General features: G+C 36.2%; 1 pseudogene; it reads right to left on the bottom strand.

Moving 5' to 3' along the window:
- Window positions 1-24,472: 24,472 nt before the first annotated feature.
- Window positions 24,473-89,586, bottom strand: LOC101437145 (heat shock cognate 71 kDa protein pseudogene; annotated as a pseudogene).
- Window positions 89,587-144,179: the final 54,593 nt, after the last annotated feature.

The following is a 144,179-nucleotide window of genomic DNA, read 5'->3' as shown; positions in this document are numbered from 1 at the left end:
GTGGTAGGTGGATGCCCTATCCATTGGGTCAAGTCTGCTTCCCGGGAATGGGATTTAAGAACAATAAAGTGAGTTTCTCACTTCTATACTTCAAATGATCTGTGTATGTATGTTTGTGTGTGTTTGCAACATAGTGAGTAGCAAGTACTCTATATTTATTCCAAAAGTGAAAGAGAGCCATAGGATATTGTGCATTTTAAAATGCCTATAAAAAGGTGACTTTACTTAGTTAGCAGCAATATTTTGGGAGCCATATTGAAGACTACTTTCACTGAAGATAAGCAAGTTAAAATCCACAATGTTTTATAACTAGGCAATTTGGATCATAACAGAATGGACAGAGCACTGTGTCTTTGTAGGGTCATTTAAATGATTTTTTTTTCACATGATTTCATATATAAACATTTAGGAAGTAAGAATGCACTATGGGAAATACAAATACCACTTTTGATAAATTAACGATGTAGGGATTCAATTTACCTGCTTGGGAAAGAAAAATAATCTTTTTCCCTCCTAAGATAAAAAAATTGTGAAAAATAAGTACAAATCTAATAGATATCAATTACCCTTTATTATATATATATTGCTATATTAAGGAAATGCACAAAATAGCATTATTCCTATTTTTCTTTCAATAAAAGCTTTTCTATTAAGTTGCTAACAACCACCACACTCATACACACCCAAAAACTATATAAGCAATACAGAGCAACAGCAAGGTATGGAATAAACCCTGTGGAGTAATAAATAGTCTTAAGTTGAACTGGTTAGTTCCTTTTAGAATACTTGAGTATTAGAGTGACTCTTTGGGGGTTTTGTGGGGGAGGGTGATAGGAACAGAGTGATGAATAAGTAGTTAATAATGTGTTTTCCAAGGATCTTTCCAATGTCCAGTTGGATGGTGGCCATCAAAAATGTTAAATTAATATGGCCTGTGCATGAATTCAAACTTATCTAATTCTACAGCCAAGTTTACCAAGTTCCAGAAAGCCAATTAAGTGACATAGACTCTATAGGCTTTGGATATTCAGGAAGGATGCAGACTGAATGTGTGTTCAAACTTACATCCAGACAAAATGGGAATGTGAGTGATATGTTAATTCAAGCTTACCTGGTATGTGGGCAATATGGTAATCTAAGCCTACCTGGTATCCAAACAAACCCCTAAAACTCAAAGAAACTAACAAAGAAAGTCCTTTTTGCATAAAAGTGCCACTTGACCCACACTTCTACATCTTCCATATAAAAGGGACCTAGAAATCCTATTCAGGGCTCTGTCTTTGAACAGAAGTCTTCCGGGTGCAGCCAGCCTTTAGTAAACATTCCTTCTCAGAAGAGCCTTGCATCCTGACCCTCAATATCGTGATCATCTGACTTCTCTCTGCTAAAACAAAATTGTGATCCATGCAAGTAGGTTTGGATGCTGGGTTGGCTTAGAAATATACATGAGTAACTATGTGGCTTCTTAGCACTCCTGAGATGCTTCATTTGTTAACATTCAGTTCACACAGAGAAAACACTTTTCAAAGGCTATTCTGCAAAACACTTCTTTATCCTTCAAATTTTCATTTTCGGCTGAACCTTGCTGAGAAGGTTGACATTTTGTGCTACCCAGCCAGTGACTGACTCATTCACACATTTTGTTTTGTCCACACTGGTTCAGTGACTCTTGCTATCCCTACTAACACAGTCATTATTTCTGTCTTGCACATGCATGCAGCGATTCATTCCTGCCCCCTTCCATCTGCAGTAAAGCAAAAGCATTTGCAAAATCATTTTTCGCAACCGAATTGCAGATCATAATGATAAAACAAATATTAAGACGATATTTGTTCCTGAGCAGCAAAGGATTTTAATACTATATTGTTGCTAGGCAAAGGAAAGATAGAGAGGCAACTGGAGTTGAGAACTAAGTGATGTTTAGTAGAGTCTTTTTAAAGATCATCTCTAAAAACATTAGATAAAATCAGTTTATATTTAGCACATTTTAGTTTCAGTTTATAGTTTATAAAGCCCTGTTCCATTGTTTACTAACTGGGTTATATGTTAATGAAATGAAAATGTAGTTCTTTGTAGTATTTGGTGAAAAATAAAAACTATCATTTTTAATTGACATGAAAACAAGAAAAAAAAACCTCTTATTTTGTTATGGCATTAAAAGACATAAAGATATTTTACTTATAGATTTATGTTTAATGTACAGTTTCCCCTTACTTTTTTGTTTATGAACATAGGTTTTAATCAATTTATTTTTTCCAGACTCTTTAACAGTACAGTTCTTATTTAAATGAACTATAAACTTTGTGATTCAGGAATCCACTACTTCTTTTGATTCCTAGCCTCCCTTTGTCTAATGAAGCAATGAAGTTTACATTTATGCCCAGACTCACCCTTGCCAATAGTTTCTTCCTCTTCATTAGTAACTATTTAAAGCACCTTGTGTTACTAGTTCTGGGTCAAATTATAAGTTTACTATGTAAACAATTCATTATAACCACTATAATCCACATCTGTTTTGTTTTATGGTGTTATTGAATGCAACCAACCAGTAGAGTTGAATATGTAACTCATTCGTTTTATTACAATAATACCTACTATTTAGCATGCATGTGCTACATCTCCTCTCAGGTATTCATACCATTGAACCTAAGCTTGACCCTTAGCAGAGCACTAAATAAGCAATAATTTGTAGAGGATTATAAAGAATATATTTCAGGGTTTAATTATTGCCAAAGATAGTAAAATGATGGCACTTCCAAAATGAGAAAATTCAACCATTCTCCAAATCTTTTCTGAAAATAACTACTTATTTTAAAAAGTCAGAGCCTCAAATAACTCTTGAGTTATGCTAGTTGTACCATTGGGTGTCCTTCCAGGGAAAATCACCTAAGAGGATGGGTTCTTGTATAATACAGTCTGCATGTATTATACATGAGCATCTTGAAGAGAGAGACTATAATATATCTTTTTAAAAAAAGCCCAACCCTGAGTACAGGGTAGAAGCCAATACAATTGAATGAGTAAACAATAAACCTTCGATAAGGACAGTGTTAACATTTTAGCTTAATACTAGGTTATAGCAGATGCTCATATTAGTGCAGGGCAATTTTAGAAAACTTAAATTTTAGCTGAAGAGAAATTGTATTTGGAGAAAAAAAGAACGGCAATTTTCACATTTATATAATGACGTTTCCATCTGATTTAATTTTCCTGGAAATATTAGGTGATGTTCTGAATCAAACACATCCTAATTTTTATGCATTGGAGGAAAATTTATAGATACATACCTAGAAAAATTGGGGTGAAATAGACTAAAAATTCCAAAATGACACATTCATCTCTTCAAATATGTACTGATAAATCCTAATATGAAACCACTGGTCATTTGGCCACCTTAGTATAATTTTTCAGATAGAAATGTTTTTGTAATAGCTTAACAATTAGTACACCATTATTAAAGTTGGTATTAACATTCACAAATTGCTCTTTTCATACTATAATTTGTAGACTTCTACATGAACAATTTATTTTTTTATTTTTATTTTTTTTTACATGAACAATTTAAAGCAGGGAGGTAGTTGTATAATCTTCATACCAGTTGAGCTAATGAGGCAATAGAAAATTTGTTGTCATGCATGACTTTTTATCATACTTCACAGAAGCTACAGTTTACCATAGTGGACTATATTATTTCAACAGTGTAGAATTCAACATTCTATCAGTCTTTCATGCTCCTATATTTTTAGCAACTTGACCTCACTCCAAATAAAGTAAATTAACATAATATATGTAACTAGCATTTCTATATATCAGTATGGTTAAGTAAGGTACAATTTGTAAAGATTATATTTAAGAAGACAAATTCACTTAATATTTTCATCTCTCCTTACCTTTTCTACAGAGAGGGAAAGAAAAGAGCCAGCTGAAAGAAGTTCCAATAGTCTCACAATTCAAGGTTAAAGAGATGCACCATTCATTCAAATTAAGCATGAATAACCTATGGTGCAAAAGGTGAAGTGAGGTGGTTCAACAACATGAAGCAGCTCCAGATTAAGCATAATGCAATGGCATAAAGAATAAAAATTAGGCCATTCAAAATGTAATAAAATTAACCTGGAAGTATTCCAGTCTGTCTGGTAAGAGCAAATGATGATAAGAGAGAAGAAAAATGGATGGAAAATTGCCCAGTGAAACAGGAATATGCAACTGGGACTCAAATTGTGTTTTCAAACAGATTAATGTTAAGTAGGTAGGCATTCTCCATTTAGCCTTTATCACGTTATCATTTCTTCATTCTGTGTAATCAGTTTATATAGTTTCCAATATATTGGTTTATGCTCTAATCCAAATAGAAAAGTGCTGCTCATTATTGCAACTATCCCAAGAGTTTATTATCCAATTAACCGGCCATCCACATATTTCAGATAGGCTTGGAATATTCTGCTTCTTTCTTCATAAGAGTTTTCTGTTGAAGTGAAAGGTGAATCACAAGTTTAACCCCAGATAGGGACCTGTTCTACATGTTCTGCACCATATTCATGCGATTGTATTTTATATTTCATTGGGCAAGACCCACAGTTGCAGTTGTGTTAATGGAATGTTTTACTAGTATCTCTCGTTTGTGGGTCCAGCCTGTGAGGAGAAGGGAAAATGAGTGGAAACAATGAATACAAGGAGTGGGCAGGGGCACTCCATGTTTTCAAAACTGTATTTGCAAATGCTGCATATCATGTTTCCTTCCTGAAGATAACTGATGTATATTAAAATATTAAAGGTTCTGATATTAAACATTGTTTAGCCCAGAAATTTCCAAATATACTTGGTTACCTGATGCTTTGTTTTCAATATGCACTCTTTAATATTTCTAGAACCTTGTGTTCCACATACAGTCCACATTTCTGGGGAACAACAACAAAGAGAACAGAAAGCGTTGGTCAGAATGGAAGTGAATGAAAGCCATTGCTGGCTAATAGAGTGCAACCACATGCTGTGGCATGGAACAAAGCTCCTGGTCACGTAAGTGGTGGTGTTTTCCATTTTTTTCCTTCTCAAAATCATTCCTGAGTCCTGGCCTCTCTATTCTCAAATAATTGAACTTCTCTTAAATTCCACAACAGTGGAACAGGGAGCATTCATTCTGAAGAGGAGAATAGGAAATAGCTGTTCAAGCTACATTGTCTTGACTTGCATATGCCCTGAATACAGAGTTTAGAAATGCAGTGTATGTGGAGGAGAGAAGGGGGCACCAAGGAATGGAAGCCTTCAGCAGGAATTTGTTTCTAATCGGTTTAGGAGTAGACTGTAGTGCTCATTTAATGGCCCCACTCTTTACCATTCTTTGTAAAAACGAAATTGAAAGCTTAACACTAAGACATCTGTAATGGGATCCCTCCAAGGTAAGTAAGCCTCTTGGAGAATCCATTTGGGTTGTTGAGCGCTTGGGAGAGAGAACACATATGGAAAGGAATGAGCTTCAGGATTGGGCAGGCTGAGGGTTGAATTCTAGATCACAATTACTAACAGCATGAGCTTGGGCAAGATATTTCATTTTTGTAACACATTTTTCCTCAAGTGTGGGTAACACTATTTCCTACTCTGTCTTTTGCCCCTATATTCTTGACACCCCAGCAAAATAATAAAATGTTTCATTAGGTATTCTGCTCAATATTTTGCATGTATTATCTGATTTAGTTCCTGTAACAAACCTATGAAGTTGGTACTACCATTTCCTCCATTTTACAGAGGAGAAAACTGATAGAGATGTATCATATCCCAAAATACCTCAGTTATTAAATGGTGGAGTTGGTCTGACTCTGAGTCTTTACTCTTTTTTTTTTTTTTAAGATTTATTTATTTATTTAATTCCCCCCCCCCCCCCTTGTCTGTTTTCTGTGTCTATTTGCTGCGTCTTGTTTCTTTGTCCGCTTCTGTTGTCGTCAGCGGCACGGGAAGTGTGGGCGGCGCCATTCCTGGGCAGGCTGCACTTTCTTTCCTGCTGAGCGGCTCTCCTTACGGGGCGCACTCCTTGCACGTGGGGCTCCCCTATGCAAGGGACACCCCTGCGTGGCAGGGCACTCCTTGCGCACATCAGCACTGCGCATGGCCAGCTCCACACGGGTCAAGGAGGCCCGGGGTTTGAACCGCAGACCTCCCATGTGGTAGACGGACGCCCTAACCACTGGGCCAAGTCTGTTTCCCTTTACTCTTACTAACTATGCAATTCTGCCTAGATATAAAATTGCATGAGAGAGACAATGAAGAGTTTAATAACCTATATGTCTCCAGGTCTCTAATATTAACATGTTAACAGATAAGCCAGGATCCTCTTAGTTCTAAGTCTCCAGCTACTTACCCTGGAACTCCAGTCCCTACCAAGGATCCCTTTACCTTCTTCTCATCCTGTTGCAGCTGGGCATTCTGACAAACAGCTCTTTTCACAGTACAGGTCTCTCAAAAAACAAGGAGAATGGTCCCCTCTTACTTACACAGTTAACCAAATTTGCAGCACAGTGCTACAGAGTTTAGCAAGTGACCCCTTTGGCTCACTAACACTACCGTTTTACTTCTCATGGCACAAATGAGCTGGATCTAGATAACCTTCAGTATCTGCCATTCTGAACAAGACTCAGAATAACACCTATTTCCTGGCTCTCAGTCTTTATTGCTGAATCCAGCTCCTCATAAAAAACCTTCTTTTGATAGTATCTCTTCTAAAGTCACTAAAATCATATTTTGTTTTCCCTGTTCCTTCTGAGTTCTACAGGTCTATCTGTTCATTTCTGAATCTCAATTGTGGATAGAACAAGGATATCCCCATCTGGGAAAATTTTCTCAGGCCTCTGTGAATCAAAATTTTAAATTGATATTTATGGGGAGAAATGTGCAGTAATACCCTAGATGTCACTAAATCTCAGTTCTCACCAAACCAGGACTCTGATACATAACCATGTGAACAATTTCACAGTGGTGTGCTGGAGCCAGTTTGTACTGGCTCGGGAGATTGTAAAATTTTCCAGAATTTTGCAAGCCAGCTATTAAACCTTTGATAACTTGAAATTGGCCATGGTGGGAGTATTTACACCACAGACATCAGCAAATGCTGCAAATCAGGGCTTCCCTAACCCAACCCGATCCCATCCCTAGAGAGCCAGTTGCTAAACATTTCCAACATCTGCTTCTCCATGTTATCCTGTTAAGAGCTATTAGAAGTGGTGGTTTGGGAATGAGTTACTTAAGGCTTTTAGTAAGGAGCGATGTTGAAAATAAGACACATGAGGAGTCTTCCATGTGTAAACCCATTTGGAAATTTTCTGCGAAGCTGTGATTTCCTTCTCGTTAGTCTAGTCTGTTTGTTGATATCTGTCAGTACAGGGTAAGAATGTAGGTGAATATTTCCTGATTCATTTAATATAACAATTGGGAAAAGTCTTAGATTAAGGATATCATTTTATTATTGCTGCCGTGATTTCAGTGAGCTACACCTTTAAAACTGTTGTTTCCTGCATAAAAGTTAGCAGGTGATAGAGGCATTAAGAACCCAAGAATTTTTTACTTTAGTCTGACTAAATTTTAAGTTTAGAGCAGTAGTTCTCGATCCTGTCTGTAAGAATCATCTGGGGAGGACTCCCCAGACCAATTAATGCAGATTCTGGAGAAGGGTCACTGGCTCCTTTTTGTTCTTCATGTGGATCTAATGTGTACCCAAAATTGAAAGTCACAAGTATAGAGTTTGGGTCTCTGGAATCCTCTCTTCTGAGTGAAGGAAGAATACAATTTAAGGAAGAAAGTGGGCTAGTTTTCTGGAGTTGACCCTTCCTTACATATTGAATATGAACACAGAACTGTAAGTGGTTTGAATTTGATTTTTGTTGCTTTCTCATATCTTTTTCTTTAGTACCAGCACATCTTGATATTGTAGCAAAGGCATTCATGTAAAACCCCGGAGAACAGCTACATATTGGCCCTTCATCGAAAACTAAATATGCTTTTTTATTGATAGAGAAAATAAATCCAGAGTGAGGAGGGGGGAGAATTTCTCTGACATAATGGCCTGGGTATTTCTCCATCTCTGTGGTATTCTTTCATTCAGGGAGATTGCTGCGCAGAGAATGAAATAGTCGTGTCCGGATATGTATTTTCTATATTGCAATTCTTTCATTGTAACTTTTCTTCTCTTGTAGAATTTCTGACTTTTTCCCATACTACATTGACTCCTTTTTAAAAACATCAATTATGAAACTCTTTCAAAAACGTTTTTGGTGCCCCAGTTCTGTGGAAAGTGTGCTATTGGGCTACTGTGTATCCCAGCATTGTATTGAAGCTGATTTCTCTGTTACTGTTAAATTTTATCCCCAGAGGTTTATTAGCCATAAATTCTAACTTTTGATATAATGACATAGTGACTAAGATGATCAAATGATGATGATAAATGATCACATAAAAATGATAGATTTCGAAAGAAAAAGACTGAGGTCAGAATAATATTAGAAATCTGGTTTAGATGACATGTTGAAATGAGACAGTTTTGTCAGTTGATCATATTTATTTGAAAAGCCATAGAAGGATTTAAATTAATTTCTTTATAAACACATTGTAGATTTTTCTTCATCTTGAACAACTAAATGAAGCTCATTTATATAAGATCTTAATTCAAGCTGCAAGAGTAGGGTGAACTTACCTTTGAAGGTCTTTCTTTAAAATGAGTGTCGTTTCCATTGTGTGCTTATATAGGGTAAAAATACTTAGGGAAAAAAGAAGGTTCTTACAATGAAACACAATTATAAAAGTAAAAATAATGCAATTAATTTGTTAATTGAGGACATTAAGGGGTTAAAGTCAATTCAGCTTTATGGTTTCTAAGACTAAGTGGGTTTCTATTAAGAAACTGGAAAGTCACAATGAAATTCAGTCACACTGAAGGTCAAGAGATCCATTGTCAGGAAAGTCATAAAATAATTTATGTCTTACAGAAGATTTCCAAACTTTCTTATGAAGAATATGAATAAATACAATCAGCTTATGTTATAAATGACATTTCCTTGGGTCTCTATTCTTAAATTCATCTTCAATATGAATAATTATGGCTTTCTACTATACGGTTATCAGTGAGATTGACAATCATGTGGCTGATTTACTCTTTTAGAAAGACAAACAAATCTCAGACAGTTTGAGGAATGACTAAGATTTCAAATTGTTGTTAGAAAGTTATAGTTCTGTTGATTACAAGAAGAGAGCATGGGCACACATTTGGATGTTTGGACTCAAAGAATATGGCCCAGCAATTTAAGTAAATGTTTTTATTAAAATATGATGTATGCAAAATGAGTAAATCATAACTCTATATAGCTTGATACAATTTTACAAAGTGGATTCACATGTGTAACCACCACCCAGATTAAGATGGAGACTATTACTAGATCCCCTGAAGTATTATGCTACCCCAAAGATAGTTGCTCTTCTGACTTCTATCACTAGAGGTGGGTTTTACCTATTTTGGGCTTTTATATAAATAAAGTAATACTGTATCTATTTGTTTTTGTTTACTCCATTGGCTCAACATTTTGTGAGAGTCATCCATGTTGATGCACTTCCTATTTTGTTCATTTTCAATATTATATGCTTTTCCACAGGAGACATAGACCACAAGTATATTGATCCCTTCTACATTGATGAACATTCCAGTTGTTTCCAGTTTTTGGTGACAATGGCTAATGCTGCTATGAATTTTCTTATAAAATTCTTTTGACACCTACATGCACACTCCAATTGGGTATATGCTTAGAATCAAAATCCCAAGCCATAAGTTAGATACAGCTTTTGTAGATATTAACAAATTTCTAAAAGAGTTATATTAATTTACACTGGCACCAACTGTGTGTGAGGATTTCAGTAACCAGTCAGGAGAAAACTTGTGTATGGACAACCAAGTCTATCCTTTATGTATTACATTATCAAAGAAAAACACATTTAGCAATAAATATGGGATAATGGAGGCAGTTTGGGATATGGATTTGGGATATGGATGCTACTAGGGAAGTAAAGAACCTGAAGCAAAACTTTAGGAAATGTCTAAATTCAGGGGGAAGTGGAAGAGGGTCTGGGAAGACAAAAAAATGTCAGAGTTGGAGCAAAGAGAGTTCAGTGTTCAAGTGGACTACAGAGAAGATTATTCAGGTAAAAGACATTGTTTACAGCAAGAGCTTGAAGAGGAAGAATACTATTGGATATGGAAATAGGGATTTCCTGGGTGATATTATAAATACATTTGAAAAAATGAAAGGGGCCAGAAACCTCCTAGAAATGAAATATATTGTGGGAAGGAGGTAAGGAATTGATGAATATAGACAACTCTTTCAAGCAGTCAGTCCCAGAAAGATTGAGAGACTGAAGGGAAGCAAAGAAGATACTGAATAACAATCTGATGAAATGGAAGATGCCTTCAAGAGAGATACAGGAGACGGGCTTTAAAACTATACTGAACCCAATTCTTGAAAGACTTGATTAGCAGGCCAGCGTGTCTATTTGTTTTCCTTTGGTACAGAGTGGTATCCAGTGGGGTTGCATGAAAGAAAGTATTACCCTCTGGAGAGTCTAGAAATCTCTGCTCTTCTGGATACTCAGAAATATTTTGGAAAGAACTAACATTTGAAATTCACTGCAACTGTTAATCGGCTAGTGGTTCAAATCTTCCCCAGGCTTTTCTTTTTTGGAGGCCTCAGGCTCCACTATTTTTCCTCACATTCTATTGCTTTAGGCCAGGGTTTCCCAACAGCAGCACTAGGTGAGTGGGTGATTCTTTGTTGGGCGTGGGGGTGGCCGTGTCCTGTGTATTATAGGATATTTGCCAATATCCTTGGCCTCTACCTACCACATGCCAGTGGTTACCTAACTTAACATCCCACCCAAGAAAATGAAAAATGAACATTGTCTCCAGATTTTGCCAGGTGCCCCTTGGGGACAAAACTGCTCCCAGTTGAGACCCAGTGGTGTAGATGCCAGTTACTGGTGAGGAGATGACACATTTCCCCTATGTAGATATGAGGAAAAGGAAATGGCAACCAGCCCTATAAAATAGATAATCCTCTAAATGCTGCATCAAAGGAAGAGGCCACCACTCCATATCTGAAACAAACAAAAAGCTACTTTTTTTGCTTGTCAAACTGAATTTATTGCTTTTTTTAAACAATTTTTTTATTATTATTATTTTTCTTCCCTCCCTCTCCTCTGCCCTGCTATTTTTGCTATCTGTGCCCATTCATTGTGTGATCTTCTGTACTATTTCTCTTTCTGTCTTCTCTTCTCGTCTTTCGCCTCTAGGATTCACTGGGATTTGATCCTGGCAACCTCTGATGTGGAGAGAGGTTCCCTGTCAATTGTGCCACCTCAGTTCTTGGTTTCTGCTGTGCTTCGCCTTGACTCTCCCCTTGTCTCTCTTTTGATGCGTCATCATCTTGTTGCATGACTCATTTGTGTGGGCACTGGCTCACAGCACAGGCACTTGGTTCACCATGTGGGCACTGGCTCGCTGCACGGGCAGTGGCTTACCACACGGGCACTCACGTTGGCACTTGGCTCGCCACATGAACACTCACGACATGGGCACGTGGCTCGCCGCATGGGCACTTGGCTCACTGTGAGGGCACTTGGCTCACCACACGGGCACTTGACTCATCACACGGGCACTGGCTCATTGTGCAGGCACACTTTCTCTTCTCCTTTTTTGCCAGGAGGCCCTAGGGCTCGAACCCAGGTCCTCCCATATGGTAGGCAGAGGCCTTATCACTTGAGTAACATCTGCCTCCCAATTTATGGCTTTTTAAGGGGTGAGCTGTGCCCATAAGGAGCAGAGCAGAGAGCTGAATTTATAGAGTTTAGGGAAGCGTGGAATTCAGGGATTGGCAGATTTTTGGAAGCAGAAGGTTTTTAAGTGGTAAAAGCATGGCTATTTTCATGGACTGTTGCTTTCAGAAATGTAGTAACTGAAGTGAGTTGTATCAATAGATTAGTACTCATTTGAAATTGGTTCTGGTTGGTCACATATTGCTAAGGCCAAAAAACAATCAGTAGGGCAGTGACATTTTATTTTTGGCAATTATATCCGAGAGTTTATGAGGTTTGAACTAGCTAAGCTAGGGCATACACCTGAGGTTCAACCTCATCCAGGCCCTACATAATTTAACCTCCTTGACCTTATTTCCTTAGCTTAGCTAGTCCAGTCTTACTAGCGGAGAGGTTTCAGTTATCTCAAAACAATACCATACTCAGACCAATGCATGTCTCCTTTTCCGTCCTTCTGTAATTCCAGAAAGCTATTTAATTCCTGCCCCATGCCCACTCACATATATGCCATACAAATAATTTCCACTCATTCTTCAGCATATCTGTTCCCATCTCAATGAGGAAAACAAATCTAAAAGGAATAATTAAAGCAAAGGTCCAATTATGCAGATTGGCCAACTCAGCAACCAGGTAGTCACCAAAGACTGTTTCATCTCTAGTAAACCAGATATGAGTTCTCATTGCAGACTCTGCTAGCTGATAAGGCCTTGGCATGGTCAGAATGGACTCAGTCTGACAGTTTCTCAGTCTTTCCTTGCCTTCGATGACCTTGAAATTTCTTGCTGTTTTTAAAGCTCTTTCTAAATGCCCCTTTTTACACATGAAAGGTATTTTAGAGCTACTATGTTTAGAGAGGGCAAGTGTGCAAGTGTGGGCCATAGATGCAGGTATATAGGATGGACACCCCATCTGTTATATAACCTCATGCATCCACCGTTCAAGACCCAGTTCAAATGTCATTGTTTTTGTGAAACTGTCTCTGGCTATTCCTGCCCTTGATGATCTCTCTCATTCAATTACTTTTTGTTTCATATTCTTTGAGTGCTGCCCTAGCAAACTCTTCGAGGGAAATGAACTGTGTCTATTCTTCTATATGTGCATTCAGAGCATTGCTGTGCACGAAGTTAGATGAATGCTTGCTTATTAATCAAGGATGATGTTTCTCTTCTGTGTTTCTTAAAGTCTAGTGAAAAGATGAAAGTGAATATTCATTCACAGCCAACAACTCTGAAGCAACATTGAAACAGTGCTAAGAAATGAAAATATGGGGTAATGGTAAAATTTAAGGTGATACTGAAAAGCATAGACTCAAAATCAGTAGACAAATGAAAACTTGAAGGTGATAAGATCACATGAAAATACTCTGAGACTGAGCACTGGGAGGGAGGGAGATCCTCACCTTCTTAGAAGAGAGTTTTGTTTCAGGGAGTAGTGTGAGAAAGGTGGTTGGGTGGCAAAGGAGAGCACAACTGAGACGACATAAGCTCTGATCCATTAAGGAGACAGTATTTGGTTTTGGTCTAGATGTTTAGACTCATGGGGAAATTTATATAGTTGTGGCACCAAGAGTCCTTTATCCTTAGCCAAAGTGCATATTCTGGAGAATAAATATGAACCCACCAGTAACATAGGATCTTAAGCCCATGAACATCCTTCAAAACATTCCAGAGAATTGCAAGGGGTGTCCTACCTATAGGCTGGTGGTGAAAACATTGGCTCTAAGAATCTGTTGTGTCTCCACATCCACTTTAGAGCACTCGTCAAAATTGGGTAAGGGCTGGATAGTATATGGTTTGTAAGGCTTGGTTCCTTTATAAGACAGGACAGATGAAGGAGTTTGAAGTGTGGTATGATTAGATTCCCCAGCAATCCACACTGAGTCAGTGTCCTCATTGAGGAACATGCTCATGTGCTAGGTTTTAAGCAGAACCTATTCATTGGAGTTGACTCGACCTTCAGAAGCTCAAAGAGAAAATACAACATAATGAAAGACTAGCAAACAGAGAAAAACATAATTACCAAATCCTGGAGTGTATAGCATAAGGGTTTGCAAAGCCATTCATCTAAATGAGCAAAGTGGGCAAACTATAAAACATAGAGGATGAGTGGGTACTAGGGCAAGCTGGAGAACAAATGGCCCTCCAAAGCAGGTGGTTTCTAATCAGCTTGAAGTCATTGTTGCAGTGTGGGAACATGGGCCCCATACTGCCAAATATTCTGATTGTACAGTGTTCTAATTGTATAAGCCAAAGAAAATGTGCATGCCATAACCTCATCACGTGACAACTAAACCCAAAGAGAAAAATTGTTCAGTCACGTGCAAGTCATTGAACATCTACTATATGGGAGAAAAAATTTACAGAATCTTCTGAACTTTCAAAATTTTATATTATGGGATATGAAGTCAGATTAGGGGTTTCAATCCCAGTTTTATTTTATGATTATACTAACAATATTATTTATTTTGTGATTTCTATATACTAGAAAGTATAGTGGATTCTTACATGACATTATTTCAATTATTCCTCCTAAGACCTCTGAATTAGGTATTATTATTATCCCAATACTTTTGGAGGTGAAGTAACTTGCCAAATGTCACATAGTTAGTAAGTAAAGATGCGGTATTAGTCAGCCAAAGGGGTGCTGATGCAAAATACCAGAAATCTGTTGGATTTTTTAAAGGGCATCTATTTGGGGTAGAAGCTTAGAGTTATCAGGCCATAAGGCCTAAATTATTTCTCTCACCGAAGACTATTGCCACCTATTGGGGCAAGATGGCTGCCGACATCTGCCAAGAGTTCAGGCTTCTTGGGATCCTCTTTTCCTGGGGCTCCATTTCTCTCTGGCTCAGCTGCTATGCACTCTCCAAAAGGCCAGTTGTAGACTCTCAGGTGAATGGCTCTGTCTCTTTCCCCGGAGTTTCTGCCCTAAGAACCCGACTCTATTTCTCTGTGTTCTTCTCCTGTGTGTTCACTTTCTGGGCTCCAGCTCAAAACTCCAACCTCCCTTCTCAGCAGTATGGTTTTTCTGTGAGTCCCCACCCACCAAGAAGGCAGGGACTCAATGTCCTACTTACATGGCCTATTCAAAGCCTTAGTTATTATTTAATCAAGTAAAAAGAAAGTCTCTGAATCCAACACACTTTGATATGCCCAGAGGAAAAGACCAGTTTACAAACATAATCCAATACTTCTTTTTGGAATTCATCAATAATATCAAACTGCAACAAGTGCCATAGATAATCCCAGCCTGGTCTGGCTCAAGAGTGCTCTATTAGGCAAATATTATCCATTGATTTGACCACAGACCATAACAAGTTCCTAATTGTTATAGAATGTGAGTTTCTCATCTGTGCAATGTGGAGAATATTTGTTGTGAGAATCAAATGTGATGATCTAAATAAAAACACTTTATTTGTTGGCTCACGTGAACTTATCAAATATCTACTAAACTCCAGGGAAGTTAAGTGCTTTTACATTCAATGGCCACAACTAATATTTTTCTTAATTATTCCTCTCATACAATTCCCCCTGGTGATTGGTTCCTATTGCCTCCATTCAAAAGGAATGGTCCCTTGCTCTGTCACCTACATCGTAGTTCCTGCTGACATGTTCATGTGCCCATTTTAACCCACTTACATGACCTCCCTCTGGGACAAGTCAGAATGAAGATAAGAGATGCAGCCTCACTGAGGTGCCTGTTGACTTAATGATTATTTTACTGCTACCCCACAGGCCCAGTGCTGGAGAACCCTCCTTCTAAACAATGAACATTTTTAACTCTGGCTTTTAAAGGGAAAAATCATGGCCCACTGCTAAGAGGAAATCCAGAAACATTCCCGTAGTTGAAATCACAGGAAGAACTGTTGAAGAACGTGAAAACTTTTTCCTAGCAGGATTCCATTCTGAAATTTTAAATTCTTTGACTCTCTGGGGAAGAAAAAGAAAGGAAATTTTTAAAAATGAGAGAATAAAAGTGGATATGAGGAGGAATCCAGCCAAATAGTCAGTTGCCATAAAGAAACATAGCACTTTATACCGGTCAAATAAGACCGTGTCATTCCAACCTCCTTTCCTGCTACATACTATTAATAGAAATTGATGGAGCAAGACCTGAAGACAAGCATCATGCACCATGGAAAAATTAATTCCCTGAGAGAGGGAGAATATAGTACATATGTTCTTTGTTCTTCCTAAATGGCTTGATAACTACATTGGGCTTGCAAAGATAATTGCTTTTTAGTATTCGTCAGGATAGTGATGGCAGGTCACGGAAAAATTCACCCACTTCATCTTCTTTCTCATATTTTGAGGAAGAGGACAATAGATTCCAGCGAAGGGAAATAAAAAGCCAGCCTGTGACTGCAAAGAGGTATTTCTTTTGGCCTGATTTTATGCTAGACTCTTATGTAGCCTAGAAATTACCTTAGATGAAAATAATTTATCTAAGATGAAAATTACCTGACAGATGAAAATAATTCAGTTATATCAGACCCAGGAATAACTGGCCCTCAGGAGGATCTCAAAATAATCAAACACATTCAGCAAAATAGTAAATTAACTGTTTACAGATGGTAGATATTTTCAATGCATCAATTTGCAAGGAGGATAGAAGATTTTTGGTCACCTCTTTAAGATAAAGGACATCTTGAATGTCAAATATATAGGACTTGAATATAAAGCTCATTCCTCCAGCCTATTATAGGAAAGCACAGTGTTAGCTGCTGTAACTCAGGTTACGTCAGTTCTATAAAGTCTTTCAGTGTCTTCCTGATGAACTTAGAATGAAATCTGAACTCACACACAGATTTCTGAACCCTACATGGTCTGGCCTCCACTCCTCTCCACCTTCCTCTTCCTGCTTTCCCTCCTGATGCCTGCCTTTTAGCCACCCTGGGCCTCCTTCCAGGGCCTCAAATATTTCCAAGCCCTTTCCCACCTTTGGTCCTTTCCATATGCTCTCTTCTGCCTGGAATGCAAGCTTCCAGCCTGATTTTTACTTTTATTTTATTTTTATTTTTTTGTTTTTGCCTGCATGGCTCCCTCACTTCCTTCAAATTTCAGCTTAGTGTCATATCCTCACAAGGGTGCTTTTGTATTTTTTTTTTTTTAGATTTATTTTTTATTAATTTCTCTCCCCTTCCCTGCACCGCCCCTCCCTCCCCTCCAGTTGTCTGCTCTCTGTGTCCATTCGCTGTGTGTTCTTCCGTGTCCACTTGTATTCTTGTCAGCGGCATCGGGATTCTGTGTCTCTGTGTTGCGTCATCTTGCTGCGTCAGCTCTCCATGTGTGCAGCGCCACTCCTGGGCAGGCTGTGCTTTTTTTTTTCCCAGGTGGGGTGGCTCTCCTTGCGGGATGCACTCCTACCACAAGGGTGTTTTTAATGTAGCTTCTTCACTCATCAGCTACCAGGCCAACAGTGATTCTTCTACCACAGTATCGTCTTATTTCCTTCACTGAACCTATCACAGCCGGTCCTTTCCTCGTTGACCTGTGTTCTTTCCTCAGTTATCCTATGTTGTTTCCCTATATCCTATGGTCTTAACATTCTTTGTTTCTATTGTATCAGACCCTACTATCATGCCTGGCATACTAGACATAACCTTATTTGTTAAGTGAACAATTAAAGGAGGGGGATGGAAACCAGTACTTAGAGATCCCCGTTCTTGTTAAGCGTTGTGCTAAGTATTATTATTTATTTTAATTTACATTATTATTATGAGATGAGTATTTTTTTCCATCTCACTGATGAGAAAGTGGGAAGTAGGTCTTGTAGTGTTGCTTAAGCCCTTAAGGAGCTCCCAGTCTAAATATGTCATTAGATAATGAGCTCATTATACAATGGGCCCAGATGTTGTGTTCCTTGACAACAGCGTGCAGAAATTTCATAGCATTCTTAAATTAAGTGGTTGGATTTAGCCCTGCTCTCCACACCTCCTGGGAATTATGCATGCTTTTGTGGGTATAAATGTCTTTATGAAATAAACATAACTTGGAAAGCAGACACTGTTCTTCATCTCCAAGGTGAAATGCCCATTATATCAACATTTGTAAACTTTAATTATAATTCTTTACATTCATATAGCTCTATTGCAAAGAATTTTCAAACATGTTTGCTCCTTTTGTTTCCTGTCATGTCTTCAGGAGGCAGGCGTGGCAGGTGTTACTTATTGTTGTCTTTTTCCCACAGATGATCTTGCTGCAGCTATGTTATACTGAGTGACTTGTCCAAGGTCATACAGCTGGTAAGTGGTGGAGCTGCCTCTCATACCTTCTGACCCCAGAGCACATTTCTGGTGTCCCGTACCACAAAAGCTCTGAAATATCCCTCCCCACCCCATGTCTCCTGCCCATTCCCTGCCCCAACCATCATTTTCTCCTTGGAAAGTCAGCACTGTGACCCACTGAGAGCTTTAGAAGGAAGGAGGCAAGAAAGGAGGAATTTGGTAAGGAAGACAGATGAGCAAAATGTATATTGATCTAACTGTCTGCCATCTACCCTCCCCAACCCTCAAAATAAATCTAAAGAGTCAAGGTGTCTCCATGGAACATTATTTCAGAGTACTACTATGATATTTTAATACGTAACATGAAGAGATAAATAGTCTTTGACCAGATAGTGCTAATGAGCATAGGCCAAAATATTACTCAGATAGTTCCCTTTCACTCCATTCCCACCAGCACATTCTAATGTCAGCTGTCATAATTTCTCTCTAATATTTTCCCATATTCTTACTTGTCTCATTTCTTTAGCTTAGCGACCACACAGGCCACTCTCTACCCTGAAAATAGAGCTTCCATTCTAGACCACAGATCTCATCCCATTGCTGTTCTCCCTACTAAGTAAGTACTCGGTGGTTCTCCATTGCTTCTAGCATGAGCCCTGATTCCTCAATATGTCTCTCAAACCCCTGTCAGTTGAGCCCCTTGCTGTTCCGGCTCCTTTCCTGCTACACAATACACCCTTGTCTCGCTCAGAGGCCTCCGGCTGTTGTCTTTGCATCCCCTGCAGTCTTCTACCTTTGCTCCTTTCCACGGTGCTCCTGTCTCCTGGTATATCCTCTCCCTGCTTCTCTGAAAAGGTGAAGCTCAAACATCACTTCACATTGGAAGCTTTTCTGGAATATGCTCTATCACCCTTCTCCCCAATAAGGCATTTTTCTTCTAGCTTTGCACTCATGGCCATTTGCTTAGATTTAGTGTATTCTATTAAAGTCATAAAGTGATAGCTTCTGTTTTTAATATGGTGACAACACGGTTTGGCAACAGAATAGGATAATTTAAGTAATTATGATTCTACTTTTCATTCCCTTTCATTTGACACCTTTACTTCACAGACCGTGGTCTTACCACAAGCAGGGTCACCACCTTATTCTGCTCTGTGATATCAGCTCGTAGATATTAGAACCTAGTACAGCACCTGGCATATAGTATTATATTCTCAATAAATGTTTGTTGGTTACCTGGCATCCTACTGGCCACTTTAAATATACTTTTTCATTCTTACTGCAATCCTCTGAGGTAACTGATGATGTCATTTTGCAGATAAGAAAATGAGGTTCAAAGAAAGTATTTTACAGGCTTAGTATTTGATGTGTATGCCTGACTTCTGAACTATGTTCTTTTTCATTATATGAGATATCTCCTTGTGTCACATGAAATAGGGCTTATTATCTCCCTTTAACGTATAGAAAAGGTCATCTCATCTTGCATTCAGTGTAAACTGTTAAAGATGAATGGAAATTTAGTTCTTAAATAAAGTGGGCATGAAAGCCAGGAAAATGAAATTGGAGGAAAGGCCCTTCTGGGAGAATGAGATTAGTACACAGAGACTACTCCATGGCATATATTATTGAACTCCATGTATGGAAGAAAACAAATTAAGTCCATGATTTACTGAAATTGCTTTCCATCATCTAAGGGAAAACTCTCATCCCAAGTAAGACACACAGGTTGAAAATTTAAAAAAATATATTGCAACTAATATGTAATACTTCAGAGTCCTAATCTTGATTACTAGGCTGTCAGTGAAAGCCAACTTTCCAGGTCTTCTGCCATGCTGCCTGTGGTTTTTATTCTCCAATCTCCAAAGCATGCAGTTTTTGGCAAATCAGACAAAAAAATCACATTCAAAATTATAGTATTTCCCACAGAACATCTGGAGCAATAGGAATTATAAGAAATCAGGTGGGACCTTTAGAGAAAGGTCATAAAAACCCCTAATAAATTCTCTTGCATGGCGACATTGACCTTGTTAGAAAAGGTTATTATGAGATACTTCCAGATTGGCTTGGAGGTTTTCAGAATTTTCAATATCTTAAAAGGAACAATACATTTCCTTTTCGTGAGAAAGTCATTTCTGACGAAGGAAACTGCAGTAACACACTTTTCCGGAGATGAGAGAATGGCACACACACGTGCACCAATAATCTTAGAAAGATGAATGAAATGTTGGGGCAAATGCTGTGTACTCAACTTGAGAATGATCATAAAGGCAAGGGAAATGGCCCTGTGTCTTTAAAGGAAGCAAATTAGTTGCAGGCAGCCTCAGACAAGTTGGAGAACATCTGGAAAGGCTGATAATAGATTGACTTCCTAAAATGTGGATTTGACTATATAACTTCAGGCAGGAAGCTTGTGTTTCTTATCGTAACATTGGAAAAATAAGTAAAATTGCTAAGTAAAACTGCTTAACTATATACAGAATCGTAGTTCTCTAATAAACAGCATATTTTATGAAGTTATAGAGGTTTTAAATTGTTATTTATCTCCAGTAAAATGCAAAAGCCATCAAGCATTTTCATCTACTCTTCTCTTTCAGGGAGAATATTTAAAGAAAACTGTAAGTATTAATACTTGAATATGTTAAGTCCAAACACTATAATCTCTACTTCAAATTGCTGTATCCTGGAGGCAATTTTAATAGAAATGACATTTCATTCCTCCAAACCAGAATTTTGATATGGAAAGTTTCAACTATGATAAAATTGAAAGCATTAACAAGGAGATGAATAAACCAGCAAAGAAATTTACCATATTTTTCAATGATATGGCTATTGGCCTTTCAAAGACCTTAAATAAGGGCTACGAGAAAAGTCTTGGTAGTTAAATATATATGTGGAATGTATTTTAGATTTTATGTCATCATATGTATGTTAATATAAATTATTCAGCGTGTTCTCTTAAGAGGTAAGGAACATCCTTTTAATCAAATTCTATTTCCTTTCCCTTATTGCCAAAGAAATGCAGGACCCTATTAATTTAAATGTCTCCTGAGTTAAAGAGAAAGTACTTTTCTTCCAAGTTTAGAATGCAGCCTCTTATATACTCCCTCTTTGAATTTTTTTTATGGCCTAACTCTAGAGATTAAGAGCCAGGAGAGGTTGGCAGAGATACACCATGTGTAACTTCCTTCCCTTTTAGAGTGGCCTATAGTGGCAGAGGTGACAGAAGTCCCTCCCTTGGAATCCAGAATCTCCCCAAATGCAAACTTTACTATAGAGAGTAGTTAATACCTTTAAACTATAATGTATCTGCAACTTAGTGGTTGCAAGGTTATATTTTCAATACTTTTTTGGCATTTGTATATAGCCTGAGGATACTGCCACTATCAAATACTATTCTTGTAGCAAATGTATCTCAAGTTTCAAATATGTGACCTTCACATAATCTTTGAAAATAGCCTATATTTGGAAAACATATATATAAATTAAGTGCATTTACAAATGAGACAAGTAAATTCAATTTACAATGATTTTCAGTATTTATAAAGGAAGTTCTTAAATTCTGATTTGAGATGGATCTGAAGACAAAGGTTTTACAGTACAACAGTTACAGATAATAACAAAATGACCGGGCCAGTAAAGTACTAAGAAAGCAATCATACTTCTTGCGTACTTAATCTCGTTGATTCTCAATTTCTCCATTTGCAAAATATGAACTAAGCAAGAAAATGTACAGAAAATACTTATACAATTACTGTGGTAGATTGAATCATATCCCCTATGAAGACATGTTCAAGTTCTAAACACTGGTGCACCTGTGGGTGTGAACTCATTTGTAGACAGGATCTTCAAAGATCTTATTAAGATGAGGCCAGACTGAAACAGGGTGAGCTTTAATCCAGTAAGGGAGTCCTTAACAGTGAAGGCAATTTGGACATGGAAGTAAAAGCCATACGAGTAGCCCAAATGAAACAGATGGGCATGTGAAGAAGGCAGAGACTAATTGCCAGCAAGCTACCACCAGAATGCTACAGACTTTGGAGAAGATGTGACCTGCCAGTATCTTGATTTTGAACTTACTGCCTCAAATTGTGGTCCAATAAATTCCTTTAAGCCCTTCAGTGAATGGTATTTTGTTATAGCAACCATGGTAAACTAAGACAATCAGGCACATAGGCAAATAGTAAACATTGTTAAGTGTTCCTCATCATTGGCTCTGGCTTGTCATTCATAAACCTTTATTAAGGATGAACATGCAATGCAAAAGACTCTTTTAGATACCTGAGGACAATCTCAAGCTATGCCTAAAAGAGTATTTGGAGAGTTTATCTAATCAATCATTAAACCTTTTTAAATATATGTTTTTTAAGCAATGAGAGGAAACTACAAAATCTGCACTTGGGTTCTGTGTTTCTTTTTGGAAATGATGAAAATGTTCTAAAATTAGATTGTAGTAATCTAATTTGCAAAACAATATACTAAAACCATTGAAATGCACACTTGAAATGGGTGAGTTGTATGGTATATACTTATATCTCAAAACTCAATAAAGTCTGCCACTCTTAATAATTCTTTAAAGACATTATGGATATTTTGCACATGTGCCCTACTGTTTGAAAAGGCAAATTAGGGAAACACTGCCAGAAGGTATATCAGAGATAATTTCTATTATTTTGCAAACTCTAAGGTAGGTTCCTAATAGACCATTTTTCTAATCAAAACAGTTTTATGGGTTTTTTTTGTATACATATAACTTTAGTGTTAGAGAAGTTTTTAACACAACATCATGATTTCCCCAAGAAGCTCTCAACTTCATGTTTCTAACAGTAACTATGCTAGATTGCTTTGGTCCACATGCTACTTTTTATGTTCCAAAGGCATAAAGCCGTAAAACTGGACTCTGATCAGGATGACTGTCATCAACCAAGAAGTTCTGCCACACTGCTTCTTTAAAAATTAAACAACTCACTATATCTTATGAAGTCTCACCAGAGTGGGCCCTTGGCACACAATCAACCATGGTGATTGAACCATGGGGGTGAGGTCTTCTCTAACGGCTCTGTCTGAAGACAGCAGTCCTCTACTCTGGCTGCATCACAAATCCAATTTTATTTTTATCATTTACATACTTAGTCGGTAACAATTGTGGCTGATATAAGCCTGACTGAAAAACATTAATTTATAACATCCTTTTTACACTTGCTTGTCAGCAACTATTATCTCCGTGGAGGCGTGGGCAGTGAGACCCTGTTGTTTTCCATTCTGTGAGACTGATCACCAGAAATGCCAATCATGGTCTTCTGATAACAAAACTTGTGGAAAAGTATACTTCAGACAATTTGTTATTTCCTGTTTTTAAGCTTTACTTACATTTTTAGTAGTTCTTCAGTTTCTAAGTCTTACAGAAACACACCATTTCCTGTAAAAACATCTATTCGTGCATGATAGTCAAGGACAATAGGACCTAACAAAATATAAGACTCTCCTAGTGGCCCATTAAATTTGGTGAGAACCTTAGAAGATCTCAAGTTATATAGGTGTTAGGAGCAGGTTCAGCTTATGGCTATATAATCAAAATAACCTGCTATATAAATAAAGAGAATTAGTTTCACCAAATCAACCCAGTTTTCTGCTTTCCCACTCCGCAGAACACATCCCCAAATGAACTAAAGTAAACAGTTTTGGGTTTGGATTTTACCAACTTCTCTGCTCAGATGCAGTTTTTGATTTATCATCGTCCTTAAGAAGGATGTAAAGGCTCAGCCAGCTGAGGAGTCTGTGCCTGTGTGTCTCCTTATAGGAAAAGAATGCCACTGGGACATTGGGACCCACCTGGGGTTTCTGTTTTGCCTCACCAGATGCTCATCCTTCAGTATTAATAATGACTGCTGGGGCCATGACTTAGGTCAGTGTTTCTGAACAAGTCGGCTTACTACTGGAATGCAGCCACCACGATGGAAAAAAAGGAACAAGTCTTTCTGGGTGCCCAGGCTCCTCTTGCTGAAAACAAGTTTTTATCTGTTATTTTTATAAAAAATAATATTTAGTTTGTATTCTGGCTTTATAAATATCCACAGCTGGACCATATATCTATGATTGCTATGGTATTTCTTCCTTCTGTGTCCATTTTGTTTGTTTCCCCAGAGTTAACAAAAACCCCTATTTTGGGGATTTTTTTTTGCCAGTTTTAAATAGTTTGATTTAAGACATTGCATTTTCCACTTACAAAACATTGTTAATAAAGTACAGTGTTATATCCTTTCCCTGTGCACGTATTCTGTAGTCAAGTGTGGAGAATGCCCAGGAATTTTGTATAGCACCTAAACTTCCGACTGCCACAGAATGTGCTACAAATTTGTATCCTTCCATTTTTTACCATATAACAGTGCTAAGTTATATGTGCTGGTTGATTCAATCAACCTCTTCAATGGTGGGGCCAGAAGAGGCACCACCAGATGGAGGTACTCTACTACCAGGGAAGCCCCAGGCTTTCTCCCATGCTTCCTGCACTCTGGTAAAGCTTGGTAATGATGGGATTGACTACTTTCTCCAGATCTTTCTGCTAATGTTCAAATTTCTCCTTCTCTGCAGTCTTATTCTTTTTGAGCCAGTTGATGATTTAATTATACATCTCAAAAATCTTCTGTTTTTCTTTTATTTGATCTTGCCTTAAAGTTTTTCCTCTTCAACTGTAACTGTTGCTTTCATGCTAAATGCATAGGATTCAAGAAAATTCTTAGAAGACACCTTATCCCTCTGCTTTTCACCTTCAGGTTTGTACATCTCAACTTCTTGGACAATTAACTCAATGTCTTCTTCGCTCAAACAGCCCTTGCCATTATTAATGATACCCTTGTTCTTTTTTTCTGCTGTCCACAGCAGAGACATTGAGGATGACATTGGCATCGGTATCAAAGGTAACTTAAATCTGAGGAACACCATGGGTGGCAGGTGGTGTTCAAACTTGCCAAACAGGTTGTTATACTTGGTGATGGCAAGCTCATCTGCATAAACCTGAATGAGCACACCAGGCTGGTTATCAGAATATGTAGTGAAGGTCTGAGTCTGCATGGTGGGAATGGGAATGTTGCACTTGATGAAAGTCATGACTCCACCAGCAATTTCAATCCCAAGTGAAAGATATCAAGAGCAGCAAATCTAAACATTTACAGATTTGTCTCTAGATAGGATGGCTGCCTGGACAACTGTACCATAAGCAACAGACTCATTGGGGTTGATGCACTTGTTCACTTCTTTTCTGTTGATGAAGTCCTGGAGAAGTTACTGAATCTTGGGACTCTAGATAGAACTGCCCTACCAGGACACTATCATGGATTTGTGATTTGTCTAACTTCTCATCCCTAAGGGCTTTTTCCACAGGGTGCAAGGTGCTGTGGAACAGCTCAGCCTTCAGTTCTTCAAACCGGGCACAGGTAATGAAGGTATAGAAGTCGATTCCTTCATAGAGGGAATCAATCTTAATTTTTGGACTGGAAGAGAGGATGTGCATAGCTCATTCACAAGCAGTATAGAGGTGGTGGACAGTTCTCTTGTTCTCACTGATGTCCTTCTTAACCTTGAACTTAAACTCATCAATAAAATGTTTGACCATTGAGTTGCCAAAGTCTTCTCCACCTAAGTGAGTATCTCCAGCTGTAGATTTGATCTCAAAAATTCCATCTTCAGTAGTAAGGACTGCCACATCAAAAGTGCCACCTCCAAAGTCAAAGATCAGCATATTTCTTTCAGCACCAAACATTTTGTCTAAGCTATTAATACCAGTATTTTGGTTTCGATCTATCTTTCTATATACTTGACACTGTCAAATCTTAATTTTCTGTTAGTACAGAAAATCTGATTTTTGAAGATTCAGACATGAAGTAATCTCTTCTTCTTTCCTCCTGCCTTCCTCCTTCATTCTTTCCCACCTTCCCAACTCTCCTTCTCTCCATGCCCCCACTCTCCCACCCAGTGTTTTTCAAGGAGCCATCCATTCCTCTACTCCATCTGGATTGCTTGCTCTCTAGACCTGCTATACCACTGTTAAACTCTCTTTGCCATCCTCTGGGGAATTCCTTTAGTCTCTCTCCTGTACAAATCCCCTCTTTCCCCTATCTCATATCTTTTCTCTCTTGATTTTATCCTGCATATTGATAGATGATATCTTCTAGTAACTTCCTCATAAAGAAAGATAAATTTTCTTAAGACACTGCATGTCTGGAAATTAATTCTACTCATGCTTAGTTTGATTTTTTTTGCCTGGATATAGAATTCTATATTGGAATTAAGTTTCTTTCAGAATTTTGAAAATGCTGTTCCATGTTCTTCTAAATTCAAGATTGGATATTAAGAAATCTGATGTCATTCTAATACCTAGTCTATTACATGTGACCTGTTTTTAACCTTCTAACAGAAGCCCCTAAAATCTTTTTATCATCCCAGATACTAAAAAATTTTATAATAAAATGACAAAATTCCTTATGTCATTTTAAAGTAGAAATTCACGTCCTTCACTTCTGCAATATATTTCTTCTATCATTTTTTTGGATAAAACCTTCCCTTCTTTAATCCACCATCTTTTCTTTTTCTGACACAAACCTTACTTGTTTGTTGGACCTCATGGATTGAATCTTCTTATCTTTTTACTCTGCTTTATGGGAGATTTTCTCTATCTCCCTATTCTCCTGAATTATTTATTTATTTTATCATCTTTCTTAATTTCTAAGAGCTTTTATGTTCTAATTGTTCCATTTATTAACTCACTTTATAATTCTTCTGTTTCTTGGATAAAAGCATCTTTAATCCATGTGCATATTAATTATAATTTGAAGATTGTTTCCCACCTTCTCTTATTACTCTTACTGCTTTTTTTCTGTTTTGAAAGTTTCCACAGAGCTTGGTGATTCTTGTCTAAGTCCATATTTTAGGAGGAGGCTCTAAAGTCCCGTGTGGAAGCTGTGTTTATGGACAGGGTAGTTAATGGTGGATTTCTCAGATGGGACCTGGCCATTTCATTTTTGGGATATGCTTAAGTATGAGTATCTAAATGCATCTATTCTTGGGCCAGGAAGTTTCCCTGCAATTTCTTAATATCCTTTCTTCTGGTTCAAAGTTTGGTTAACAAGTTCTGGGAGTAGAGGAAGGAAAGGAAACTTGAGGGGTTGTCTTGCCATTTACCAAGTATAAACTTTCCCTTACTTGCCTGTGTTCGCCTCCACACTCATCACTGCCTCAAAGGAGTAAACACCCATTTTTCTGTTTGGGTAGAGAAAAACAGTAGAGTCCAATCGTGCTTAGCAATCATTTTGTTTTCAGCCTCACTTTACACCACTGCTTTCAGAAGTATCTGGTGACTATAATTCCTGAGGCTTGGGAGGAGGGGCAGATGATGAGGGGAGGGTTCTGTGATGTGAATCTGCATCTGCTTTCTTCTTCTTGGTTTCATTTCTTGTGCAACTCAGCTACACTGTCAGCTACTCCTCCTCCATCTGTTTTACAGCTTCTAAAATTTTGTTCTCATTTCCCACCTCCTGTGTTCTTATCTTCCATTCTCTTTTACCTTGTAGATTTATATCTTTTTAAAATTTCTTAACTGTCATTTTATTGGAGTTTTGGGAGAGAACGGAAATAAATGCAAGTGTTCTAACTGCCAAATTGCTTGACTAGACACTCAGAATTTATATTTAGCTCTATTTAACGCAATCTTGGTGGTTCTAGCCATTAGTTTAGCTTGGCAGGATCTTCCAGATACCAGTGCTATCATCCATCATACTTTATATCACCAAGCTTTGCAACACTTGCAAATCTATCATTTTGGAGAGTTCAGGAGAATATAGCTATTTTGTAATTTTTGAAGGTTTTTAGCACAACTGATAATTCTGCTCTCCACATCCAAGTTTAGATGCCCTGTGTATAGCCTCCATAGAGTCAGTACCATAACCTTTTGTTCTTGAATTGGAACCACAGCATCTTAGAAATTAATTAGGATATTTGAAGCAAATGCTTCCCTACCCCACTTCCGCTTATCTATAACCAAGGATATCTATTACCTCTCTATTTTCAATAGCATCGTGGGGCTAGAACTTAATTGGCTGGTATGGCTAATCAGGGGGTAAGCAGCTGATAGCTCTTACTTGTATTTCACTGCCTCACACTTTTTAGACTCATCTACTATGCCTATTGATTGCATCTACTTATTAGATATTAAAAGTGGCCCCTTAGGCATACATACAGAATTTCCACAGGTAGATGGGTTTAAATCAATTCAGTTGAAGATGCCAGAATATTCTAGACAGATCAAAGACTTCCTCACAAATGCAAGAAAGGTCAACTTGGAGCAAAGGAGTAAAGCTCCAAATGTGATACATTTCATTTCATTCAAATCTCTAAAGTGAAATAATATAGAATTCAAGAGCTGAAACTAAGTTTCTCTATAAATTAATTTCATTAGCAACTTTGAAGTTCAAATATTTCTCCAGCTTTGTTTACTTGCAGACAGCTAGTTTTAATACTATAGTCTGTGACTTATTCCAACCCTCATCTATTTTGACGTTGTTATTTTTTATTCTTTTGATTATTGTCAAAATTATCATTGTACACTCTATATTTTCTCCTACCCTCTTAGGTGAAACTATTTTTTTTTTAATTCACAGGAAGATACAACACCTGAAAACTAAATACATAGTAGTCACACTTCTCGTCTTTCACTTTCAAGTTACAAATGCATAAAGCCAATAAAATTAACATTAAAATAAAAATAAAAATTAACAGTTACCAATTCCCCTTTTAAAATTGTCTACCCTGAAAAAAAAAGAAATTGAACTGTATCCAAGTTAGTTTGGTTTTTAAATAGCCTCTATGCATTTTTGCTTTCATTCAAGAATTCAAATTTTTTAAATTAAAAACTGGTCTGGTTTATTTGGAAATTATTCTGAAAGATTTACAACAGTCCTTCAGTAATAACAGTGGTTTCTGGAGGGGAAATGAAAAGTTTCATGTCAACTCAAGTCTTAAATAGCAGTGAATGCAATTACAGCACTGCCTCACAGTCCTTTAGACTCCCTTAGTTCTAATAAGTCTTTTCTAAAATAGAGTTCCAGAAGACCAGGTGATAGGAATGTCCACCCGCCAACTGCCAAGCACTGTCAGCCCTCAGGAGAGCAGCTAGCCCTGCTGATAACTTGTGGTTTCTCTGAGCAGGCACTCTACCTTGTAGCATTAGCTCTTTTCTCTTGGCCTTAGAGAAAGCCTGGATGACAGGAAGCAATCAGAAGCAAATGCTGGTGTATCTGGTGTATCTGAAGTGCAGTGCAGGCAAATGAGTGAGAGGCATCATAATTCTCAATCATGTGCTCAAGATTGTGATATAGCTCTCACTGCTATTATTGCAAGGGTTTCCCACCCCACCATTTCTTATTAAAGATAGTTTATGAACGGAAGAAAGAAATACAATACATTTTATCTAACTTCACGAGAGGCGTTAGTACTTAGACATGTGGGGACATTATTAAAATAAAATTGTTCTAATTGTATAGCAACCTGTAATTACATATTGCAATTAGTCCAGGGCAGTTCAAGTGTGATTCATTATTTCACTAATGTTTCTTTGTTATTTCTTTCTATTTTAGTGGGAACTCTTCCAGTAGTGGGGGTAGAGAGAGAGAGAGACATAAATTCTTGACAATTTTTCTTTGATGAAACAATTTAAATAGACAAAAGACTTTTACAGCAATAGTTAAAATGAGTGTTAACATTACTAGATGAAAGCTAATCTGAACAGAAGTACTCATGCAGCATATGCAATTAAAATATTATTTGCAGCATGATAACTAATAATAGCAGACATTCCCATCAGCACTCAGAGAGTGAAGTAAATGTTTTCTTTATGTTGAAAGATATTGTAAATACAGACATAATAAAGGATTATTTTCTCCAAGATTTTGTGCTATAATAGCTGGGTAATGTTGGGAGGGCACACATGTCACATTTCCACAACCACCCCCCCCCCAAATTGGCTTTAAATTTTTAAATGCCTGGAGGCAGTGAATAAGGTGAGGGGTCTGGTTTATAAGGACTTGATATATTATTCTTCCTTGAGAAAGCAAGAAAGGAAAAAAACATCAAGATTTTTGCCAGAGGGAGAGAAACATAAACTGTTCCTGGTAACATAAAACCGAAGTGGGCTAATGACAGAGCAAAGGCTTGGAAGAGAATGCTGTGATGGAGAGCCTCATGGATGCCCACAGCTCCTGGGATCCTGCCTTCTCTCCCTGTGGGCACATCGTATTCACTAGTGCATTCCAGTCACATCTACACTGACTGCAGGAGAATCTTATCACAGTGTTATCTCTGTGACTGTTCTTCAGCTTGTCGAAATTTCCTACACAACTTGCTTGCAGAAACAGAAGGGTTTATGCGCTGGGTTAAATGGCATTTTCATGTTGATGGAAAATCACTTTGAAAAATCCTTATTTTCCTTTTTGCACCATATTATTGCATGCATTTTTAAAAAGAAGGGCTTAGCTTTATTAGCAGTAGATGACGGAGCATTTCTGTCCCACGACATTCTAATTTTGAAAAATTTTAAAGATTTCTTTTTCTTTATATTGGGATACATCCTCTGTCTTGAGATGTTCCAAGCTGATGTGAAAACTGAAGTACGAATGTCTCATACAGGCAAGGAAAATTGCGGGTATAACTTTTTTAGCATTTGCTGTAAAAGTACCACCAGAGTCACTGAATTACATACTTATTTCTTTTTTGATAGATGGACATTTGAACACCAGAAAAAAAATAAGAGCTCTGATGTTGGAGCCTAAGGTGAGAGGTAAAAAGTGATTACCCATAAATTAGAGCATGTAGACTGTGGCTTTATGAAGCAGGTGGGTAGGAGAGAGACCGTTCTAACTAATGGTACTAGAGAAGCTAGGTTACAAAAGGCAGACACAGGCCAAGATGTACTGAGGGCCAGTATGTCACCAGAACCTAAGAAGCCAGTCACCTCTTTAGGGCACTGTGATAGAAATGTGTGCTTAGCCACCAACAGGAAAGCAGCTACCTCACTTTTTACTGGGTGTCTCGAGCTGACTCTCAGAGCATCTGTCCACTATGTAGTCAGTGATGCTTTTTCTATATAGTTAGAAACTTCACTGAAAGAAAGATATCCAATCATTTACTAATCAGTTTTTAATATCATGGCTTACCAAATTCTTGTCAAGCTACAATAGAGAATTTTTTCAGAGAGATAGAAACATCTGGGCTTATCATATGAAGAGTCAACTACCGCTGTTCATTTTTGTGGGTATGAGGTCTTGTGTTACTTGTTTTGGGAGTAAATTCATTGCTGAGAAGGAGGAAAGGCAAGGGGTAAAAGGGAGGAGGCACGTAAGTATAAAAGCAGAGAGGGATTGAAAAGAGCAATAGGAAATGCTTTAAATCTTGATTTAATAAAATTATGGGTCCTTAGTTCCAGAGCCCCTAATCAGATCAAAGCTGGTTTCTTGTGTTCTTCCTTATCTCAGGAAAACCCTACATTTTGGAGCCCCTCCAAACTGGCTGCACCAGTTAAATTTTCTCTGTCTGAACTGGGCAAGACTGGATATTTCTGCCCAGAGTCACTGTTGGTATTCTAGACTCTCAGGTTCACTGAGGACCATAGTGTGTTTTAGAGATAGCGTAGTCTACAGCAACTTCCACCTGCTGCAGAGTACAAGAAACTCAAACAGGCTTCCTGTTCTTGTCTGTGCACAGATTGGTCTTTTCAACCCAAGAACCTGAAGTCTATACCACTTTCACCCCCAAAATATTAGATAGGTCTTATTTTTCTTTCTCTTTTACATTCATAACAGAAAATTCTACCAAAAAAAAAAAAAAAAAGGGCACTATTGCAAATCCACAAGATTTTACAACTTTGTAAATCTCTGCTTTCCTGGAAAATTTCTGATATATGACTTAATCTTTATATTTTGTCACTTTTTCAATTTTTCATTATACTGTCCATGTTCATAGCCTCATATGTGATTTGATGACAAAGAGAACCTATTTTTCTCTTTTGTTTCTTCTGCTTGGCTTGATCATGGTCAGGGCCCTCTCCTTTGCCTCTTTGCATCTTTTGTCCCCAGCCCAGAGCCTGCCACACAATAGGCACCCTACAAATTAAAAAAAAAAAGGAAATGTAGGGTACTGTATTAATCAGCCAAAGGAGTGCTGATGCAAAATACCAGAAATTGGTTGGTTTTTATATTTATTTAGGGTAGGAGCTTACAGATAGCAGGCCAAAAAGCATAAGTTACTTCCCTCACTAAAGTCTGTTCTCACGTGGTGGAGCAAGATGACTACCTACATCGGCAAGGGTTTAGGCTTCCTGGATTCCTCTGGGCTCAGCTACTCTGTTTTTTCCATAAAATCAGCTGTAGATTATCAGGCAAGTGGCTCTGTCTCTCTCTCCCTGGGACTCCAGCTGTAGCATCAAACTCCAACATTAGAACTCCAACTTTAGAAGCCCTCAACTCTGTCCTTTGCCATGCCTTTTATCTGTGAGTACCCACCAAGGGGTGGGGACTTAATGCCCTAATCATAGCTCAATCATACCCAGGTACAGATCAGATTACAAACATAATCCAATATCTATTTTTGGAATTCATAACCATGTCAAACTGCTACAGATAGAATTAACAAATTTTCTATAAAACCTAGTAGATTATTTCCTACTTGTGCCTTAAAGCTTTAAAGTAGTTTCACATAGATTTCTTCACAGTGCAAGTACTTTCACATTCAATCATTTTTTAAAAATACACATTTTTTAAAAAGACACTTATTTTATGCAAATGTTACATAAAAAATGTAAGGGATTCCCATATATGCCACTCTCTCCCCCTCCCACATTTTCCCACATTAACAGCATCCTTCATTAGTGTGGTGCATTTGTTGTGATTGATGAACACATTTTGTAGCATTGCCACTAAGCATGAATTATAGTTTACATTGTAGTTTACACTCTCTCCTGCACAATTTTGTAAGTTATGACAAGATTTATAATGGCCTGTATCTGTCATTGCAATGTCATTCTGGACAATTCCCAAGTCTCAAAAATGCCTCCATATTACATCTGGTTTTCCCTCTCTCTGCCCTCAGAACCTCCAGTGGCCACAGTCTCCACATTAATGATAAAAGTATTCCGTTGCTAGAATCACAATAAGTCTATAGTAGAATACCAGTAAATCTACTCTAGTCTACTGTTCATTCCCCAATCCTGAGGATTCTGGGGTGGTGATGCACACTCCACCTCAAGAGCCCCACTCTTTGGGGTAGTGTCTAATTTGGCAGTCAATGAGATCTTGCTGAGACATGAATAAGCATAACCTCTGGAATGACCTCCCAACTCAGTAAGAAGTCTCTGAGCCACATAAACTCATTTGTCTTTACAATTTCCCCATTTTGGTCAAAGTCATTTTCCAGCTGCATTGCTAGTTGGTGCTTGGTAGTAATCCCTTGGTGCAGGGAGGTTCATCCCTTGGAGTCATGTCCCATACTAGGGGGAAGTTATTGCATTTATATGCTGAGTTTAGCTTAGAAAGAGGTCACATTTGAGCAACAAGGAGGCTCTCAGGTGGTAATTCTTAGGCACCCTATAATACTAGGCTAAGTTTCAATTTCAAGAGTAAAGGTTCACAAGCATGGTCATCAATAACAAGGGCCTGTCATTGGACCATCCTCCTTTACTAGCCATTGCCTCATTACTTGGGGGATTCTTGCTGTTCTGTTAGAAAATGTGGCAGAGCTCCCCAGGATGGGAATTCAGTATTCTTTGTGTTATTGTTTGACTCTTGAACCACTGTGACAATGCCCATGAAATTTTGAAAATATTTATATGCTTTATATGTATGCCCAGTTTAACCTCCTCCCTTGTATCCCCCATCACTGACACCACACACAAATGATCCTCCCCTGCCACAGCTGTAACCATTCTGTGAGCCAAATCTTCATCAAAAATTAAGCCAATAAAATAGCCAATACAATTAATGAGGAAATGAAATTATAGTTTTAAAAATAAATAAAATTTTAAAAATTTTAAAATTTTAAAAAATTTTAAAAATTTGGGATAATAAAAAATAATGAAAAATATAGATTTTTTTTTTGATATTTTACCTTTCATCACTGTAAGATGTGTTGTCCTTTATGTACAGTGACATTTTCTTCCATTTATTCCCCCAGGGTCTTACCTTTTTCATTTTGTCTTCAAAGAAGTTTTAGATCACAGAAAAATCACATACAGAATATAGGGGACTTCCATATACCCAACATCCTCCCCTTTTCCCCCTTCCCCTATTAATAACATTTTATATATGTATGGTACATTTGTTTCAACTGATGTACAAATATTGAAACATAGCTACCAACCATGGCCAATGATTTACATTATCATTTACATTTTGGACACTCCCTGGAAGCCTGCCCCAGGTGCTCCCTCTCCCAAATGACCCCTACATCCAACATTCAAACAGTAACCTTACCTTGCCCTATTGCCAAAAGATCCTTCCCAACATTGTTGTTTCATCCATATATCCACCAATACCCAGTGTTCACCTGCTCCCTCCCCTAAACTTCCCTCAAGTTCCATGGACATTCCAACCCACCCTCCATACCCTACCCCCCCCCATCAGACCTGCACTGCCTAACCCAATATTTTCACTGCACCAGTGTATGCCTCCCAATTGCACGACTACACGTTTCCACCTTATCATAGATTTTGCCATATGGGCATTGGCTCACAAACTTATTTCTTTCTATTTCCAGTAACCCTATCTTCCAGTCTCTAGGTCTTTCAGTTTGCTCAATTTGCCTAATTCATATCAGTAATGTCATGTAATATTTATTCTTCAGTACCTGGGTTGCTTCACTCAACATAAGGTCCTCAAGATTCATGCATGTTACCCCATGTGTTAACACTGTATTCCTTTTTACACCTGAGTAATATTCCATTATATTAATATGTATACATCACAATTTGTTTATCCATTCATCTGTTGAAGGGCATTTGGCTTGACTCCAACTTTTGGCAAAAGTGAATAATGCCACACTGAACATTGGTGAGCATATATCTGTTTGTGTCCTTGCTTTCAATTCTTCTGAGTATATACCCAGTAGTGGAATTGCTGATCATATGACAGTTCTATAATCAGTTTTCTGAGGAACTGCCATACTGTCCTCCACAATGCCTGCACCATTTTGCATTTCCACCAGCAGTGAATGAGGGTTTCCATTCCTCCACATTTTCCCCAAACACTTGTAGCCCTCTTTTTTTTTAATAACCGCCAGTCTAACAGATGTGAGATGATATCTCATTGTAGTTTTGATTTGCATTTACTTTATAGCTAGTGATGTTGAACATCTTTTCATGTGCTTTTTAGCCATTTCTATTTCTTCTTTGGAGAAGCGTCTATTCAAATCACTTGTCCATTTTTAAAATGGGTTGTTAGTCTTTTTATTTTTGAGGTGTAGGATTTCTTTATGTATACTGGGTATTAGGCCCTATCAGATATATGGTTACCAAATATTTTCTCCTATTGAGTAGGCTGCTTTTTAGTTTCTTGACAAACTCCTTTGTGGTGCAAATGTTTTTAATTTTGAGAAGGTCCCATTCATCTACTTTTTCTTTCAGTGCTCATGCTTTGAATGTGAAGTTCATGAAACCATTTCCTATTAGAAGATCCCGTAGATGCTTCCCTACATTATCTTTCAAAGTCTTTAGAGTCTTAGCTTTTATATTTAGATCTTTGATCTATTTTGAATTAATTTTTGTATAAGGTGTGAGATGGTGTTACTTTCACTCTTTTGGATATGGATATCCAGTTCTCCAAGCACCATTTGTTGAAGAGGCCATTCTCTCCCAGTTGAATGGGCTTGATGACCTTTTTAAAGATCAGTTGACTGCATATGTAGAGATCTATATCGGAACTCTCAGTTTTGTTTCATTGGTCAGTACATCTACACTTGTGCCAACACCATACAGTTTTGACTATTGTAACTTTGTAGTATATTTTAAAGTCAGGTAGTGAAGAAGGATGGTCCAGTGATGGGGGTTTGATACTGATGACTATGCTTATGAACCTGCTGCACTTAAAATTTCAACTTGACTTAGTGTTCAGGGTGCCTTAGAATTACCTCCTGAGAACCTCCATGTTGCACAAATTTGGTCACTTTCTAAGAAAAACTCAGCATATAAATGCACTACCTTTGCCCCAGCATGGGACATGACTCCTGGGGGTGAACCTCCATGGTGCCAAGGGATTACTACCAAGAACCGGCTGGTGATGCAACTAGAAAAAGACTTTGAATAAAAGGGGGAAATGGTAAAGGCAAATGATTTTTTATGGCTAAGAGACTTCAAAATGAGTCAGCAGGTCATCAGAGGGATCACATTTATGCATGTTTCAGCAGGCTTTCAGAGACAGCCAAAGTAGATACAATCCCAGGTAGTCAGCATACTATCAAGATTAATTCTTTTAATGCACAAAGATTCTGAATACTTACGAAGTCCCATTTATCTATAGTTTGTTGTTTTTGGTTTTGGTATATATATAAAGCCCAAGAAACCATTGCCTAACACAAGGACCTGAACATATTTCCCTATGTCCCTTCTAGGAGTTTTATAGTTATAATTCTATCTTTAAGTCTTTGATCCTGTTTTTTTTATAAACTTAATTTTTTGAGAAGTTTTAGATTACAGGAAAGTTACATTGAAAGTGTACCTTTCATATTTTCCCCTATTAGTAACATCTAACATTAATTTGTTACAATTGATGAACCAATATTGAAGAATTGCTACAGGCCAAGGTTGATATTTTACATTATGGTTTAGTGGGGTCAATAGTACTGGAGTGTTAGTAGGATTGGGAAGGTGAGTTGGGTAATCTGTGGAGCTCAGGGGAGGGCTGGATGGAGGAATAGGTGAATGTGTGGTTTGTGAAATCTGGGGAGGCTGCAGACTGTGGGTTGAGGGTCCATTTTGAGTCATTTTTTGTATTTGACTTGAGATAGGAGAAGACCTTCATTTTTTTGCATATGGATAGCCAGTTTTTCCAGCAGCATTTCTTGAAAAGTCTTTTCTTTCCCCCTTGTGTGAGCTTGGCAGCCTTATAAAAAATCAATTAACAATAGATACAAGGAATTATTTTGAACTCTTAATTTCATTCTTTTGGTATATATGTTTGTCCTTATGCCAGAACCACAGTTTTGATTACTGTGGCATTGTAATGAGTTTTAAAATTGGGAAGCGTGAGTCCTTCTACTTTGTTCTTCCTTTTCAAATGGATATTTCAGGTCATTTACCCTTCCATAGAAATTTGATAATTGGATTTTCCATTTCTGATTTTTTAAAAAGGCTGTTGGAATTTTGATTGTGATCACATTGATTCTATGCATTGCTTTGGGTAAAATCAATTATATTTACTCTTTCAATCCATGAATACTGATAGTCCTTCTATTTTTTTCAGTATCTTTGATTTCATTTAACAATGTTTTGTAGTTTTCTGAATACAAGTCCTTTACATCCTTGGTTAAATGCTGAATAATGGTGTTGAATATGGCAACCTTGCCTTGTTCCTGAACTTAAGGGGAAATGTTTCAATTTTCACCATTGAATATGGTTTCTATTCCTAATTTTCTGAGAGTTTTTATGAAGAAGGGGTGCTGGATTTTGTCAAATACCTTCTCTATATCAGTTGGGGTGATCATGTGTTTTTCTTCCCTTTGTTCAAGTAATATATTATTCTATTAATATATTTTCTTATGTTAAACCACCATTGCATACCTGGGATAAATCTCACTTGATCATGGTATGTAAATCTTTTAATATACTGTTGGATCCCATTTGCTAGTACTACATTGAGGATTTTGGGTCTATATTCATAAGGGATATATTGGAATTTATTTTTCTTTTCTTGTGATATATTAATTTGGCTTTCATGTTAGGGTGATCTTGGACTCACAGAAGGAGTTAGTAAGTGTTCCTTCCTTTTCAGTTTTTTTTTATGGAAGAGTTTGAGAAGGATAGTTGTTCATTTTTGAAAGATTTGGTAAAATTCACCAATGAAGAAATCTGATCTTGGGATTTCCTTTATTGGGAGTATTTTGATTGCTGATTCAATCTTTTTACTAGTTATTGGATTGCTGAGGTCATCACTTTCTTCTTGAGAAAATGTGGATAGTCTATGTGTGTTAGGAATTTGTCCAGTTAATCTAGTTTATTGATTTGTTGATGTATAATTGTTCATAATATCCTCTTATAAAACTTTTTATTTCTTTGGGGTTGACAGTAAAGTCCTTCCTTTCATATCTATTTTAGTTATTTGCATCATTTCTCAATTTTTTCTTTGTCAGTCAAATTAAAGTTTGATGTTTTCAAAGAACTATGTTTTTGGCTTTGTTGAGTCTATTTTTTTCCCTCTGTTTCATTTTTTATCTCTACTCTAATCTTTCTTATTTCCTTCATTCTCTCACTTTGGATTTAGTTTGTTCTTTCTTTAGTTCCTCCAGGTGTGTTCAGATATGAGATCTTTCTTCTTCTTTAAAATAAGCATTTAGATATAAATTTCCCTCTCCATACTGCCTTTGTTGCCTCCGAAAAGTTTTGGCTTCTTGTGTTTTGTTTTAATTTGCCATATGATTTTTCCTAATTTCCCTTGTGGTTTCTTTTTTGACCTATTGGTTGCTTGTATTGTTTAATTTCTGCATCTTTAAAAAAAAAAATTCCAGTTTTCTCTCTGTTGTTGATTTCTAGCTTCATTCTATTGTGAATGGAAAAACATATTGTATGATTAAATATTTTAAAATGTATTGAGACTTGTTTTGTGACCTAACATATGGTCTGTCCTGGGGAATGACCAATGTGTACTAAAGAAGAATGTGTATTCTGTATGTTTTGGAGTGAAGTGTTCTATATATGTCTCTTAAGTCTAGTGGTTTCTAGTACTGTGTCCAAATCTGCTATTACCTTATTGATATTCTGTCTTGATGTTTTATCTGTTACTGAAAATGGTATACTGAAGTCTCCTCCTATTAAAGTAGGATCCTTTATTTCCCCTTTCACCTCTGTCAATATTTGTTTCATAGATTTTGGGACCCTATTGTTAGGTGCATATATATTTCTAATTATGTCTTCTCTTTGAATTGACCCTTTTCTTTCTTTCTTTCTTAACTAATTGCATGGAATATTTTTTCTCTCATTTCACATTCAGCTTACTTGTGTCTTTGAGTTGAAGGTGAGTCTCTTGTACAGAGCATATAGTTATGTCATGTTCTCTCATCCAATCTGCCCATCCTGACTTTTGATTAAACAGTTCAGCCTACTTACATTTAAAATAAGTTCTGAGAATATAGAACTTTTCTGCCATTTTGCTGTTATAAGTCTTATGCCCTTCCCCCCTCAATTCTTCTGTTAATACCTAATTTAATATTTACATGACTCCTTTGTATTGTACAATTTTGAGTCCCCTTTCATCTTTTACATATTTTTCATGTTTTCTTTCTTGTTTCCATGGGGTTTAAATTTAATATCCTAAATCAAGAATCATCCTGTTTGATTTAATACAAATTTAACTTCAGTGGCACATACATACACTGTCTTTTCTCCTTCCATACCCCCACCTTTTTGTTTTGCTATAAATTATATATTTATATATTATATATTTAGACCAATATATTTATCCTTACTTTTTATGCCTTTGCATTTTAGAACCTGTAAGATGTAAAAAAGTTGTATTATGTGTCAAAATATAAAATACAATAGTACTGGAATTTAAAATTACCCATATGGTTACTGTGTTTGTTAGGCTAATGTGTCAACTTGGTCAGATAACTGTGCCAAGTTGTTTGGTCAAGCAAGCACGGGCTAATTGTAATAGAAAGACATTTCATAAACTTTAATCATCAGTGAGATGATTGCATAGGTGGCTGATTAAATCTACCATCATATAAGGAGATTGCTGTCAGCAATGAATGATGTCTCACTCAAAGAGTTGAAGTCCTTAAAAGAAGTGATTTTAACATTCAGAGAGAGAATCCCCATCTCTACTTCAGATAGCCAGTTTCTCCTGGGGAATTTAACAAGCACCTTCATCTGAGTCCCTGGTTTGTAGCCTGCCCTATGGAATTTGGGCTTGTGCATCCCCATGGTTGTGTGAGACAACTTTATAAAATTTCATACTATTTACAGATATTTCCTGTTTGTTATGTTTCCCTAGAAAAGCCTGACTAATACAGCTTGGTATCAGGAGTGGTTCTGGAGAAAATGAATCTTAAAGATGGGATTTCTGAATTGATTTGTGATTTTTGCAATTGACTCTCTACTCTGATTAGATTCAAGGGCACTAATGTCTCTGTTCCCAATAATCAAGAGGTCACTGACAGTCCATGGCATGAGTTGGCAATAGAGATACACAAAATATCACCACCGGATATGACTACTTCCACACTTATAAGAGGCAAGGATCTGGATGAATGTGTTTTTAGCACTGTAACAGAGTTTTGTGGAATTAAAAGGTTTAATGATGTTGGCTAACTGTTCCTAAATACATTGGATATAGTTACAAAAGAAAGGGAGGAGCTGAAGTCTTCAAATTTGTGTGAATGATGTGAAAGTCTATATATAATCATAAAGAAAATCTTGTTTCATTCAGCTGTAGGCTTGAGATCTCTAAAAACTAGATTTAGAGTCTCATTGTATGTGTAGCAGAGTTACAATGAAAACTAATATTTCAACCTCGCAGAGTGTCTGCTATTAAAGTGAGGGTGTTGATTGGAAAAGAGTGGAATCCTGAGTATTGGGATGGAGACATATGGGTTGATGATAATGGTAGTGGGGACATTGAAACCCTAAATTCTCCTGAGATTTTGCCAGATAAACCTGTCTAGATCTGCCCTGGAGAAACTACTCAAGCTTGTACTACCCTATCTCTAGCCTGCCCCAAGGAATACCAAACTCCTCCCTATCCTGACTAGAAAACCGCCTAATGTCAAGCTAGCATCACCCAACCTGAAACCTATCACAAGGAGTCCCAACCTCTTCCCCATCCTGAGGAGGGTACCACCCAACCTGAAACCTGCACTGCCCAATCTCCAGCCTTCCCCAAGGAGTCTTGACTTCCTCCCTGCCCTGAGGAAATAATCACCCAACCACAGTCCCATTTAACTCTCCTTTTTGGCCTGTGAAGAAAACAGATGGATCTTGGAGGATGACAGTGCATTACCATAAACTTAATTAGGTTTAAACTTCAAATGCAGCTGTTATTACATACGTGGTATCATTGCTTGAGCAGATCAACACATCCCCTAGTACCTAATATGCAGCTACTGATCTAGAAAATGCTTTTCTTTCAATTGCTATTAGTAAGAAACACCAGAAACAGTTTGCTGTCAGCTGACAAGGCTTTTACTGTCTTACCTCAGTGGTACATCAAGTCTCCAGCCCTGTGTCATAATATTATCCACAGGGAAATTAAACCTCTTTCTCCCACAAGATATCACAGTGATCCATTATATTGATGATATCATGCTGATTCGACCCAGTAGTAGCAATCACTCTAGACTTATTGATAAGGCATTTGCATGAAAGAGGATGGGAGATAAATAAAAAAAAAAATACATAAAGCTTCCACATCAGTGAAACTTCTAGGTGACCAGTGTTATAGAGCATGTTGAGATATCCCTCCTAAAGTAAAGTTAAGGTTAAGTGGTTCCATCTGGCCCCTCCTTCAGCCAAAAATGAGGCACAATGCTTAGTTGGTCTGTTCAGATTTTGGAGACAATATATTCTTCATTTGGGTGTGCTACTCAGGCATGCTTAACTGAGTGACCAGAAAAACTGCTGGTTTTGAGTGGGGACCAGAAAAAGAGGGGGTTCTGCAACAGGTGCAGGTTGTTTTGCAAGTTGCACTGCCACTTGGACCATATAATCCAGCAGATCCAGTGTGCTGGAAGTGTCGGTGACAAATGCTGTTGGGAATCATTGGCAGAATGCTATGGGAGAATGCAGACTTTTAGGATTTTGGAACAAAGCCCTGGAATCCTATTCAAATAACTGCTCTCCTTTTGAAAAACAGCTTTTGGCCTGCTACTGGGCCTTAGTAGAGACTGAATGCTTAACCATGGCCACCAAGTTACCATGAGACTTGAGTTGCCCAACATGAGCTGGCAACCATAAAGTTGGGTAAGTAAAGCATCAATCTATCATAAAGTGGAAGTAGTATATATGACATATGGTCAGAGCAGGTCCTGAAGGCACAAGTAAGTTAAATGAAGAAGTGACTCAAATACGCAGGATGACTACTTCTGCCACATTACCTTCTCTTTCCCAGCCCACACCTATGGCCTCTTGGGGGAGGAGGATCCTTAAAATCATTTGACTGACGTAGAGAAACTAGGATCTGGTTTACAGGCCCGAATTTCTGTATATGTTCTGTGTGATAGGATATATTCTGTATGATAGGTTCACCCAAAAGTGGACAGCTGCCCCACTGCAGCTCCTTTCTGGGATATCTCCGAAGGACAGTGGTGAGGCCAAATTTTCATAGTAGGCAGAAATTCAAGCAATGTTGTTCATTTTGCTTGGAAGGAGAAATGGCCAGAGGTGAGTTTGTATAATGATTCCTGGGCTTTTGCCAATGGTTTGTCTGGATGGTCAGGGACTTGGAAGAAACATGATTGAAAAATTGGTGACAAAGAAGTCTGGGGAAGAGGTATGTAGACAGACCTTTCTGAGTGGGCAAAAAACATGAAAATATTTGTATCCCACATGAATGTTCACCAGAGACTGACTTCAGAAGAGGAAGATCTTAAGAATCAAGTGGATAAGATTACCCATTCTGTGGATAGCATTCAGCCTCTTTCCCCAGCCACTCCTGCCATTGCCCAATGAACTCATGAACAAGTCGGCCCTTCACCAAGGTTGAATGGGCTACAGCCACTGCTGAATATGCCAGCAGCAGAGACCCATCCTGAGCCCCAATATGGCACCATTCCTCAAGGTGATCAGCCTGCTACCTGATGGCAGGTTAATTACATTGAAGCATTTCTTGGAAGGGGCAGCAATTTCTTTTAACTGGAAGAGACACTCACAGTATGGGTTTGCCTTCCCTCCATGTAATGCCTCTTCCAAAACTACCATCCATGGATTTACCTAACATTTCATCCACTGCCATAGTATTCCACACAGCATTACTTCTGATCAAAGAACCCATTTACAGCAAATTATGTGTGAGAATGGGCATATGCCCATGGAATTCACTGGTCTTACTATATTCTCCATTATTCTGAAGTAGCTGGATTGGTAGAATGGTGGAATGGCCTTTTGGAGACTCAATTACAGTGCCAACTAGGTGACAATATCTTGAAGGGCTGGGGCAATGCTCTCCAGGAGGCTGTTTATGCTTTAAATTGGCATCTGCTCTATGGTACTGTTTCTCTCATAGCTAGGATTCACAGGTCCGGGAATCAAGGGGTGTAATGGGAGTGGCACCACTCACTATTACCCCTAGTGATTCACTAGGAAAATTTTTGCTCCCTGCCCCTGGAAACTTAAGCTCTGCTGGTCTACAGGTCTTAGTTTCAAAAGGAGTAGTTCCACCTGGGAATACAACAATTCCGTTAAACTTGATGTTGACTGATACCTGGTCACTTTGGGTTCCTCATGCCTCCAAATCAACAGGCAAAGAAGGGAATTACTGTACTGATCCTGATTATAAAGGGGAAATAGGACTGCACCTACATATTGGAGGTAAAGAAGAGGATGATTGCAATAAAGGAGATCCACTAGGGCATCTCTTAGTACAACCATGCTGTGTGATTAAAGTCAATGGAAAATTACAACAACCCAGTCCAGGCAGGACTAACAATGTCCCAGAATCTTCAGGAAGGAAGTTTTGGGTTACCCAACCAGGCAAAGAACCACAGACAGCTGAGGTGCTTGCTGAGTGTACAGGGAATATGGAGTGTGTAGTAGAAGAAGGTAGTGAGAAATACCAGCTATGATCACATGATCAATTACAGAAATGAAGGTTGTAATGGTCATGAATATTTCCTCATTGTTTTGTTCTGAGTGTGTTTGTATATGCACATAGAATTATCTTTGAATTCTTCTCTTTCCTTTCCCCTTATTATATGACATAAGTTGTATTAGTTTCTTGTTGTAGTATTTAGAGATGTCAAGTTTAAGAATGAATAGTACCCAAGGACTTGCACCCTATGTGGAGGGATTTAGTGGATTTCCAGTTGTATGCAGACAGTTGAGCATTGTTAGGTGGAAATACATACATATACGTGTGTGTGTTATTTTTTAAAATTATTTAGAGACTAAGTATGGTTTAAGGTGATGTGTATGGCTTCCAAGTTGACAATGGGTGGACTGTGATGGTTAGGCAAATGTGTCATCTCAGTCAGGTAATGGTGCCCATTTGTTTGATCAAGAAAGCACTGGGCTAATTGTAATATAAGGAGGTTCATGGACTATAAACATAAGTGAGTTGATTGCATAGATGGATGGTGATATCTACAATCTATGGAGGAGATTGCGTCAGCAATGAAAGATGTCTCTTGCAATCAGTTGAAAGCATTAAAAGGAGAAGTGATTTCAGCATTCAGAGAATTCCCACCTCTAACTTCAGATAGTCAACATCTGGAGAATTCAGGACCTTCATCTGACTCCCTGGTTTGCCACCTGCTGTATGGAATTTAGACTTGTTCATCCCCAAGGCCTTGTGAGAAAATTTTTTATAAAATCTCTTACTATTTACAGATATCTTCTGTAATACAGTTACCTTTACCAAAGATTTCTTTTTTTATGCACTTCAATCCACTTTCTAGAACTCTTCTTTCAGTCTCAGAACTCCCTTTAGCATTGCTGGTAGGCAGGTCATTTGAGGCAAATCCTTCAGCTTTTGTTTATCTGGGAGTGTCTTAATCATTTTCATATTTTAAAGAAAAATCTTGCTGGATGTACAATCCTTTGTAATCATTTTCTTTGAGCTCTTTAAATATTTTATCATACTACTTTCTTTCCTCCATGGTTTCTGTTGAGAAATTTGCACTTAATTTTATTTGGGGTCCATTTTATATAACACTTTGCTTTTTTTATTGTAGCTTTTAGAACTCTCTCCTTACCCTGGCATTAGACAGTTTAAATGCTATATGTCTGGGCATGGTTTTCTTTGAGTTTATCTTTTTGGGATTCATTTTTTTCATTAAACTTGGGAATATTTCTGCCATTATTTCTTTGAATAGTCCTCTGTCCCCTTTCCATTTCTTCTTTGTCTGGTACTTCCCTGTTGGTTTGCTTGATGGGTCCCACAGGTCGCTGGGGTTATGGTCCTTTTCAACATTCTTTTTTTTTTTTTTTCTGCTCCTTAGTTTTTCTTTCTGTTGTCTTTTCTCCAAGGTCACAGATTCTTTCTTCTGCCAGGTCTAATCTGCTATTGAAACCTTCTAACAATTTTTTTTTTTTTTAATTCAGTTATTGTTGTCTTCAACTCCAGTATTTCTGTTTGGTTACTTTTTTTTTTTTTAAGATTTACTCATTTATTTATTTCTCTCCCCTCCTCCCACCTCCCCCCCCCCCCGCCCCAGTTGTCTGTTCTCTGTGTCTATTTGCTGTGTCTTCTTCTTTGTCTGCTTCTGTTGTTGTCAGCAGCACTGGAATCTGTGTTTCTTTTTGTTACATCATCTTGTTGTGTCAGCTCTCCATGCGTGTGGTGCCATTCCTGGGCAGGCTGCACTTTCTTTCATGCTCGATGGCTCTCCTTACGGTGTGCACTACTTGCACATGGGGCTCCCCTACGCAGGGGACATCCCTGCATGGCATGGCACTCCTTGTGTGCATCAGCACTGCACATGGGTCAACTCCACATGGGTCAAGAAGGCCTGGGGTTTGAATCGTGGACCTCCCATGTGGTAGATGGATGCCCTAACCACTGGGCCAAGTCCGCTTCCCTGTTTTGGTTACTTTTAAAAATTTCTGTCTCTTTATTGAGACTCTCATATTTATTATTCATTCATTGTTTTTCTGATACCCTTTAGTTCTTTCTCTGTGCTTTTCTTTGTCTCCTTTAGCATATTGAGAATCATTTCTTAAAAGTCATAAATCTAAAGTCTGTTCCCCTGTAATAATTTCTGGATTTTTATCTTGCTCCTTTTGATGGCCCTTCATTTCCTGTTCCTTCATTTGTCTTGTAATCTTTTCCTGCACACTATTAATTTTAATATTTAAAAGTGTTAATTTGATGTTTCAGTTTCCTAGGCTGCTATAGCAGTTTGATAAGGTTATGAATTCCAAAAATAGACATTAGATTATGTTTGTAATCTAGTCTGTACCTGGGTGTGATTAAATTATGATTAGGGCTTTGATTGAGCCACATCATTAGGGCATTGATTCCCTGCCCTTGGTGAGTGGGGACTCACAGATAAAGGGCATAGCAAAGAACAGAGTTGAGGGTTTTTGATGTTGGAGTTTGATGCTGAAGCTTTAAGCTGGAGCCCCAGGAAGTAAGCACACAGAGGAAAGAAAAGCAAGCCCCAAGAAGAGAAGAACCCTGAGCCCGGGAAGAAGCTAGCCCTGGGAAGAGAGGACCCCTGAGCCCAGAGAGAAGCAAGACCCTGGAAGGGAGGAACCCAGGAAACCTGAACCCTTGCAGCCATCTTGCTCCAACACGTGAAAATAGACTTTGAAGAGGGAAGTAACTAATGCCTTATGTCCTGGTATCTGTAAGTCCTACCCCAAATAAATATCCTTTGTAAAAACCAACCAGTTTCTGGTATTTTGCTTCAGCACCCCTTTGACTGACTAATACAGCTGCTGAAAGCAAAACCATGAAATGGGTTTGGCTTAAACAATTTTAATTTGTTCACTTAGACTTAAAGTCCAGGAAAATGTCCAAATCAAGGCATTATTAAAGTAATTCTTTCTTCCCAAAGACCAACTGCTGGGGCTCTTGGCTCCTCTACCATGTGGCAAGGGACATGGCAGTGTTTGCTGGTCTCTCCATTTCCTCCCAGGTTTCACTGATTTTAGCTTCTTTCTTCTGTGGCATTCTCTTTCTCTGCATTTCATTCTTTTTCAAAAAGACTCCAGTAATAGTATTAAGTCCCATTCTAAATGAAGTGGGTCACACCTTAACTGAAGTAGTCTTATCAAAAGGTTTACTTACAATGGGTTCACACCCATAAAAATGAATTAAATATAAGAAAATGTTTTCTTGAGATTCATACAGCTTCAAACCACCATACTTGGGGATTTGGTCTCTCAGCTGTCTGTTCCTCATGCTTGGATTCAGCTTGAAAAGAGAGAGATTTCCTTGAGAGCCAGGATAAACAAAAACAAGCAAACAAAAGCAAACTTACCTTTCACAGTTTTGTAATTTGTTTTTGCATTGGCTTTTGCTGTCCTTCATAGTTTTTGTCCTCCTATCAGGACGATCAGCTCAAGCTAGAAGTGTGAGATCATCCCCATCTTTTCTGAGCCTGAATCTTGACCTAGGCTTGTGTTCATTGCCATAGGAATTCCCATTTACAGGTATTCAAATCACCCCTCCTCTCTTTATGAAATAAACTTTCCTCCAGTACTGGTGCTCTATTGTATGCCTTAAAGTTGGCAACACTTTGCCCTACACCTCTTTGGTTTAACTGTTTTTTAAACTGCTTTCCACCTGAGAGCTGCTTCTGCCTGCAGGGCAAGTTCTAGGAAAGTGATCTAGGAAGTGCTCTGTTTCAGTGTTTCAGGCTAACACCTGAATATTGACACTGACACACAGGCATCCCAGTATGCGTATAGGATTTTTGCTGCTCTCTCTGAAACAGGTCCAGGGACCCACAATGAGAATCCAGTCTGGTGCCACCCCTTATCAGGGAGGGTGAGGAAGGGGCCAGCAAGGGCACCATGAGCTTTTCTTACCATTGTAAGTTGTGTTTCTTGATTCAGTACCCACCCAGTTCCTGCAACCTTTTCTTTTCTGGGAATTTTGAGGCAGATGGTCCTGCCAAGTTTGCTAGTTGTTAGAGATTCTGTGGGGAAATGGAACCCTGGAGCATCGTGGTCAACCAGTCACCATTCATTTTGGTTGGTTCTTGATTCACAAGGGTTTTGTCATTTATTTTTTCCTTGATATCCCCACTGTTAGAGCCATACTGTCTTATTGCAATAGCCTTCTAATTCATCTTACTCTTTCTTTTCTTTACTAAAAAAGAGAAAAAAAATGATTGTTTCAAATAATCTCTTGCTAAGGTTACAGAAAACTTGAATTGCAATGCTACTGGAAACCTGTAAAATTGTGCAGTGCACAGCCCTGTGGTCCTGTCCATAATATATTTAAATATTCAATATTTAAACAACTCTTGGAACTTCTAAACATTGGCTAATTCTTTTTATCCATACCATAAATCCAGATAATCAGAGAAAAGCCTAGGGTTTAAAGTCTTTATAATCTAGGCATGAGGGAAACGGACTTTGGCCCAGTGGTTAGGGCGTCCGTCTACCATATGGGAGGTCCGAGGTTCAAACCCCGGGCCTCCTTGACCGGTGTGGAGCTGGCCATGCACAGTGCTGATGCGCGCAAGGAGTGCCGTGCCACGCAAGGGTGTCCCCCGCGTGGGGGAGCCCCACGCGCAAGGAGTGCACCCGTGAGGAAAAGCCGCCCAGCGTGAAAAGAAAGAGCAGCCTGCCCAGGAATGGCGCCGCCCACACTTCCCGTGCCGCTGACGACAACAGAAGCGGACAAAGAAACAAGACGCAGCAAATAGACACCAAGAACAGACAACCAGGGGAAGGGGGGAAATTAAATAAATAAATAAATCTTTAAAAAAAAAAAAATCTAGGCATGACACACCTTCCCAGTCCTATTTCTCATTCTGTTCTGAGAATTATCTGCCAGCACAGCCAGGTTGGACTTGCATGAATTTCACTCACAGCATACCAATCAGTATGCTGTCCATGAAAACAAGGTATAGGCTAAAGAAACAAAGGAGGTATCAAGAAGTGGGTAGGCTAGATGAAATAACCTGAGAATATGCCACACCAAGGAGAAAAGTTATAAATTTTACTAGACTGGGACTAGGGTCCAAAGCCAGAAGTTTGTTTGTGTTACTACTGATAATGGATTTTTGGAAGAGAGAAAGTTGATAAGGAAACAAGTAGACTTCTGAAGCCATTGAAGTTTTTACCATCTGGCCAGTAGATTTATGAATACTATAATGAAGTGGGTTGAGAAATAATAGTAATCACACATTGAAAAATTTAGTAGAATTTTGTTAATACTGTTTCTGAGTAACTTAATGTTTTAATGAATGGATGTTGTTCATATTCCAGTTTGGATGTGTTTTTAACATATGACCACAGGTCAACATCATTTTCTGAAAGGTCCTGTGATTTAAAAAATCCCTTTAATTATTATAGGCAACTATTTGTACTCTAGTCATACCAGAGTATTGCTCTCATGATTTTACAAAATCATCCATTTTACAAAAATGGGCAGACCAGATATGTACCACTAATCACAGAATGATGTCTTAGTGCATAACTTTCTAGATATTCTTCATGACATATTGGCAGGTTGTACATATGGTAGATTGAATTATGTACCCCAATTTTTTGATGTGTTCTTTACCTTAATCCACATTTCTATTGAGGTAAACCCATTGTGAATTGGGTTATTTGAAAATGTTAATTTTAGTTAATGTGTGGTCAGCTGATTTAGGGTGGGTCTTAATCTGGATTACTGGAGACCAAAAGGAGAAGGCCACAAGGAGAAGGAGAAAGTCAAGGGTAACCCATAAGAAAAAGGAGAGGACATTGCCATATGACAGAAAAATCAAGGAACCCCAGGGATTGCCTATAGCCATCATGAGAATGCTACAGACTTCAGGGAGAAAGCAAGCCTTGCCAGTTCCTTGATTTTTGAATTTCTAACCTCAAAACCATGAACCAATAAAATCTCATTGTTTAAACTAACCCATTGTATAGTATTTGTCATAGCACTTCAGGTAAACTAAGACAGGGGTTTCCTCTGATGGTGGAATTTAAAAAATATATTTTCAGGGGTCTAGAAGAAGGAATTATATTATGTGACAATCTAACCCTTGTATAAATAGAAGTATAGCTCCAGCAGAAAAAAAATAGACATTCACTAGAGATTTTTGACACCATACTAGCCAAATATTCCTGTGTATTTTGTCTTTCTTTTCTGAGGGCCTTTTTATTTTTCTTTACAAATATTCTTTGAATAGAGTGTGTTGTTCTTTAAATCTGCTATATCCAGGAGGAATTTAAAAAGTATAACAAATAAATTATTTAAAGCTATAAAATCTCACTACAGATATTACATGAAATATTAAAAAGGAAAAGTTAAGCAAAACAAAGTTATGTCCAATTAAAGGCAAAATTGAAGACATAGATATCATTAAGCATTAATGTCATTTCATTTCATTCATTCAACAAATCATTAAGTGCCTAATACCTGTCAGGTACTTGAGATTGGGTGGGAAAGATGGAAAAATCATAAGTAATACATATTTTGGAGGCGAATAAGTTCAGTGGAGAAAAATCAGGGAAAACAGTTATGATGTCCTTGCTATTTTATGTAACATGATCAGAGATGACATCTCCATGAAGTTTCCTGGAGGAAGTGAGGGTCTGAGCCAGGAGGGCAGATCATTACAGGCAGAGGAAGTAACAAGTACAAAAGTTTTGAGTCAGGTAAAGCTTAAGGAACAGCAGAGTAGGAAGTACATGTCATTTATTGCCTAAGGGATCACTGAAAGCACTTGAGTTTTTCTGGAAGAGAGAAGGAACCAGCTGAAGGATTTTGAATAGAGCAATGACATGATTTGACCAGGCTGCTCTCACAGTTCAAAGGTGGAAAGACGGTTGTTGTGAAAAAGTGTGGTAGCAATCAAAATGACCAGAAGTGGTCATATTCTGGATATACTATGAAAATAAAGCCTATGTGGTTTATTGCTAGATGTGGTTGTTTATTGTTAGATGTGGAGGCATGGAGAGAAGTCAAAGAGGATACCAAGCTTTTTGACATGAGCAACTGGGAGAATGAAGTTGCCATTTATTGAAAGGAGGAAGGTTGCAGATAGAGTATCTTTGTGTAGAATCAGGAAATCAGAATTTCCACTTCAGGGTATGTCCACAGACATCCAAATGGAGATATGTGCTATACAAATGGTAGTTATATGTGTCTGGAGATCAGTGGAGAGATGGGGACAAGATATATAAGTTTGGTAGTTTTCATTGTGGCCTTTCAGTATTTAGATGTTGGAGAGAAGTTGAGAATGAGTGGTTAATGAAATAATGACCAAGAAAGAAGAGACTTCTAGGATTCAAAGATGAAAGATTTAATGAAAGGGAGTGATCAGCTGTATCAAATGAGAAATGAGGAAATGATGTTTGATAATTGAACAACTGGAATTGCTTACCTTTACAGTTGGATTGAGGCTATTCTACTGACTTTTTCTATAGTCCATTCAACATTTTTGTGGTATTAAATTCCATAAGATTTAAAAATAAAAAAATGTCAGTGACAAATATTTTGACAATTTTGTGGACAATTCTCTGCTGCTGATATGTATACTGTTATGAAGAGTTTCATTCAAAAGAGCTTCTATTGGTGGACTGGTGACTAGTGGATTTGTAAGAAGAATGTTTTTGAATGTCTATTTTCATAATTGTTTCACATTTTTAATCCTAGTAGTTGATTTTAGGCCACAGAGGACATCTTTCTCAGCTTTGCTTTATTCAATTTACATTTTCTAGGTCAGAATTTAAAGTTTCCTAATATTACTTTCATCACTGACTGCATTCCATATGATCTCAAAAACGGCTTTAGGATCTGAAAAAGCAACGCTGGAAATGAATTGTTAATCTCCTCATTTGGCTTTCCCCACCCAATTTGCTCAGGTCAAATTTTTGTAAAATTTTTTTTGGATAGTTTTTATTTACTAGTTTGAACCTTTTTTCTTTTCTAATGCAATATTTCAGAGAATAAGATAATGAGTATCCATTTATTCATCTAAGATTTAAAGGGCTAATATTGATGACATTTATTTCCAATTTTTACAATTTATGAAAATTTGCAGATTTTGTTGCAGCCTGTCCTTTTACACCTTTCCCATTCCATTACTTCCACCTCCTGCCAAGAGAAAATAGTTATTCTAATTTTAGCATGTATCCTTGTCAACCTTTTTACTTTATTGCACAAAATGTGTCCATAATATATGGTATTTACGTGTAACTTTAAATTTTATGTAACAGCTATTTTACTGTAACTTTTCTCACTCAACACTGTTTTAGAATTCTGATATATGGATGTGTTCATTTAATTTACCTTTACCTGTTACACAGTATTCCACTGTATGATTATACCACATATTCATTCTCATATCAGTGGATGTTTATATTATTTCTAATCGTGCCCCTGTTACAAAAGGGCTGTAGTCAAGATTCTTGTGCATGACTACATATTGGACCTATATGAAATTCCTTTATAGAGTGAGTATCATAAGATGAAATATTGACTCTATTGAAAAAAAAAATCTAATTTGTTTAATAATGACAAATTGCTTCTCCAAGTGGTAAAATTTATACTCTCATCAGTAAAAGTTGAACGTTCCCATCTTAATGCATTTACTCATCTTGGTACTGTCATACTTTTCATTTACTACCAATCTGATAAATTGTGAAATAAGCCTTGAATAATTTTTAATATTCTCCAAATTTGATAAATCTTTTATATATTTGTTAGTCATTTGGGTTCCACTGTCAAAGAATTTCATATTGCTATCTTTTTATTTTTAATTGAGTATTCTTGGTCTAGTTGAGGTGAAATCATTCTATTTAGGTCCTTGATATCAGTACATATTTTGTCCTATGCAGTGTAAATACGTTTTCTCAATCTGTAGCTTGTCTTTTCTTTTAATCAAATCAATTTATTGATACATATTAATAAAGCATACAGTTCATCCAAAGTGTATAATCAATGGTATTTTGTATAGTCACATAGTTGTGCATTCATCAGTTCAATCATCATCAGAGCATTTTCATTATTTCAATAATAATAATAATAATAATAATAAAAACAGACAGAAAAAAACAAGAAAATCCTTCACCACGGAGACTCTCTATGCTTCCCATGCTCTAGCTTGTCTTTTTTTTTTTACCTTTTTTCTTTTTTAAAAATTAATTTACTGAAATATATCACTCACATACAAACATACATAAACAATAAGTGTATAGTAATAGTTGTGAACTTACAAAACAAACATATATAACATCATAGAGGACTCTCACCACCCATCATAGAGGACCCTACCACCAACACCTTACATTGTTGTTAAACCTTTTTAATTAATGATTAGAGAGCATTGTCGAAATATTACTACTAACCAAAGTATTTTCTCCCAACCCTCCCTATTATTATTTTTATGTCATTTATATATGAACATACATAAACAATTAAGTGTGGAGTAAAAGTTGTGAACTTACAAAGCAAATATGCATAACATCATACAGAGTCCCATACATTAACCCTCCACCAACACCTTGCATTGTCGTGAGATATTTGTTACAAATTACGAAAGAATATTGTCAAAATCTCACTAGTAATTATAGTCCTTATCTTACATTTGATGTGTTTTTCCCCCAACACACCTTTTTTTTTTTTAAATATGTTTTTTATGACAGCAGTTGTAAACCTATAAAACAATCATGCACATATGCAGAATTCCCAAGCAACACCCCTCTATCAACACACCACACTGTTGTGGAACATTTGTTACAGATAAGATAATATCTTCTGATTGTTATCATGTACATAGTATACATTTGGCTCACACTTTCCATACTGCATCATTATCAACACAGTACATCTTTGACATAGATGCAAGAATATTATATTACTACTGCTAATCATAGTTCATAGGTCATTCCAATTGTATTTTTCCCATGCATTCCCAAGACCCTGCAGTAGTGATATACATTTGCTCTAGCTCACAAAGGACACTCTTGCATCTGTACTATCAACCCAATTCCCATCCACCTCTTGGTTTCACTGTGCTATTCAGTTCCAGGATTATTCTCTAGCATTCTGTCAATTGACATTTACATCCCTAACTGCCATTTTCAGCCACATCCCTATTTATAAACTAGCTATTACTATTTTTACCATCCATTCTATACATTTCCACCTTTTTACAGTAAAGCTAATTAAAACTTCTACATACATTAAACATCAGCAGTCCATCTCATTCCTTCTCTTATCCCCATTAAGAATCCACCACCTACCACCAGGTCTTGAAGATATTTTCCCACAATTTCTTCTAGAACTTTTATGGTTCTTGCTTTTATTTTTAGCATTTTGATCCATTTTGAGTTAATTTTCTTGGATAAGGTGTGAGATAGAGGTCCTCTTTCCTTCTTTTGGCTATAGATATCCAGTTCTTTCAGCATCATTTTGCTGAATGGATTGTTCTGCCCAAGCTGTGTGGGTTTGACAGGCTAGTCAGAGATCACTTGAACATACATGTGAGGTTCTGTTTCTGAGCCATCAATTTGGTTCCATTGGTCTATGTATCTGTCTTTATACCAGTACCATGCTGTTGTTACACTATAGCTTGGTAGTATGATTTAAAGTCCAGAGATTAGGATTCACTTTGCCTTTTATGATGTTTCTGGCAATTCAGACCCTTAACCTCCCAAATAAATTTGCTAATTGTGTTTTCAATTTTTTTTCCTTAATGCTGGTGGAGTTCTTATCATGGTTGCATTGAATCTGTATATCAATTTGAGTAGAATTGACATCTTAATGATATTTAGTCTTCCAATCCATGAGCATGGAATGTTCCTCTACTTATTAAGGACTTTTTAATTTCTTTTAACAGTGGGTTGCAGTTTTCTGAATACAAGTGCTTTACATCATTGGTTAAGTTTATTTCTAACTATTTGAGTTTTATTTGTTATATTTTATTTTCATCATTCTTTTGACACTTTTAGTTACTTTCATTGATATAATCTTCATTTCTAGACTCTCTTCCAGGCCCCTCTCTCTTATCTTTTCTTTCAGGCTCTAGCACACCCTTTAGTATGTCCTGAAAATTTTGTCTCTTGCTTAGAAATTCTCTCAGTTTCTGTTTATCTGTGAATATTCTAATATTGCCCTCATTTTTGAAAGACAGTCTTGCTGGATATAAAATTCTTTGCTGGAAGTTTTTCTCTCAAGTATCTCTAATATATCAAACCACTGTCTTCTTGCCTCCAAGGTTTCTGGTGAGAAATAAGCACTTAATCTTATTGGGTATCCCTTATATGTTATACATTGCTTTTCTCTTACTGTTCTCAGAATTCTTTCTTTGTCTTTGGCATTTGACATTCTGATTAGTATGTGTCTTGGTCTATTCAGATTTTTTTGGATGGGAGTACATTGTGCTTTTTGGACATGGATATCTATGTTCTTCAATAGGGTTGGGAAATTTTCTATCATTATTTCTTTAAATATTCCTTCAGCTACTTTTCCCTTCTCTTCTCCTTCTGGGACACCCATGACATATATGTTTGCAATCTCTGACTGTCATTTAGTTCTCTGAGACCTTGTTCAATTTTTCCCATTCTTTTCTTCCTCTGTTCTTTTGTGTGTTCACTTTCAGAGTCCATTTTTTTGAGCTCACCAATCCTTCCTTCTGCCTCCTCAAATCTGCTATTATATGATTCCAATGTTTTTTAAATTTCACTTATTGCACCTTTCATTCCTATAAGATCTGCTATTTTTCTGTGCGTGCTTTCAAGTTCTTCTTTGAGCTCATCTAGTGTCTTCCTAATATCCTTAATCTCTTTAGCCATCTCATTGAATTTTTAAGGAGATTTGTTGGAACATGTACAATTAGCTATCTCAAATCCTTTATGTCATCTGCAGGCTTCTCTTATTCCTTTAACTGGGCCATAGCTTCCTGTTTCTTGTTATGGATTGTCATTTTTGGTTGGTGTCTTGGCATCTGGATTACTAGAGTATTCATTCTGGATGCAGTTTTTTTTGTTTAGTTTAGGGTTTCCTGTCCTTTCTCCCTTGCTGGTTGTGCAGTAGGAGCCAAAGATGTAACTGGTGCTAAAAACTGTGGAGGCTCAACCTGCCCTCATTGCCCCAGGGATAGATGAAGCTTCTCCCAACTTTGTCCTTTTCCAGAGGTAGGGACAGAGTCACAGTTGTGTGGAATAATCCAAGCCGTGCAGGCCTAGACTGTGGTTGCCCAGAGAGACTGATGAAACTTTACATCCCTTTCTTCCCTGACTGGGGCATGGCTGGAGCTGCAGGTATGGGCAGCAGTCTATGCAGTGCAAGATGACCACAGTTGCCCCAATAGACTTTTAATTATTCAGGTTGTGCCAGCCAAAAGTACCCTCAGTTACCTGGATAGCCTTGTGCTGAGCTAGCCAGCCTCCTCCCTGCCAGAGGTGGGACTGAAGCCTAAGCTAGAGCTGCAGGCTGATCCAGGTGAAAGAAAATGGTTCCTACTGTCACTGTGATATTTGGTCAGGCCGGCTTCCCCTCAGGCTAGGGGCGGGGTAAAAATAGCAGCCACTGGCCTTTTTCTGACTTGGACAAATTCACACCCCAGCTGTTCCTAGAATTATTCCTTAGCCTTCTGAGTCTACCAATCAGTAGTTGAAATTGGCATCCAACTGTCTCCTCCTCCCCTGTTTTTGGGAAATGGAGCTTCGAATTCTGGTCACAGAACAGCTCCTGGGGTGGCTTGTACCACCAGAGTAGGACAATCACCAGCCTCAGCGGCTTGACTAGCAATTTCCTGGAGAGGCTGGTGCAGGTCCCTGCAGCTTCCTCCCTGCTGGAGGTGGCACTGGGGCCTAGGCTAGACCTGCAATCTGATCTGGGATTGCAGCACCAGGATTTTCAGTCCACCCCACTTCCCCTTGTGCCAGGCACAGAATTAAGAGGGCGGCTCCCAGACTCTTTCTGACTTGGACAGGCTCAAACTTTAGCTGTTCACAGGATTATACTTTAGCCCACTGAATTTTACTCATCATTAGCTGAAGTTGGTGCCCAACCATCTCTTCTTCCTGTTTTTGGGAAGTAGAGCTTTCAATTCCAGCCACAGAACAGCTCCCAAGGCAGCTTGTGCCTCTGGTGGAGGATGGGCACCGGCCTCTGGGGCGTGGAGCGCTCTACTTATGAGTCTTTTCTGCAGATGGGCAGCCTCCTTCTTCCATTCCTTCAAAGATGTTGCAGGATGCTCTTCTGGTCTCCTGGAGGCCCCAAACAGGTGCTTCAGCTAGCTCCAGAGAGTTCTGGGTGTTTACCAGCTGCCCTGCAACAGGAGCCAACTCTAGGAGCTCCTTACTCCGCCACCATCTTTCTGTCAACTCTTGCTTGTCTTTTAATTTTATATATGGGAGCTTTCAAGATTAAATTTTTAAAAAATATTTTACTAGTCTTTAATTAATTAATCTTTCTTTTTATGGTTTGTGCTTTATGTGTCATTTTAAACATATCCTTCCTTTCTGAGAGGCCTAAAAATATTTTCCTATATTACTTACAAATACAGAAAGCAACATTTAAAAATTTTTATACCTTTAATTTAACTGTATTTCAGTTTAAGTATAGTTTAATGTAAGATTCTTACCCAATATGTGTATTGTCACAACATTGTAATATTCCATCTGGTGTCTACTGATTTACAATGTTGCCTTTCTCATACTTCCTTTCTGTTCCATTGGTCTCTCTGTTTATCCCCACACCAAGAATTAACTTACATAATTTTATAATAATTCAATATTGCAAGTCAGTTCTTTGTGTTCTGCCAGTACTGTCTTTGCTATTTGAAGCCTTTATTTTTCCTAATGAATTTTACAATAGGCTTATGAAGGCTAATGAAACTTATCGTAGGGGTTTTGGTTGAAATTGCATTGAATGTGAAGATTTATTTTAAAAATTTCCATCTTTAGAGCAGGGAATTTTCTCACCAGTTATCATTCTACTTCTATGTATTAAGACAGTGTTTATATCCTTCCGTAAAATTTTATTTTCCCCAGAGAGGTTCTATACCTACATTTAGAGTTATTTCTAGCTTATGTTATTAATTAATCTTGCCCTAATATAAATGAGTTCATTATTTTTACATTGTATTTTCTAAATATTTATGTTGATGTATATTACTCATACATATACACATGTATGTGTGTATATATGTAGATATATTATGTATTTGAATGTGTGTGTTTGTGTGTGTATGCTTTCCATTAGATCAAGCTCATTAATTCTATTCAAAATACTCAATAATTTTTCAATTTATGAGTTTCTGAGAGAGGTGTATAAAAATTTTTCTCTAAAATTATGAGACTTACCAATTTCTTTTGGTAAATATATTGGTAATTGGTTTATTTATATTCAAGATAGACTAATCACTATATATGTATTCAGGATTTCTAAGTAATCTTTTTATTTTATACTAAAGAATTATTTTATACTAAAGAATACTAAGCAATCTTTTTATTTTATACTAAAGATTAATCAATATATATGTATTCAGAATTTCTAAGTAAGCTTTTTATTTTATACTAAAGAATGACCCACTTTGTACTTTTAATAGGTTTGCCAAAAGAAGCATTTGTCATCTCTCCTCTCCTCCCTGAGTTACATTGTCCTGAAAGTGTTCATATTTTCCTTGCATTTATTTACATTAATAGTTTATATCTAAAATATATATTACATATGTTGTTTTATCCTTTGAAATCCATTAATGCTATAGTTTTCTACTTTAATGCATTTTATTTTTCTCCTAACCTTATGTTTATATTATGTGTATTGTTGGTGTATAGTTCTAGTTCAGTACTTTTTAATCTGGATTCTATTTTATTGTATGAGTTAATCACAATTTAATCATTTTTCTATCTATATACAGGTTGTCCATAGTTTTAAAAAATTCCAAATAATGCTATTATAAACATCATGTATCCTTGTATAGATGTGAGAAAATTTCTCAAGGTTATATTCTCAGGAAGGGAATTGCTGAATCATATTGTTACATCAAATAACATTTCTTTCAGGAAAATTTAAATTCCATTTTAAAAATATATTTGTCAACATTTGATATTAGAGGTACTGTTTTCCTCTCTGATGGGTGTGAAATGGTATTTTATCTTTATTTTAATTTGCGTTTACCTTGTTAGGTGAAGTTTAGTGTTTTACACATGTTTATAGTCTCCTCTCTGAATTGCCTATTTGCATTTGTTTCCTGCTTTTCTATTGGTTTGTTTGTCTTTTTGTAATTTTGTATACTTTATGTATTCTGGATACAAATTCCTTGTTAGTGATATAGTCTAGTTTCTCTTCCCTTACAAACGTATTTTTTGAGTTTTATTTAACAAATCTTTCTCTACCTGAGGTCAGAAAGATAATCTCCCGAGTTGCCTTCCCAAAATTAAGATTTGCTTTTCACAGTTAAGTCTCATGAACCTACACTAACTTTTAACTAAGGTGTGAAGCAGGTTTCCCCATAGTCCAGCACTGTTTACTGAATAGCCCATTTATTTTTCAGCTTACCTGTCATGTTACTTATGTCATCTGTAAGACTTCCTCTCTGAAGGGGTTTGTTTCTATTTCCCAATTTTACTCCATTTGTCTGTATATTTATCCTTTAAATCAATAACACAATGAATAAATTACACATTTGGTAGATCAACTCTGCCCATGTCAAGATTTTGTCATTTTACTGATGTTAGACTTCTTTTTAGGGACTATGTACATATACGGCATGTGTATATAAATATGTACACATGCACATAATTCCTATTTAAAAGAACCTATTTTTTGTTTTGTTTTTAAAGAAGCTTTAGATTACATAAATATCACATCAAAAATAAAGGGGAAAGAATAATAAAAAATATAGGGGATTTCCATATACCTCACTCCTCTCCCTCCCACAATTTCCCACATTAACAACATTTTTCACTAGTGTGGTACATTTGTTAGAACTGATGAACACATAGTGAAGCATTACTACTAACCATGGGCTATAGTTTACTTTATAGTTTACACTTTGCCCAACACAATTTTATAGGTTTTGACAAAATGTATAATGGCCTATATCCATCAATGTAATGTCATGCAGAACAGTTTCAATGTCCCCAAAGTGCCCCTATTCTTCCCTCTCCCTCCCCTCAGAACCTCTGGTGACTACTGCCTTTATACTAATGATATAAGTTCTTCCATTGCTTGGATAATAATAAGTCTACAATAGAATAATAATAGAATAAAAAGAAGTCTACTCTAGTCCATTGTTCATTCCCCAATCTTGAGGATTTTGAGACGGTGGTGCCCACTCTGTTTCTATTGAGAGCAGGCTTAGATTCCATAGGGAAGATGGATGGAACTGTTTTGCTTGCAGTTGTAAATACTCTGTTTTTTTGGGATGGGCATTGTCCATCATCATTCTTTTGCTGTTATTTGTCCTGTGGGAGTTCAATGAACTGGAGAGTAGGTGTTGGCTGCAACTCTGCTGAGATTCAGGCTTCAACCAGCACATGAATACAGACTTAATACAGAATACAGACTTAAATCTCTGGGACAAATAATTAACAAGTGTAGTATTAACTAAAAGGTCAAAAAAAAGGGGCAGAAGAGCTATGCGTAGGGAAATTATAAAGGAGTTTAACTCTGATATATTGGGGAGCATATATTCCAAAGTAAGGCCCACTGACGGTGCTGTCATTTGCTGACTGTTAGTGTATAGAAATACAATTGATTTTTCTGTGTTTTAGAATCAGCAACATTATTAGCTTTTCTAATAATTTGTAGATTTTATTGGCTTTTTTTTTCTGGCCAGGAACCCCAGGACAATTTTTAATAGAACCGATGCTGACAGACATACTTGCCTCCTTCCTGATTTTTTAAAGGAAGTATTTTATTTCACCATTAGCAATGATGTTTCCTCTAGGATTTTAGTAGATATCTTCATTAAGTTAAGAAAATTCCTTCTCTTCTATGGTTTGCTGAAGTTTTTATTATGAAACAATTGCAGGAAATATTCCATAAAATCCACTTTTGAGATCATTATTTATTCTAGTCTACTTTACTTTGTTAATGAGGGAGACTAAATTGGTATATTTTATGATATTAAAACACGTTTCTATATCTTGAATAATCCAAGCATTATGTTCATTTTAAAAAATATTGCATTAGTTGCTAATAATTTGTTTAGCATTTTGCATCTAGGTTTGTAAGTGACAATGACTCAGAATTTTCCTTCTCATATAACACTTGATTGGTGTTGGTATTAAGACTATATTGGTCTTATTAAGTGAATCAGAGAAATTCTCACTTTTTCTATTCTCTGGAATAGCTGGTATATATAAATTCTCAATTTTTTTTAGTGGTAGATTTTCTTTTGATTTTCTAAATGTTTGCTTATTATTATGGAAAAATTCATTTCCTCCATTTCTTTACAGTATGATTTGGAAATTGCATTTTAAAGATTTTTAAAAAATCTGAGTATTTTCAAGTGTATTGACAGCATTTTTTATCTTATGAATTTTGTTGTATAGAATTTTTATTATTGTTCAGTTTTATGTATATCTTATCTCCATTATGATTCCTTCTTAGATTCATTAATTATTTACAATTGTATTTTTTCAACTTCCAAACATATAATGGTTATTTCTGTTTTTTTTTTAATTAGAGAAGATTTAGTTTACAGAAAAGTCTTTAGAAAATACAGAGTTCTCTTATAACCTCCCACACACGCACACAGTTTTCCCTATCATTTACATTTTACATTAGTGTGGTACCTTTGTTACAATTGACATAACATTATTATAATTATACTGTTAACTGTCATCCATAGTTTATATTATGGTTCACTGTTTATATTGTACAGTACTATTTTTGTTTTTTTTTGTTTTTTTTTAAATGTTTACTTTTTAAAAAAATGTTTATTCTAGTAGCATATATACAACCTAAAATTTCCCATTTAAACCATATTCAAGTATATAATTCAGTGATGTTAATTACATTCACAATATTGTGCTACAATCACCACCATCCAATACCAAAACTTTTCTATCATCCTAATCAGAAATTCTTACCAATTAAGAATTAACTCCCCTTTTCTATTTCCCCATCCTAGCCCATGGTAACTATATTCTAGTTACTGACACTATGAATTTGATTAATTTAATTATTTCATATCAATGAGATCATACAATATTTGTCCTTTGTGTCTGGCTTCTTCCATTCAACATGATGTCTTCAAGTTTCATCCATGTTGTCATATGAATCAGAACTTCATTTCTTTTAAGGGCTAAATAATATTCCACTGTGTCGATATACCACATTTTGTTTAGACATTCAATTATTGATGGACACTTGGATTGCATCCATCTTTTGGCATTTGTGAATAATTCTACTAATGAACATCAGTGTGCAAATACCTGTTTGAATTCCTGATTTCAATTCTGTTGGGTATATACCTTGAAGTAGAATTGCAGAGTCATATGATAATTCTATGCTCAGCTTTGTGAGGAGTTGCCAAACTGTTTTCCAAAGTGGCTACACCATTTTACACTCCCACCAACAGGTAAGCTTTCTATTGCTCTACAACCTGTCCAACACATGTAAATTTCCATTTTATAAACAGTAGCCATTCCAGTGGGTGTGAAGTGGCATCTCATTTGGGGTTCTAATCTGCATTTTCCTTATGGCTAATGAAGCTGAGCATCTTCTCAAGCGCTAATTGGCATTTGCATACCTTCTTTGGAGAAATGCCTATTCAAGTTTTTTTCCCATTTATAAATTGGGTTCTTTGTCTTTCTGTTGTTGAGTTGTAGGACTTCTTTATATTTTCTGGAAATTAAACCCTTACTGGATATGTAGTTTCCAAATATTTTCTCCCATTATGTGAGTTGTTATTTTCTTTTCTTGATGAAGTCCTTCAAAGCACCAAAGTTTTTCATTTTGACCAAGTCCCATGGTCCCATTCATCTAATTTTCCTTTTGTTGCTCATGATTTTAGTGTGAAGTTTAAAAAACTATTGCCTAGCACAATGTCCTGAAGATGCTTTCTTTTCTTTTCTTTTCTTTTCTTTTCTTTTCTTTTCTTTTCTTTTCTTTTCTTTTCTTTTCTTTTCTTCTAGAAGTTTTATACTTTAGTTCTTTCTTATTTTGAGGGTAATAATTTTATTTTAAATTATTCTTATTAGAGAAGTAATGCATTTACAGAACAATCATGCATAGAATACAGGATTCCCATATATCATCCCACCCACCAATGCCTGGCATTAGTGTGGAACATTTGTTACAATTGATGATAGCCCATTTTATAATTGCACTATTATTTAAAATCCATGGTATAACATAGGATTCACTGATTATGTAGTGTAGTTCCATGGATTTAAATTTTTTAAAATTCTGTTACTATATATACCATCTAACAGCTACCCTTATAATCATATTCAAATATATATTTCACTGCTGTTAATTACGTTCACAATGTTGTGATACCATCGCTCCTATTCATTACCAAAACATTTCCATCATTCCAAATAACCTTTACATTTTAAGCCTTAACTGCCTATTGTCAATATCCAACCTCTTCCCTGGTTACCTATATTCTAGATTCTGACTCTATGTATTTGCTTATTCTAATTGTTTTTAAAAAGTGACATCATACCATATTTGTCCTTTTGTGTTTTGCTAATTTCACTTAACATGATGTCTCCCAGGTTCATCCTTGTTGTTACAGGTATCAGAACTTCATTTCCTTCTACAGATGAATAATATTCTGCTGTGTGTATATATATATACATGCATATATATATATGCACCACATTTTATTTATCTGTTCATCATCTGAGGGACATCCGGGGTGCTTCTATCTTTTGGCAATTGTGAATAATGCCCTATGAACATTGGTATGGAAATATCTGTTCAAGTCCCTTTCAGTTCTATTGGGCATATACTAGTAGTGGGATTTCTGGATCATATGGTAATTCTATAATTAGTTTTCTGAAGAACCACCAAACTGACTTTTCTATAGTGGTTGCACCATTTTACATTGCTACCAGCAATAAATGAGTGTTCCTATTTTTCTGCATCCTCTCCAAAATTTCTTAATTTCCATTTTTTAAATAGCAGTTATTCTAATGGGTATGAAATGATATCTTTTTGGGTTTTGATTTGCATTTCCCTGATGATTAATGATGTTGAGCATCTTTTCATGTACTTATTGGACATTTGTATATTTTATTTGTAAAGGCTTCTGTTAACGTCTCTTGCCCATTTTTTAATTGGCTTGTCATTTTGTTGTTAACATGAAGGATTTCTTTAAATTTTCTGGATCTTAATCCCTTATTGGACTTGTGGTTTCCAAATATTTTCTCCCATTCTGTAGGTTGTCATTTTACTTTCATGATAAATCCTATGAGGAATGAAAGTTTTTAATTTTGATGAGGTCTCATTTATCTACTTTTTTCTTTTGTTACTTGTGCTTTGTTTCTGGGTGTAAAGTCCAAGAAAACGTTGCCTAAAACAAAATCCTGAAGATGCTTCCCTTCCTTTTCTTCTTGGAGTTTAACAGTTCTACTTCTTATATTAAGGCCATAGATTGATTACGAGGTGATTTTTTTATATGGTGTGAAGTAAGGGTCCTCCTTTTTTGTTGTTGTTGTTGCAAATGGAGATCTAGCTTTTCCAGCACCATTTGTTTAAGAGGTTATTCTTTCCCAACTGAGTGGTCTTTGCCCCCTTGTTGAAAATCAGTTAGTCGTAAGTGTGAGGTTTGATTTCTGAACTCTTAATTCAATTACATATGTCTAGATGCCTGTCCTTGTGTAGGTATCATGTTGTTTTGATTACTATGGCTTTGTAACAGGTTTAATGTTTGGGAAGTACAGGTCCTCTAATTTCTTTTTCAAGAGCTTTTTGGTACCCTTTACCATTCCATATACATTTGATGATTGGCTTTTCCATTTATGCAAAGATGGTTGTTGGAATTTTGGTTGTGATTGCATTGAATCTCTAAATTGCTTTGGGTAGTGTGTTAGTCAGCCAAAGGGGTACTGATGCAAAATACCAGAAATTGGTTGGTTTTTATAAAGGGTATTTATTTGGAGTAGGAGCTTACAGATACCAGGCTATAAGGCATAAGTTACTTCCTCACCAAAGGCTATTTTCACGTGTTGGAGCAAGATGGCTGCTGACGTCTGCAAGGGTTCAGGCTTCCTGGGTTCCTTCATTCCAAAGTCTTGCTTCTCTCTGGGTTCAAGGTTCCTTCCTTCCCAGGGCTTGCTTCTTTCTGGGCTCAGCGTTCCTCTCTTCCTGAGGCTGGCTTCTCTTTCCTTTGTGGGCTTACTTCCCAGGGCTCCAGCTTAAGGCTTCAGCATCAGACTCCAATATCTAAACTCCAACATCAAAAACTCTTGCATCAAAAGCTCCAACTCTGTCCTTTGCCATGCCTTTTATCTGTGAGTTCCCATTCCTTGCCCTAATGATGTGATCCAATCAAAGCCCTAATCTTAACTCAATCATGCCCAGTAATAGACCAGATTACAAACATAATCCAATATCTTTTTTTGGAATTCATAACCATGTTAAACTGCCACAGGTAGTATTGAAATCTTAATGATATTTATTCTTCCAATCCATGAATATGAAATACCCTTCCATTTATTTAGGTCCTCTTTAATATATTTTATCAATGTTTTATAGTTTTCTGTGTACAAGTCCTTTATATTAGATTAATTCCTATATATTTGATGTTTTATTTTCTGTTATGAATGGAGCTGTTTCCCTGATTTCCTATTCTGAATGTTCATTGCTAATGTATAGAAACACTACTGATTTTGGAGAATTGATCTTGTATTCTGCCACTTTGCAAAATTCACATATTAGCTCTAGGAGCCCTTTGGTTTTCTCAGGTTTTCTTTATATAGCATCACATCATCTGCAAAAAAGGAAAATGTTACTTCTTTTACAATTTCAATGCCTTCTATTTCTTTAATTGCCTCATTGCTCTGGCAAGATTCTTTGGTACAATATTGAATAACAACATTATAGTGTTGACAGTGGGTATCCTTTTCTTGTTCCTGATTTCCAATGGAGGCTTTCAGTCTTTCACTGTTAAGTAAGATGATAGCTGTGGGTTTTTCATATATGCCCTATGTCATATCATGGAAGTTTCCTTCTGTTGCTCATGTTCTGAGTATTTTTATCAAGAAAGGATGCTATATTTTGTCCAACATCTTTTCTACATCAATAGTGATGGTTACATGCTTTTTTTCCTTTATTCTGTTAATGTGTTGTATTACATTAATTGATTTTCTTAGGTTGAACCAACCTTGCATACCAGGGATAAATCAGCTTGAACATGGTATAATTGTTTTAATATACTGTTGGATTCTGTTTGCTAGTATTTTGTTGAGAATTTTTACACCTATATTCGTAGAGATATTGGTCTGCAGTTTTCCTTTTTAGTGTTATCTTTATCTGGCTTAAGTATGAGACTAGTTGTTGTCTTGTAGATTGAATTAGGGAGTGTATCATCCTCTTCAATTGTTTTGGAAGGCTGAGCAGAACTGGAGTTAAGTCTTTTTGTAATGTTTGGTAGAATTTCCTGTGAAACCATCTGGTCATGGACTTCAATTTGTTGGGAGATTTTTGATTACTGATTCAATCTTTTTACTAGTATTTGATTTGTTGATATTTTCTATTTCTTCTTGACTCAATGTAGGTAGTCTTTTTCTAAGAATTTATCCATTTCATCTAGGTTATCTAATTTATTGCTCTACAGTTGTTCATAGTATCCTCATTTCTTTTTCTTTCAGCAGAGTCAATAGTAATGTCCTCATTTTCATTTCTGATTTTTGTTATTTGTATACTCTCTTTTTTCTTTGATAATCTAGCTAAAGGTTTGTAGGTTTTATTGCTCTTTTCAAAGAATCATCTTTTGGTTTTGATTCCAGTGTTTTGTTTTTTCTATTTTATTTATCTCAGCTCCAATCTTTGCTATTTCCTTTCTTCTCCTTGCTTTGGGTTTACTTTACACTTCTTTTTCTAGTTCTTCCAGTTTTGAAGGTAAGTACCTGATTTGAAGTATTTTATCTTTTTATTGTAAGCATTTAGAGCTATGAATTTCTCTCTCATCACTGCCTTTGTACCATCCCATAAGTTTAGATATGTTGCATTTTCATTTTCATTTCCCTCAAGTTATTTCCTAATTTTACTTCTGATTTCCTCTTTAACTCATTTGTTCTTCAAGAGGGTTATGTTTAATTTCCACATATTTGTTAATTTTCCCATTCTCCCTATTTTATTGATTCTAGTTTTATTCTGTTGTGGTCAGAGAATATACATTGTATGATTTCAGTATTTTTGAATTTACTGAGGATTGTTTTGTGATTCAACATATGATCTATCCTGAGTAATGATCCATGTGCGCACAAGAAGAAGGTATACTCTGATTTCATTGGGTAGTGTTCTTTATATATCTGTTAGGTCTAGTTAGGTTAGTGTATCATTCACGTCCTGTACTACCTCACTGACCTTCTACTAGAGGTTCTACCCATTATTGAGAGTGATGTGCTAAAGTCTCCTACTATTATTGTGTAACCATCAATTTCTCCCTTCAAATATGTCAGTATTTGCTGCATATATTTGGGTGTTCTGATGTTAGGTGCATATGTATTTCTAATTGCTACATCTTCCTGATGAATTTTCCCCTTTACCAGTATATAATGACCATCTTTGTCCTTGTAATTGTTTTTTAATTAAAGTATTTCCTTTATAATTTAGATGCCTTTTATTTCTATTTCTTGCCAAATTGCTGTTGACAGTGGACATCCTTGTCTTGTTCCTGATATTATTGGGAAAACTGTCAGTCTTTCACCATTGAATATGATGTTAGCAGTAGGCTTTTCATATAGCTCTTTATAATGTTGAGGATGTTTCCTTCTAATTGAAGTTTACAGAATTTTTCAAGTAGGGGTGCTAGATTTTGTAAAATGAATTTTCTATACCAATTGAGATGATCATGTGTTTTTCCTCTTCATTCCACTAATGTGCTATATTATAGTAACTGATTTTTTAATGTTGAGCCATCATTTTATACTTGGAATAAATCCCACTTGATCATGGTGTATGATTCATTGAATGTGCTGCTAGATTTGGTTTACTAGTGTTTTGAGGATTTTTGCATCTATATTCACAAGAGATATTGGACCTTAATTTTCTTTTCTTTTCTTATCTTTATCTAGCTGTTGTATGAGGGTGATGTTGGGCTTGTAGAATGAGTTAGGAAGTGTTCTCTTCATGTTCTTGAAAGTGCTTGAACAGTAATGATCTTAATCCTTTCTGGAATGCTTGGTAAAATTCACCCATATAGCCATCTCACCCTGGGCTTATCTTTATTGGAAGGTTTTTGATTACTGATCCAATCTCTCTACTTAGATATTTGTCTATTGAGGTCTTCCATTTCTTCTTGAGACAATGTGGGTACTTGTTTTTCTAGGAATTTGTCCATTTCTTCCAGGTTTTCTAATTTTTTGGCATATGGTTTCTCATAGTCTCCTCTTATATGCAAGAGAGATCTTTGTTTCTATTGGGTCAGCATGAATGTCCCCTCTTTGATTTCTGGTTTTAGTTATTTACATCCTCTCTCCTTTTCCTTGTCCATCTAGCTAAAAGTGTGCAAGTTTTATTGATCTTTTCAAAGAAGCAAATTTGATTTAGTTGATACTCTACTGTTTTTTATACTATACTTTATCTCCACTCTAATCTTTGTTATTTCCTCACTTTGGGTTTAGTTTGCTCTTCTTTTCATAGTTTCTCTGTTGTAATATTATGTCTCTGATTTGATATATATCTTTTTCTATTTTTTTTTTTCAGGAAGTACTGGAGATTGAACCCCAGACCTTGTACATGGGAAGCAGATGCTCAACCACTAAGTTACATCTGCTCCCCTCTTCCTTTTTAACGTAAGTATTTAGGCCTATAAATTTCCTTCTTAGCACTGCCTTTTTTGTATCCTGTAAGTTTTGATATGCTGGGTCATTGGTTTCTTTTGCCTCAAGTTTTTTTGTTATTTCCTTTGTAATTTCTTTGACCCATTGTTTCTTGAAAAAAACGTGTTGTATAATTTACACATAGTGTGAATTTCCAGTTCTCCCTTTGTTGTTGATTTCTAGCTTCATTCCTTTGTGGTCAGATGAGATCCATTGCATTATTTCAATATTTTTATATTCACTGGAATCTAACATATAGTCAGTCCTAGAGAATGATCCATGTACATAAGAGAAGTATATGTATTCTGCTGCTGTTGGGTGAAGTGTTTTATATATGTCTTTATTGGTTTGGAGCTCTACCCCAGAAAAACAGTTATTAAATTTAATCCATTCCTGTAGTGTGAACCCATTGTAAGGGGTACTTTTTAATGAAGTCACTTCGTTTAAGTTATGGCCCACCTCAATCTGGGTGAGCGTTAAACCTTTTATAGGAATTATTTGTAAGAGGAATGAAATACAGACACAGAGAGAGAAAGCCACAGAGAGAGTAGTCAAAATCTGAAAAGAGAGGCTGCTATGTGCACTGCCATATAACCGAGGAACCATGTCACCTTGATTACAACTTGATTTGGACTTTCTCTTAGCTTCAAAACTGTGAGCTAATAAATACCCATTTTGTTTTAAATCCAGCCCTTTATATGGTATTCACTTGAGTAGCCAAGGAAAGTTAAAACAGTATCTGTTAGGTCTACTTGGTTTATAACATATTTCAATTATTCTATTTCCTTATGGATCTTGCATCTAGATGTTCTATCCATTATTGAAAGTTGTATTGAAGTCTCCTAAAATTAATATAGGATTGTCCTATATCTATCAGTACTAACTTTATATATTCTGGGGCTTGGTCATTAGATGCATATATATTTATAATTCTTACATCTGTTGAATTGATGCCTTTATCAGTATATAATGACTTTCCCCGTCTCTCATAACAGTTTTGATTTAAAGTCTATTTTTTCTGATATTAGTATTGCTACCCCAGCTCTCCTTTGGTTATTATTTGCATATTTTTTTTTCAATCCTTTCACTTTCACTTTCATCCTACAACACAAATTTAAGGTGAGTCTCGGTCATGATTTTTAAATTCTTTCCAATAATCTCTGCCTTTTGACTGGAGAGTTAAATCCAATTACATTTAGAGTAACAACTGATATTTCAGGACTTCCTTCTGCCATTGTGCTAGTTGATCTTTCTAACTCATGTCTTTTATTTCTCAAATTTTCTATTAATGTCTAATTTTATATATATATATATATATATTTTTTTTTTTTGTATTGTGCCATATTGAGTCCCCTCTTCTTTTGTTCTACATATATTTTTTCACATATTTCCTTTCTGGTTTTCATGGGACTTAATTTAACATCCTAAATCTATAACAATCATGTTTGACTTGATGTCAAATTAACTTCAATGATACACACATGTACTGTCCCTTACCCTTTTATATCTTCACTTTTTTGTATCTGTTACAAATTATATCTTTATATATTATATGTCCCAAACCATAGATTTATCATTATTTTTATGCCTTTGCATTTTACAACCTGTAAGAAGTAAAAAGTGATGTTATGTAACAAAAAAGTACCATACAATAATAGTGGCATTTATATTTACCCATATAGTTACCTTTACCAAACATATTTATTACTTTATTCCCCTTCAGTCCACTGTCTGGCATCTTTTCCTTTCAGTCTAAAAAACTCCCTTTAGCATTACTTGATTTTTAGTGTTTTGTTTTGTTTAGCAGTGATGAACCTTTTCAGCTCTTTTTAATCTGGGGGTAATCTAATCTCTCCCACATTTTGGAAAGACAGTCTCACCAGATGTAAAGCTCTTGGTTGGCAATAACTTTAAATATTTTTCCCCACTGCCTTCCTTCCTCCATGTCTTCTGATGAAAAAATAAGCATTTAATCTAATTGGCAACTCCTTGTACCTAACACACTGTTTTTCCCTTTTACTTCTCAAAACTTCTATCTTTGGCAGTCAACAGTTTGACTTCTGTGAGGCTTTGCATGGTCTGCTTCAATTTTGTCTTGTATGGGTTTCTCAGGCTTCTTGAATGTGCATATTCATGTCTTTTGTTAAATTGGGAAATTTTTTGTCATTTAAAAAAATATCCCTTCTGCCCCCTTCTTGCTCTCTTCTCTTTCTGGGACTTGTATAAATTGTACATGGGTTTACTTGATGGTATTGCACAGGTCTCTTTGGCTCTGTTCACTTTTTAAAATCCTTTTTTTTTTTTTCTTTCTGCTCCTCAACACAAATCATTTAATTGTCCTGTCCTTGAGTTCACTGATTCTTTCCTTTTTAAATTCCAATAGCTGGTGAAACCTCCAGAGAAGTGTTCATTTCAATTATTGTGGTTCTCAACTCCTATATTTCTGTTTGAATCCTTTTTATAACTTTTCTTTATTGAGATTCTCATATTGTTTCCCCCTTTTTTTTTCTGATATCCTTTAGTTCTTTATGTTTTTCTCTATCTCCTTGAGCATATTGAAGATCATTTTTAAAATCTTCGTGTAATACATCCGAAGTCTGATCTTCATCTTCATTGGTATCTGGATTTTTATCCTTTTCCTTCTTCCTTTGGATTGGTCAACATTTCCTGTATCTTATTTTTTCTTGTACAGTGTATAGGGAAAGATTATATTTTAATACTTTAAAATGTTAACTCTTGGATTTAGTTTCTAATATGTCTATTTCTTAAGTTTGTACCCAGCTAGTGATATAACAGGGATAATTTTGAGTGCCATGGGCTAACAAAAGCAAACAAAACCAGCAAAAAATACTTTTTACAGTCTTTGCAAATTGGCACTGTGTCAGCCATTTCTTTCCTTTATAGTTTAGCTCTTTTATCAAGAAGATCAGCAAGAGGGGAATGCAAAGCACAGTGTCCTTCTTTTCTGAGCCTGTATCTTGTCCTGGGCTTGTGCTTACTGTGGCCTTAGGTATTCCTATGTGTACAGGAATTTAAATGCTCTCTCTCTTCCCTCTGAAATAGACAACTTCCTCCATCCTATGTGCTCAATTGCATGACTCAAAGGAGGTAATCTTTCATCTCATGCTTCTTTGACTTAATTATTTCTTACATTTCTTTAGCTCTCTGCCTCTGCAGGGAAAGCTCTGGAAGAGATAGTCAGAAAGGAATTTCCTGTTTCAGTTTCAGTCTGCCAACAGATAAATTGGCAGGGACATAGAGGCACCCCCAATAAGTACATATAGTTACTTCACTACCTCTGGAACAGGACCAGGGTCCCACAATGGGAGCGTACGCTGGTTTCACAATGTGCCAGGGAGTGATGGAGGATGGACAACAAGGGTGACATGACTTTTCCTTACCATTTTTTTAAGCTGTGTTTTCTTGATTCAGCTCTTGACCAGTTACTGCATCCCTTTAAATATATCTGGATTTTTTCAGGAAGATGGTTCTGCTAGGTTTTGATAGTTGTTCAAAGATTCTGTTGAATAATGGAACCCTGGAGCATACTATGCCACTCTAAGACCAAGTTTGATGTCAGATTTAGCTAGCATTTTTTTAAAAATTGGAAAGTGGAGTTTTTCTACCATTCCAGCTGTCATATTGCCAAAATTCTTTCAGCTTGCTTCTTAAATTGGTCCATTTATATTCTCTAGAAAATATAATTGAATTTTAACATAGTCTAATTTAAGAAAATATAATCATGGTTTTCCTCAGAATTATAAAACGATTCTCCCTTTACATATTTGAATAAATAATAATTTATACAATCATGTCTATGATTTTGCAATAAAATGAAAATTCCCTCAATATTATTTTCAGCAATATTTAAAAGATTATTATTTGGAAGTGATGTGAGTCTAAATTTTCTGGGATTCTCATTGCTTTGATTCTCCTTCCTTAATTTTTGGGCATGAGGGTATATTATATTCTTGTTTTTAAAGATTATAATATAATTTTCCCTATGCTATCACATATTTAAGTTTTATTTTACCTAATAGGGTTAAATGATCCCTTTCCTACAAGTACATTCCTTCCAAAGAAGTTAGATTATACATGATTTTATTCTGTAGTAAATTGTCATAGTAAATCAAGTTTAGCTCATAAATAGGTTTTCTCAGGGCTTTCTTCCAGTGAAAATCCTCTTTCTTATGTAATGGTTTCAAATACCTCAGACAATTAATACAAAAGCAAATACCTATGTGGGGCCATACTTTAGTTCACCACATTATTGAAGTAGAGGGTCGTACAGAGAATACAACTTTATTCTATATAGTAACAAGTTCTGTTGAGGTTACATTCGTTGAATACTAATAGACCTGAAGACTATTGTACTAACAAGTTCCTACATCTCCAGTTCACAGAGTGAGGCTGAGCCTTGCAGACAGATATTTAGTTATAGACATTTGTCTGGGGGCTGATGATAACAGTTTACATAGCTGACCTATCAGCCCACATTTCTAGGCGTAACGTAAGTGATAAGTGCATTTTCAAAATTTAGTATGAATATTGATCACACTTGTCTCAGGAAACCTTTCTTCTTATCAATGGAAAAACATGTCTGTCAGATATTTGTAATTGTGCTTACCAAAACTGGTTTACGATTATTTTGACTATCACAGAGAGCACCAGTAGTAGTCCTTTGAGATGCTGAATAACTGTCACAGATGGACTCAGATCTTGGAACAAGCAAGTGCTTTAGGGGTTAAAAAATGCTATTACTGTTAAAAGTCAACCCGTTTAAATTTATCCAATAAACCATGACCTTAAAAGATATCCAATTAACAAGATAGGTTTATCTTGTCATTGGAAGAAAATGTTTAAAATACAAACACATGGGAGAAATGAATTCACATTCTTAACTTCCTAGAAATAATTCTAAAGGGGACTCTTATGCACTGTGAATTGAAAAAGAAACAAATTAAAGTATAGATTTGATTTTTCCCCTCATCACTAATACTAACTAAGAGGGTTTTAGATGATGTGAACAAATACTGGGCAAGGTAGAGGATGTGTTTGAGATAGTAAAGTGAGAAAAATAATGTTGAGTATTTTATATACATGAAATTTGAATTCTTATTATTATGCCATGAAGAAGCTACCATTTGACAGATGATAAAACTGGGGCACAGAGAGGTCTAATTAAATGAGTCTCACAGTTAGTGAGTGGTGGAGGTAGGATGCAGCTCACTAGGTGAATATCACATTGTTAAAGTTAAGGCAAAGTGTACAGTGTTGATACAATGAGTCATACAGATTCCTACTGGCTGAGGTATGTGTTAGCTAGAGGTTTTTTTGTTTTTTTTTTATATAGTTAAGTATAATAATGCCAATATATAGAATTCATTTCTATCTTCTCATCTTTGTGTTCACCCTTCCCCTTTTCTATTTAAGTTGATCCGAAGAATTGTTTGGATAGAATGTAAATGATGCTCAGTTTTGGCCACCCCATTGTAGAAAGTAGATGCCCTGGTTTCAGAACTTAGATCATTTAATATTGTGAAATGCCACTCTATACCTTCAACCATACAGCAAAATAGAACACAGTACTTTATTCATTTGGTTTTCTTTACTTCTTTGTGTCACTAAGCTTTTTCTTTGAACAAAGTTTTGCTCTGGGGGAAAAATGTAATAACAATTGTTTCTCCTTTTTTATTTTTAACTTATGTGCAAATTTTGTATCTTACTCTAACAAGAACTAACACTGATTCTCTGAATTCACTGGTAAATATCTTTTAATCCAAAAAATTCTGACTGTGCATTACCTCTATTACAAAAGCAATTTTAGGGTTGTCTCCTTCTCCACTGCACCCCTTGTTTCTATACCACCTAGACTAAACCAGTCTTGGATTCTAGCTGAGAGGAATTCAGTGGATCACAAAAGTCTCATGTCCCTCTTCACAGCTATAAGTGTGTAATTGTTAGAATCTTTTCTTTCTTTATATTGAGTTGAAATTGGCCTTTCAATCATTGCCATTCTATTGGGTTATTTTTGCCTTCTGTGGCCTTTTTCTGCAGGACAGCCCATTTAGGTATTCTGAATTAGTTGTCACGTAGCCTTGCAGCTAATTACTTTCTTGTTTTCAAGTGAAATAGCCCTGATTTCTTCTATTATTCTTGAAGAACTAATTTTCTTTCCCTTATTCCTCATTTCCTCCTCTCAATCCATCTCACATTGCCAATGGCTCACTAAGGGTGCTTTCCAAAATGCAACACAATTTCACAGATTTGGGCTGACCAGTCTGAGTGCAAAAAGATAGAACTCTTTCTGGATCCTTTTTTCTATTAATGCAGTTTACTAAGGCAGAAGATCCTTGAATGAACTATTTCCATAAGAACATGCCAAAGAAGGGACCACACAGACAGGATTGTGGAACTGACTTGTATTAAGAAATCATCTTTCTAACAGAGGAGGCCAATATGAAGAGATTTATCTTTTATACTAGACATAAAGAACTCACATCTCTTTGGTTTTCTCTCTGTGTGAAATGTTTTCATCTCTCCCATCTTCTTGGCAAACTTCTGTTCATCTTTCTAGTTCCTCCCTTTTAAAGAACTCTTACCCCGCCCCCCCCCCCCCCCCCCCCCCCGCCAAATCCTTTGCCAAGTGAATCTGCCCTGAATACAGTGCCAGATGAGGGGGATAATATGTTGTTTCCACTCACAGCTGATTGGATGAAGGGTTGGGACACTTAATTTAAAGGAAATTCATGGTATAATCTACCTCAAAAAGCTGGGTGGAGCCTGGTAGACTGCTCCTTGGGAAATGTGGTGTTAGAAAACAAAGAGATTGGGCCTATAACTGTAGGAACGTGGAGGTGTGGGTCATTTGGGGCTCCAAGGACCCTCTAGGGCCATGCAAGCTGAAGTCCACAGAGAGAGGAGAGAGCAGACAGATGCACAGGCAGACACAGACTCTTGAAGTGAGAGACCACGTGGCCCAGAGAGGCTGCTCTACTTTCTCACGGCTTTCCTGTTGCTTCCAATTCTAGACAACGACTGAGGTAAAGTGACTCTAGAATGAGAAACACCCTTACCAAAACATCTTCCATATGGAATTACTCTTGCTGTACTTGGTAATTATTCTATGATAATACCTGTCAGCCTTCTTGCTCCCTATAAGATTGTAAATCTTCATGAGAACTAAGATACACTTGGTATATTTCTTTTCAAAAAAAAAAACAACTTATTTTATTTATTTTCCCCCCTTCCCCTCCTCCTGCCCTGCTGCTTTTGCTGTCTGTGTTGTCTTCTCTTCTTATTTTCTCTCCTCTAAGATTCACAGGGATTCGATCCTGGAGACCTCTGATTGGGAGAGAGGTTCCCTGTCAATTGTGCCACATCAGTTCCTGGTTTCTGTTGCACTTCACTGTGACTCTCTCCTTGTCTCTCTTTTGATGCATCATCATCTTGCTGTGTGACTCACTTGTACGGGGCACTGGCTTACCATGCGGGCATTCATGTAGGCACTGGCTTGCCTCACAGGCACACTTTTTCTTCTTTTTCACAAGGAGGCCCCAGGGATTGAGCCCAGGTCTCCCCATATAGTAGGTGGAAGCTCTATCAGTTGAGCCACATTCACTTCCCTTGGTATATTTCTTTAAGTATTTGTTGTTGAGTTATTATGTAAAAGTTTGCTTGTTGACTTTGGACCTTAAGTTTTTAGGATTTGCTTCTTCAAGTATATGTAAAGTTTGAAAAGTGCTGGGTATTTTTGTATTCTCGTAAAGATTATTAAGCTTTGTTCTGGGATGCAATTATGTTACTTGGAAACATTTTGGTCTTCCTGCATTTAAGATTCACTAGATGGAACCAGAGCAAGCATACTTTAGGGCTAATTATTATTGAGACTATTCCGATTACTTTTCTGTTATTCTGTGAATTATGAGGTTTTTCCAGTCTGACTATGGGAACAGGCACTATTTCCAGTTCTGTATGGATGATGGTCACTGCTTCTTTCTAATCCTTCCAGATGGTATTATTCCTGACCAATATTTTGTTGCATGATTGAGGGGGACCATCTGCAGATTTCTGGAGTTCTTTCTCCATTCTGCTCTTTCCTCTCCAGGACTCTGTCCTGTAGACATTAGCTGCCTTGGCATCCTCAGGCCTTTAATTCTCTCTTCTCAACTGAGGAAGTACATCCAGCTCTCATGAGTCCTCCTCCCTGCACAGTGACCTGGAAACTTGCTCAGTGCATTAATTTGGAGCAATCACTTGGTTCACTTCATTTGTTTGCCATCTCTCAGGGGTCACTTTACTGTCCTTCATTTCCTCATATGTGGAAACTTTGAACATTTTTTCTTTGTTTTGCTCTGCTGGTATTGTAGTGGTTGTTTGAGGTGAGAGAGTAAATTCAGTCCCTATCACTCTATCTTGACTGGAAGTGGAAGTTACATAACCCTTGTCAACTCCTTATTTCTTTAGGAAAATTTGTCATTTTGTAGTCAGACTACTGGCCTACATTTTGTCCAGGAGGAAGATTTTCTTTAGTTTCTGGTTAGGAACTTAAGCAAAAAGATGTATGCTGTACATTAAAGCCAGAACTTTTGTTCTATAACTATCTCTGAAGTGAGTACAACATGTTAAATCTATGGTTTAATTACTGCTCAAAAACAAGGCTGAAGTTATATGAAATGAGTTAATAATGGATTAAGATGTTATCATGCTTTCTTTAGAAGAAGTCTATTGCAATGACACATTTGAGTAAAAATAGATTCCCAGGAGGAACTTAATTCTGGGAAAATAATTGTCTATTTTAGATGCTTATAATTTATAATTTTATTTGGTTATCTCCTGACTTGTGAGTATGGTATGTGTTGCAAGACTTTGAAAGTTGGCATATGATTCTTATGCAACTCATTTCTGAGGCTCAAGGGAGTCAAACATTTAGAAGAGCATGGACTTTCATTCAAGAAAGTCATTCAAAGATAACCATATATGACTCTGTGAACATGAAACTATACAAAAAGCTATTAATATTGTATCAGTAATAGTAATATATTAACATTTTCCTTAAAAACAAGGAAACAGCAAAATCATTGTATCTCTACTTAGAAGACATCCACTTAACCTCTACTTAGAAGAGCATCCACTTATCTGTGAAGTCCTGAGGGAAAAGAATTCTCCTTTCTGCCGTTTGACTATGGACCCCTGGTCTCACAGTTCCTAAAAATGGGAGTTCTCTGAAAGCAAGTAGGGCAGGGAAAGGTAGGTCAAAGTAAACCCTTTGACCTAGGATCAAGGTTACTAATTTCTTCAATAGAGAAATCCTCTAGTAGATTCTGCAGAAGTTTTACCCTCTCTTTTTATCCTGGGCTGAAGGAACACTGGCAATGCAAGCAGTTGGGCATAAAACCCCTTGGTTTCTTCATGCTTACTTATAGAGGACTAATCTCAGGTTGATATGTGAGAGAAGAAACCAGTGATGAGGAAATGCTACTTAAGAAGTATTTCTGGAAGCACACACAGCTTTTCATCAAAAATAACTGAGTGCTTCCCTGAGGCTAAGTGTTCAGGGTGATCCTCTGAGTTGTCAACCTCTGCCTAATCTCATTCTCCTATGTCCCATGGCAGATCTTTGCTTTGGGCATTGTAGATCCTGCAGCTTCCCCTTTAGAAATCAGATTTTTAAAAAATGTTAGGTAGATGATTTATCCCTCTTATCAACTCTATTACTAAAAAACAACAATTATCTCTAACATACTGCAGAATTAAATGTTCTTGATACCTGGTGTTCACATCATTTTATATAAAAAATATATTACTAGAGCAATGGCTCATAGACCCCAGCATAGCCAACAGTCACTAATGGGTATATTTATGCTCTGGGAACCAGGCCAACCATCTCTTGGTCTGATGAAGCATTCTTCTCCAGGGACTCTGAAGACCTGTGGAAAAGCCAAGGGGTATATTAACTCATCTGGGAGTGGAAGTCACAGTAGTGGCTAAGGAGCTTTGCTGATGGCTAAGGGACTTTGTTGACCATTGTTTATATCTTGGGCCCAAAGAAATCTCTCCTTGGGCAGTGCAGGAAGGTGTAAGGGCTACAAATTGGGGGTTGGGGATGAGGGAGAAAGTGAACTATGTTCCCTCCATCAGATTAGTGACACTGAAAGACTGGCAATGTATTTCATGAATACATTAACTTTTCCTAAAGGTAGTGCTGGCCCCCACAATCTAGCTGGAAGCTCTGTGTCATAAAAGACTCATGTCCACAGTGGACCAAATAGATAGGACCATATCTTCTATCTTTCTCCTGATGTTCTGGATCCAGTAGGCTCTGGATCATTAGTGGTGATAATCATCATTTAGAAGGCCCTGGAGGTTCCAGTCTTCATCTCTGGACATGCATATTATACTCCTTTTGCCTTGGACTGTATTTTATATAAGTGAGTTTACTTAGCTTTGTCTAAGAAGTCAATAAATGTTCTCTTCAAATTCATTAATTTGATTCCATCAATGTTATTGAGATTCTACCTTGTGCAACAAAGGTCAATATATTACTCTCTAACATAAATTTGACTTATAATAACCCACTTTGTGTCTCACCTAAAATAACTATATCTAATATCTTGGTAATGAGTAATCAATAAAGCAGGGGCCAGCATTCAGGCTCCTGACTGGGGTCCAGTAATCTACCTAATTCCCCAAATTATATCTGAGAGATGGAATGGTTACACACTGCCAAAATTTCACTTGTCTCCACAGAAGAAATTTTATAGTAACAAATGAAGGCAGGCACAGCAAGCACTGTGGACAAGCCAACACATTTGGAACCACCATTTTAGGTAAATATTAGGGTATATCAGTGTAATAATTATGCTGTATGAAGACACTAACTAGCTATAGTGCTGTTTCCCCAACTGGGATACTCAACCTGGACATATATATATGTTCATGTCCCTGCTTTTAATTCTTTTGATTATATACCTAGTAGCAAGGTTGCTGGATCATATGGCAATTCTATACTTAGCTTCCTGAGGAATGGCCAAACTGCCCTCCACAGTGGCTGTACCATTCTACTTTCCCACTAGTAGTGAAGACTGTTCCTATTTCTCCACATCCTCTCTAACACTTGTAGTTTTCTGGTTTTCTTTTTTTTAAAAACAACAGTCAGTCTAGTAGGTATGAAATGATATCTCATTGTAGTTTTGATTTGCATTTCCCTAATAGCTAGTGTTGTTGAGCAACTTTTCATGTGCATTTTAGCCATTTGTATTTCCTCTTTGGAAAAATATCTGTTCAAGATTTTTGCCCATTTTTAAATTTCATTGTTTGTCTTTTTATTGTTGAATTGTAGGATTTCTTTGTATTTGGTGGATATTAGGCCCTTATCAGATATGTGTTTTCCAAAAATTGTCCATCAACTGACAAATGTATAAATATTCACTGTTTATACATTTGTCAGTTGATGGACACCTGGGTTTTTTTCTGTCTTTTGGAACTTGTGATAATGTTGCTATGAACATCGGTATGCAAATGTCTCTCCATGTCACTGCTCTCAGTTCTTCTGGGTATATACATAGTAGTGGAATTGCAGATGAACATTGTAGAACTATATCTAACTTCCTTAAGAACAGCCAAACAGACTTCCCACCAACAGTGAACATGCATTCCTAACACTTTACTTTCTCTCTAATATTTGTATTTTTCTGTTTTGTTAATAGTGGTCATTCTAGTAGGTGTAAAATATCTCATTGTAGCTTTGATTTGCATTTCCCTAACAGCCAGTGATGCTGAACATTTTTTCATGTGTGGGGATTTTTTTTGCCATTTGTATTTCTTTAGAAAATGTCTATTCAGTTCTTTTGACCGTTTTTAAAATTGGGTCATTGTCTTTTTGTTGAGTTGTAGGATCTCTTTATATATCATGAATATTAGACCCTTGTCTGATTTCCAAATATTTTCTTCCATTGAATAGGCTGACTTTTTACCTCCTTACAAAGTCCTTTGTGGTGTGGAAGTATTTAATTTTGAGGAGATCTCATTTACTTATATTTTTCTTTTGTTGTTCTTTGTGTATAAGGTTTAAGAGAACCCTGTTGTATTAATCAGGAAAGGGGTACTGATGCAAAATATCAGAAATCTGCTGGGCTTTATAAATAGTACTTATTTGGAGTAGGAGCTTACAGATACCAGGTCATAACGCATAAGTTACTTTCCTCATCAAAATCTATTTGGAGCAAGATGGCTGCTGACATCTTTGAGGGTTCAGGCTTCCTGGGTTCCTACATTCCTGGGACTTGCTTTTCTCTGGGTGCAAGATTCCTTCCTTCCCGGGGCTGGCTTCTCTTTCCTCTGGGTGCTGACTTCCTGGGTCTTCAGCATCAAGCTCTAACATCAGAAATCCAACATCAGAAACCCTCAACTTCGTTCTTTGCCATGGCTTTTATTCCTAATTTTAACTCAGTCATGCCCAGGTACACAGATCAGATTACAAACATAATCCAATATTTCTTTCTGGAATTCATCAACAGTATTAAACTGCTACACCTACCTACTACAAATTCTTGTAGATGTTTCCCTACAATATCTTTTATGGTCCTTGCTTTTATGTTTGTTTGATCTATTTTGAGTTGATTCTTGTATTGGGAGTGAGGTAGGGATCCCCTTTCATTCTTTTGGTTAAAGATATCCAGTTCTCCCATCACAATTTATTAAAGAGAATGTTCTGTTCCAGAAAAGTGGACTTAGTAGGATTATCAAAAATCAGTAGCCCATAAAGGTGAGGATCTATTTCTGAACTCTCAGTTTGATTCCATTGATCAATATATCTATCTATATAGCAACATCAGGCTGTTTTGACAACTGTAGTTTTATAATACAATTCCAGGTCAGGGATCGTGAGTACTCCAACTTTGCTTTTCTTTCTTAAGATGTATTTGGATATTCAGGACCACTTTCTCTTCCAAATAAATTTGGTAATTGACTTTTCTATTTCTGTGCAATAGGTTGTTAGAATTTTGAATGGTATTGCATTGAACCTATAAATCAATTTGGGTAGAATTGACAGCTTCATGATGTTTAGTTTTCCAATCCATGAACATAGAATGTCTTTCCATTTGTTTAGGTCTTTGATTTCTTTTAGCAGTGTTTTGTAATTTTCTGAATATAGATCCTTTATGTTCCTTGTTAAACTAATTCCTAGATATTTGAGTCTTATTGTTGCTATTTTAATTGGATTTTTTCTTGATTTCTTCCTCAGTTTGCTCATTACTAGTGTATAGAAACACTACTGATTATGCATGTTGATCTTGTGCCCTGCCACTTTGCCAAACTCATTAATTAGCACAAGAAGATTTGTTGTAGATAATCTGGGAATTTAAAAATATATAGGATCATGTCATATACCATTTGTTATGTTAAAAAACATAGTGCTGGATTTTGTCAAATGCCTTTTCTGCATCAATTAAGATGATCATGTGGTTATTTCCCTTCAATTTGTTAATATGGTGCATTATGTTAATTGATTTATGTTGCATTACAGGAATAAAATCCACTTCATTGTGATGTATAATTGTTTTTATATGCTGGACTCAATGTGCAAGTATTTTCTTGAGAATTTTGCATCTATGTTCACTAGAGAAATTGGTCCATAACTGTCTTTTCTTATAGTGTCTTTATCTGGCTTTGCTGTTAGAGTGATGTTGGCTTCATGAGATGTGTTGAGTAATTTTCCCTCCTTTTCTATTTTTTTTGGAAGAGTTTAAATGGTATTGGCACTAATTCTACTCAAAATCCTTGGTAGAATTCAGCTGTGAAGTCATCTAGTCCTGGACATTTCTTTGTTGGAAGATTTTAAATGACTGATTCATTCTCTTTGCTTGTGATTGGCTTGTTGAGTTTCTGTATTTCTTGTAGAGTCAGTGTAGGTTGTTTGTGCATTTCTAGAAATTTGTCCACTTCATCTATGTTGTCTAATTTGTTGGCAAGGAGGTTCTTATAATATTCTCTTATGATCTTTTTTGTTTCTGTGGGGTCAGTCTTAATGCCTCCCTTTCATTCCTGATTTATTTGTATCTTCTCTCTTTTTTTCTTTGTTAGTCTTGCTAAATGTTTGTCAATTTTATTAACTTTCTCAAAGAACCATATTTTGGTTTTGTTGATTTTCCTTAATTTTTTTTGTTTTCAATTTCATTTATTTAGGCTCTAATATTTCTTTCTTTTTTTTCTGCTTTCTTTGGGATTGGTTTGCTGTTCTTTTTCTAGTTTCTTCAGTTGTTCAATTAGTTCTTTGATGTTAGCTCTTTCTTCTTTTTTAATATACACATTTAGAGGTATAAAGTTCCCTCTCAGAATTGTCTTCACTGTATCCCATACATTTTGATATGTTGTGTTTTTATTTTCATTCATCTTGAGATATCTATTAATTTCTCTGGCAATTTCTTCTTTGACCCATTGGTTGTTTAAGATGGTTGAGTTAGCCACCATACATTTGCAAATTTCCTCCTTTCCCATCTATTAATAATTTCCAGCTTCTTTCCATTATGATCAAAAAAGATGTTTTGTATAATTTCAGTCTTCTTGAATTTATTGTGTGCTGTGTTGTGGCACAAAATGTGCTCTGTCTTGGAAAGAGATCCATATCCACTTGAAAAGAATGTATAACCTGCTGATTTGGGTGCAATGTTCTGTATATGTTTGTCAGGTCCAGCTCATTTATCATATTCCCTGTTTTCAAATTCCCTGTTTTTTTGTTGATTTTCTGTTTAGTTGTTCTATTGACTCAAGTGGCATATTGGAGTTTCCAACTATTATGGTAGAGACATCTCTTTCTTCTTTCAGTTTTGCCAGAGTTTGCCTCATGTATTTTGCGGCACTCTGGTTGGGTGCATAGACATTTATGACTGTTACCCCTTTTACTGGATTGTCCCTTTTATTAACATATAATGGTCTTCTACATCTCTTGTCACTTTTTTTTGCATTTAAAGTCTGGTTTTTTTGACACCAGTATAGCTATGCCTGTTCACTTTTGGTTACTATTTGCATGAAATATCTTTCCCCAACCTTTCACTTTCAGTCTGTTTGCATCATTGGGTCTAAAGTGAGTCTCCTGCAGACAATATTTGAATGACTCATGTTTTCTTTTTCATTCTCTCAGCCTATGTCTTTTGATTGGGGAATTTAATCCATTAAAATTTAATGTTATTACATAAAGGCATTTTATCCTTTGGCTTTCATACATCATACCTTACTTTGGTGACTCTTTTTACCTTTTTGTTTACCCTTTGTGATAGTCTTCAGATCTACACTCTCCTCCAAGTCTCTCTCTTTTGTCTTTTCTTATCTGGCTGCAGAACTCCCTTTACTATTTCCTGCAGATCAGATTCTTGTTTACAAACACTTCTAGTTTCTGTTTATCTGTGAATATTTTAAGCTTATCATCATATTTGAAGGACAGTTTTGCCAGATAAATAATTCTTGGCTGACAGTTTTTCTCTTGCAGTATTATAATTATAGCAGCAATTCTTATTGGTTGTCCCTTTTATGTGATGTTTTGCTTTTCTCTTGCTGCTTTCAGAATTTTTTCATTATTGTTGGCACTTGGCATTCTGCATATTATGTGTCTTAGGGTACGTCTATTTGAATTTATTCTAATTGGAGTAAGTTGTGCTTCCTGGACAAGTATATTCATGTCTTTCATGAGAATTGGGAAATTCTTGGCCATTTTTTCTTTAAACACTCCTTCTACCCCTTTTCCCTTTTCATCTCTTTTTGAAACTCCTCACTACAAGTATCCTGGTGTACTTGAAGTTATTATTCAACTCCCTGAGCCCCTGCTTAATTTTTTTTTCCTTTATTTTATCTCTCTGTGCTTCTTTCTCTTCAATTTCAGTTATTCTTTCCTCTATGTCACTAATTCTTTCTTCCATGATTTCAAATCTGCTGCTTTGTGTCTCTATTGTGCCTCTATTGTATTTTAATCTCACTTAGTGTGTCTTTCATTCCCACAGACTCTGTTATTTTTCTATCCAATATTTCAATTTTGTTTGTGTGCTCACTCAGTGCTTTCTTAATGTCTTTTATTTCTCTAAATATGTCCTTCAACTCCATGATTTTATTTATGAGATTTGTATAAACCTCATTGATTAGCTGTTCAAAGTCCTGTGTCTCATCTGGAGCTTTAATTTTTTTCCTTTACCTGAGTCATATCTTCCTTTTACTTTGAATGGGCTGCAACTTTTTGCTGATGCTGAGACATCTGATTCTAATTCTGAGTTAACACTGATGTTCTGTTTCTCTCCTGCCTAGAGATTTACTTTTAAGTAGCTGTGTGCTACAACTGTTCTTTGACCTTGGTTCAATTTGTTCTAGATATTTAAAATTGTCCCTGTTTAACTGTTCAAATAAGGGCTAAGGACTCAATAATGGGGGGCAGGCCAGTTTCCAAGGACCTTGGAGAGGGTGACAGTAAATGCACCTGCTTGCCTTTGATTTATTTATTTTTTATGCGCTTTTCTGGTCTGGACAGCAGATAGCATTCTTGGGTGAACCTCTCAGCTCACAGCTCAGGTGCTAGGGGGAATTTCATTCAGAGTAACTCCTCTAGAGGATGGGTGACACAGAAGCATTGTCCTCAGGGCTGGCCAAGTCGCACAAACAAACTTTCTCAGTGGCTGTTCTCCACCCTTGGCTAGCCACACCCTCTCTCCCTCTGCCTCTGCAGCAGTCAGTAGTGCGGGTGTTTGAGGAAGCAAATTATCTTTAGCTCCCTGCCTGTTCTCAGGGCAAATAATGCCATGGCCCCACCCAGCCTGGAAATGTGTGACTTCTCCAATAAAACAGACCAATTTTGCTGACCAAAATCTGAATTTGCTATGGGCAATGTTCCTCCCTCACCCCTTTCCTTGGGGAAGAGGTCCCCTGCAACTCCCTCAGTCTGCAGCCACTGTGGTATACAGCTGCTGCAGTCCTCAGAGCTATTTCCTCAGTAGGTGCAGAGGGGAGGGCACCTACTGCTGCTTTTGCAGCTCTATTCAGAATTTTCAGTCAGCTGAGACTCCTTTCTTTTTCTCCTCTCTCTTCTGGGTGGTGTTTCACCTTCCCCTGGTGTCCTGTGCCCTAGCGCATCCCTCCAGTCTCTATATGTTCCTCTAGCTATTTTTTTTTCTGGGAAGAGGTGGTCCCTTTACCTCTCTAATCCTCCATCTTCCCAGAAGTCTCCCTTTTCACTTTCTTTACAAACTTCTTTGAAGCATAAAAGCTTTTAATTTTGAGGTGCTCCCATTTATCTTTTTTTGTGTGTCATTACTCACACTATGGGTGAAAAGTTTATGAGACCATTGCCTACCACAAGGTCTCATAGATGCTTCCCTATATTATTTTCTAGGAGTTTTATGGTCTTGGCTCTTATGTTTAGGCTTTTGATCCATCTTGAATTAATTTTTTATAGGGCATGATATGGGGGTCCACTTTCATTATTTTGGATATGGATAGCCAGTTCTTTCAGCACCATTTGTTAAAGAGACTATACTGTCCCAGTTGAGTGACCTTGGCAGCCTTGTTAAATATCAGTTGACCATAGATGTGTGGGTCTATTTCTGAACTCTCAATTCAGTTTCATTGGTCAATATGTCTATCCTTGTGCCAATATCATGAAGTTTTGATCACTATAGCCTTGTAGGATGTTTTAAAGTTATATAGCATGAGTCATCCAACTTAATTCTTTTTCAAGATGTTTTTTTGTTATTTGGGGCCATTTACTCTTCCAAATAAATTTGCTAACTGGTTTTTCCATTATTGCAAAAAAAAAAAAAAAAGACTTTTGAAATTTTTATTAGAATTGTGTTGAATCTGTAACTCAATTTGGGTAGAAGAGATATCTTGATGATATTTAGTCCTCCAATCCAGGAACATGAAATGTCCTTTTTTTTTTTTTTTGGTCTTTTTTTATTTCTTTTAACAATATTCAGTAATTTTCTGTGTACAGGTCGTTTAGTTCCTTTACATAGCTAGTTAAACTTATTCCTGGATATTTGATTATTTAGTTGCTATTGTAAATGGAAATTTTTTTCTTGATTTGCTCCTCAGATTATTCATTTCTCGTGTATACGAACACTACTAATTTTTGCATGGTGTTATTATATATCACCATTTTGATGAACTCATTTATTCTATTCACTTTGTTGTAGTTTTTTTTTCAGGACTTTCTATATATAGGATCATGGTATCTAGATATAGTGAATGTCTTATTTCTTCTTTTCCAGTTTGGATGCCTTTTATTCTTTTTCTTGCCTAACAATTCTAGCAAGAATTTCTAACACAATGTTGAACAAGAGTGGTAAGAATAGGCATCATTGTCTTGTTCTGCATCTAAAATCCTTAGAAAGAATGGTCTGTAATTTTTTTGTAGAAGCTTTCTCTTGCTTTGGTATTAATGAACCTAATTATGGTGGTGTTGGCTTCACAGAATAATTTAAGTAAGATTCCCTCCTCTTCAATTTTTCAAAGAGTTTGAGTAAGATTGGTATGAGTTCTTTTCAGAATGATTGTTATAATTCACCTGTTAAGCCATCAGGTCCTAGACTTTTGTTTGTTGGGAGATTTTTGATAATTACTTTTGATTGGTTTGTTGATGTCTTCTATTTCTTCTTTTGCCAGTGTAGGTTTATGTGTTTTTAGAACTTCATCTATTTCATCTGAGTTGTCCAAGTTGCTGGCGTACAGTTTTGCATAGTATCTTCTTATGATTCTTTTTTTTTTCCCTGCAGAGTCAGTGGTGATGTCCCCTCTTTCATTTCTGATTTTGTTTATTTGCATCTTCTCTCTTTCTTTCTTTGTTAGTCTAGTTAAGGGTTTGTCAGTTTTATTAATCTAAAAACACCAGCTTTGGTTTTGTTAATTCTCTGAATTTTTTTTAAATTCTCAATTTCATTTAATTTTGTTATTTCTTTGCTCCTGTTTGCTTGGGATTAGTTTGCTCTTCTTTTTCTAGTTCCTCCAGATGTGAAATTAGGTCTTTGATTTTAGCCCCTTTGTCTTTTTAAATGTAGGTATTTAGCGCTATAAATTTCCCTCTCAGCACTGCCTTCACTACATCCCATAAGTTTTCATATTTTGTATTCTCATTTTCATTCTCTTCAAGATATTTACAGCTTTCTGTTCCATATTTCTCCTTGATCTATTTATTTTTAAGAGTGTGCTGTATAACTACCATATATTTTTAAATTTTCCAGTTCTCCAGCCATTATTGATTTCCAGCTTCATTCCATTATGGCCAAAGAAAGTGCTTTGTTTAATTTCAGTCTTTATGAATTCATTGAGATTTGTTTGGTGATGTTCATATCCTGGAGAATGATCTATGGGCACTTGAAAAGAATGCATATCCTGTTGTTATGGAGTACAATGTTCTGTATATGTTTCTTAGGTCTAGTTCCTTTACCCTATAGTTTAAGATCTCTCTTTCTTTATTGATCCTTTGTCTGTTCTCTGTGTCCATTCTCTGCGTGTTCTTTTTTTTTTGTCCGCTTCTGTGTTGTCAGTGGCACAGGAATCTGTGTTTCTTTTTGTTGTGTCATCTTGTTGTGTCAGCTCTCTGTGTGTGCAACGCCATTCCTGGGCAGGCTGCACTTTCATTCACTCTGGACGGCTCTCCTTACGGGGCACACTCCTTGCACGTGGGGCTCCCCTATGCGGGGGACATCCTGCGTGGCATGGCACTCTGTGCACGCATCAGCGCTGCACGTGGGTCAGCTCCACACGGGTCAAGGAGGCCCAGGATTTGAACCGTGGACCTCCCATGTGGTAGACGGGCACCCTATCCACTGGGCCAAGTCTGCTTCCCTGCCTCATGTATTTTGAGTCACCCTGGTTAGGTGCATAAATATTTATCTTTCTTCTTGGCAGATTGCCCCTTTTATTGATACATAGTGTCCTTTTTTTGTCTCTTTGAAGAATTTTGCATTTAATGTCTATTTTGTCCAATATTAGTATAGCCCCTCCAACTATTTTTTGGTTAGTGTTTTGGTGGAAAATCATTTTCCACTTTTTCACTTGTTAACCTATTTTTATCCTTTGGTCTGAGGTAAGTCTTTTGTAGACAGCATGTAGTTGAAGCACTTATTTTTTTAATCCATCCTTTCAATCTGTGTATCTTAATTGGGGAATTTAATACACTAAGGTTGAATGTTATTACTATAAAGACATTACTTACTTCAACCATTTTATCTTTAGGCTTTTATATTGTTAATCTTATTTTTGTTTCTCTTTTTGTACTTTAGTTACCCTTACTAATAATTTTCCTTTATACACTCTCCTCCAAACCACTCTCTCCTGTCTTTTCAACCCGCAGAACTTCCTTTATTATTTCTTGAAGGGCAGGCTTCTTGTTGATGATTTCTCTAAATTTCTGTTTACCTGTGAATACTTTTGAAGGACAGTTTTTCTGGATACAGTTTTTCTCTTTCACTACTTTAAATACATCATACCACTACCTACTCACCTCCATGGTTTCAGGTAAGAAATCAGCACTTAATCTTATCAAGCATTCCTTTTGTGTGCTGGGTCTCTTTAATCTTGCTGTTTTCAGGATTATTTTTCCATCTTTGGAATTTGACAGTCTGATTAGTATGTGTCTCAGAGTAGATCTGTTAGGATTTATTGTGATTGGAGTATGCTGTACTTCCTGAACATGTGTATCCATACCCCTTATAAAAATTGGGAAAATTTGGGCTATTATTATTCTGTCCCTTTTCCCTTGTCTTCTCCATCTGTTATACCCGTAATGTGTATGTTTGTGTATTTTGCACTGTCATTTAATTCCCTGAGTCCCTGCTCAAGTTTGTCCATTTTTTCCCCTATCAGTGCAATATCAGATGTCCTATTTTCTTATTCAATAATTCCTTCCTCTGCCTGTTCAAATCTTCCATTGTGTGATTCTAATATATTTTAAATTTCTTCTATCATGCCTTTTATTACCATAAGAGCTGCTACTTCTTAAACATATGTTTACAATTTCTTCTGTATGCTCTCCCAGTGTCATCTTAAAATCCTTTATTTCTTCCTTCATCTCCTTGAATTGATTAAGAAGATTTGTATGGACATCTTTGATTAATTGTCCCAAAATCTTTGTTTCCTTTGGCTTTAAATTTGTTCCTTTGACTGGACTATATCTTCCTGTTTCTTAGTATGGCTTGTCATGATTTGCTTGTATCTAGGCATCTGTTTATCTTGATGGTTTTACTCTGTTGGTCAATTTCTCTCTGGTCTAGGGTTTTATTTTTGTTTGGTTTTGTCTTGAGGCTCTTCTTTGGCACTTGTTTCTGCTTATTCTAAATCTTTAGAATTGCCATTGTTTAAGTGAAAAAGAAAATATAAAAAGAGGAAAAGACAAAAGAGAAAGAAAATAAAGGAAAAGGAAAGTTTAGTATGACATGTTAGACTTCAATGATATTGCAGGCATATAGTGACTGAACCAGACTAAAGCCGTATTCCATAGGATGTACTTATATTGTCTCTACAGAATGGGCTTATCACAGTGGGAAAGTTTGCAAAACACTAAGCTAGAATATTCTGAACTATTTTTCCAGTTAAATAGTAAGTGTACCTATATAGATCCAGGAATGTAAAATGAGAGGCTTTATTTCATCTAATCAAATCAATTTCATCTTGCAAAAAGAACAATGAGCAATAAAACAAAAATGAAATCAATAAAAAAAATCATGATATTTTATGTGTAAGTGACTGTGTTCAAACAGCTATGATTTCTATTGTAACAGTTTTTAAATTTCTGATCATCTCACTTTAATGAACTTGTTCTTCTGTCTCTAATATATTTCTTACTTTCTTGGCTTTTTTCTGATCCTACCACTGTGAATCCTTGAGCAAATACATGTTCTCATCCCAATTTTTCATCTATAACAAAAAAATGACATTTTTGCCTACCTGTCTTATCAAGATAAAGTGAACAATAAAATCATCTCATTCTGGGCTTTGACCTATAGCAACAGCAGAATTATTTGCTTAGGGCACACAATAATTGATATTATTTGAGTTATAAAGTGTGAGCATTTCATTCATTTTATTACTGATACTATTCCATAAGGAAGAGGAACTGTTAACAGTTTTATGTAGGCTAGTAACTTTTCCATTCTTATTTATAAGTACAATCTTATATTTAAAAAAGATTTTAAAAGAAATACTTTATGATTTGGCAATGCTAAAGTACAATGGTATTTTTTTATTTAATTAGAATTTGCTGGTAGGAATTTTAATTTTTATTTGATAAATTTGCAGTATTCTAAGATGTTTTTGAACAGTGTCCAATTTGCTTTTATTGCTTCTGAGGACATGAAAGTATTTTTGCTGTCCCACAGGCAGAAAGTGATTTCATTTTCTTAATTTTGCTAAATTTAATACCTAAAAATAAAGATCAAAAGTTGGTCAGATAGAGCATGCTGAAAAGTATGTTCTGTGAAACCAGAAGTTATAATAGAATATGTTTTTACATTTTAATTCTCTCAAGTATCACTTAAGAACTTAAGTTTTTTATATTTTATTGATATGAACACTTATGCTTAACAGTTTAATTAAATAATTTATCTATTGATGAATTATATGGTTGTTTTTATGGTTCAAAATATGATAACTTTATTCCTTCAGTATTCAGAAGTTCTCATGTAATCCTTCTGGTATATAATCATTTTTAATTCTATAAAGACTAAAGTAAAATGTCATATAAAATTAAATATGAGATTGATTTTTACAACACCAAGATTCTTTTAGGAGGAAGACTGTGGGAAGATGGTGGAGTAGGTGGCTCCAGGGATCAGTCTCTCCCCCCAAAAACTATTAAACAGGAAGTAACTGTCTTAATCAACTATTTTGAAACTATGGAGTCTAGTAAATGCAGCATACAGGAAAGAGCAGAAGGTTTACACTGGTAAATTACAGTAAATACAAGTGAAATATGTTTTGCAGGCAGTGGCTGCCATCACCCATTCTCTAGATATGTGGAAAGAAGCAGTGAGTTACTCAGCCCTTCCCCCCAGTGCAACTTGCTGCTTCAGGGTAGGATATAAAGACCAAGTTTTCCAAGATCCAGGGGGTGAGCAGTCAGATAGCCGATCACTGCTTTCAATTAGCTATTTCAGATCACTGGGGTGCCCAGCTCGGAGGGTGGGCAATGTTCCTACCTGCCCCAGGCAAAAGTGGCAGAAGACACTTAAAACTTCTTTAAAGCTACAGAAAATAGTTTAAAGACTGCATTTTACAGGGCAAGTGCAGAATCAAGGAAAACACAGCTTCAAAAAGACAAAGGAGAAGCCCCTGGCACCCTTGCTGGACCCACCTCCACCTCCTCCCCAAGGAAGTATGCAGTCAACATGCACGTCCTTCGTAGGTTCCTGGCCTTGTTCATCTGGAAAAGAGTGACCTGGAAAACTCTTCTCAGGTTTTATCCCTCTCCCAGAATTAGCCCTCCAGGCAAAAGCAACTTGAGACAGGGAAAGTTGTATAAGAAACAATAGTCAGGTGACCTGAGGCAATGGTTTACCTGCTTTAAGTCTTGCAATGGAACAATCAGGAAAGGAGAAAGTCTGTTCTCTGGGAAGTACAGGAGACATTCAAGCCACCTGCAAGCACAAACCCAGGACAAGACACGGGTCCAGAAAACACAGGGTGCACCTACATATTGCTTTCACCTTGGGCTGACTTCATTGATGGGAGGGCTGAGAGCTGAAGGAAAGCACAAGTCAATGCAAAGTCAGTTTGAAAAGACTGAAAAGGTGTTTTTGTAGCAGTATAGTTGGTTTTGTTAGCTCCTGGCATGCAGGAAATCTGTCATATCACAAGCTATATAACAACTCAAGAAGCAGGCAGCTCAGGAACTAAATCCCAGAGTTAACATTTTAAAATACCAAAATGTATAGTGTGCAACCAAAGATTACAAGACAAGAAAATATATAGGAAATGATGGCCTTTCCACAGGAAGAGGATAAAATTCCAATAATCATCAATGAAGAAGACCAGACTATGAACATGCTGGGCAAAGACTTTTTTTTTTTTTAATACATTCAAGGAGAAGAAAGAAAACACAGAGAAAGAACTAAAGATTATCAGGAAAACAATGAATGGGCAATATGAAAATCAGAATAAAGAGATACAAATTTTTAGAATGAACCAAACAACTCGAGTTGAAGACCACAATAACTGAAATGAAAACTTCCCAGGATGGTTTCAATAGCAGATAGGAGGTGAGAAAAGAAAGTATCAGTGAATGTGAAGACAAAATCATTGAAATAATTTCATACTGAGGATCAGAAAGAAAAATTTAATTAAGAAGAGCAAAAATAGCTTGAGGCCTGTGGAACACCATCATACAAAACAAAATACACACTATGGAAGAGGCAGAAGGAGAAGAAGGAGAGAAAGGAGAAGAAGGAATATTCAAAAAAATAATAATAGGAAACTTCCACAAACACATGAATAAACATATCCTAGAAACCCACTGAACACCAAACAGGAAAACTCGAAGACAAATATTTCCACATATATGGTGGTCAAACTGCTAATCAAAAGGACAAGGAGAGAGTTCCAATAGCTGCAAGAGAAAAGCAACATGTTATGCACAAGCGAGACCCAATTAGATAAAGTGCCATTTTCTCATCAGAAACCAATGAGGGAGGAAGCAGTGTGTTGAAATATCTAAAGTGCTGAGAGAAGACAATCGCAACCAAGAATTTTATATCTGGGAAGACACTCTTTAAAAAATGAAGGCGAAATTAAGATATCCATATAAACAAAAGTTAAGGCAGTTCATCAACACAAGGTCTGTCTTATAAGTAATGCCAAAGAGAGTTCCTCAGACTGAAAGGACAGTGGATCAAAGAGACATAAAGAAATAGACCTTTGGCAAAGGTATACATATGAATAAATATAAATTCCAGTAATATTGTATCATATTTTTAGTATATAGCTCTACTTCTTACTTCTTACAAGGGTCAAAATTCAAGTGCATAAAAGTAATGATAAATCTATGGTTTTGGACACACAATGTACAAAGATATAATTTGTTACAAGGACAGAAGTGCTATAGCAACAGTGTATGCATACACTATTGAAGTTAAGTTGGTATCAAACCAAATGTGATTGCTCTAATTTTAGAATGTTAAATTTTAGCCCCATAGTAACCACAAAATTTATGAAAAATACACCCAGAAAGAAATAAGAAGGGACTCAGTATGGTACAATATAAAACATCAAATAAATAAGAGTTTGTATTTATAGAAAAATTGAAGGACAGAAAAGGTAAAAGATTTGCAAAGAGTAAACAGCATATGGGAGAAGAAAGTCACACATTATCAGTGAATATTTAAATGTAAATGGATTCAACTCTCCAATCAAAGGGTAGTTACTGGAAGAAAGAATAGAAAAGCAGGATTCAACTCTATGCTGTTAACAAGAGACTCATTAAATTCATAGACATAAAGCTGGTTGAAAGTGAAAACATGGGAAAAATATACCATGCAAATAGTAACAAAAAGAGAGCTAGACTGGCTATAATAATATCAGATAAAATAGACTTAAGATCAAAAACTGTTATAAGGGATAAAGAAGGTCATTATGTACTGACAAATAAGTTGATTAAACAAGAAGATATAACAGTTATAAATATATATGCATCTAATAGCAGAGCCCAAAAATACATGAAGGAAATACTAACAGATATGAAGGGATAATAGATTGTTCTACAATTAATACTACTACTTTCAATAATGGATGAAACATCTAGATAGAAGATCAATAAGGAAATAGAAGACTAAGTGATACTCTAAACTAACTAGACATCACAGATATATATAGAACACTTCACCCAACAACAGAATACACGTTCTTCTCTAGTGTATATGGATCATTCTTCAGAAGAAACCAAATATTAGGTCCCCAAACAAGTCTTAATAAAGTAAAATAATTGAAACCATGCAATATACCTTTTCCAACTACAGTAGAATGAAAAATAGAAACCAATAATAGAGGAAGAAATGAAAAATTCATAGATATGTTGAAAAATATATTCTTAACTAATGGATCAAAGAAGACATCATGAAGGAAATTAGGAAATATCTTGAGGACAATGAAAATGGAAACACCACACACATACATACCAAAATTTATTTAATATAAAATGCTGGGCGGCAAACTTGGCCCAGTGGTTAGGGCGTCCGTCTACCACATGGGAGGTCCATGGTTCAAACCCTCGGCCTCCTTGACCCATGTGGAGCTGGCCCATGTGCAGTGCTGATGCATGCAAGGAATGCTGTGCCATGCAGGAGTGTCCCCACATAGGGGAGCCTCATGTGCAAGGAGTGCGCCCTGTAATGAGAGCCGTCCAGTGTGAAAGAAAGTGCAGCCTGTCCAGGAATGACGCTGCACACACGGAGAGCTGACACAACAAGATGACACAACAAAAAGAAACACAGATTCCCATGCCGCTGACAACAACAGAAGCGGACAAAAAAGACACAACAAATAGACACAGAGAACAGACAACTGGGGTGGGGGAAGGAGGGGAAGGGAGAGAAATAAATAAATCTTTAAAAAATATGTATATAAAATGCTTATATTAAAAAGGAAGAAAGATCTCAAATTAGAGACCTAACCTCAAAACCGGAGGATCTAGAAATAGAAGAACAAATGTAAACCAAAATGAGCAGAAGGAAGGGGGGAAAAGATTCGAGTGGAGATATGAAAGAGAGAATCAACAAAACATAAAGTTAGTTCTTTGAAAATATCAATAAAATTGATAAATACTTACCTAGATTGACAAAGAAAAAAAAAGTGAGGGTGCAAATAACTAAAACCAGAAATGAAAGGGTGGATACTACTACTGACCCTACCGAAATGAAGAGGTTCATAAGGGGATACAATGAACAATTGTACACCAAAAAAATTAGGTAACCTAGATGAAATGGAGAAATTCCTAGAAACACAGAAACTACCCACACTGACTCAAGAAGAGATAGAAGGTCTCAGCAACCTAATAACTAGTAAAGATACTGCATAAGTAATCAAAAACCTCAAAACGGAAAAAAAAAGCCTAGGACCAGATTGCTTCATGGGGGAATTTTACAAAATGTTTCAGGAAGAATTAACACCAACCCTCTTCAAACTCTTCCAAAAAGTTGAAGAGCAGAAAACATTCCCTAAATCACTCTATGACACCAATATCATCCTAATACAGAGCCAGATAAAAATACCACAAGAAAAGAAAATTATAAACCAATATCTCTTATGAATATAGATGGAAAATCCTCAACATATACTAGCAAACTGAATTCAATAGTACATTAAAATTATTTTATGCCATTATCTAGTAAGATTCATCCCATGTATGCAATGGTTCAACATAGGAAAATCAATTAATATAATATACCACATTAATAGAGTGAAGAAAAAAATACACAATCTTCCCAATTGACACAGTAAAGGTATTTGAAAAATCTAAAATCTGTTCTAAATAAAAACATTTAGAAAACTAGGAATACAAGGAAACTTCTTCAACATGAAAAAGGCATATATGAAGAATCCACAGCTATATTCATGCTTAATGGTGAAAAACTGAAAGTTTTCCCTCTAAGACCAGGAAAAAGCAAGGATGTCTACTTTCACCATCATTCAAAATCGTACTTGTAGTTCTAGCCAGAGCAAGTAGGTAAGGAAACGAAATATAAGGCACCCATATTGGAAAGGAAGAATTAAAACTTTACCTGTTTGAAGTTGACATGATCCTAAATATAGAAAATAATGACAAACCCACAGTAAAGGCAACAGAGTTAATAAGTGAATTCAACAAAATGGTGGGGTGTTACAATCAACATGTAAAAATCAGTAGAATTTCTATACACTAGTAATGAACAAGCTAAAGAAGAAACCAAGAAAAAAAAATCCACTTATAATTGCAATTAGAAGAATAAAAAATTAGTAATAAATATAACCAAGGATACATAGGACTTGTACACAGAAAACTATAAAACATTGCTAAAAGAAATTGAAAGAAGATGTAAATACATGAAAGGATATTCCATATTCATGGAATAGCAGACTAAATATTTTTAAGATGTCAGTTCTTCCCAGTGTGATTTACAGAATCAATACAATGTTAATCAAAATTTCAACAAGGGCCTTCTTGGCAGAAATGGAAAAACTAGTCATCAAATTAATATAGAAGTATAAGGGGTCTCAAATAGCCAAAGTCATCTTGAGAATAAAGACTGAAGTTGGAGGACGTAAAACTTATTATAAAGCCACGGTAATTTAAACAGAATGATACTGACACAAGGATAGACATAGAACAATGGAATTGAATTAAGAGTTCAGAAACCAACCCTCTCATTTATGGCTAACTGATTTTTCATAGTGGAACCAATTCTACTCAATTGGGAAAGAATAATCTCTTCAACAAATAGTGCTGGGAAAACTGGAAAACTTTTATGTGCAAAAGAATGATGGTAGAACCCTACCTTACCCCATATACAAAAATCAATTCAAAGTGGATCAAAGACCTAAATTTAAAAAACCATAAGACTTCTGGAAGAAAGCATAGGGAAGCATTTCAGCAGGACCTTGTCTTAGGCAATGGTTTCTTAGACTTTACACCCAAAGCACAAGCAACCAAAAAAAAAAAAAAAAAAAAAAAGACAGATGAATATAACATTGTATCAAACTTAAAAAAAACCTTTTGTGCATCAAAGGATTTCATCATGAAAGTAAAACAACAATATACAAAATGGGAGAAAATATTTGGAAACCACATATACAGTAAGGATTTAATATCCAGAATATATAAAGAACTCCACCACAAAAGACAAACAACAGTATTTTAGAAATGGGTAAAAGACGTGGACATTTCTCTAAAGAAGATACACAAATGACCACAAAGCTCATGAAAAGATGTTCATCATCATTAGCCACTAAGGAAACACAGAAAACCCCACAATGAAAATCCACTAGAATTACATACCCACTAAAATTACAAGACTTAGGGAGGATATAGAAAAATAGGAATACTCATTCACTGTTGGTGGGAATGTAAAATGGTACTGTCACTGGGGAAGACAGTTTGGTCATTCTTCAGAATATAAAATATCTGCTATTGAAAAAAAAAACCAGAAAATAAGTGTTGGAGAATATGCAGAGAAATAGAAACACTAATCATTGCTTGTGGCAATAATGTTACAGCTGCTGGGGAAGACAGTGTGGCAGGTCCTCAGAAAACTAAGTATAGTTTAGTATATGACCCTGCAATCCCACTTCTAGTATATGCTGGAAAGATTTTTAAGCAGAGCCTTGAACACTTGCACACCAATGTTCATAGTGGCATTATTCACAATTGCCAAAAGATGGAAGCAACCCAAATTGTTTCAACTGATGCATAAACAAAATGTGCTACATACACACAATAGAATGGAAGTTCTGATACATGTGCTGCATGGATGAACCCTGAAATCACCATGTTGAGTGAAATAAGCTGCACACAAAAGGACAAATATTGTGTCATCTCACTGGTGTGAAATAATTAGAATAAGCAAACTCATAGAGTCAGTCTAGAAAGGTTAACGGGTCAGCATATGGGAGGGAATAAGAAGTTAATGCTGAAATTGTGTAAGGTTTCTATTTTGGGATGATGGAAAATTTTATTAATGATGGAACTGATGGTAGGACAACATGCGAGTGTTTTATCGTTAACAACACTGAAATTTGAATGTGATTAAATGGTGAAATTTTAATTTATATATTAAAAAGATTTTATTAGAAGTTTTATTCTTGCCATGGTTGTTCTTGAACTTTGTGTCTGTTAAAGTGAACAGCATATTTAATTTTAGTGACAGAGCTGTTTTACATTTATGTCAGTATGACCTCATTTCTGAACATGAATGCAGTTAAACCTCTTAGTATATTCTGCCCATAAAGGAACATCCCTTTTGACTAAATTTTAGAATCAGAGTATTGACCTTGAACTTTACATGCAGGAAAGATCATAATATATGGAATACTGGTATATATTTGAAGTACTGGTACAAGGTCACAGATGCATATTACCCATATTAATCATGTGGGTAATGGCCCTATTGAACTAGCCCCTTTACGTCATAAGGTTGCACAGCTATCCAGCACCAGAGATTTCTGGATTGATGTCCAAAGCAACCCAATGCCTGTTAGGTTATTGATATATTATATAAGAGTTACTAGACAACCAGGCAAAACTGAAACTATAAAACACCTTTCGGTACCTTACCAATATGTGCCTATTTCCATAAGTACCTGATTAATACATGAACATATAGATAGGTATAATTCAAGAGAGACAGTACTTTAATTTTTTATGATGAAATTTGAGCATTTACTCAGTTTCTACCATGGTAGAAACATTTCTACCATTTTCTCCCAATAGTTTTGTTAATCTTCTGTAAATCTGTTCAACTCAGCATCTGAACCCTGAGGTGTACTTTTAGAGAAAGGCTTTTCCCCCTTGGCATTTTTTATATTCTGTGCGGGAGAATTCCCTGATGGTGAGGCAGGTGCTTCCCTGCACATTGTAATATGTTTAGCAACCTCCTTCATCTCTGTCCCCTAGATGCTAAGCGCCCCCCCTCACCTCACATCATTGATTAAATCATGTCCCTACATATACACATTTAAATCCTAACTCCTGGTCTTGTGGATGTGAGCTCATCTGTAAACAGGGTCTTTGAAGATATTAGTTAAGATGAGGCCCAACTGAATCAGAGATAGCTTTAATTCATTATAACTAGAGTCTTCATAAGCAGAGGAAGTTTGGACACAGTCAGCACACAGATGAGGAGTGAGATGGCTACATGACAAAGTAGACACTGCTTATGCATTGCTGGCAAGCAAGCACCAGGATACTGCAGACATCGAAGAAAGCGTGATCCTGCCAACATCTTCATTTCAGTCTGCTAGCTTCCCAAACTGTGAGAGAATAAATTCCTGTTGTTGAAGCCAACCAGCCTGTGGTATTTGTTACAGAGGCTCTGGCAAACTAAAACACCCCTCAAGTCATAATAATGAGATAATCAAATGTGTCTCCAGACATTGCCAAATGTCCTATAGGACAAAGTCATCCCATTGGGATCCACTACTACAGAGCCAAGAAGGGAGGAAGTCTTTTCTCTTGTCATGTTCTCGTTCAGTCCTTGTGGAAGAGACACTTTCAAGATTACCTGGCATCCTATATGGTTATTAAAAGGGATTACATTTTGTGCTTTTCAGTAAAATATACCTAAAATATAGAAGGCTCAAGAAATAAAAATTTCCACTTCAGGACAATGACTAATTTGTTTTTTCTTGTATTAAAAATGTTTCAGAATTGATTTTATCCAAGAACTAAATTTTCCAAAGGATTGCAGTATCCTGCTTCTTTATTCTTGCAGAGGAAAATGGATTACTGCTAAAAAATTTAGCTTCTTCAATTTCAATTATTGGGATATGTAAAAATGTGTGTGTGTGTGCGTGTGTGTGTTATGGAGATATTTTGAATTACAAATTCTTCTTTATATCTTCCGGAATACAAAGTGTGAACAGATATTCACCAGTTGTGTTCTTATTTAACATCTAATGTGTGTACTACATAGCAATGTGCTGGTTGCACATGGCAGAAATCTCAACCTATTGTTTACCATCAAGGGTACCAGCTTTGGTCCAACTCAAGGTAGGGGTGTGGAATTACCTTCAAAGCCTCTGTCTTGTGGTTTACCCTACTTTCTTGTGTGTGTGTCATTGGATTTCTTTCCAGACAGGTTCCCCCATCATGTTTGCAATATAATTATGGTAAATTCTAAATTTTTTAAAGTTCAGATCCAGGAGGGAAAAGAAAGCGTCTGAGTCTGAGTGTGGGGCCAGTCTTCCCCAACCTGCTTTAGCCACAATGGGTGGAAAGTGTGATTTCTTTAGTGGAAATTGACAGTACTTAGTTTTTGTTGGAATAAAGTTAAGTGGTTTTCAAGGGCAAAAATAATGTACAGTCTTTTCTAGGTGTTTGTATTCTGTCTGTCTAGAGAATTATATGGCCATTGAGAGCAGGAATTGTGTCTTACACTTTATTCTAATCCTTACAGTACCTCCATAATGTTTTGTGTGAGGCAGACATGAAATGGAGAATTTGTAGGTTAAAATGCAATTGGAAATCATCTACCTTATCCTCATCAGGAGATAGAAGCATTTTAATGTTTAAAAACAAAGGGGAATTCTCAGAGAGTTTCCAAGAAATAAGAGTGTCAGGGAGAAAGATGCTATCCTTTTTGAAAGGGGATTAGATGAAGTTTTAATCAAATGACTTACCTGAGAATATAGACAGTAAAGTAATAGGTTTTACTCCCTCACACAGTATCTTTCTGAGGGAAAGCTGATCAAAATATAGTTTTTAGCTAAAGGAAAAGGGCAATGCAAAAATATTATTACTAAGGATTTCTTTTAGTGACAAAGTTGAGTTGTTTTATGTGATATTAAACCACAAAGAGGGGTTTCCATAATCAGGTTAAATAAAGGAAAACAAAGTTTATTCCTATCATGTTGCTTACTGATTTACTTGAATGAGAAAATTAAGCTTAGAAACTGTGCAGACTGAAATTCATATCCACTTATCTGGAAACTACATTGTTTTGATACTGCCTACAAAAAAAAAAAAATGGCAAGATGCAATCATCAACAAGAGTCCTGGTTTTGATCAATACCATGCATCATTCAACCCAAAGAATGACAGCACGGTGCCCCTATTGTGAAATCTAATGACTCATCTTTGTATGCAAGAAATGTAATAGTCATTTCATAAAACACGGCACACTTTATGTTAGATGAGGTCTTATATGTTCACATATTTTGGCAAAAGCAAAAGCATTCTCATTTACATAACAAATGTGTTTATTCTTAAAACAAAATTATTTCTTCTAGCACAAGGAAGATGGCATTGAAAGTAATTAATATGGGAGGCTGTAAGTTTTTATTTATGGAAAAACAGCATAATTCTAAATTACTTATGTAAATATGTTCAGATGCACTCTATACACATATCCAAATGTGATTCATTGACAACAATACACTTAATTTTTTGCCAACTCAAATAATGATAAATCTGATCTTATAATATTTCAAAAGCATTCTTTTTTTTCAAGTTGGAGAGGATTACTTGTTTATAACTTAGAAAAGCACACACTAATTTACATAAATAAACCATTTTAAAAACAAAAAATGCTATCAGAAATGTTAGTAAAGATTCACAGAAGTACCTTTAATATATTTAAATAGGTATTATTTTTGTTGAATAAAGTGTATTTAAATCTGCCATTTTGCAGCAGACATTGTTATTATATAGGGAATCTGTATATACAGAGATGATCCCTGTGCTGAGTTTAGGTTTATATACTTTGACTGACATTAGCACCCAATAAAAGAAGTTACCAGTTCATTGAGGAACTGCCACAGAATTTGCCTTCTGGGCAATGTTGGTGAGCCTGAGGTGTTTAGAGCATTTGCGAAATGTTCCCTTGACACTCAGGCAGCTATTTTTTCAATTGTTCAATATCTTTTTTTCAAAGAACAATGTCTGACCGTTCTTTGCTCACTTACAAAATTGGGATAATAATACTACCTTAAAGCTGTTGCAATACTTAAATAAAGTATACAGAAAACACCTGGCACATAGATTTTCAATGCATAATATTTGACCTAAAAAGTCAGTTTAGATAATCCTAAAAAAGCTGGTATCATTACAGTCTCTGTAAGAATGTCAGGTCTCATTTTTTTCTCTTCTTAGTGTTTACTAATCTCAATTCTTAGTAGCTGTCTTCTTCCTCTTTTATCGTATTGTAGTATTAAGAGGAAAAGAATAAGGATGAAGTGGTTGGAGGAAAAATTTTATGTTCCTATCTTTCTTCCATTGTTTCCTCTGCATTCCTCATTTTCAATCCAAGCCTCAATGACATCAAACATACAGGACAATGACTACTGTGAAACTCTTGTCCCTAAATGTGACAAAAATATCCAATGCCATGGCATTTTCATTTTTACCCATTAAGTTCCCAATGGTTGGTCTTGCTCTGTTTGATTAATGCAGTTGTTTAAATCACTGGAAGCAAGGATTCTAGAGACACCTGAATTGAGCTATATCTTTTCAAACTTCAGCTTTTATATTTTTGTTTCTTTGAAAGAAATTTTGTGTAGTAATGACTAAATTTGCTTCATAAATGATATTAAGCTCTATTTTAGGAGAATGTAATGTTAGGTGATCCCAGCTCATAAAAACTTCCACAGTTCTCCTTCCATCCCTTCCCCAATCAATAAATGGGATCTGCTCTTCTGACTCTTCTCCCTTCCAGGTTACTTCTATCTCTCCATATTTTTCTTATTCTATTTTGGATTATGGTGATTATGTCTTTGTTACCATCTTTCTGAAGAGGTTGTGAACTCTTTGGGGGCCATATTTTAGTGTTCTCAATCTCTCATGATTCCAACTAAAGCTTAGCAAATAGTAGAAACTCACTCAATACATGTAGAATAAGGAAATTGAAATTACCTGGAATGCGAAAGTATTATACAATAATCTTGAACATATGATCTATCCTCAACCTACAAAAGAATTTCAGAAAAGTGCTTATAAATTTAGTTGTGGCAATTATAATAAATTTTCTTATGGCATGACTATTAAAAATGGTGACTATATTCACAAATGTGATTGAAAAAAATACCGTTATTGTATAATATACCTGAAGAAGGAGAGCAAACCCTTTCATAGTACCCTCCCAGAAACTTTTTCACCACTCCTCACTTTCCTATTTTCTCTACTGAATTAGAGGATAAGAAATCTTTATCATGAGTTCAGTGAGAATTATAAAGCCAGTTTTTATGGGCAACAGTGATATATTGATATAGTGTACTTTGTGAAAGAAAGTAACTTTAGTTGAATCACTTAGTTCTCCTGGAAGGATGACACAGGGTAGAGATCCAGAAATATAGGGTAATATATGGTTTGGGTTCTCCTACTAATCCTTACTTCCTATAATGGTTTTCTTGACTACTTTATAAGATAATTCACAACCTTTCTTATATAATGACAACAATGGCCGGAAAGCTGTGTAGTTAAAAGTTGTTCATTAATGGAAGGCAATAGAAAAAACTGCTACTATTTATCATTTGAAAATAATTATAAGCATGCAGAGTACAAGTGGAATATGCTAACTTCCTATAGAATATAGAGTATGGCCGAAGAGATGCTATAGTTTTAATAGATATGTAATCATGGATTTTAGCAAGAAGTAATAAAAATTAGTGGTATATTGAATATTTGGTTGTAATAGAAACTTAGAATGAAGTAGTATTTATTAATTGCTTAATAATTTAATTTAAAGTACTTTACATATTTTTAAGTTTTATAAATGTAAAACAATAAATAATAAAAAAGAAATAGGAAAATGTACTCGTTTGAGCTCAAACAGAAAGTATGATTTGAGTCTGTAGGTTTATTGTTTCCAGTGAATTTAGTAACAGATTTGATCTCTTATCACTAAGTGTGATTTTTCATGTTATTGAAAAATTCTGTATGTTTTATGGATGAACTTCCATAAATGCAAAATCGAAAATTAAGCAAACAATTTGTCAATGAGAAGAAAACTCCATGCATAGTGCTTCCATAAAAGACAGACCTAAATATGAGTCTTTAAAAAAACTTCCTCTTCGCTCCCTTAATGTCCACAACCCTGTGAGGCATCAACAGAAAAAGATTCATATTCATCCCATTCAGTATAAACACAGAGGTCCTAGGAAAGGTTTACTTGTTGGCATTTTTGTATTTCTAACCTTTTCTGAAGAAAAAGAACTAGGCTGCTAATAAGTAACAAGTAAACCCTAGAAAGACATAGAAAATTCTGAAAATCTGAATACTGTATATATTGACAGGATGCACTACGAATTAAAAAGGAACACATGTATGGGAACCAAAGTAAGCAAAAGACAAAAAGTATAACACTGGAAAAAACTAATAATGAGAAGAAATAAGGCCACCAGAAAGACTAAAATTAAACCACTATATTTTCAAATAATAAAAAGGCTGCAACATCACCTGGGACTTCTCATAAAATGGGATTTAAACTTATCTTTTGCTAACAATGAAGGTAAAAACAGAAGAGAAGGTGAAAATTAATTTTCTAAGGATGCTCTGATAAAAAAGTTATTATATTCTCTCAAAAGAATAAAAAAAAAAAAAACCGGGGGTGGGGGGGTGGGGAGATATACAAGAAAAGTTCACTATAGGTTCTCTAAGGGATTTTTCCTAACCTCATTGGAAAATAAGAGATCATGGAGAATGTAAAGTTGAATACATTCCGATTCTAAAAATTTAAACAAGTAAGGCTAGCTATATCCTTTCCTTCCTTGTCTTACCATCTGCTTAAGGTATGTATGCTAGAAAGTAAAGAGTCTACTTTCTTCTCTAAATGGAATCAAAGAGAATTACATTTCAAATTTGAACTACCATTTCTACTCTTATTTATATTCTCAGGTATATTATTTTAGCATATAAGTAAAGATATTATTGGTATATATTAAAATTGCCCCCTTAACCTAATACAAGCAATTATAAATATTAATTTGGCTAAATAAATGGTGTAACATGTTTCAGCAAGCTTTTCTAGGGCATGATACCTCCAAATATTTTTTGTCACTTGCAATCACCATGATTATGGATGACTCAAAACTTTTGCAAATGATATCATGATAATAGTCTGAAGTACCTACAATAGTTTTTGGCATCCTCAACTAGAGGAACCTATTCTATTAGCCATTAACAAACACTTTATAAGTCCAGAAATAACTTGAAGCATCTCATCATAAACTTTGATTTCACAGTTCATGAACTTAAGAAATAAATTAGACATTCTCCTAGTGGATTTGGATGGGTATTCTATCAAAATGGACCTTTCTGTTTTAAATTAAGCCTTCACACTTATACATCCTTAAGCATAATATCATATAACCATCCATCTCCATTCGTTAGCCCATTTTGAGAGATTAATTATGCTTGACATTTTGTTAGATGACAGGAATCTGATATTAAATAACACCTAGTCCTTTTCTGAAAGAGCTTGGCATCTTATAGAAGGGGAAAATGCATAAAAAAATATTTTCAATTTTTAGCATACCCATCTATCACTACAAAGTAAGCCCCTTGAGAACAGGTCTTTAAATGTCTTGTTTACTACTGCATATGTAAAGCCTAGAATAGGGCCTGGCTGATCCGATGCTCAATAACAATTTGTGGATAAAATAATAATAGAATATGATTCTTCAATTACAGAATACAGTGAAATTTGGGGGAAAAAGTAATATCACTTGGTGATGGGAGTAGAGGAGTTGATGGAAAAGCATTTCAGAGGGCCTAACCCTACACATGAACATACATAACCACACACATGCACCCCAAAGACTAACTAAGAGATCAACTAATGGACAAGAAAAGAGAAGAGGAGAGGAGAGAAGAACATTTCTTCAATCAACACTTTATGCAAAAGTCTACATAGTAAACAGAAAATATCTTTATGTTATTAGATAGGGATAGGGGTGGAAGTAGTAGAAGGGGATGAGACTTAAAATGGTATTAGTGTTTTGAATGCCAAGCCAAAGAGTGTGGAGAAAAAGAAATGATGACCCATTTTACCCAAGTAGATCACTTTAGCATGTTATGTGTCAGAATCTACAGGCTGCTGCGGTGTTGTTGTAAATGGATTGGAGGCAATGCAAGGAAGGAGGCAGGAATATCAGGTAAGAAACTTCTGTGAAAATCCAGTCAGTTGATACCGAGTACCTTGGCCATGACTGTGTGGGAGAGGTAGAGGACGGTGAGAGAATGGTTTAGAGAGCTATTTAGAAAATTAGAGTGTCTGGATTTAAATCACCTGATGAATAAAATGTGGGGGGAGGGCAAGAGGAAGGAAGGAGTCTAGCATGGCACCTAGGTATCTGGTTTGAGTATGGACAGGCTCTGGCAATGTGACCTGACTTGCAAGTATTCAGCATCATGCAGTGTGCATTTTCTGGGTAATGCTGATTCCTACGATCATACAATGAGCACTAGGTATGTCATGTGATGCTTTCTTTATCTTTTTGGCATATGTAACACAACCTCAGTGGTTAGGACCTTTCCTAGGGTTCTCATTAATGTCCAAATTGTTCCAATCGAGATACAGTGATTGAAACTGATGTCTACAAATCTAATATCTTAGACCTAAGTAAAGGAGTGAAATGGTTCACGGTGGGGAGTGGGGTGCATTGTGGGGTGGGAAATAGGTTGTGACATATGTTGGGGCACTGTAATGATTGGGACAACACAATTCTATTCAGGGATCAGAAAAGTAATAGCATAAGACATGTTTTAGGAAAAGAATCCTAGAAAGAAAGGGGATGACATAACATTCTTGTTGATATCCTTGTGAATCAACATCTGCAAATGCTCCATGGAGGCAGCTCTAATTAATATGTTCCAGGAAATCTTAAGAACAAATATACACTAACTTCTCTTTTCCAGAATATCTAAGTTTTTTGCTTTGTTTTAAATTTTCTCTCTCAATCCCTAGAATGTATTGCATATAGACAGGAAAGCATATTTGAGGGAAAAGTTTGTACTTTGATTCCCATAGAATAAATTCTAGGAACTAAAAAAGCAATTCATTCAACAAGTTTTTTATTGATCACTTATGTTCTAGGCACTGTTCTAGCTTGTCAAGATATATTAATAAAGAACATAAATAACCTCCCTGTCTTCATGGCGTTCACATTCAGGTGAAGGAAGAGACAAACATATCATTAACTAACATTAGCATGCATATGTGCTATGAAGAATAAAGCAGGAGAAGGTGATAGAGAGTCATCAGGAGGGGACAGGGTGGTAAAGAAGACCTTAGTGAACGAAGGAAGGAGTCATGTATATTGGAAAGAAGAAGGTTGCAGGCAGAGAAAAATATGTTTGAGGAACAGCATGGAGTACAGAGTGGCTGGAAATGAGGAATGGAAGATAAGGCAGGAAAGGTACCCAGTGGTCAGATCATGCAGTACATTGTAGCCTGTATCAGTTATCTAGTGCTACATAACAAATCACCCCTAAACCTAGTGACTTATTACAGCAAATATTTATTATTTTTCACAATCCTGGTCTTGCCTGGGTTCTTTGATGTGCTGTAGTCATTTGGTAGTTCTGTTGCATGGTCCAAGAGGTACTCACTTGCCTGGGTCTCAGCTGAGATGGCTTTCCAGCTGAGAAACATTTCATGAGGGCAAGAGTGGAAACCTCCAGGCTCTTGAATTCTACACTCAGAATTTGTTCAGTGTCACTTCTAACACATTATAATATTCAAAGGAGGTCACAGAGCCAGGCCTGAGTTGGGGGTGGAGGGCTGCAGTGAGATTCTGCCTTTTAATGGAAGAAGAGTAATTGTGATTATTTTAAAAATTACCTCATGGGCTGTGATACAGGTTTAGAATTATATTGAAAGAGTCATGGAAAGTGTTTGGAAGATTTTGAGTGGGAAAATCATGTGAGCATATTTGTTTTACAAGTATTTCTCTGCTGTGTGAAGAAAAGACTATCTTGGGGTGAAGGCACAAGCAGAAAGAACCGATAGAAGGCTAATCTTGAATAGCTTTCACTCTAGCATCTATTAAACTTACAGAAAGAAACTAATAGCTTTTAATTGAGTTGTTATGGTCCTTATCCATAGTTTTCCTCATGGCTCAGCTTGCTGCAAAGTAATATAAATCATTTAGGATATAGATTTAAGTCTTTTCAAGAAAAAGACAATGACATTCATGAGCCATATTTTTGCCAGGTAGAAATTGGATTTTATTCTCCGTGTTGCACTGTGACTTTGTCATTTAAAATAGAAATATCACAATGATTTTTAAAGAAATAATTTATTTAATACCTTTCACCAAAGAGCTCAAAGCCCTGTACAAATGCTCTGTGGTGGAAACAGCCATTTAAATGATTAACTGTGGAAATGGTTGCGGTCGTATGCACATTTCATGAATGTACCTATATTATGCATGTCGTAACTATTTATAAATTTCTAAGTTAGAAATTCCTGACATTTTCTGATTTCATCTTCATTTTTAAAAAATTCTCATCACAACAGTTTACCATATTGTAAGGGTAGGTAAGGAGGTGTAGATTGAGTGAATTAAAATAATAAAGTCTGAACAGAAGAGGGACAGAGGGGTGATGATCCAGAGAGAGGAGGGGACAGAGTCTGAGGCTCCCTAGACCTGGGAGGGAATCTTGAAGCTGAACAAATGTACCATAGTAATGAAGGATGTTGTTAATGTGGGAAAGTGGGGGACGGGGGGAGGGAAGGAGAGAAGCGTACAGAAATTCTCTACATTTTTGTGTAACATTTATGTAATCTAAGTATCTTTAAAAATTTTTTTTTTAATTTAAAAAATTTCAAAATAAAAAGCTAATCAAGAAAAAACAAAACAAAACAAAGTACCTTAAAGGTCATCTACTTCAGTTTTTGCTTTAATAGCCAAGAAACTGTACCTGGAAATACTGTCAAGATCCCATTCAGAGACCTGGGCACAGAGTCCAGCCTACAGAAATGTTTTATTTTGCCTTCAGTATATTTTATTTTTAGTAAAGTTTCACCCTTAGCATTCAAAAATCAGCTTTCACATAAATAATTTATATGTATAGCTTTCTTGAAAAATAGTTACCTTACATGCTGGATTATCTGTAGCACTCCCCAAACAATTTGCCTCACCCATATCTAGTCTTTGCATGAACTTTGGTGACATTTTATTACAATCTCTGGGTCCCAAAAGACTGAGTGGCAGAGTCAAGTTCAGAAGCACCTATCCAGTGTGCCTTCCAGATATTTCTTCTTTACCTTTGTTTGAGATTCTAGTTTTTACTGATAATTTTTCAGACATTAAATACCCATTAAAATCCTGCTTTCCTCTCTGAATTGGAGAAGTTTGTGGGCATTGCATTTTAATAAAGCCACTTCCTACCCCTTTAATTAAGAAAAAAATTCTATTAGTCACAGCAGAAACAGACAGGCCATTTCAGAATCAGGACCATATGGGATCATACACTGACAATGAAGAGAGCAGAATGCATCCATCCCCACAGAGGTACACATTGAGAGTGACTCCAGCTGAAAAGCCATTAAGAAATTCATAATAATCGTATCTTGTGCCTTTCTACTTCAGATTGTTCTCATTAGAAAGATCCACATCCTTCAGCCGCTTATTAATATGCTATAAATAACCATCCATCTTCCTCTAGATGCAGAGATGAGTTAGGCATACTGGGGAATAGAGTTCCTGCTGCCAAGCAACAAAATGAAAACAAATCAAAGCTGTCCACTTAGAATCTTACCTGGCTTCTAGAATATGCATTTGATTTGATAAATTCAGCTAAAGCATTATATCATAGAAAGATTCATTGTTAAGTTTTATATATATATATAGGTCTCATTTGAAAAACAAACCTCTAAAATATGGTTTCACATATTATCCTTAAATTGAGCATGCTGCCTTTATTTTGAATCAAATGTCTACTTCCCTTCACCACAACCATCCCACATGCCACGGGATGGATTGTAATTGACAATTCTGTCTTTGTTGGGGCCTGTGTTAAAAAAGCAAGAGCTACTTCATGCATTGTGTAGAGGGAATGTACAAAGTAGCACCTCCCCTATACTGTAACTGAGGTAATTAATTGACTATTTCTGTACAATTAGCACATATGGGTGACAGGTTCAGCACACCTACACACACTCAGCAGAATGCAGCAGAATGACTCTAGATTTTTTCAAAAGATCACTAAATATTCCTTATAATCTATTAGCAGTCATATTATTGACCTAAAAGAGTAGGGCATGCTTGAATTTGACAGAGATGTTGTCAGTTTGTATTCTGACAAAGAATTGTCACTTCATTGAAATTCAAGTTCCTCTAAACAATGCTAAAATTAAAATATTGTCAATCTTTGCTTGGCTTGCTATAATTTTCAAATATCTGTCTCAGAGGATGTCTCTGATGTCTTTAGACATTTACTTTGTTTTTGTATTGACCTCTTACTTGGCATATAATCAAACTTTGTTGCCCAGGGGACTTTATCTTGAAGCTTTCTGAGCCTGGTACTCATTGCGCTGCTAAATATGAAACTTTTATAATCTGCTGCTGCACTCTATCTGCTTCTTCCTCTAAATTGTTGGTTGTTCAATTAAAGCATTTAGAATTAGTAGAAGCAATCTTCACAGTAAGTCCTCTAGTAACTCTCCTAAACTCTGAGCGTCTAAAAGGGTAACTTCCTTACCAGGAAGATGTCTGCATTCCTGCATGATAGTAAGACCTCCCAATACAGACTCTCTTTGTCTTTTAAATCTGGTCTCTTTTTTTTTTAATTTTTAAATTTTTACAAAGATTCTTGGAGTACACCAATGTCATATAAAAAATATAGGGGATTCCCATATGCCCCATTCCCCATACCTCCCTCATTTTCCCACATTAACAACATCCTTCATTAGTGAGGTACATTCATTGCACCTGATGGACACATTTTTGAGCATTGCCACTAAGCATGGATTAAAGTTTACACTGTAGTTTACACTCTTTCCCACCCAATTCTGTAGGTTATGGCAGGATATATAATGGCCTGCATCTGTCATTGCAACATCACTCAGGACAATTCCCAAGTCCTGAAAATGCCCCAGTATTACACCTGTTTCCCTCTCCCTGCCCTCAGAAACTCCAGTGGCCACTGCCTCCACATCAGTGATATAATTTCTTCCCTTGCTAGAATCACCATAAGTCTATAGTATAATACCAGTAAGTCTACTTTAGTCCATAGTTATTCCCCAGTCCTGAGATGGTGTTGCCCACTCCACCTCTAATTAAGAAGGGACAGCAAATCCCATGGGGCCGATGGATGAGACTCTCTTGCTTGAACTTATAGACACTCTCAGTTCCTTGATACAGTAGTTGTCAATCATCACCTCCTTGTTAGTTGTCCAGGGTGAGACCAATGAAATGGAGAGTAGGTGTTACAATTCCTTTGAGATTCAGGGCCCAGCTGGCACATGCAAAGCCCAAAGATTTAAGTCTCTTTGATGTAGGCATACCCACTCTAGTACTAATTATAGGTTCAAATAGAAGGACAGAAGAGCCATGTGTAGGGAAACTACAATTGAATCCACCTCTGTCACTCTGGGGGAGCATAAATTCCAAAGCAGGGCCCACTGACAGGGTGCCAAACTCCTGAGCTATCTGCCCTGACTATAGCGTCTGAATGTCTCCACTATTTGGGGTAGTATCTACTTTGGCAGTCAATGAGATCCTGCTGAGATGTGCGTAAGTGTAACCTCTGGAATGACCTCCCTATGCACTGGTCTCCTTTAAATACTCTGCTCAAGCCAAACTGGTCCACCTGCTGGGGATTGAGCAAGCTGCAGCTTTCCTGCTTTGACTCCACCTGAATTCCCAACCTTACCTTCTCCAGTTTTTTTCATCTTTTAAGATTCAGCTTATGTCCCTCTCACTCTGTTTACAAAGTCTACTTTAGGGCAAGTGAGCTAATCTCAGAAGAGTACAGTTCTATGTCCTGACCCAAGCGTGGGGGCTCCAAAGATGCCAATAGACACCTGGTTTATTTTCTGTCTATGGGGAGAGATCATGGTCACACTGTGCATGCAGTGCTTTGACAGAGGAACACTCAGAAAGTGTATGTGAGCTTAGAGAAGGGGCACTAAGCTCAAGGACAGAGGAAGAGAGGAGAGGTAAGGCTGTATGATCAGGAGTTGGCCAGAGGAAGGGGCGCATAGAGATGACCACAGCTTGGGACAATGGCATCTTCCTTTCAGGAGGCCCAATCTCAAAGGACCTGGATGAAAAAATGTTTGCCTCCATTTTTTGCTGCATTAATATTGTCTGAGTGCTTGCTAGGTACCTGGGCTGAACCGTGGGAACAGAGCAGTGAATACCACAGGCACAGGTTCTAGGGTCTTATCTTCTACCCTTTTCTCCCTTTCTGCCTTAACCTGGATGATTAAAAAAATTCAGGAAAATTAGAAGACACTCCTTCCTATGTGAAAAATGAGAAACAATCTGTATGGATCTAGAATCCTGCTCTAAATTTAATTGTTCTTGATATTATTTCCATTTTTTTTGATGTTGCAAAGATATTTGGTGTAGTGAAAACAGCATGGAATGTCCAGTCAGACAGACTGGGTGTGACTTCTTCAGTCCTCTAATGTGTGTATTGCACAATCTACCATTTTTCTCTAAAGCTCTTTTCATCCATCAGTAAGACTGAGCTTACTAGGGTAGTGTATGGCACTTGTTGGGTGTTCAATAGATGTTAGTTTCCCATTCTTCTCTTTATTTTCTATAATGACACTTATTTTTTTTTGCAGAAGTGGGATAAACCTTAGGTGACCTACAGGAGATTTGGAGATTGAAGTGTGTGTGTGTTCATGCCTCTGTGTGTATATATGGGGAAAGTAGGAAGAGAAGACCCCTTGGACCTCTCTGGCTCAAGGATTTTTTTTTATTTAGATTTTTTTCAATTCAGTTATAGTCTTTGAAATCCTTGGTTGTGTACTGTGAATACCACCAAAGAGGTACAAAAGTTAATACAACTAAGTCTTCATCCTCAATCAATCTCCATGAGTCTAGAGTAAGTATCAGGACACTGAGATGTTCTTGAGGAAGTAATAGAATTTAGTTCAGCAAAGAAGTAGAAGAGAGTTCCAGGCAGAGGGACCAACGAGAGGACAGGCATAGCTGCATGAAGGATCCTGGAGTACAGGGATCCCCGAGTACTTACATGTGGCCTGAAAGTGTCTGAGGGGCTACTGTTCTTTGAGCTACCAGGAGATGAAGACACAGAGAACCTGAGGGGAGGTAGGGAATGAAATGAAAGAAGGAGACAGGCAATGGCAAAATTCACCAGGTTCTGCTCTTGCTTAGGGCCTTTTTTTATTTTTTTGCATTTGTTCACTTGAAATTTAATATTCTGCACCACTAAGTAATAGCAGGAGAATATAAAGTATATTAATATGGCTGAATGTAGTAGGCTGAGAGAAAATACTATGCTGTGCACATTGCCCATTCACCCTTGTGCTTCCTCTGGGCTCAGTTTAGCCAAGTGCTTTGTCTTCTTTTTCTTTATTTCCTTCTTTATTTTCTTTTAAATGTTACATTCAAAAGTATGAGGTCCCTGTATACCCCCCACCCCCCCTTTCCCCACTCCTCCCACATCAACAACCTCTTCCATCTTTGTGGCACATTCACTGCACCTGGTGAATACCTTTTGGAGCATTGCTGCCCCACATGGATAATGGTTTACATTTAGTTTACATTCTCCCCCAGTCCACCCAATGGTCCATGGCAGGACACACAATGTCCAGCATCTGTCTGCTTAGGGCCTTAATGTCAGTACCAGAGAAGGGATGAGAATCGGGTGTAGTGGGGGGGAGGGCAGAGAGTGTTGACAGTTATAGCCCCAGAGCCTGGAGAACCATTACAGGAGTCCGTCCATCCTTTTGGACATCTACAAAAACCCACAGGACTCCTGGACTCAAAAACCCACACCAAGTCATTCTGCTTTTGAAGCAAGCTCTTGGTCTCTTGTCACTATGCTGCCATGCCTCCACTTCTGTAATGTTTTGGTCTGGGTCACTGGTTACTGCACAATAATGTGAAAATGCCAGCACTAAATTGTCAAAGAAAATAGCTAGTAATAATAAAGGCTTTGTCTCTTTTTTATCTGCTGTGTATATTAAACATCTCACAATAACCCTAAGATTCATCTCTGTTTTACTGATGAAAAATTGAGGCTCAGAGAAGCAAACTTCCCAAAAGTCATACAGCTAGTTAGTGATCAAATCAGGATGTCCAACCTAAAAGGCCTAGGCCCTTTCTGAGAACCACAAAACACTGACTCTCTGCCAATTGCTAACAAAGTAAAGAGCTATCATCCTTACATAGGTCTACTACTGACTGCAAAGAAAATGAGAGTTAGAGACTTGTATTTAAAGATTTGAGAAAGAATATCAGAAAGAGCAGGTGCTGCAGCAGGCAGTTATACTCAGAAGTGAAGGTCATCAGGTTTGTGTAGGTTAAACTCTGGCCACAAACACATCTTGAATAGTTGGGCTGAGGGGCATTGGATATAGCAGTGACTTCATCAGAACATTAGCTGGAATGCTTGCTATACTTCTCCAGGAACAACAACAAATAATTCATTGGCATGTCTTGTGATACCGTATGTTCCAAATATTTTCCAATCTTATGTCTTAATACAATACATAAAATGTGTTATATGAACATTCAAACTATTTGCTTTCATCACTGTCTTCCCTGATTGCAAAGCAACTGCTAAGGATATAAAATTGAGAATAGGGTCCCATTCTTTGCAAAATTATAGATGAAATGAAAAATCTTCCCACCTCCTGGTGATGCCTCCACTTCCTCTGTACATACCCCTACCCACACCAGGGATTTCCAGGTCTATCACATTTCTCCATGTAAATTCATGACCCTAAAGTTCACCAACTTTCCCCTTTCCTTACACTGCTTCATACTTCAGAATTATATTCTGCTCCAGCCTGGTCTGCAACTGATCTTACCAGCCAATAAAAAGAAAGCAACTTACTGCATTAACTTAATTCATTCTATGGTGTGAGTAACAGATAGAATCCAATGTGTTTCTTCTAAGCATATTTGTAAACAAAGGGAAAAAATCACCCCGGAGTGAGAAAAAGTACATCAGGAACACTGGAGAGTCTAGCTGACTAGAAGAGGCATGTTTGGACAAGGAGTAGGATATTCTGTGAGAAATTTCTATATTACAAAGAGAAAGAAATGAGGAGGAAGCTACTGATATAGTTTTACTAACTTTTTGTGTGAGGGAAGAGAGGTGAGGAAAATAGATTTGCAGATCTGCAAGTCAGAGGAATGTGCATTTTTGACAATTGATCAATCAATATAACCTATATTTTGTAATAGCAATACTTAGTTTTTTTGTTTAAAATATAATATGTGGAAAACTAGTGTGTTCTACGTAACTTTTGTATCCAAGGAAAGATAGGGAAGGAGTCCCACAGCAGATAAGCTAGGCTTATGTCAATTTCCTGCCCTGGTTTCTCTAACCGTGGTACCGTCTGGCAGATATAATCTGATGTGTTGGGAACCCTGCTTACCATCCAACTACCAATGTCCACTTTCTTGCCCTACATCACCTTCTTAGTTGGGGCCCCATGATGGAAATTCATTACTGCAAAGTGTTTGGTAAATATCAGGTCCTAAGAAGACTAATTCTGAAGTCAGTGAGAATCAGAATTCTAGGGCAGTTTTATAGCAGTGGGAGGAACTTTAAAGAAAGATATTAGAAAACGCTTCCTTACAGCTATTCCAGAAGCCAGCAAATAACTAATTGAGCCATCACACTGTTAACATAGAAAAGCCATCAATTTTCATTTGCTCACCCCAATTCTGCTTCTCATTTTGAAGGCTCTTCTGAGTTCAAATACTTAACAATGCAGGAAAAAAAAAGAGAAACCTCACTAGTCTTTTAGATTCTTCTGAACTCCGTAGCACACAAAGCACACTGTCTCCAGTGCACTATTCCGTTCATCGCCTCCTCCTCCTCTGCTCAAAACCACATTAAACTAGGCTCAGAAACCCTGGCTCTGTGCAAGCTTTGACAGGCAGCCATTCACAGGGCCTCCCATGACGACTCTGGTTTTTGGAGGCAGAAAAGAGTTTTCTGTCAGAAAGATTCATTTACATTCTAACTGACAAGGTTTCCATCTCGGAGTCTTTGTTTTATGCTACGGTGTCTGTTCATACTAACAGTGGGCTCAGTTGTGCTGTTCTGACCGAGGGTCACATTCTCATCTGTTGACTTGCTTGGGGCGGGTACAAATTGCATGACGACAAGAGCCGTGACTGTTAGTGCTCTGTCTTGTACAAGAGAATATCAGAATCTCCTTTATGCATAGAAATTATTCCATTGATTTGAGGTTTTGAGCATTGACTTTTCTCCATTTACATTGTTGTCTACTCCTCCCCTCCTTTTTATATTTTTATGGACCCTTCTGTATAGGGCATGAGCTGCTAGGAATCGAACCTCTTGTGATTTCTTTAAACAGGATTTTGAAAGTTGTATGGTGATCTATTTTACCCTTTCCAGTATGACTTGGGGATTAGTATGGCTTCAATTCAGATGGTTTTGATTCTGCCTTGCAAGCCAATGTCTCTATATGCTTCCTGACGAGTATCATAATTTATGCCAACTTAATGGGGGGACATGTATGAGTCTGGGCATGTGAGGAGGAAACAGACATGAACAGGAACACCTGGTGGGAGTAAAGTGTCAGAGCAAAGAGCTAGGCAATTCCTGGGGGCAGGGGGAGGCAGGGAGGGATGGCCTCATGAAAAATCAGTGGCTTTTGAAGTTAAGGATACTTGTGAGACTTTTAAAGTTCTTCCAAAGCTAAAACTTAAAAGCCTCATATGCCTAAGGATATTTTGGAAATACCTTTCTTAAAGCTTAGAAACTTTTGGAATTTTAGAACTTTTAAGAAATATTTAGCAGATAAATTTTATAAAATTGAAACTGTGTTAATGTTATATTTCCATTAATTTGTTTTTGAGATATTTATCATTTTTAAATCAATTTCTTATTCTGAAACATATTGTCATAGTGGCCAAATTTATAAATATGGTGTTTCATTTGAAAAGGTCCAGTTTCTTTTTATGTAATTGATTAGTAAAACTCTCATTAATACATTTATAGATAAAACAATATAGCATGTCTAGAACAAAGCTAATGGTTCAAAAGGAACTTTTTGCTTTAGGGAAAATCTCCCTCCTCATCTCTCAGTCCATGTATTTGTGAACTATCACCCCTGGTGCCCAAACTCCCCTGGCCTCCTGAATCTGGAGTTGGATTGAAGGATCAAGAACCAAGTTTGGTCAGTCAGTGTTTTCCATCATACTCACCATGGCTATTGGTTCATAAAGGGTCAAGATATCCAACAGCACACAATCTGGCACTTTCATTTTTACTGCTGAAAAGGAGGAGCTCTCTTTCTGCCACTCTATAACATGTACATGCTGGAGGTTACCATGTGTGGAGTACTTACCTGCAAGTAAAATCAGTACAGAGGAGACAGGACTGAAAGATAACCAGAGAGAACAAGTTCTGATGGCAAGGTTTGTACCGCACCTGAAGGAATGGCTGTCTGGGCTATCCAATGTGCCATAACCAATTCACTTAGTTCTTAGAACTTGCAAGTGAAAGGGTCTCATCAAATAAACATCTATAAAGAGTGAAAGGAATATAAACATATACTGTGTATAATATCCTATTCCATATATCTTAGTCATATTTATGAGTGCTTATTTTTTTTTATTTTATTTACTTTGTAATAATATTACATTAAATATATATATATATGAGGTCCCATTGAACCCTACCTCCCCCACCCCACCTCTCCCCCCCCTCAGCAACACTCCCTCCCATCATCATGACACAGCCATTGCATTTGGCAAGTATATCTCTGGGCACCCCCGCACCCCATGGTCAACGGTTCACACCATGGCCCACACTCTCCCCCATTCCATCCAGTGGGCCCTGTGAGGATTTACAATGTCCGGTGATTGCCCCTGAAGCACCATCCAGGGCAGCTCCATGTCCCAAAGACGCCGCCACCTCTCATCTCTTCCTCGAGTGCTTATTTTTAATATTTTACCTCCTACAAAATAACTTCCCCAAAGGAGATGGAAGGATTTGGAAAAGTTAGAAATAGTCGAATGCTGGATTTCATTAGACAAATTATTTTTTGTATTAATTCTTGATTGTTTCTGATTATCATGAAATAACATTTCTCTTTCTTTAGAATTGCTTTTTTCCCTTTTAAGTTAATCTCTGATTTTACCTATACTAAAAAATTCTATGATAAATTAACATGTTTAAAACCCACAATCCTACAGACAATGATTTGAATAGTGACATTACTTAAATATCAGTGTACAAATGTGGAGATCTTCAAGGACGTTTGCCAAAATAAACAGTTCACAGAAAAATATCCACTAAAATTAAAATTGCATTTTTTAATATACCTGGATAGACTGTAACACTCAGCACATGACTGAGGAAATTCAAAAAGCCAATCCCTTCTGGATGTTCCATAATTCTTAAGTTTTAAACCAGTTCCTTTCATTGAAACAAAAAAGTTGACTGCAAGCAGAAATTTGACAAAGATTTTTAAAAAATCATTTCAGAGACTCAAATGAAAACCATATCAACATTGCAAGACTGTACATTTCTCACTTTGTTTTATGAATGAAAAAAGAAGTAAATATAAAACAGACAATGTTTTTGTAAGTTTCATTTTAAAAATTAAATAAAATATGAGTACTATCTAAAATAACATTTTAGGATAAATATTAACATAGAAACTTTTGGAGTACCTTTAATTTAAAAATTAGGGTTAAAAGATAGGGAAAGGAGTTTACATTGAATAATTCAAAATATGGAATAAAATTTTTAAATAGTTGTTTGAGGAAAAATAAAAACAATTTCTTGAAACAGTGACTCAATGTCTTAGAACTACCCAATCAGATATTTGCTATCCTAAAGTTACCTAAAGTTACCACGATGTTATGGTCTATGTACATGATTTTCCAAGTTAAATCAAATATCAATACAAAATATACTGTAAGTAATTTTTAAGGTAGAAGACTCGGAAACCACATGAACACATATTCTAAGTCAATCTATTAAATGTCAAATGTGCTTCTGATTTAGTCAAGCCTTAACTGATTACAAGAAACACACATTCAGTTAAAATAAGTTTCAGTGGAAGGATTAACAGTATATTAAGCCTGATTGAAAATAAAATTATTTACCTAGAGAAGAGATCTGAATAAAATATCCTGAAAGCAACACAGAAGAAGAGATCGAAACAGTGTTATGAAACGTGGAAGAGAGGAGTAAGAAAGTCTAATAGATATCTAAACATAGCTTATGAAGAAGAGGAGAAAGAAGTGGGGCAGAGGTAATGTTTGAAAATGTAATACTCTAAAGTATTATATAACTGATGAAAGATATTAACCAAAAGATTAAAAAAGACCAGTAAGTCCCAAGCAATATTTTGAAAACCTATACCAAGACACAATATAGTGAAAATGAGAAAAAAAAAAAAAAGATATTAAAGGTAGCTTGGGGTAGGGCTGCGATTTATTAGATTTCCTCTAAGGCATTCATGCCATCTGAATCATCCTCCAATACTTTTACACTTTCTAATTTCCAAGACTGACCATTTTCAAGTAATTCTATTAATGCTTAATACAATCTAGAGCAAGTCTGTGCCTTTTTTCATGGTATAATTGTCAGATATTTAAAGACAATAATCACATTCTCACATAATTCCTTTCAATCTTTAGATCCTTCAGCCGTTCAACAAATGGTGTAGCTTTGAAGGTTTTCATCAACCTGTCACTCTCTTTTGGCTGAGTTGTAATTAGCCTGTGTCTTTCTGGCCCCCAGAACAGAATCCTAGCTTCTCAGTGAGGTCTGAATAGGCTGGAGTAGGGAGGTGCTATCACCTTCTTGGCTCTGATCACTCCACTTCCATTAAAGTCACCTAGAAAGGTTAGCTGTTCTCTGATAACCATGTCTCACTTGGAACTCACATTTACATCATAGACTGTGAAAGATTATAAATATTTCCCACATATGCTGCTAAGTCATACTCTCTAGGCTTTTGCAGTTTCCTTTGGTGAATATTTTAGGTTGATCTCTATTAAACTTCATTTTGCTTTATTCAATTTATCATTTTAGTCTGTTCAGATGTTTGAATCTTGATTATTACAAACCACTTTGATTTTCAGTTTCTTGACCATGAATGGAATACTTTTAACATAGGAGCTACAGGACATAGCTCAGTGCCTGGCTTATAGAGAGCACACAGTATAATTTCATTATTATTACTGCTGAAATTTTTCTTGCACGCATTCTGCTAATTGCTTTTCATAGGGCCATTTCCCCACCTGGATGAGGGGTAGTATTATCTTAACTTTATAGATGAAGGAAATGGAGCTCTGCATGGCTAAAAAATATACCCAGTAAAAGTTAGATCTGGAATTGAAAATCACCACCATAACTTTTCTGTTTCCAAACTATTAGCTATTTCTTTCAGTTTCATAATAATCTTAAATCTGACAAGAAGGATTTCTAAATTCTTATACAAGTTATCAATAAAAATGTTGGACCTAATCAATGTTCATAAAATGAAGGATGAGTTTTGGGTCCCTATCATTAGATTTCTTCCTCTAGGTTGGGTTTGATCCATCAGTCAGCTTTCTTGAGTATAGTCATTTAACAGCTTAACAGCCAGGGGTTGCCACCTTCCTTGCTTATCCTCTCAGAGCTTGCAGACTCAGGCATAACCCAGGCTTCAGCCAGGAGAGGTTCTATAAAAAGCCGTAATTCTGTGATGACAGAACTCAACGGATAAACTTGCCTTGTAGCTAGATTAACTCTGGCTTTATGAGTCCAAGTAATTTTATGAGTACTTACCTTGTTCTAGAACATCCATTCTTTTTTTTTTAACAAATCAATTTTACCGATATATATTAATAAAGCATAAATCTATCCAAAGTATACAATCGATGGTATTCGGTATAAGCACATTGTTGTGCTTTTATCACTCCACTTTTAGAGCATTTTCATTTTTCCAGATAATAATAATGATAATAAAACAAATAATAGGATGGGTTGGGGGAAAAACACACCAAATGTAGGATATGGACTGTAGTTAGTAGTAAGATTTTGATGATATTTTTCCAAATTTGTAACAAATGTTTCACAACAATGCAAGGTGTTGATAGTAGATTAATATATGAGACCCCTGTATGATGTTATGCATGTTTGTTTTGTAAGATCACAGGTTCTACTATACACTTACTGTTTATTTTTGTTCATGTATGAATGATATACTTCAATAAAATTTTTAAAAAATTATAAAAACAACCAAACAAAACTCGTCACCCCTCAATCACTCTATTCTTCCCCTGCCATATATAGCTGCTATTCTATTTCCTTCTCTCTAGTTTATTTGCATTTATATTTTGTAAAACAGTCTTATATGAACATGCAATCTCAATGGGGGCAATATCACCCTCAAAGGCCCAAAATTGAATCTTTTAGGAGTTAGAAACACTCGTTCTTCTTATGTATAAAGCATAGGCATACATAAAGTATAAACATAAATACACAGTGTATATGTGGTATTAAAATTGCAGGGGAGGAAGTAATTGGGAAAAATTGGCTTAAAAAGCTCTTTAGAAAAGCTATAATGAAAACATAAAATTTTGAAAAATGATATTCTAGAGGAAAGATCTGCTCTCAACTCTTCAGATACCTGTATCCCTATTTTACCTCTCTTATCTTAAGTTTCTGTCTCGATAACCTGTTTAGTATTAATAGGCCTCTGTGAAACTCAGTTTCTGTGAAACTCAGTTTCTCCTGAGACTCACTCCTAGTTAGATGTTTAACTATCTGTTCACCTCCATTTCTGGGTATTTTATGTTCCTAGTTCCCTTGATGATTTTCTTTCCCCCTCATCTTTTTTTTTAAATTCCTGGACTGCTTCCTCTCTTTGGGTCTCTATATGATATTTCATCATATTAGGCAAAATTATCTTTACATGTCCCAACATTGACAGCAGTATCTATATATTTATGCCCTATCACACCCTCTTCCATTCTGCTTCCTCATTTTTCAATGAGTTCTTCCAGGTCTGAGCATGTTACACAGTTGAACGAGGTTACTTTTAAAGCACAGCTGAACACAACAAGGCATTTGTAAAAAGTGTTTCTGATATTTTCAAATGCTTCTTTCTGAAGGCATGTAGATTCTCCAGTTTCATTTGAAATTGAAAACTTTAAAGAAATTGAAAAATTGTAAATAACAATGGGAACCTCCTCTTTGGCAGTGATTTCTATTTAAGAGTGGGTATATCCACCTTTGAAATTGGATGCATGAGAAGCATAATAAACTATCACAGTTTTCCAGATATGATTTAGAAACAGAAATAACTTACTGCTTATTTTAAAGCCTGGCTCACTTCTCATAATTCATTTGGGAGCCAAGGTCAAGTTTGAGGCAGTGTCATGCTCAATGAAGATGTGTCAATTTCATTCATAGGGGCATCATCCCTGGATAGGTCCCAATCTCTCTCAAAATCACTGGTTAAGACCCTACGTTAAATTAAGGAAACAAGTAATTTTGAAAATTAATATTTTATTTAAGACTCTCAAAACTTGGCCCTATGAAAAAGATCAATTAAATGTTTAATGTGTTTGAATATTAAGATGGTTTGGTAATTAATAAGCAAAAAGGCCTATTAGGTATATTAAGAATGAGATTGAAAATTGAAACCTGTTAGTTCCTAAACATGATTCATTTCAAATTTGAATAGGTAATGTTACTATTGTGGTAAGACATGCCCCTCTCTAATGTCGATTTTTAACATGCAACTGGCACACAAAATGGGCATTTCAACCTTGGTAAACATATCTAATTCCTACTACCAATTAGACTAAAGGAGAAATGTCCTACATGTTGAAAATTCCAAATTGGGTTACTTCCTGGCATAGGTATAAATACCATCCTTTAAACTGTTTTGCATGGAATTCATGAAAAAAGGGGAAGATCTTTCATCTGGGGAGATGTTTATTATTTTATAATTAATTGGAGAACGGACTTTGTGTTATTAAATACTTCTAGGTGAAGAAAGTGAGGGAAGGAGAAAAAAATATTTCTGAGTTAGGATATAGATATTTGTTAATAGGAAGTAAAATATAGTGAGGCTTGGTAAATGGCCATTGTAATTGCCTTCTTAATTTCCATTGGGTCCAAATGAATGCGCATATGACATTCAGAATGGAATAGAACAACTACAGGAATGTTCTTTCCTGGGAGGCCAAACTGTGACACTGCACCAGAAAATCCTTTCTACATTATAGTAACTGGTTATTCCATTTCTCTTCTATTTCTTCCTGATAAAAAATTTCTTGATCCTAGAGTCTTTGTGACTATACAACATAAAAGGGTGGTTTTCTGGTCATTTACAGTCACCTTTTATAATAATGTCACTTATAAAAAATAAGTAATTATGCAATAAATTATATCTGTGATTTTAACCTTAAGTTTGCTGATATACTTCTAGGAACCAAAAGTCTTTATTATGTTCCTTAAATTGTACTGTAATGGCAAGCTTCCGTTATCAATCAGATTTGTAAGTGTCTCAATTTTCCCCTCACTTGCCCTCTGTTTCATATCCATCTCCTAACATACATTTTAAAGCCCCTCAGGAATTTTTCTTTGTTTGTTTGTTTGTCTGGTTTTTATTTATTATTATTATTGAAGTAATGAAAATACTCTAATGATGGTTAAAGTGATGAATGCACAACCACGTGATTATACCAAATACCATTGAATATATATACTTTGAATAAATTGTATGCTTTATTAATATGTATCAACAAAATTGTTTTTTTATAAAAAGATTTAACTATACCATACTAAAGAGGGTAGCCAGCTACAATTATGCTAAAAGGCCCAATTAATAGGCTTGATTATATTGTATTATTTTCATAATTTAAAATATTGATATGTTATCCACCAATAGGGGATTTTAATAGTAAAAAAAAAGTTTTAGTAACTGTAAATGTCCATTTCAGAGCTAAACAGAAATAAATATTTAATTCCCCTCTCTCCCCTCCCCCCAAAATCCTCAGGTTGACTCTGACACCTTCTTGAATGTGTGAGCTTGAAATTTTTTTTCTCTCCCTCAATTTGATAGCAGGAAAGGCTGGGGAAAGAAACGTATGAAAAGAATGCAGAAAAAATACCACTTATACCGTTGTAACTTCATGATGATTATCTATAAAACAATTTTAGAATCTTCCTAGATCACTCTCTCTGTTTTTCTTTTAGACTTTCCCTCAAAACTATAGGCTGTGATATTGACACCCTTTCCTGCAAGATTGGGAAAACACTTGTATAAATTTACAATGATGACTCTTTTTCACCAGCAGATATTCTTCAGTGATAATTACACATGGGAAATAAAATTATTACCTTTTGTTACAGTAAAGTTCTAAAGCTATTAGACTAATCATCATGTGAAATTTGCCAAATGAGAGAATGGAGAAGCTATCACCAGGACAAAGCAGCTTGTCTGTCTAAATATTAAACATTGTTGATACTTATGGTAATATTTTCATACTTCATGCCAAGATAAATAAAATAAAAATTAGTGTGGCTCATTCCTTTACTTCCTGAGAAGAGTGACTTTTGCATATGCAGCTATAGTTTGCAAAAACTTGCTTAGTAATACAATATTTCAAATTAAATAACACACAAAATATCAATTCTAATGGCAAGGATTTTTTCTAAATCCCTAAGCCAAACATCCAGGACCAATGTACATTTCTTTTTTTTTTTTCTAACCAAAAAAAAAATGTAGTTCCTAAAGCCCAAAACCAGCACCACTGCTTTTCTGTAGACAAGAAATGCATTTTATTATTAAGCCTGGGGTTCATTTAGGCATATCTTTACTATTACAGAAAGCAGGAGAAAAAAATAAGTTTTCCATCAAACTTCACCGACATCTTGTCCAAAGTCATCTGCTATTGGCAGCGAAGAGATATTATGAGTGATCTGTGACAACATTGAATCAGGCATTCCTAAAAAAATAAGAATTTCATTGAATATTTCATTAGTGATAAATAACTAAGATTTCAAAGTGACTTTTAGATAATTTTCAGTTTCATTTTAATTGGGCAGTCTCAGAAACAAGTTTGGCTTTTGACCTTGATATTTTAACAAGTTCTTAATTAATCTGCCATGCTATTTTTCTTGTTATTTCACTGACTAAATGATGAAACTGGGTGAAGATTTGGAGTTATCAGAGTGATTTTCAGTCTATTTTCACTTTCTCACCTCTGCTACTCTAAAAACCTGATGGTCATGGCAGGTTATAGTATAAAACATTTGTTATTAAAAGCTGATGTCTGAGTTATTATTTATGAAGTCTTACTATTCAGATATTGAGTCATATATGCTCAAAAAGGAATATACTCAAAATTGGACTATCTAGAATGGAAATGCTGATAAATGCATAAGTAATGAAGACATCTTAAGAATTTTCCAATTAATCACAGGCTTAGTGATTTAAATAAATTTAATTAGATTAAGTATGTAATCGATGATGTTAGCATTGCCTTCTGCATTTGTAGACTTCTAAAAGACAAATGATTGTTATTTAAAAGGAAATTCTATTAATTAATTTTTTCAATGCATAAGAAGCAAATATTAAAATGAAGACGATGACACTTTAACACTATTGGGAGTAGGGGACCTGGAATTTTATTTATTTTTCAGGTCTTTATTACCTCTCTTAACCTTACCAATTTTTTTCATAATTGCCACCCAAAATTTGTTGCTGTTTGTGAATGCTTGTCAGTTCCAGCGGGCCCCAAATTCTCATGCCAAGCATCTTTGCTCTCAGTAGTTGTGCAGCATTCTGTTTCCTGAGCTAAGCTTGTTCCAGCCAGCCACAGTTATGCTGATATGAGTTAGAACAGGGAACAAATGAAAGCGACTTCAAGACTTATTTGTTGAGTAGGGTTCCAAATGTTCAGAGTAAAATCACATCTTGATAGTAGAATGGAGTACTTAGATCTTGGGCTCTGGAACCAGAGAAGCAAACATTCAAATCCCAGGAGCCACTTTTTACCTGAGTGAACTTGGAGTCTCAGAGTCTCAGTTTCCTCCTCTTTAGAAGGAAGCGTGATGGTGGAAAACAAAACAAAAAAGAAATGGTGAATGGATATTGGTTATTATTACATGCAGGTCACTGTGGTAAATGCTCCATCCAAAAGGTTCTTACCCCAGAGAACTGCTGGGAAGATTAAATGAGATAGTGAGTACAGAGCATAGCAGAAGCACTCTACACATGGTTGTGACTTTTTCTACAATTACTGCCACCTTAGCTACTGCTGCGGCTACTATTTACTACCAGTAGGAGAATTAGTATTTTCTGTAGACAATGGCTCTGACCCAAAATAGCCTTCTCAATAAAGTTGCCCAATAAAATGCAGGGCACCAAGTAAATCTGAATTTCAGATAAACAAGGAATAATTTTGTCATATACATATGACATAGGACATACTTACATTATATTTCATGGTTCATACTTTCACTAAACATTTTTTTGTTATTATCTGGAACTCAAATTAAAGTTATCCTGTATTTTATTTGCTAAATCTGGCAATCCTACTTTTCAAATATGCATATAATTTGCCTCTGTGGTAGAAGAGCACAGACTGTGTACAATAGTCATCAGTACTGAGAAAAGCACTTTAAGTAGTCCTTAAGCTGGGCAAATGTACTGGCTTCCTTATCTCAAGTGGAGAGTTCACCAGCACATCTCATTCACTCATGATGTGACACATTGTATTTCCTATGCTTATAAAATCATCTTTTCAAGAATTTGGACTCTCTTCCTGGTTGTGTTCGACACTATTTTATTGCAGTAGTTTCATGTGTACTTGTTACGTATAACAAGTGATAGTAAATATACACACGTCCACACATACATATATATAAGGACTTCAGTAGTTGTATTCTCAATTCAAGAATTTCACATTATTTCAACTGTTTATATAAAAACCCCTCAAATATTTTGCCAGTGACGTAGTCTCTTAGATGTAAAATTTATCTCTAGTCTAAAGAAACCAAAGCCCTATATCGGTTTCTAACCTATTTATCTCTAAAACATAGAACGATATTTGTATAAAAGTTATTTCATGTTCTTAAAACCTTTTGAGTTTTTGTCTATTCCAAAACTTATTTTTTAAAATTATACTTTATGTTATATATTGAAAAAAAAATGCTTGAATCTCACAATATGGCAGAACACTACACTCCAGGAAAGAATTCTGATTTTCACACTTGGGAGACATTTCTGCCCACCCCCCCTTCCATATCACACATTTATCTAAAGATAAGAAATGCCTCACACACCATTTGGAAGTTATTCTCTAAAATGTCAGAGTTGAGCATTAACATCATGTGCTTTATATCCAAAATCACCCTGAGAGTGTGAATATCAATCTAGCTATACACTTTTCAACAGCATTTATTATCATGGGGTTGCTTTTTTGCTATTATATTAATTTGCCATAAAACTCATTCTAAATCAAATGAAAACACTTTCTACTCTAAATAATGACAAACTTTTTTATATTTGACAATATGACATTTATCATTATCACCCAAGGCTTCTCACTTGGAAACTAGTAACACTTACGGAATTCTCAAGTCAGTTCCATCTTGATTCATTTGTGTAAGTGTGGGCAAAATCATGAAGCAAGTCAAGTTGGTATCTAGTGACACCGTCCCACACACTCAAGACCTGTTTTCTCCTTCTTGGCATCTTCACAAACATTTGTGTGAAGAATAAACAAATGAACATATAAGTAATCAGATGGTCACTGTAGATTGCAACCTTGTGGATGTGATTAATCCCACTAAGTGGGAGGCTTGGGGGCTGTTCAGATGGGAGAGTTTGTTAGATATATGTTCCTCCCACAATTCAAAAAGGCAACGAAAGAGACAATGACAAGTAAATACAATATGTGCTCCTGGATGGGATCTACAAGGGAGGAGTAAAGGCTCAAAAGAATATTATTGAGACATATGAAAAAAAATAGAACATAAACTGTAACCTTTATATCAATGTTAAAATTCTTGAACTTGATACCTTCACTTAAGGTGGTTATATGTGTGAATATCCTTGTTCTTAGGAAATGTAAAGGTAGTATTAAGTTTTCAAGGAGTCTGAAGAATGCAACCTACACTCAAGTATCCAGATGGTCACTACAGAGACATGAATTTTAAAATGACTGACAATACACAGTATTTATTCCTTTGCTAAGAAAACTGTCCATATTGGGCTAAAGGGAAAGGATCAGATATTCATCACTACAGCATCTGCTGTCACCTTCTGAAAAACTGGCAGGAGGAAACATTTCTCTAAACACTTTAGGCACTGTTTGGATAAGAAAACGTTACTGCTGTGTGAAGAAATCTCATACAGCCAAGAGGAATACACTAACTACCATTTATTTGGTATTTTATGGTCCTTAAGAACTTTCACAAGTCATTTTGGGAAAATGATTAGTCAAAGATCAAGGAAAACTCCCTGCTCCCTGTGAGACCCTGAATTAATAAACATTTTGTTTGTTTGATTTTTTAAAAAAAATAAGATAGGAAATGAAAAATTCAAAATTCCAAGGAGTATACGGCAGCGAAAAGAGTTTGTTTTGTTTTTGTTTTAGAATATTAAACTTTACTTTTAGAGAAGTTTTAGACTTATATTCACAGAAAAGTTTACATCAAAAGTATAGGGAATTTTCATATAACACCCACTAAGTATTTGTTTTTTTAAGCAAAGGTATTTCTTTTCATTCTCTACCAAGACAATGTTAAATAATAATCAGAAATTATCCTCAGCCCTCTACTGGTGTTGTTTCTTTCATTTTAAATGTGTGAACATTGAAAAGATCCCCCACTCCAGCCTTTATGGAGGAAGGGTTTGAGAGGATGGACTAAGATAATTTCACCCATAGTCCATAAATACAATCTCTTTTTTTTTGGGGGGGGGGGGGGGCCGGGGCGGTGGTTTGGCACATGGTGGTTTGACACATTTCCAAAGGACAAGATGTCAAAATTTCAGCTGTTGTGTCCCAGACAACTGACAAAGATTATAGTCAATTAAATTTCTTTCTCATTTGGGAAGCACCTTTTCCTCTAACAGGAAAATGACAAAGTAGAGGTATGTTTACTTTCTCATGACAAATAAACTGATATTTTTTGAAGAGGAGCTCAAGCTTCCATTCTTTTTCTTTTTGTAACATACAAAATATTTTTGGGTAATGGAATGGCCTGGTCAGGGCAGAACTCTGCTCTAATAAAATACTAATGATATTTATCAAGTCCCATTCACAGAGATACAGAAAAACCTGTCACATGGCAAATAGCCAAAAAATGCAAACAAACAAAAAACCACGCTATATATACTTCAGAAGTACAGAATTTTCCAAGAGGTTTTGAGCACCATATTACTCAAAATGAGGTCGCTGGAGCAGCCTCATCATCCAGGAACTTGTTAGAAATGCAAAATATCATGCCTCATCCTTTACCTACTAAATCAAGAACTGAATTTTAAAAAGAGCCCCAAGTGATTCATATGCAAATTAAATTTAAAGAAGCATTGTCTTAGCACAAATACATCATTTCAACAAAACCCCACACAACCAACGAGGGGGTTGTTTATTCCTAGTATCCTTAGCATGCTGATACAGAGACTGATATTTTGAGCTCCTATTCAAAACAATACAAATTCCCCAGAGTATAGCCCTCTTTAATAGTAATATTAATAATAATATAACAATAATTACGGTAAAAACATTAGCAGCAGTACAACACAAGTGGTTAATAGTGCTCGCTCCAGTCAGACTGTGTGGGTTCAAATCCTGGCTCTACCTTTCACCAAGTGTAAATCTTGGGTAAGTTGCTTAATGTTTCTGAGCCTCAGTTTTCTCAACAGTAACATGGGAGTTTGGAAAGAACCTGTCTAATGGTGTCAGGAAGGGAGAGGATTGAATAAATTCAAGGAAAGTGTTTAGAAGAGTGACCTGACATGTATATATGTTAGGTAGCTAGAAGGAGTAGGAATAATAGTAACAGTCATAGTAACAAACATTTTCCCCAAAACTTTTCACATGCTTTTATCAGTTTCACTTGTTTATATAGCCCTATGAGATAGGTATGACTGTCACCCCTCTTTGGGGCAGATAGACTAAGGAGAAGTAGGTTTGCCTAAAGTCACATGGCTGATGAATATGATGCTGGAATTAAAATCCCAAATTGAGCTCCATGTTATGAAACCACTGTTAGTTTGAGTTCCTGAAGTCCACCTCTTTTGAATGCAAGCCCTCTATTTTTCCACCAAACTGTACTTCTCTCCAACCATGAAGGAGAAAGGCATTTTCAGGTGACAGGTGATGCATGAATACTATTTGACTCACAATTACTGAGCTTTTAGATCTGCTTCTCTGATTTGCTCCTGGCCAGTTCCTTTACTCTACCATGGTCCTAGAGAACACTATTCTTCCTTGCTTTTCTTAAAGTCAAATGGCAGTTTCAATCAGCACCAAATTCTCTTAGAAGGTAATGGAATCCTGACCTCAGGATTCTGCCTAAATATACTCTTAGCATGCCTGTTTCACAGTGCTCTGAGGGCAGTTTGAATTTTGATGGATAAATCTTGAAAGCAAAAAGTCTTAACCTACAAAATGACTATCTAATGATGGTGCAGTGGTTTGGAACTGTATGAATCCCAGAAAATCATATTCTTAAAGCTAATCCATTCTATGGTTATAAAACTATTGTAAGTAGGATCTTTTGATTAGGCTACTTCAATTAAGACACAGTCAAGGGTGAGTCTTAATCCTCTTACTGAATCCTTTATAAACAGGATGAATATGCAGAGAGAGAGAAAGAGAGCATGTGAGAGCCATGGAAGCAAGAAGTTGAAAGCAATGAAACTCAGAAGAGAAGGGAGAGACCAGCAGACACCACCATGTGCCCTGCCATTTGACAGAGGAGCCCAGCATTGGCAGTTGCCAGTCTTTAGGAACAAAGTGTTGCCTGGTGATGCCTTGATTTGGACATTTTTCCCACCTTCAAAACTGTAAGCATGTAAGCTAATAAATTCCCATTGTTAAAAACCAACCCATTTTATGGTATCCACAAACTAAAGCAGTTGTTATATCAGGTACAAGAGGGAAGTACACTGTAAGGTAAAATGCAATTGAAAGAATAAAAGACGTTTTTTCAGATAGCCTCTGATCTTAGCCTGTAGGCAAATGGCATTCCAGATAGCAGCACCCCCACATAAGCCTTTAGGAAGCAGACAAAGGGACCTTGATAACCTACATGTTGTGGAAGGCGGCATTTCTGATCTTTAACCTCATCAGTATTTTCTATAACTAAAATTTTTAAAATCATTGTGATGGTCTATTAAGATGAAAACGTGCCTCTCTACACCAGCCAGAAGCATGGATGGGCTTGAGCATGGAACAAGTATATGGGTGGAAGACATAGTGTATTAGTCATAGTGTATTTTGCTGGTGCAAAGTACAAGAAATCTGTTGGCTTTTATAAAATGGTATTTATTAGGCATAGAAGTTTACAGTTACCAAGCATATAGCATAAATTACTTCTCTCACCAAAGTCTGTTGCCATGTGTTGGAGCAAGATGGCTGCCAGTTTCTGCAAGGTTTCAGTTCCTCTTCCTCTCTTGACTCCATGGTCCCAGCTTCTTCCAATATCATCCGTAGGCTGGGATAAGTCTCGTATCTCTCCTGGTTCATTTCTCTCTGGGTTCAGCTGCTCTGTTTTCTCCAAAAGGTCAGGTATAGACTATCAAGCGAACAGCTCATCTCTTCCCAGGGTCTCTGCCGTGTCTAATGGAGTCTTCTCTCTTTCCTCACATATCTGTTTCTCTGTGTATTTTCTTCCTGGGCCTCCAGCACACAAAACTCTTTCTCCTTTGCCATGTCATTTTCTCTGTGAGTCCCCACGCACGAAGGGGACAGGGACTAAAAGTCCTTCTGATGTGGCCCATTCAAAGCCTTAATCATAATTTAGTAAAGTAAAAGTGAAACCTCTAAATCCAATAGAATCTAATATGCCCAGAGGAACAGACCAGCTTACAAACATAATCCAATATCTATTTTTGGAATTCATAAACAATATCAAACTGCTACACATAGTAAATACTATTAATATTACTTTTCTCCACCTCAAAGGAAAGATTATTGTTCCCAGTAGTATATAGAGGGAAAGCAATAATTTAGGTGCCTAAAATTATTTTAAGGAATAGATGTCCAACTTTGGGAAATTTAGAATCATTGGTATAGTGGCATATGTTATCACATATAAATTAACTTTTCTAATGTTTTATAATCTGAAGGACTTTTACAGGTCTGGGGAAACATAATAGGTTGGTTTTATAATGAGTCATTTGCAAAAGGGCTTGGGTATGTTGAGAGACTCATATAAGAATATGGAGTATTATTGAAGTCTAAGTTTTCTGTTAGCTAAAAGTTTAAATATTAAGGTCTTTGTCAAGTCTACAATTCCAAGTCTTTGAACAGGATGGGAAAGTGTCAGTTGAATAGAAGCTTATATCTTATGATTATCCCTTGTCAGAACACCAGCGATTTCTTTCCCTCTCTTAGGTAAGGCAAAAGAGATATTTATTAATGAAAGAGAGATATAGTAGTCTAAGGTCAAAGTAGCAAGAGTATGTGTATGCAAAGGTGTCAGTGTTCCAGAAAATATACAGCTGCGAAGGTCTGAAAGAGTTCTAAAAATACATAGAAAAAAGAAAATGAAAAACACACAACAAGCCTGATTAAAAAGAAAATGGGACAATGGGACCATTCTTTCAGGAGAATATACAGATGACCCTTTCTTTTTACACACTAGCTCAAAATTTGGAGCTGAATATCATGCCTAGATTTTTCTTTTTTTCCTCTTTGCTTTAACTCAACATATTTTATCATCATTTCTTTTGCAGAAATGAGTGGGATGTGATTTTGAGGTTGCTATAGTTACTCATTTTTAATGAGTTTGGTGATGGCTATCCAACCAACTGAACAGCATTCTCTCACCCAAAAATATTAGAGGGTAGTGGAAGGGAAATTTGTGACTGAAAGATAACTCATCACAACATAAATACAGGAAAACATTTAAAATAGTTAAAGGATAACATTATAACTTATTGAACAGTGTTTTTTTTTTAGTTTCTTTTGTCGCGTGTATAATTTGAGGGCATTTCAATACCATTTATTTGAGTAAAATTTATTTAATCCCTTAAAAAACTATTTTTTGTTGTAATTTGTGCAAAAGTTAGTTTATCTATTAATAAAAATACGGTAAACTTCAAATATAATTTACAAAAATCAAAATGTATACAACTTCAAAAAGCAGAAATAATTTTTGGATATTTTATAAAAAATTAAACTCTCCACAAAAAAAGTAATTTATCTTATTAACTATATTAAATGTATAAAAAGACACTATAAACTTTATAGTGGACAAGTGGATGAAGGATGTTCAGAGAAAGTGTCAAAATCTCATTATTTAGGAGAACAAAAAGTAGAAAATAATGTTCAAGCTAATAAGGGAGTTTTAAAATATCTGTCATTCTAATGATAAAGAAATTCCATCCTTTGGAAACCTACAGAAAAATTATCCAGGGAGAAAAAGAGGAAAAGAATTTGGCCAAGATAAGTCTAAAATATTCATGGTTATGGATATCGGCTCTTTGAACAATATGCCTGAGTACAATTCAGCAAAATTCCCATTTGATTATCCTTCTAAAAGTGAACAGAAATATAACTACCAACTATAATCACGGTTTAAGTTAAGAAAGTTTCCATGTCTTTATCGGTGTAACCTAGAAATATTTACATAAATATCATATTGCTTAAAATAGTTATAGATCTATGGAAGTACTAAATTGCAATGTAAAATTTCTGCTCAGTAAGGAATGCTGTAAAGGAAATCCAGGTATATGAAAATTCATTGGCCCTATAATTCAAAAATTACAGAAAAAGAAGTTAACCGTCTAAGCCCAATCCCCCAAGTTTTTAAATACATAATCTAAAGTTCTTCTATACTTTAGTTATATTAAAAAAGATCAGATAGAAAGTATACTGTTTTATAGACAGACAAATTAACTTGGTAAGTGGATAAAGTAATTCAATATTTTTTCCTGTCTCAGGAAAATTGTTGGGGATTGATCATGTTGCCCTCAAAAGGCATGTTCAGGTCCCAATTCCTGGTCCTGAAGGTGTGAACCCCCTTGTTATTAGGGACTTTGAAGATGTTATTATTTAAGGTGTACCCAAACTGAAAGAGGGTGGATTTTAATCCAATATGACAGAAGTCCTTAAAAGTAAAGGAAATTGGACATGCGGCAAAGGTCACTGGGAGAAGCCAGTAGATGAAAGTCAACAGAACCCAGAAGAGAAAGAGGACAAGGCCACGTATATTGCCCTGTGATGGAAAAGCCAAGAAATCCCAAGATTGCTGACCAGCCAAAAAATATCAACCCAGATGGAAACAAATTTTCTAGGCTCTAAAACCATGCGCCAAAAAATCTCCTGTTGTTAAGCCAACTCATTATAGGTTATTTGTTTTAGCAGCCAGGAAATGAAGACAAAAGATCATCTTGTTTCTGAGACTAGAACTGTGATGTCCAATACAATTGCCACTAGTTACGATACCATACTAATCTGAATTGAGATGTGCCCTAAGCATAAACCACTTGCCATGGTTCAAAGATTTAATACCAAAAAATGTAAAATAACGCATTAATAATTTCATATTGATTACATTTTGACTTGATAATACTTTGAATGTTTCAGATTAAGCAATATAAATTATTAACATTTATTTTGACAGTTTCCTTTTGTCTTTTTAACATGGTTAGCAGAAAACCTAAAATTACATATGTAGCTAGAAACATATTTTTATAGGACCATGCTGGGTAAAACATAGAAGTCCCTAGATAAGGAATTATTTGTTGGCAAGTTTAGCTATTTGTACATTTTTTTTCCTCAGAGAAACAATATTTAGTTTATAAGGTTCTTAAGGCAATTGACAAAACCTGCTTATCCTACATTGTAAGTGAAATATAGCACTTCATGTAAGTATTGTATATCTATGGAGAAAAAAAAGAATTATTAATTCTAGCTTGAGATACCAACACTCAAGTCCCAGGATTTGAAGGGATTTGGCAAAGGAGTTGTGTACTCATGATAGCCATGACAAAAGGTACAATGTGAATAGATGGCCACACCTGAATTACAACAGAAGTTAGTTTCTAACCTTCTTTAGACTTTACAAGAAAGCAAGTCTTTCATACCACCACTCTGCAAATGCTTACTAAATCATCTGAAATGGAAGCAACTGGTAGATGCCGTAGAATAGGATCTGCTGACAGAATTGAACTGTCCCTCTTCTCCTTAATAGTTATGTATAGACTATTCATAAATTTATGATTAATTATGAGTTATTCAGGTTATTTATGTTCATATGTATCCAGTGTAGTGGTCTGATGAGGAGTTACTTAGAAACCCTTTTAAGTTAGCAAGTATCTTTGGCATATATGAATAGCAGGAATACAAAGTCAAGGAATTATAACATGCCGATTTGGCTGAAAGGAAAAAAAAATGTTTGAAACAGGAAATTTGTACTCCTTTTATTAAGTATCCATGGCAGTTTTTAAAGTTCATTGAACATCTCTAATCCAGTGGCAAATAGGCTAAATCACTGTTCTCAGACTTTTGTGTGCATTGGAATTATTTGGAGGGTTTATTAAAACACTGACTATGTGGCCCCATATCTAGAGTTTCTGATTCAGCAGGTTTGGGGTAGAGTCTAAGAATTTGCATTTCTAAACTTTCCAGGTGCTTGTACAGAACCACACTTTGAGAACCACTGGGATAAAGATTTTTCATGGTTCCAAAACCATACCAGCAAAATCAGTTTTCCTTGAAATTTGTCAGTTTTTGAAATTCCATATATAAGAATTATAGACAAAAAATTATGTGAACAAGCCTCCTGCATTCTAAAACTAAGCATTAATTCCCTAAGAAAATCAGTGTTGTGTAAAGAATTAATCTCTCAAAGTAAGGTATATGTGGGTTTTGTTTTAAACCATTGGCTTTTTTGTTCTTTAAAATCTTTCTTTTATTTCTAAAATAATAAGCATGCTAGATTATTTCTTTTTGGCTTTGTGTTAATTTTCAACGTCCCATGTTGAGGCAATGTATTATTATATCATCATGTGAAGAGATTACATTTCTAAAGCAAAGAAAAAGACAAGAATCAATATATTTCAGTACCATTTTTTGATGTTGTATATGAGTCTAAAGACACTTCTTCCTCCAGGATGCCACAATTTGGAATTGGTATATTTTTATATTAACCTAGTAGCACTGTCATAAAAATAATTTAAATCTCTAAAACCTAGGAACAAAATAAATTTGTCATCTTTAAAATCAAATTCACTAGTTACAATGTTAAACATTTTAAAATGGATTAAAACTTTATTTTGTTCTTAGAATATGCTATGGGGAGGCAATTTTGCACATCCATATATTTTAGTTTGTTAATACCATTTTGGTAGACATTCCATTTGTATCTATTTCTAGCATTCATTATTTTCTAAATATTATGCTTCACAGCTATAATTGTCTAAACCATTACTGACTAACAACTAGTTTAAACTCAAACTCCTTTGTTACTCCAGGTCCTCTACAATCTGAACCTAATTATTTCCTCAACATAAAACTTTAGTAAAAGGGAAACGGACTTGGCCAAGTGGTTAGGGCGTCCATCTACCACATGGGAGGTCCGCAGTTCAAACCCTGGGTCTCCTTGACCCGTGTGCAGCTGGCCCATGCGCAGTGCTGATGCGCGCAAGGAGTGCCCTGCCACGCAGGGGTGTCCCCCGCGTGGGGGAACCCCACGCGCAAGGAGTGCGCCGGTGAGGAGAGCCCATGCGGCGCTGGCCCATGTGCAGTGCTGATGCGCGCAAGGAGTGCCCTGCCACGCAGGGGTGTCCCCCGCGTGGGGGAGCCCCACGTGCAAGGAGTGCGCCGGTGAGGAGAGCCCATGCGGCGCTGGCCCATGTGCAGTGCTGATGCGCGCAAGGAGTGCCCTGCCACGCAGGGGTGTCCCCCGCGTGGGGGAACCCCACGCGCAAGGAGTGCGCCGGTGAGGAGAGCCCATGCGGCGCTGGCCCATGTGCAGTGCTGATGCGCGCAAGGAGTGCCCTGCCACGCAGGGGTGTCCCCCGCGTGGGGGAACCCCACGCGCAAGGAGTGCGCCGGTGAGGAGAGCCCATGCGGCGCTGGCCCATGTGCAGTGCTGATGCGCGCAAGGAGTGCCCTGCCACGCAGGGGTGTCCCCCGCGTGGGGGAGCCCCACGTGCAAGGAGTGCGCCGGTGAGGAGAGCCCATGCGGCGCTGGCCCATGTGCAGTGCTGATGCGCGCAAGGAGTGCCCTGCCATGCAGGGGTGTCCGCCGCGTGGGGGAGCCCCACGCGCAAGGAGTGCGCCTGTGAGGAGAGTCGCCCAGCGTGAAAAGAAAGTGCAGCCTGCCCAGGAATGGCGCTGCCCACACTTCCCATGCCGCTGACGACAACAGAAGCGGACAAAGAAACAAGACGCAGCAAATAGACACAGAGAACAGACAACCGGGGGAGGGGGGGAATTAAATAAATAAATAAATCTTAAAAAAAAAAATCTTTGGTAAAACTTTCAATTTACAGATCTTCAAATCTGTTTAGTGTCTTCCTGCTTCTGAGTATCAGTCTGGAATTCCTTGCTTTCTCTTCTCTAGGCATATAAATTCTACCCACTTACTTTAAGTCCTGTCCTTACTAAATTGGCTTTTACTGAGCATTTACTGTTTTCTAACATATAGTATATACTAGGAACTGCCATTTGCACGATTACTGTTTACCAGGATCTAAAACAAACCATTTACCGTAATCATCAAAAGTTTTAAGTACTATTACCATTCCCATATGTTATGGATTGAATTGTGTCCTCCAAAAAGACATGCTCAAGTCCTAACCCCTGGCCCTGTGCAAGTGAACTTATTTGTAAACAGGATATTTGAAGATGTTAATTAAGAGGAGGCGAGACTGGATTAGAGTGGGTCCTAAACCAGCAGGCCGGGCATTCTCAGAAACAGATGAAATTTGGACACAGTAAAGGAAAGATGGAGAAATTGAGACAAGAGATGACCATGTGATGGAGGCAGAGATTGCCTTTTTCCACAAGACAAAGCATATTGTAGATTTCTGGCCCATCAGATCCCTAGAGTCTTCAGAGGAAGTGTGGTCCTGCTGATACTTCGACTCTGACTTCTGGCCTCTAGAAATGTGAGGAAATAAATTTCCATTGTTTAAACTAATTAGTCTGTAGCACTTTGTTACAGCAACCCTGGGAAATTAAGGCATCAGGTTAATATAGAACACCCTGAGGCTCAGAGAATTTAAGTAGCTTGTCCCAGTCATGAAGCTTTTAAGTAGTAGAGCTGAGATTCGATTCCAGGTCTCTGCATCCGGCAAAGTCATGTACATAACTGTTATTATGTACAACTGTTATTTGGCAGCCTTCAAATTATTAATGGGTTATGATACTTTTTAATGTGTAAGGAGTACTATAGTAGAGAGAAATGAATATTTATAATTACTTGTGCTTTGGAATTCAATTAAAATTGTATATTTAAAATACCTAATTTTTATTAAGTTTTAGAATGCACATCACTAAGCTTATTATTTGGCTTATATATCTAGTAATTTTGTGTTAAGAGGAAAACAATTCACTCTTATTTCATAAATGCCAAATTAATTAATAAATTTGACAGATTAAATTCCCCCAGACATTTAACAATGTTTACAAACAAGATTAATTAATTCTCTTTAGACATTTCAAATTACAGTTCTACATATATCTGATTTTCTAAAGCCTTGCAAACTACGTACAGGGAAGACTTATAAATCTATACACCTAACTGTTTCCAAGCTTGTATGCAACCCTTGTAAATATAATAAAACAAACTTCAAAATCAGTAATCATATTCTCCTGGGTTTATCAAATGTTTAAAAGAACAAACAAAGCACAATTGAAGCTGCATAATAATTTCAAATGTATCACGATATCTGTTTAACTCCCCCAGCCAATGTTCATACTATCATTCATTTTTTTCAATTATTACCAGTTTTCACACTTTCTGGAGATAGTAAGATCAAGTTATTAAAAACAAAGCGGTGTCAAGGCAAATTGCCATTTTAGCAGGACTGTCAAGGCCACTTGGTTAAACATTCAGGACCATGATGGAATCAGTTATCCTTTAGAAATTAATGACTGTGCCAACAGATTCTGACGGGATCTTTCAGGATTATTTGACCTGAACTGGCATTTATTCAATTGGGTCTCTTCTTTTAGAAATAAAATCTTCAAGTCTCCCTTCCTACCTTTCTTTGTAATCTTTCATTTCTCTTATCCATTCTTTTGAATCATACTATCCTTCATATATTTTTATTACATAATTTGAGTTCAGGAAAGTCTATACCACCAACCTGTACCGCAACACTTTGCTCAATTTTTTGTGACATTTTGCCCTAAAAGGTTTTATAGCTTAGGTATTCCTTACATATATTTAGAAACTCATGCCTGCCTTTCCTTTAGCATATCTGCTAGAGTTTGCCATGATTACACAGGATTAACACTAAAATGATCACAAGTTGGCCAAAGTGATCCCCTTAAACTGAGCCCTTTATTGCCATTTTGAAAAAAGCAGCAACCTGGAACTATCTTGATTTTCACTACATGAAGTCAGGGAAGCAGCTACACTCTAAAGAGCACTGATTCTTTTTAGTGAAGAACAAAATTAGAGGCTAGGCACTAAGGATATATGCCTGTACTCAGGAGTGTAATTGCTGGGTAAAGTGAAATCCTACCTCCAGATTTTCCATATAATGTCCAATTGTTTTCAAAAGTTGCTGCACCAATTTATGCTCCCAGCACTGTATGAATTTGTATTTCTCCACCAATTTCCTAACACTTGACTATAGAGTGAAAATGTCTTCTAATTTTTGTTTTAATGTTTATTTCTATGAGTAATAATAAGGCTTAGCATCTTTTCATTTTTTTCTCTCTTCTGTAAAATATTCAGATCTTCAGTCCATTTTCTCTTAGCTTGTTTGTACTTTTTCTTTTTGACTCTTATGATTTCCTTACATAATATGTATGATTTCTTTGACAATTATATGTGCTGAAAATATCCTTTCCTGGCTTTTTAACTTACCTTTTCACTTTCTTCATCAGGCCTTTTATTTGAAAGACTTAGTAATTTTAATGAATCAAATATATACATATTTTATTTTATGGTTGGTGTTTTTAAAATTTTTTTATTTAAGTTTATCTTTCGTACATGAGTATATATAAACAATGCTTGTATAGCAAAAATTGTGAACTTACAAAACAACATGCATATCATCATATAGAACGCCCATATATCACCCCACCACCAACACTCTATATTGTTGTAAAACAATTGTTACAAACTCTGAAAGAGCATCATCAAAATATTACCATTAATAATAGCCCATATCTTATATTTGGTGTATTTTCCCCCCAATCCACTCAATTATTAACACCTCCAACCAAGGAACCTTCACTAGCAGCCAACCCCAGAATGCCACAGTCTTCGTAGAGAAAGCACTTCTTAACCCCTCAGATAGTGGAATTCTCCTAGTTTCAAAACTCTAAGTCAATAAAATCCCCCTTTTTAAGCCAGCTTCTTATACAGTATTGTTTTAGCAGCTAGGAAACTAATACACGTATCCACCTATTTAAAAAAAAAAAAATTTATAAAGGTTTTCTTTCACATTTAGGCCTCTAAATCACCAGCAATTTATTTTTTCTTAATGGTGTGTAGGTAGAGATCCATTTTCACTATTTATCCATTTTGTAGCCAATTGACATAATATAATTTATCAGTTTTTCCCCCCATTGATCATCTCTCAATTATCAAGCTTACCATATATATGAAGCTGTTTTTGACTCTATAATATTCTATTCTTTGTTTATCCTGTGCCCAAATCACCTTGTCTTAGATTTTACAGTTTTTTAATAAGTTTTAATATCTGGTAGCACAAGCTCCCCTAATTTTGTAGAATTGTGTTGAATATTTTGAATATTTTTCATACCTTTTTAAAATTAGATTGTTAAGTACCATGAATCATGCTAGAAGGTTCTTGAAATTGCCTCTATAGCCCTATTAGTGTAGAATTGACTTCTGAATGTTGTAGAATTTTCTTATCTAGGTCATATTCACAACAGTTAGCATGCAGTAGGGCATAAACAGCAACCAGGATCAACAATTTCTGAAAGAAACCAGTACAACTACACCAAAGCATATAGGAAAAGTATCATCCCTCTTCCTGTCCACACTTAGTATGAATTTTAGGTGGTCTTAAAAATAGCTTTTGTGTTTGGAAATGATTATTCAGAACTCTTCATTGGCTTCCAACTTATTAAAAAGCTTAGCCCTTCCTTTAGCCTTTGGTAGCACCATTTAAGTATGATTCTATTTATAGATCAGCAAAGGTTAAGCTAAGAAGATTTTGATTAGTGGTAGTCTTCTTTATAAACTTAGCTAAAGGCACATAAATATTCTTAATACATATTTAATTTTGATAGAATCTATTTTTTTTTAGTTTTACTGTTTAATTTAACAATAGAAAACATGCTAAGGAGGCAGAGGCAAGATGACAGCATAATATGGGTCTCCAATAGTCCGTCCTTCCTACAGTGTAGTTAGTAATCAGCCAGAGCTATCAGAGCTATCAAAATCACCAGTTTGGGGGGTCCAGGAGACCAGAAGAGCATCCTACAACATCCTTGAAGAACAGAAAGAGACTGCCCATCTTCAGACAAGATTTGTGAACAGACTAATCCACATCATGAAGGCTGGTGCCCATCCCTGCTGGCAGTGCACGATGTCTCTACAATAATAGTTGGAAACGTCAATACACCACTGTCATCATTGGATAGAACATCTGGGCAGAGTATCAATAAAGAGAGAGAGAGAATAATGTGATAAATGAACTAAACCTAATGACATATACAGAACATTGCACCCCAAAACAGCAGGATATACATTCTTCTCATGTGCTCATGGATCTTTCTCCAGGATAGACAATATGTTGGGTAACAAAGTAGATCTCAATAACATTAACGAGATCAAAATTATACAAAGAGGAAACTATGAACAAATGTATGCCAATAAACTAGACAATGTAGACAAGATGGACAAATTGCCAGAAACAAATAAACCACCTACACTGACCCTAGAAGAAATAGAAGACCTCAACAAACCAATCACAAGTGAAGAGATTGAAAAGAGTCATCAAAAACCTCCCAAAGATGAAAAGCCAAGGCAAGACGGTTTCACAAGTGAGTTTTACCAATCATTCAAAGATGATCTAATACCAGTCTCACTCAAGCTCTTCCAAAAAGTTGAACAGGAAAGAATGCTACCAAACTCATTCTATGAAGCCAACATCACCCTAATACCGAAACCAGATAAAGATACTATAAAAAAAGAAAATTACAGACCAATATCCCTAATGAATATAGATACAAAAATCCTCAATGAAATACTTGCAAACCAAATCCAAAAGTACATTTAAAAAATTATACATCACAATCAGGTAGGTTTTATCCAAGGTATGCAAGGGTAGTTCAACACAAGAAAATCAATTAGTGTAATAAACCACTTTGATAAATTGAGGAAGAAAAAATTACAAGATCCTTTCAATTGATGAAGAAAAGATATTTGACAAGATGCAGCACCCTTTCTTGATAAAAACACTTCAAAAGATAGGAATAGAAGGAAGCTTTCTCAACATGATAAAATGCATATACGAAAAACCTACACCTAGGATTGCATTAAATGGTGAAAGACTGAAAGCTTTCCTGCTGAGATCAGGAACAAGGCAAGGATGCCCAGTGTCACCAATGTTATTCAATATTGTGCTAGAAGTTCTAGTGAGAGCAATTAAGCTAAAGATATAAAAGGCACACAACTAGGACAGGAAGAAGGAAAACTTTCACTGTTCACTGATATATGATCCTATGTCAAGAAAATCCTGAAAATTCACAATAAAACTACTTGAACTAATAAACAAGTTTAGCAAAGTGGCAGGATACAAGATTTATATGCAAATGTCAATAGTGTTTCTACACACTACTGATGTGCAATGTGAGGAAGAAATGAGAAAAAATTCCATTTAT

Source organism: Dasypus novemcinctus, chromosome 4, assembly GCF_030445035.2.
Source record: "Dasypus novemcinctus isolate mDasNov1 chromosome 4, mDasNov1.1.hap2, whole genome shotgun sequence".
Classification (NCBI taxonomy): domain Eukaryota; kingdom Metazoa; phylum Chordata; class Mammalia; order Cingulata; family Dasypodidae; genus Dasypus; species Dasypus novemcinctus.
The sequence above is the reverse complement of the archived record's forward strand: the minus strand, read 5'-3'. Positions and strand labels throughout refer to the sequence as shown.